Source organism: Pyrus communis, chromosome 2 (assembly GCF_963583255.1).
Source record: "Pyrus communis chromosome 2, drPyrComm1.1, whole genome shotgun sequence".
In the NCBI taxonomy this organism is placed as follows: Eukaryota; Viridiplantae; Streptophyta; class Magnoliopsida; order Rosales; family Rosaceae; genus Pyrus; species Pyrus communis.
Window position 1 is genome coordinate 2,310,548 of NC_084804.1, and position 138,929 is coordinate 2,449,476.

A 138,929-nucleotide genomic window follows, 5' to 3' on the forward strand; every position below is an offset into this window, starting at 1 on the left:
CAAAATAACGTGTTTGTTCTCTTACATGTGAATTTAGAAGTATTCCTTAAAGATTTTTAGGGTAATTATTTAATAATAAATTAAGTTTTTTAAGTTCGATTTTCGTTAAAAGCGAATTTGAATAACATTATTGCTACTCCATTAAATCTTAAATATGAATTTTCACGCATTTATTTAGTTTCTCTCACTTCCCAAAATGAATACACTTTTTTTTTTCCTCTCTCTCTAAAACCCTCTCCAACTCTTTCTGTCTGTGTCTCTCGTTCTATATGATTACGTACAGATCAGGCGGAAACCACTGTATTTCCATTTCTTTACAGCCTCCTCTCTCACTACTTTCTCTCTCTACAACTCCTCCGCTGCTTAATTTCTAGGTTTGAGCTTCTTATAAGCGGCGCTTCTCCGATGTCGTCGTCTTCGTCGGCTTCCAAGGTCTGCTACAATTCTGAGTGCAAGGAGGTGAAATCGGAGTTTCCGAGAAAGGGCTGGCGGCTTCGGACTGGCGAGTACTGCGAGCTCTGCGATCGGTGCTAGTAAGTCAAGCATTTTCCATTCCATTTCTCTCTTAATTTTTTGAATTTCCATTTTTGAACTGGTTCAGTGGTTTTTCTTGGGTATATCTCCGCTGCCTTCTGAACTCTGCTTGCTTCAACTTCGACGTCATTAGGGTTTCGTTGGTTGATTTGAAATCGAGCTTAGGGTTTTAGGAGTGGGTTTTTTTGGTGGGAATTTGCTAAATTTGGAGCATGTCGTGGCGTTATGCGCAACAAGATTGGGTTTTTTTGAAGGGTAGTTTGGAAACACCGGCTTTTGCTCCGTTTTCTTCATTTAGTCTTTCGAATTTGATTGAGGGAGATGAATAGCTTGACTTGTATTTAGTAAAATGCGTTGGAGCTGTTGTTTGTATTAGTACTGAACAACTTTGGGGAGCAGGAGTGAAGAGATATATTGTAATATAATTTAGGGGAAAGATGAAATGATTGCTTGAATTAACTGTTGCTCCGTCGAATTCAGCAGATGCTTGAATGTGGTGCTTATGAAACAACAATTGTATATAGGCTCAGTTGGTTTTGAGATTTTCGTTTTTGTCTGTATGTTATGTTCAAATATAACTTTCCTTAGAAATTACTTCTCAGTGAATCCTAACCCGTTGGTACTTGTTTTCAGCGAATGCACACCTGCAATGCTTATGTTTTGTGTAATTTAAGTGGTTCTCTCGAACATGGAATTTTATAGTCTTTGCTGTTGTTTTTTGTCTGTACTCGTTAAGATATGGAGAACCGAAGGACATGAGGGTAAAATTGTAAAGTAGCTTTAGTTTACTTAACGTAGTCCGTGCTCTCTTAGAGAGATGGAATGAAAACCATAAAGGAGTGAAACTACAAGATGGTTTTTAATTCTTTCATGTTTTGGTTAATGTTCATGTGAGAGTTTGACCATTTGAGGCGCTCAAATGAATCAAACTTCCGCCACATCTGATGGTAATGGGAAGCTTTTGTTTTCGAAGATTCACACAGAAAAGGAATTTATCTATGGCTGAAAATTATGAAGAAAAAGTAAAATTGAAACTGCTTGTTCCAATACTAGGCCTATGAAAGGTCTGCCTGTGGTGTAAATTTGCAGACTTACTCAGGCGACGAATTTACGTTGCTAGGTTTGCCAGATTTTCAAGCTTCATTACTAGTTATTGAGTTAGTTCTGATACTTAACTTTAATTAGGGAAGCAGGGATGGCATGATTGCTGAATTAATTTTAAAAGGATCAAAATTAGACTCTACTCAATGATTCATCTACCTTAAATCTTTCTTTATATTTCATGATCAATATACTGAAAGATATCTTTCCTTTTCTTTTTCTTCTTCTGTGATCCAAGTTTTGCTTATGAGGAAGGGAGATTCTGTGAGACCTTTCATATGAATGCTGCTGGTTGGAGGTGCTGTGAGTCTTGTGGGAAGGTGAGTGGATAGTTTATCCATATTAATTAATATCCCTTATAGTTATACATTTAATTTTATAAAATTAAGAATGTCGTACCAACTTTAGTTGAATTTCTTGTATAAATGCTGATTTGTTTAGTCTTCCTTTCCAGCGGGTTCATTGTGGATGCATCGTTTCAAGTCACGCATTTACATTGTTGGATCCCGGAGGAATTGAGTGCATGACATGTGCAAGGAAAAATTATGTAATGGTAAGGAGGCCTTCATCAAATAACTAAAATCATATGTTTCAATTGTCAATTTTTGCTACGGCGACCCTTGTTTATTAGTATTTCCTTGAATATACCAAAAACTGTGCTATTCTGTTGTTAATCCAGACATCAAACCCAGCATGGCCAACATCTATGTTCTTCCATTCACCTTTATCTGAGAGACTTAAGGACCTTTCTACCAAAAATTGGACTCAGTTGGCTGGATCTGGTCCTGTACCATGGAGGCAAGCGCCCAGTTTATTCAATTCTTCTATTCCTTCATCTGAGTTGCATACGAGGGTGCCACATGAAGTTGATGGTTCAACTGGAATTAACAAGCTTAATGCCAGTGAGAGAATATTTGTCTCCACCTTGGAAAAGAAGAAAGTTGAGGAATTTTCTGAAAGACTAATGAAAGTAAACCTAAGTATTGGCACACAACAAAGTCTTGAAAATGGGATTGGGAACCCAGGTAATGGTTTTTTCATGACATTTAGCATAGTGAGGAAGATAGTAGGATATGCCAACTTTCCTTGCTTCTGCTCTATGCTGTAGAATGAAATGGGTAGATGGTTGTTAAATTGTTGTGAACATTTTATTGTAGGAATTAACCATGAGGAGAAAAGTAGTTCATGTTTAAATATATCCCAGCAGTCTGCCTCTTTGAAGGAGGAACCGTCTACTCCACAGTTTGTACCTTATGGATCTCCCAGTGAAACAAATCCACAACTGGGGGTTACTGGAACTAATTTGCGGCCAATCGCTCCTTTGGCAAAGAATTATAATGGTAATGGAGTTGAATCATCTGGTGATAATCAGATCCGCAATGCAAGGCCTAGAGTAGATGCCCGGGGAAGAAATCAGTTACTTCCTCGGTACTGGCCTAGATTCACTGATCAAGAGCTGCAGCATATATCTGGAGAGTATCCTTTATGTCAATATATATTTTTTCCTCTTCTCTAACTTGACAATGTTGTATATGTTTTATATTACATTTCTTAAGGCTGTTTGTATAATGGTAATGGTACTGCCTCTTCTTAAAATTTGTTGACTCTTGATTCTTATATACTGTACACCTTAACCATATCTAAGTAAAAATTCTGTAATCACTCCATTATTCGAGAAAATGTTGAGTGCTAGTGATGCTGGGCGGATCGGGCGTTTGGTGTTGCCAAAAAAATGTGCAGAGGTGTGTCTTCATGCTTTCTAAGCCTAACCTGTCATTTTGAGGCATAATGGAAAGAATCTTCTATTAGAATTTGTCACAAAATTTTTAGGTTAACTTAGTTTTTCATTTCGTATTCAATTAACATTCTGCCCCTCTGTGACAGGCCTACTTTCCTCCAATTTCTCAGCCTGAAGGGTTACCTCTTAAAGTCCAGGATTCAAAAGGCAAGGAATGGATATTTCAGTTTCGCTTCTGGCCCAACAACAATAGCAGAATGTATGTTTTGGAGGGGGTTACCCCTTGCATACAATCCATGCAATTGCTGGCCGGTGACATAGGTAATGATATTACATCACTGGAGAAATTTCTGATGAATGTTAGGGGTCATGCTTAAACTTGGCAAGGACGCTGCCAGTACTTTTTTTTAGAAGACTTTTTATTTTATATATATATATATATATATATATATATAATTTTTTTTTTCAATGTTAGTTCTCTGGATTCTTGCGTTATTAAGTTACTTTAGCTTTTGGATTTGATGCTCTCAATTTAAATTAATTCATTTTGTTAATTTGTTCCCTCATTTTGGCACTGAAGAGTTTATCTGTTTTCCAGTGACATTTAGTCGATTGGAGCCAGAAGGGAAATTGGTTATGGGGTTCAGAAAGGCTTCAACTTCCCTACAATCTGATCAGGTTTTGCCCTGCTCAACACCCAGTTCCTGTGGTGAATTTAATTTTTTGTGATGATTGGCAATATATGGGTGATTTAAGTGGCATGTATTCAGGATGCTGTTTTTGTTTTTGGGTGGTAAATATCAGATAAATAGACACTGATATCCAGACTATTTATGCACTTCAATTAAGTTGCATGATCAGCTAATGGCATTTTTGTCTCTGAGTCTGCACTGATTCACTTGATAATCTCTTTTGCATGCATTTATCTTATTTATGTCGATCTTTGCATTTGGTTTTCTGTAAGGTTTATTACTTAGGTTTCATTTTCTTTTACATTACAATGGTAGGAAAATGAGGCAAACAAGACAACCAACGGAGTTTCAGCCCATGCAGAAGTGAGTAAAACAGAAACTTTATCTGGTGAAGTTTTTTCAAACTTTTGTCATTCATAAAGGGTTCAGAATCACCGAGCTTTTTATCAATGAACCAGGTTGAATTGGCAGATCCTAGCTCATGGTCTAATGTTGATAAGTCAGGTTACATAGCAAAAGAAGCACTGGAAGATAAATCTTTGATCCCTAAAAAAAGAAAGAACAGTAACTTGGGTTCTAAGAGTAAGCGTCTGAGAATTGAAAATGAAGACGTGATAGAACTGAAGGTTACATGGGAAGAAGCTCAAGGCCTGCTTCGTCCTCCTGCTAACCATGTTCCCACTGTTGTGGTGATTGAAGGCTTTGAGTTTGAGGAATATGAGGTACATGGTTCACTACTATTCCTTTTCTGAAAGGGTTCATGTTGCCCTATGTTGCTCATGATTTTTTCTCGTTCCTTCGGTCTGATGTGTCTGTTCATTCCCTTACGCCACATCTATTGCATAAATTCATTTTCTAACAGATCGCAATTACTATTGTAATATGGGGTAAAATAACATTTATATCTTGTCACGATGGAGCTACACATATATACTTTATTTGGATGCCATTCTTTTGTACTTAGTTCCAAAACACAGAAAGAAATTGATATTGAGTTATTTATTAACAAAACTCAAATAGAAAATTAATGCTAGACGAATCTCTGAAAGCTTCTTTTATGTAATCAATTCCAAAGTGACTCGTGGCAATATTATATGATATAATAATGTGATCTTGAACTGTTGAATCAAAACTTCCTCTCTTAGCCGGAAATATAGCTTGGCACTTAATACGGGAGTGTTACATCTTTTCATTGCATCTTTGTAGTCTTTGACGTATTATGTTTTCTAACTATGGTACCTTGTTCAATATTGCGTTAGGACCCCTCCATTATGGATACTGATCTACTATTTCAAATTACAGGATGCTCCAATTCTTGGGAAGCCAACAATTTATGCGACGGGCAGAGCAGGGTAAGCCAATTTTAGTGCTAAAATCTGTTTGTGAAGACTTGTATTTAGTTTTCTATGTCCTGACTAAAGTAACTATTTCTCTGTGTTACTCCTTAATGCTTTAGTTCATTTTGCATATTTATCACAAAAATTTATTGGTATTTGCTCTACCGAAGTGGGCTCATTTGATAAGTTTGTAGGTTAACATGTATTGGTTCACAAAATTGTGCCTAGGTGTGCTGTTGCTGGTTGAATTTTTTCTGTTTTCTTTCACATTTCTGGAATATTTTGAAGAGACTAAAAGGCATGTAATAAAATGTTTTAGGGCTGTCTGATTATTGTCTTTTTGTTAGATTATTCTGTTCTGGGTAAGAAAATGCATCTTTGTTATATATAAATCTTCGTTAATGGTATCCAAACCCAGCCTGCACCATGCATATGAAACATGTTTTTATGCCTGGAATGAAGGTGAAGAATTGCTTTCGCCCTGTCTATTCTTCAGCCTAAACTCTGAGCTTAATGTCCATTATTTGTGTCGTATAAGTTTGCAGATTTCTAAATTCAAATGCTTTGTTTCATTCTTGCCAGTGAGAAGATTCAGTGGGTTCAATGCGAAGATTGTTTCAAATGGCGCAAACTGCCAATCAATGCTCTTCTACCATCAAAGTGGACTTGTTCTGAGAATTCATGGGACCCTGAAAGGTAAATGGACATTTCCTAAGGTCACCTTAAATTGATATGAGCTCCAAGGATGTGCATGTCGGTAAAACTGATTTTCTAATGTTTTGAAAAATATCTGCCAGATCTTTGTGTTCAGCAGCTCAAGAATTGACAACGGAACAGCTTCAAGATTTGCTACCCCGCTGTAATACAGGTATGAATTGCTGGAAACAGTTATCATAATTCAGAGCACATCGAGTCACGTGTGTTTAGAGAATAAATTGGTTGTGGGCACTACATTTTCTTCTTTTTGCCTACCTATGTTTAAATGGTTATTTTTCTTTTTCCTACATGCAAGTTTTTCTCTTAACATTGACACGCGCACATCCTTCCAATTAATCAAATTTCCAACTGTTTTATTTTATATTCTGATTGGGCAGTTGCTTCGAAGAAATTGAAGGCTGCTAAACAGGACCCCGATAACATTGAAGTTCTGGAGGGGCTTGACACACTTGCGAACCTAGCCATCTTGGGAGAGGGTGAGTCACTCCCATCATCAGCTCAGGCCACCACAAAGCACCCCCGACATAGGCCCGGATGCTCATGTATTGTCTGCATCCAGCCCCCTAGTGGGAAGGGTCCTAAACACAAGCAAACATGCACCTGCAATGTATGCTTAACAGTGAAGCGCCGCTTCCGTACATTAATGATGCGGCGTGAGAAGAAACAGTCAGATAAAGAAGCAGAAACTACACGCAGAAAGCAGCACAAGGGGCAATTACTGGTGGTTGATAAACCGGAGGATGACACCCTATCATATTGTAACGCAGGAAGCAGTAGTCCAAACCAGAAAATAGAGATCCTTGAGCTTTCCGATGATGACCTTAACATGACGAAATCCTCTACTTCGCCTTTCAAAGGCCAAATTGACCTGAATATCCAGCCAGAACGGGAGGATGAGCTATCACCTGGATCCGATTCAGGCGGCATGATGAAGTTACTTCACGATGCCACAGCAAGGTATCTCAGGCAGCAAAGATTGTCAAGCTCTGGTGGTAGTGAAAAGTCATCAGGCAACGGGTCACAACGAGCTGCAAGTGAAGCAGGAGGGGGAGAACCCCTCAGCAATGGTGTAAACCTCGAAAGTAGCAATGTTGTAAACCTCGAAAGTAGCAATCATGACAGCAGCAACGACTGCCCTGCAACTTTATCCATCAAACCATCGGCATCCATGACTGCCACGGGATAACATCAATGTCTTCTTCTGTGCAATGATAGGCCGGTCATCAGCAACCTCCGGTGGTGTTCTGAACTGGAGAATTTTGTTGTACATTCATCAACACCAGCACCGCGCATCTCCACGTTTGTACATAAAGAGGTGGAAAGAGGGTAACTTGGTCGAGAAACTATAATTTGATACGATGTTGTCCTCTCCGAATTAATGTAAATGGACACGAGAGCCGGTTTTTTAACCGGAAATCGATGAAGGCGACTGAAGCGTGTGGCAGTTTGAAGCTACGCAGTTTCATTTTAGAAGCTCATCTCGATACATTGCTGTGAGACACTGAGGGATGTAATGTAACTAGTATCTCTTTTCCCCCCTATTCAACTAGAAATTGCATTATCTATTGGATAGGCTGTTAGGTTTTTACCCATGTGTCTCGAGTTTGAAACTCTCTTCTATAAATTATTGTATTAGTTTCGAACTCTCTTCTCGCTCCTTGATAATAGTATTTTTTTTAAAAGGCCTATTGTTTATTTTGCATTTATTGCTGGTAATTTCACGCGGTATCTCAATAATAAATATTTTTTGCTAGCTGCAGACACCTCGTCTTCTTGTACCTTGGTTTGAATTTCCTTTTTATAGGTTATAGGAGTGTAAAATATCGCTCTATCAATCTGTTAATTTTTTGGTACGTTGCAACCAAGGGGTAATTTTAATGCCTTTTTTTATCTAATTAGATTTCCATAATTAGGTTATTATCTTTGTGAGCTTTGTTGGATTGAAGTCGTCCGTTTTTTTCTTCAGGTATTTATCTTTGTGAGCTTGTTAACTTTTCTTGATATAAATCACTAAATTGAATTATCATTAGTCTGCTAATACAAATGGTTAATTACAACTACATTTTGCTATCCATTTCTAATTAGGCCTGGTTAATTATCCACAAATATCTTATACCAAACTAGTGATTGGGAGGAGAGAAATGTACGACCAAGTCAACCAACAGATGAAGAGAATGGGATGATGCCACGTGTCAGATCAGGAGCTACGGTACAGCCATCGTTAAAACGGATTTGTAGGTTAATTTGGCTGGTCCTAATTACGTAATTCATCCATAGCCTCTAATGCTAATCCCACCACCCCCCTCCTCACCAAAAACAAGGAAACTTCTGCTTTCGTCCATATCTTGGTGACGGCTTCTGCTTTTGTCCCCTCCTCCTCCTTACGCTCAATGTGGATGCAGAGGAGGATGCAGAAGCCCGAAACCCCCATCCAAGAGCACTTTTAAGAAAAAGCACCCTTCGATTGATTTTTTTAGCTTACTTAATTGTTGTACGCATATGGTTACAACTTTACGTGCTTTTCTGTTCGTCCACTCAATCTTCACCAACATAAGAGAGAAAGAAATCCCCATCGAAAAGCACTTTTAAGAAAAGCACCTTTGGTTATACATAAGATCCAGGCAAGATGAACGACTTATTTTCGAGCTCGTTCAAGAAGTACACGGACCTGAAGCAGCAGGCCTACCTCGACGACGTGGAGGCCGGCAAGGAAAACGTTAACCTCGACAAGTTCTTCGAAGACATTGAGAATGTGAAGGAGGACATGAGGCAGGTCGAGAGGCTGTACAAGCAGCTGCAAGAATCCAATGAGGAGAGCAAGACTGTGCACAATGCTCAAACCATGAAGGAGCTCCGGACCCGAATGGACTTGGACGTCGAGCAGGTCCTCAAAAAGGTCAAAATCATCAAGGGGAAGCTCGAAGGATTAGAGCGTTCGAACGCAGCGCACAGGAACCTTCCCGGGTGTGGCCCTGGATCCTCTGCTGATCGAACGAGGACATCGGTGGTTAGTGGCTTGGGGAAGAAGCTAAAGGACATGATGGATGACTTTCAAGGGTTGAGAGCTAGGATGACAGCCGAGTACAAGGAAACAATAGAACGCAGGTATTTCACAATCACCGGAGAGAAGGCAAGCGAGGATACCATCGAAACTTTGATTTCGAGCGGAGAGAGTGAGAGTTTTCTGCAGAAGGCGATTCAGGAGCAGGGGAGAGGTCAGATTATGGACACCATATCCGAAATGCAAGAGAGACACGATGCTGTGAAGGAGATCGAGAAGAATTTGATCGAGCTGCATCAGATATTCATGGACATGGCCGCCCTGGTCGAAGCTCAGGGCCATCAGCTCAACGACATTGAGAGCCACGTCATGCACGCAAGTTCTTTCGTGAGACGAGGCACTGACAACCTTCAGGTAGCCAAAGAACAGCAGAAGAAATCAAGGAAGTGGACATGCATTGCAATCATTCTTGGAATAGTTCTCATCATTCTCCTCCTAATTCCAATTATATTACAAATTTTGCCTCATATGAAGTAGTAAGAGGGAAACGGGGCGGACTTTGTTCATAGTTAGATCTTACGGCCACTTCACAAGCAAAGAAAAAGGGTTAGTGATTTTGACGTTCCTCTTTTAGCCTCCTGCACATATTCATTTTGCAGTGCATACGTCTAAAAGTAGAGCGCCACAATCCCTACGCAAAATAAAATAAAACCGTTTGTTCTCCAAGGGTGCGGTTTCAATGTCTCACGCACAAAAATAGTGACACAAAAGTAGCAAAACTTAGAAATGGAAGTTGAACGTTCGTTCACATTTGGGCATCCTCCAAAGCTTTTAAATCTCTCGGTGCAAAGGGACCTAATTGGCAGATGGTAAATACGTGATGTAACCAATTAGAGACATTTCTTTGTAACCAATTTGATCCTCATTTTATGAATGACATTGCCTTTTAAACTACTTTTTCCTTCCCAAACTCTTGCATCTCCACACCTCACACGCTCTTTTTTATTTTTATTTTTCAAAGGGACCAGTTGGTGAGTCCTCACGACAGTCTACTCTTTTGAGGGTTAGGAAAACTTAAGGCATTTCAGCCTCTTCCTAACCACCATCATGTGAGTCACCAATGCCAGGATTTGAACCATGAAATACAAGCTTGTCATTCATCCTCAACCACTGAACCATCCCGTGATAATTCCCCACACCTCACATTTTAAAGTCGAATCTTTCTGAGTTTGACGAGCAATGGAAATGCTTTTTCCTAAAACGCTTTTACTAAAAATGTGCTTTTATTAAAAACATGTCCAAATCCAATACTTTCTAAAAGAAGCGCATTGTAAGCGTTTTCATTTTTTCCAAGAAAGCAATTCCACAGCTTTTCTAACACAACACTTTTCATTTTTTTATTGTCAACTGTCAGAAGAGCTTTTAGTTATCTAATTCCAAAAGCGTTCCAAACAAACCAAAAGACACAATAAAACCACAATCAGTGCACCCGTCTCATTCGAATCTCTGATTCCTGACACTAGTTTAATAGAGTTAGGCCACGGTTGGTGAACCAAACTAAAAGTAGGAGAAATTTTTAGTTATGATCAAAATAATACTTCACGTGTTTTTATGCAAGTAGTGAAAATTTTTAAATTTTAAGTTATTAACCTTTTAACATACATAATCCATAATTTATAAAAAAACACGTGATGTATCATCTCGTGTGATGGTCACACTGAAAAATCTGTCCAAAAATAGCAGATAAACTAATCATTGCTGCATAAAGGTGTAGAGAAACTAATCATTAATCCATCAAACAATTTGCCTTCACAAAATGGTCATCAAACAATTTACCTTCACAAAACGGCCCCAATATTGAGCATTTCATTTCAATCACGCCACCGAGATCATATGCCATTAAAAATCAAGACACTAAATTCAAGCACTTCCCACAATATCGTTCGGAAATCATATCTGGAACGATCGAACGATCGACACAAAATATCGAAACTAATCACTAAGTTCAGAACTCAGGCATTCCCCAAAATATACATATATATGCTGCAGAAAATTAGTAATCTGTTGTAGTAGATCACGGAGTTTTAGCAAGTGGCTGTGTCAAGTACCATAATTCGGCAAAGCCGCCATAAACGAGTTGTATGATGATTCGAGATCGAAGTGAAGCTGCCTGGACTGCTGCTCTGTCAACTCATCAGCTGCTCCCATCTTCGATAGCCTTGCAATCCACTCCTTCAGCTTTACCTTCCCCAAAAAGTCCGGTGGTAGAAAGGTCAACTTTCCAAGAGACGTTGAGAGGTCCGAGAGCAGCGGGTGCACCTGATCGACTGCCACCATGTTCAGCTTCAAGGAGTCCATTGCAGTGATGAAATTCTGTGTGCATTCTGCCACAGCGGCAGCTGAGGAAGTCATGGAGGAAGCTGCAGCAGCCCGGTGCTCCACTGTGGCAGGCACCCCTGAGGTCACAAGACGGTTTATAGCCGCTGGGCAGTCCATCTTGTATGTATCTGCAAACCGCTCAATGCTTGGGATGGTGTCCTTAAGCGTGGAAGCCAATGTCTTAAAGTGGGCAATGAGTTTTTGGCATTCGGTCTCATACGCAGAAGAAGTGATCACATCCCGAATATACGCCTTCTCAAGCTTCTCGGTGGTCTTGATAATGGCGTATAGTTCGGCAAAACTATCATACATTTCTCTTTCACGCTTGTCATTGGCCAGCTTGACCTCCATTGTACTGATGTATGTGAAAGAGGAATCTCAGGTGTGCGTGTGAATGTGGAGGATTGGAGAAGAGAACGGGACACGCGCAAAGGAGAGCAAGAACCTTATTCACTGAAGAAAGAAATGCATACAAAGAAAACAAAGGGAAAGTATGAGAAACTATTTGTTTGACAACCAGCAAAAGAAACGAAAGACCTCAGCATCCAGGAAAATCAACATACTTTTATGCTTGGGAAGAGAAAAATTCAATGGCATGGGTCAATTTTGGTTGCTAGAAAAATGCAGTAAACGATCAACTTATATTCATAACATACCATATATTTCAGTTTTCTTTGGAGGTCAGGATTCCAGTTTTCTTTGATGGTCAGGACTTCCGATTAATCAGCCTACAAAACAGAAAACTCAAGTCAATCAAGTCTGCATCAATATTCAGCTTTATTCAACAACAATGGCGATTGCTTTTCGGCCCGAGAAAAGAGATGATTCCCATAACCCAGCATTTTAACTTTGATCCAGATTATGGGTGAACCAAACAGAGGAAAATACATTATCTTCACAAGAAAGAACCAGATTGGAACAATGGAGATAGTTAAAATGATAAAATCCCCAGGATCAAAACTTAATTTTTTTTTTTTTTTTTTTTATCAAAATCTCACCCAGCATATGAGCATCAGCTGAAATCTAAACCCTAAACAGGTCCAATTCTTCATGGGAAATTAACAAAATTGAAAAAATAAATTCCATGAAAAACCCAGCAAATTAAGAACCAAAATTATCTTAGGTTAGTAAGAACACACACCCAAAAGCAAATCAGCCTCTCACACTAAGCAAACACGGAAGCAGCCATGGACGCCATGGCCCTGTCATCTCAAGAGGCCATGGCCGCAGCTTACACCAGAAAACCAAAGAAATCACAGAATCCAAAACAACCGCAAATCGAAATGAGCCCAAGAAATTGAAAATTCAAATTCGGAGCTCTGAGATTTTACCTAAATCGCAGCTCGGATGGGGAAAAGTTGAGAACTTTGTACTGCTGCAGCTGGGTCCGAGTGGGTGAGATTCAGAAATAAAAAATTGAAAAAAAAAAAAAATTAAAGAAAAAATCGAGGGAGGGGCCGCGCTAGGGGGTATTTGCAAAAGTCTCCGAGAACTAGAAGAGAGAGAAAGTCTGATATGATGACACACAGAGAGGGGAGAGAGAGAGAGAGAGGAGAGAGAGGGGTTGCGTGCGCGTTGGCGTATATGATTGCTGCTTCTTACGGCATCTACGTGTAGCAGTTGGAAAGCGACGAGCCCTTCTCTTCTTTTTCTCTGTTTTCCAGGCCGCGTGGTTTTACGTCACTCCCGCTAAAATCATTGTCATCGCGGGCTTTTTTAGGCCCGTTTCAAAGAGCTTAATGGGCTGCGGTTTTCACGGCCTTGTATTAAGGGCCCGGCATACAATTGGGCGGGAGCTTTTAATGGGCTTGAGCCCAAAAACGCTTCAATCAAACAAAACTCGTTCGAATGTGCTTTAAAATGACTGAATGAGTTTTTAGTGAAAATATTTTTAAAACCAATCCTTAGTAAAAATGTAAGTAAATTCTAAAAAAACACTTAAATGATTTTGAACCCCGTAAACACTTTCTTAAAGGCACTTTTAACCATTTTAAAACTACGTCAAAAGCCGAAAGCAAATTCCAATTCCCGGTTAAACCGATTTCGATCTGTTCACTTCTCTATCGCCTTCTCTCTCTCTCGTTGTTCTGTATAATTTGATAAATTTAGGGTTTCTTCAACCCCCAAAATCCCAGACTATGCTGCATTGAAACTTCAAAATCCTCAAAACTTCAAACTTCGCCTAATTGTTTCTATAGGGTTTAGGGTTTTTTCAGGCACTACCAACTCCTGTCCCTGCAGATTCACTCTCCCATGGCGATCTCTCAGGAGCTATACCCATCGCAAGACGACCTGCTCTACGAAGAGGAGCTTCTCCGCAACCCATTCAGCCTCAAGCTATGGTGGCGCTACCTAATCGCTCGAGCCGAATCTCCGTTCAAGAAGCGCTTCATAATCTACGAGCGGGCCCTCAAAGCTCTGCCCGGAAGCTACAAGCTCTGGTACGCTTACCTCCGCGAAAGACTCGAGCTTGTAAGGAACTTGCCCATCACTCACTCGCAGTATGAAACACTAGTCAACACGTTTGAACGAGCCCTAGTGACGATGCACAAGATGCCCAGGATTTGGATTATGTACTTGCAGACTTTGACGGAGCAGAAATTGGTCACCAAGACTCGCCGGACCTTTGACAGAGCGCTGTGTGCTCTTCCCGTGACGCAGCACGATCGCATTTGGGAGCCCTACCTCGTGTTCGTGAGCCAAAAGGGCATCCCAATTGAGACCTCGCTTCGGGTTTATCGCAGGTATTTGAAATATGACCCTACCCATATTGAAGATTTCATCGAGTTCTTGATTAATTCTAGTCTTTGGCAAGAGGCTGCCGAGAGGCTGGCTGCTGTGTTGAATGATGATAAGTTTTACTCGATAAAGGGGAAGACGAAACATAGGCTGTGGCTAGAATTGTGTGATTTGCTTACTAAGCATGCCACCGAGGTTTCGGGCCTCAATGTGGATGCTATAATTAGAGGTGGGATTAGGAAGTTTACAGATGAGGTGGGGCGGTTGTGGACCTCTCTTGCGGACTATTACATTAGAAGGAATTTGCATGAGAAGGCGAGGGATATATTTGAGGAGGGTATGATAACTGTCGTAACGGTGAGAGATTTTAGTGTGATTTTTGATTCGTATGCTCATTTTGAAGAGATTGTACTTGCCCATAAGATGGAAACTGCTGATTTGAGTGATGATGAGGAGGACAAAGAGAATGGGGTTGCGGAGGATGGAAATGAGGAGGAAGAAGATCTTCGATTGGATATTAACTTGTCTGTGGCTGAGCTTGAGAAGAAAATGCTTGATGGGTTTTGGTTACATGATGATAAGGATATAGATTTGAGATTAGCTCGATTGGACCATCTCATGGATAGAAGACCTGTACTAGCAAATAGTGTTCTTTTACGACAAAATCCTCATAATGTAGAGCAGTGGCACCGAAGAGTGAAGCTCTATGAGGGTAATCCCACCAAGCAGATACTTACTTACACTGAGGCAGTGAGGACAATTGATCCAATGAAAGCGGTTGGGAAGCCTCACACTTTGTGGGTTGCTTTTGCTAAGTTGTACGAGAACCACAATGATATTGTCAATGCCAGAGTGATTTTTGATAAAGCAGTGCAGGTGAATTACAAGACCGTGGATAATTTGGCTAGTCTGTGGTGTGAGTGGGCAGAAATGGAATTGAGGCATAAGAATTTCAAAGGAGCACTGGAACTGATGAGGCGGGCTACTGCAGAGCCATCTGTTGAGGTGAAACGAAGAGGTAATGTTCATCCTTCATTGGTTTGTTTTGTAGTTTTGTATGTGTTGGAAGTTAAAATAAAAACTTTACAGAGCTTTTTATACAGTTATTATTATGTTTCAATAATCTCAAACGTAGATATATTTCCCGAAATATCTTGCACCTGGTATCTTCCCTGTAATTCTTATGCTGCTTGCTTTTGTATTTACTTTGGAACCAGAAATTTTCTTTCCAATTTGAATATCACCTTGATTTGCTTTGAATTGTTTGGCCTTGTATTCTCATGCTGCTTGCTTTTGTATTTACTTTGGAACCTGAAATTTTTTTTCCAGTTTGAAAATCACCTTGATTTGCTTTGAAGTGTTTGGCCTTGTCTCTATTATTCTTATTCCAAATACTGTCTTTGAGATCTATAATTCTGCTGGACTTCCAAGGGCCTTCTTAATGGTAATATAATGGTGATTTTACTAAATTTTGGCATTTGAATTGGTTAAAAGAAATGTGTCTGTTTCCCATATTTGGTTTCCATATTCTTGTTTACTTCCTTTTCCATTCTTATTGCGCTTTTTGACAGGCACTGTGTTTTTGGTTGATTCTGTGTTTGCACTAGTCTTTGGGTTTGTTAGAGCCCCCATCGAGTTGTGTTTGCACTATTTTATTTTAACCGTTGAAAAGAAAAAGAAGTTAAATGGTTAGGTTAGGTATATGGATTTTGTGGGAGCTATAATTAAACTTTGGGACTTTGGCTTATGCTGTTGCAGTGGCTGCTGATGGGAATGCACCGGTTCAGATGAAGCTGCATAAATGCTTGAGGATTTGGGCTTTTTATGTGGACTTGGAGGAGAGCCTGGGTAAATTAGAGTCCACTCGAGCTGTTTACGAGAGGATATTGGATTTGAAAATAGCCACACCGCAGATCATAATCAATTATGCATCGCTTCTTGAGGTATGGCATTCCTCCCGTTGCTCTTTTCTTGGAACATTCACTTGTAAGTATCTTATGTTTAGAATTTGATTGCACAGGAGCATAAATACTTTGAAGATGCGTTCAAGGTGTATCAAAAAGGTACTAAAATATTCAAGTATCCACATGTCAAAGACATATGGGTTACATATCTCTCTAGATTTGTAAAGAGATATGGGAAGAAAGAACTTGAGCGCGCAAGAGAGCTATTTGAGGAGGCTGTTCAAGCGGTACTAGCATTCTGTCCCTTTAGACTTTAGTCTGGATATAATAAGTCACTGGTTTTTTTAAAGCACTAAATTTTTTATTTAGCATTGATTTTCAATATTTTTTACGTTGGTTAAGTTAACGATTTTGTTCATATCTGATTAGCAATCATATGGTTCATTTTTTTAGATTCTGTCTTATCATATCATTCTTGTGTCACAATCATACTATCCATGTATAAAGTGAAAGTCGACAAACTATTGGCTTATAGTTAAGGTTTTTATTTATATTTTAATTTTTATGTTAATTTATACATAGACATATACATGTACCTTTATATATGGGGGCTGCATCTTGGTGTCTTCATACTTACTGTGATTATATATGTGCACTCTGTCATCGAGTGAATGGAATAATCACATGAATATTATAAGCCAATTTGCTATTGAAGTGTGCAAGGACGTTCTCTTGGTCCAGCTGTCCAAAGTTTCTCACAGTTGATTGCACAGAGCCTATATGTTTTTCGTTTCAATAGTTCCCCTTCTAGTTTACTGGTGTTCTGCATATCACCCACTCTGTGTGTATTAGAATTTGTGTGGACTTTCTATTTTTTGAAATCATTTCAGGTTTGAGTTCTTCAATATGCTAGAATGTTGCCCTTTTATGTTGTTATTTTATCTGATACTAACCTTAACATGGTATATCAGGCCCCTGCTGATGCGAAGAAACCTTTGTATCTTCAATATGCAAAGCTGGAGGAGGATTATGGCCTATCAAAGCGAGCGATGAAAGTCTATGATGAAGCAACTAAGGCTGTTCCAAACCATGAGAAACTGGGCATGTATGAAATCTATATTGCCCGTGCCACAGAGATATTTGGCGTCCCAAAAACAAGGGATATATACCAGCAGGCCATAGATTCTGGTCTTCCGGACAAAGATGTGAAGACAATGTGTTTAAAGTTTGCTGAGCTTGAGAAGAGCTTGGGAGAAATTGATCGTGCTCGGGGAGTGTATACATTTGCGTCACAGTTTTCAGATCCACGATCTGATGTGGATTTCTGGAGCAAATGGCATGAGTTTGAAGTGCAACACGGAAATGAAGATACCTTCCGGGAGATGCTTCGAATTAAACGAAGTGTTTCTGCAAGCTATAGCCAGGTAAGTTCATTAGTTCTATATCTGGTTTTATCTAAAATGTTTATTACTTTCAAATTTTTTTTTTCTCCAGCAATTTAGGTAAATGTTTTATTAGGGTCTCAGAGAAAGGGTTCCTGAACTGCTTCGTTTAATTCTCATTTTTATCGTTCTACCAGACGCACTTTATTCTACCCGAGTACATGATGCAAAAGGATCAGAGGCTGAACATGGACGAGGCAAAAGACAAGTTGAAACAGGCAGGAGTCCCCGAAGATGAAATGGCTGCTCTAGAGAGGCAGTTGGCACCTGTGGCCAACGATACTACCACTAAAGATAGTAGAATAGGCTTTGTGAGTGCTGGAGCAATTCAACAGACTGACGGAGGGATCAAAGTTACCACAAATCCTGAAGACATTGAGCTACCAGAAGAAAATGATTCAGAAGACGACGAAAGGGTTGAAATTCAAATTGCACAGAAGGAGGTCCCGGATGCTGTTTTTGGAGAGTTGGCTAACAAGAGAAAGGAGGCCGAAAAAGATGAGGGCGGAGATGCTGATACTAAGGACGATGGCAGCCGCCTTGGTGCCCTTGAGAGAATAAAAAGGCTAAAACGAGGCGCCTGATTTACGAGCAATTTTGACGCGTATGTTCACTAACACCGTATTCAGGTTTATTTTTGTCCCCTTTGCCATTGTACTTGAACCTGTATATTTTAAGCATCTGTCGAAAGTGGTTAGCTTGACAAAAGTATTTAACACAACCGTACGTTCTCTTGATCTTTTGACGTCCCGGAGTACGGCCCGAGTTGGTGACTGAAAAGGCTGCTATATCAATTAATAAACTCTCCGGTTCGATTCTCTTTAACGTAACTTTCTCATAACTTGCGTCTGCATGATTTTACATCCAGAGAAATTCTAGGATCCGACACCCGGATTACATCAGGCAACCCCATCTGGTCCCAACCAGGTGAGCCTGATACTATGCGGGTGTCGGCAGATTAGGTGAGGTGTTGAAAAATGAGGTGTTGAATCTTGAATATTTTTTCTTCTTAATCATTTCTATCTCAAGGATTAAAGTACGTCTCCATCGTTGTCTATGAATACAAGCCATCAAATCAAGAGTTTACACGGGTAATCTTATATAATTTGGATTTTCGACTTTGGATATCTTTTAGGTTAGGGCCTAAATAAGAGAATTTTAACGAAAAGCTTTTGGTACTATTCATTTTAACGAAAAATTACATTTTTACATTAAAAAATCAATTCTGGTACTATTCACTTTACCTTTTATTTTGTTGTTATTGTTAAAACTCAAAATTTTTAAATCATTTTCATTAGCTTTCCTTCTAAATAATTAAGACTATGGACAGATGGAAAGCCTTGAGCACTCACTAATTATAGTTATGGACTGGGTCTTCATCAGGTAACATAAAGATTATAAACTCTGCTAAAATAATTAAGTTAGGTGATAAGGACATGGTCCACCTACATGAGTAGGGTTTTTACAACTGTCGGGGTACTAATAGTCGTGGTTACGCCAGTTGGCTAAGATATTATGCATCATTTGCCGTGCATTTCATCTAAATCATCTTTTTCAATAACTACAGTAGAGTTTTATTTACATTAGATCAAAGACCTAACGATTATAAAATTTGAAATATCTGATATTTCTGAGCATCTACGAAAATCATGATATAACAAAAAACTTACATCGAAATGACCATTGTTCTAAAATTTCTTACCTTCCTTTACCGTCAAAAGAACAAAAAAGAAATAACAAGATAAAAAAAGGATTTTTGCTTTACAGACCAACATATATTTCCTCATAAACCCTAATTGTAATTTTGTTATCTTTTTTCCGTTTTTTCGGGTTAAAATTAATTCAAGTGAAATATTAAAAATAAAATCTATTAAATTAGATGAAAAAAACCTTTGACCAAATATGTGTATCAATGGCTTCCACCGTTGACCATCTTCTTGTACTGATCCAAAGACTGTTGTCTCTGCATCCTCATTTCCTCATTGAACTTGTTTATGAACGCTTCCACTTGGCGGTTCAAGTCGTCCTGACTCAGCGACGGCTCTTTCCTCAGCCTCCCTCCACTTCCATCCCCGGCGGCGACAGCTGTCAGGCTTTGGTTGGTTGGTTCCTTAACCGTCTCTGCCTTCACCATCACTGACGTGTCCACTGCCGACGTCAAGTCAACTTTTAACTGACGGCCGTGATTTGGCAACGTCTCGGACTTCTTCGTGTGCCTGCTCAACGGCATCGACCGACCTTCCGTTATCGCCTTCCACGTGTTCTCCAGCGTGTCGTTCCGTTTCGGCTTCGCCACCCTCAACGGCTTCCCACCTGTTAAATTTCGCGGTAAAATACGTCAGTGAAATGTCCACCTTACCCCTTTGAGCTAGAGATCTTTTACTTTTCAACGTAGCATTTATAAAAGGGCTTATTAGACATACGCAACACCGGGTGTGATACAGACATGTGCACACCACATTTGAACTCTGCTTTGTTTTCAAACTTCTATGCCGTTACATGATTTACTGGTAACAAATGTTCGAAAATGTTTTTTAAATGATTGAAAATATTTTAAAATATTATAAAATGTTTTCAGATAATTAAAAGCGTTGTTAAAAAAATGTTTCATTAGAAATTATTACAAGCACTTTTAGATTTTAAAAGAGTAATATTATTCATACCATATTTTTATATTACATTTCTATACTACCTTAGATGGCAGCCACATCATTTGAAAAATTTGCAAAATCTAAGGAAATGAAGGAGAAAGATTCCTCATATACTACAATCATCATTTAATTAACTAGTTTTTTTACTTATTAGTTTATTAAATAATGAACTAAATTTAAAAATCAGATTAATTCAAATAATGTGGACAACCACATCAAATATGAAAATATGGTACAAAATCGTGGTATAAATAACATTACTCATTTTAAAAAGCATGCATCTTTCGAAAGTGAGAAAGAATGCTCTCAAAATGGCACAAATATTTTTAAATAACTGAAAATACTTCTTGTATTTTTAATTTTTAATAAAAAATTTGGTCTGCAAAGGTGCTTCTTATTAAAACAATCTCAAACAAACCGTAATTACGATTAAACTATTTAAAATGAAACTAGGGTTACTAAAATGAAAGTGAAAATACCTTCAGGAATAGACCTAGCCGGTTTCCGGTGACTGAATCTCGCCGAAACTGGAGGTTTCTCCACCGGCAAAGCGATCGCATCGGACTCCACCATACTCTTCGGCGGCAAGATCACAAGCTTGTCTTCGTATTCACGACCATCGTCAATCTCAGCCGCCTCAGGCCCTGCTTCTTCTACATACTCATTGAACACAACCGCAGACGTCAGCTCATAAACAACCTCAGGCTCTCGATACCTCGGTTCGGAAACCACCTCCGACTCCGGTGTCAGCTCATGGACAACCTCAGGCTCTCGATACCTCGGTTCGTAAACCGCCTCCGACTCCGGTTTGATCACAACCGCAGACTTCAGCTCGTGAACAACCTCCGGCTCTCTATACACCGGCTCGTAAACCGCCGGAGGTTCTGAAACGCTCGCCTCCGACTCCGGTTGAAGCTTCGGCTGAGGCGACCTGCCTTGGAACCTGGAGGAAGCGGCGATGGTGATGATGATGCAGTTGATGAGGACGTAGAGGTACGGAGGACGGAACAAGGATAGGAAGGAGGAGCACATGACCGGCACGTGAGATGCTACGAACTCCGTCGCCATCGGAACAAAGAGCTTCATGGCCAGAGCCAACGCCACGACGCCACTCGAGATTAGAACAATCTTCAGAGAAGCTAACCAAGACATTTTTTGGTTAATTAAGATCTTAATCAAGTTTGATTTTAATTGATTACGGTGATTGCGGGGGTGAGTGTTTAAGACAGAGAGTGAGTGGGAAACTGGGAATTGGAGATGTGAGCACTGAGCGGTGGTCGTTTGAGAGAAACGTAATTGCATGGGGAATATATAGAGAAGGAGAGTGTGGGACGCGTTTTTGTGATGGGACTTGAGCCGTCGGATTCAGAGGAGGAGTGATCGACGGTGGATTATTGTCTCGGTGAGTGAGGATGGCCCACTCTTGTCAGAGAGAATATCCACGTAGCGACCCATATTTAATCATGATCCAGATATGAAGTGATGAGCTGTATATATTTATGGATGTGTTATCCATACATTCATTTTTACTTTTTATAAATTTATTATTAATTTTTGTTTTTTAATCTTCTTCAACTTATTTAATCCAATGACCTAAAAGGGATATTTGAAAGGTTAAAAATATGTGTGATATTACGACTCAATATTTATAGGTTTAAGTTTAAACATGCGTGGGCATGGAGTCACCACTTCTTAATTAAGCGTGGGCATGGCAGGAAGGCAATTTGGCAAGTTGGCAACACATTGACAGGTGACATTAAGCGGTGAAATAGTGTTTAGTTTCCATTTCACACTAAACTCAACCACTTATCTTTTTCTTTCTAATTTTCTTTTCTTTTATGATTTTTATGTTCGGTCGTTGTACATGATGGTTTATCTTTCTTAAATACAGGTTGCGCTGAGAAAAATCTAATATACTCTTTATTTTTCTTCAATGACAAGTTTTCCCTAAATATGGGTAACACAAACCACTAATTCCCTCTTTCAACAACTCTTCAACGTTCTTCAAATCCACCTCAGATGCGTTAACATTTGAACAACGAGAGATTTTTTAGTATGACCGTTACACGAGGTGGTACATTACGTGTCCTTATATAAATAGTGGGTTATGTGTGTTAAAAGGTTAATAACTTAAAAATTAAAAATTTCCACCACTTGCATAAAAACAGATGATGTATCATCCGTATTCCCGTCACAACTAAAAATTTCTCCCGAAGAGCAATAGCCTAACGTTTGAAGAAAATGACCTTTTCAGCTCTTTTGTTTGTTTAGACCAATATTCATTTGTAAATGGGGTCACCTTGTTTTTTTTTTGGATCAAGGTAAAGAGGACTGTCGGCTTTAGGTGATAGAAAAGTTTAGTAGTATTATTATTTATCAAAAAGTATAGAAAGCATTAGTTCGAATTAGTTCTTGAAGGCATTATTTTGAAATCTTGGGAGCATTATTTGACCGTTACTTCAGGAGAATATTAAGATCGTGAGCATTATTTTGAATTTTTTTTTCTTGAACAAACGATATAATATTTCTAAAATCTTTCACTTACAAGTAAAAATAAATACTATTAAACCATAGTACTAAGATAATTTTTGGCGTAGTAATATCATGATCATAAAAAAAAAGGTTTCATAGTGTCAGGAACACGGCCCGACAAACTAGGTGTAAAAATACAATAAGTTGTAAACTTGAAAAAAATTCTCAAATAGTTGTGTTATTACACTTAATTTATCGAGCCGTGTTCTTGTTACACCGAAGAGTCATAAACATGAGTCACTGGTCCAAGGGGGCGGAGACGCTCCTCCCTAGCAGCTGGCCAGTGACGGCCACCGCGTGTTTTGTACATCGCAAAGTGTACCTCTAAACCGACCACGTAACCTTGATCTTATGGCACTGGATCCTGCGACTGAAAGATTATAAGAATATTTATTTGTTTAAGTCAACTTGATTAGAATAATGTTGACTAATCTTAACCATCTAATCGACTAATCACACGCAAAAGGATGATTACATACCTAAATATTTGTTTACTGATTCAACAAATGTACGTATACCCCTAAATCCAGCAAAATAAAAATTGAAAGTATTTTCCACACCACAGTTTGCACAATGAAAAAAAAAAACATTAAGTTTGATAACAAACCGTAGTATGACAAGTGAAAATTTATAGTCTTGATCCTTGGAGATGAACTTAATTTGTCTCATGGCGTGTAAATATATGGGGCGGTTACGTGGCATCAACTTTTACACATTTTTACAGGGCTCATTCCGTAATGTATGCTAACTATCCGAACTATTTATCTTTAACAAACGTCATTCGTAGATCATCATTGAAAAAATTAGACAAATTCAAAACCATTAAAACATTCATTTGTAGTGAAGAAAATAAACAATACGATTTACAAATAAACCTTAAATCCTTAATCCAACTTTCATATGATTTTAGATTTGAGTGATTTTTGGTAGACATGATCCTTGATAGAAGACCTAAAAGATAGATGATTTAGATCGTTGAAATATATTACGAAGTGAGTCCTATAAAACCATCTGTTAAAAATTGTGTTAAAAAAGTTATGTCACAGATCCATTCCCATGTAAATATGTGTGCACTTGTTAACATTCGTTTAGGAGAAGAAAATAACGAGAGAAACTTTCCTACACTCTCAGAATGCCGACCGCAGTGCTTATGATATTGTGCCATACGTTTTATATATCTTTCCTACATAACATTATACCATTGACGTTGAACGTCTTGGTAAAATCTGGGAGTGCAAGCAAGTTTTCCCTGAAAATGACAGTTAATTAATAATTTGACACAGAAGCAAAGAGGGGCATTGAGATGGTTGGTGCTTGTCAACTCAACTAAATATATGATTATTTGTGTAGAGACATCTGACGAGTGACCATACGATGCATTCATGAAAGATGACCTACAAATATTTGAAGTCTTGAAGAAGATCAATATTATCTATTATTTCAAATTTAAATAATAATATCCACACTTAACATGGCCCATATAGCATTTGTAATAATACTACCACAATTCCTAACCGACCATCGGCGAAAAACGGACTACCGAAACAAACGGGGAAGTTTCAGGAAGACTACTGAAGAATAATTAACAGATAAACAAATGGGCAAACTGAAGATTAGTCAATTGTTCACTTAGATGTAATTAGTATTTTGGACGTTAAACTACAGGTAATTACTTGGTAATTATATATGGAAGTGAAATTGTCAATTAAGCGATCGATGTATATATTTGGAGAGAAACAGAAGGTCAATCTCAACAGGTCGGTGTGCTTTAGTTTCAGTTGAAGTTCTGGTCGTGACACTTTTTTGTCGACCTGAACTCACCCAAATTGCAAAGCAAAAATCTTTACTTATATTATGACATGTGAGTTAGTAAGATCACGTATATTATTAAACTCAAAAAGCTCTCAAGTGACATAAAAAAAAGCGACTCTAAGCTAACAAAGCTTCCGCTTTGTAAGGGTTGGAGGAAACATCTATTGCATGCAACCTTACTCTTGCTTCGCAAAAAGTCTGTTTCTATGATTTGAACCCGTGACCTTTTGGTCACGAAGACGCAACATTTCTGTTACATCAAGACTTGCAAATCTAATAATAATCCAAGGAACCACCAAATTTATATCAACTAGTGTGTGTGAAATCTGAACGAAGGGCGGACTAATTGCGTCTTTAATTTGTGTTCTTTTGTATAGACAAGGTGCATGTCATGGTATGAAATTGTAACTAGTCGCTCTCAAAAATTAGTTAATTGCAGAAGAAATTAAATAAATAGAGGATAAGGTAATTGATTGATAAAGATGCATCGTTAGTTGCCTCCTTCCAGAGCTACCAGACTACCCAGGGAACTCCTCCAAAGTCCCATGAGATAGGTCATTGTTTTATGAGCTATTTTTTTTAATTTTATTTTTTATTTTTATGAATTTGGGATACGGTGGCGTAATATTACTATACCACTAAAAATAATAGCACACGAATTAGTATTTCGTTACTTATTTTAAATATATAATATATTAATTATGTCGTTCACCTTTATTATAACTTATGAAATTATATACTAGGTGATTTGTGCTGCTGATTCACAGAAAAATTTATGTTTGCTTCGTGATGGATGTGGCAATGTCATGCAAGATGTTAATAGCTTCCCTTTAAACGAACAAAATATTTAGGCTATCATGGACATGTAGAAATATTTGACCGACTAAACTACAAATATCATGAACATGTAGAAAAATTGGCTGTTAACATACAATAATTATGAGCAAAACAAAGAGGGACAGATAGATGGTGCTTGTCAACTCAAATAATATGCTGTAGGTTTATTTGTCTGACCAGATGATGAAAGATCATCTAGAACTTGTGGAAAATAACCAAGATTTAACAATATGAAAAGTAAGTCCACATCGAAATACCAAGCAAATTGCAAACCATATAGTGGGGTCGTGGATATATAGATAGATAAGGCACTTTAACTAAAATGATATCTGAAATTGACATAAGTTTTTATTTTAATTCTTGAGATTTGAAATCATAGAAGTGGTCATGAGTTCCACCATCAATCATTTTGGTAGTGAAAAATCTCTATTAAATAAGGACCAAAATAATAAAAATATCCTCAATTTAATAAACAATAGGTTAAAATGATTTGACAAATTTGAGGTTTTTTTTTCTTCATTTTGGTTGTCTTAATGAAGATTTTTCATGAAATAATCAAAATATTTGATGATCTCAGGAACCAAAATGAAGAGTTATACGAATCTGTTAAGCTCTTTTAGCCTATACATATATAGGCCTACTAAATAAGAAAAACTAGTAATAGTGATTGACATTTTAGTGTCTAAGTGTAAAGGACGTATCTTGTAGTGTCCCGACGACTAACAATTAACCACCTCACCCTAATTATACTGTCATGACAACTAACCATTAACCACCTTACCCTAATAGAACCCGGCTTCTCTGCCCTTCAACTTCCCATGCACTTTCATCCTTTCTTATTACGGTCATGGTTAAACCACGTCAACATTTTATATTGATTTTTTTTTTTATAGAGATAATAAGATAAAAATCAATAGTAATATAAAATGTTGATGTGGTTTAACCGTGACCGCACAAATAAAAGAGGATGAGAGTATATGAGAAGTGGAAAGGCAAAGAAGCTAGGTCCACCCTAATATCCGTCAATTTTCATATAGTTAGGCTGCATATATATATATATATATATATATATATATATATATTTTTTTTTTTTTTTAATACAAGCCATATGAGAAAAAGTGAGACTCCAACGTGACTTCGAACGGATGGACAATACCTTTAACTTAATGAGGTAGAAACTGCATATTGATAGGATACACGCGTGTGAGGATGTTGTCGACTGTCAAGAGATTACATTTTTGCATGGTTGGGTGGACTGCTTCCTAGAGCCAAACCGACCATCCATGGAAAAAACGGATAAACGAAACAAATGGGACAAATATTGACTTAAATGGCAGTTTATTGTTCGTTGAGACTTGGGAGGTAGTTAATATACGGTTCAAATACAGACAGTTGATAAATAAATATATGACAGTTACCTTGTCAATTAAGCAATGCATGTATATTATCTTTATTAATTAATGAAATCCTCTTTATCAATCAAAAGAAGGTAAAAAGACAACTTAGTCTTTTATCATACAAAAAAAAAAAATGATGGGCAATAATGTAATTTCATAGGTTCAAATTTACTATTTTTTATTGAAGCCTCACCTACATGTGATGTTAAAATATCTCTAATATTTAAAATTAAAAAAAAAACAAAAAAAAAAAAACAAAAACCTCCCCACTCCCCCCATGTTCTTTCTCTCTCTCTCTCTCTCTCTCTCTCTCTCTATATCTCTCTCTCCCCCTCTCTCCTTCTCATTTTCTAAAAAAATATGTTCATACACACAAATACAGATAAACAGAAGAAGGATAAGTCAATTTGTTCGTGGTGCCTTCGTTTCAGGTAAGTCTGTCGGCCTTAATCTTATATACACGGCACTTTTCTGTGGACCTAATCATCCAAATTGCAAAATCTTTGCATGCCTGCGATTTCTCCTAATGGCCAACTTCTACGAAATCAAACGTAAACTTTACAATGCGCGTGTTCATCTTTTTTTCCATCTATACCTTATCCAACTGCCCCCAACTACATGCATAAATTTTGATATGGATAACGTGTGCCCCAGTATAAAGGGAACATCTTTTTGGTTAAGAATTTATGGGATATTACGAATGCTAGTTTCGTATTTCACACTCCATTTCCTGAGTTTGAATTTTGCACCGGTGAATCATAAAATAGTGATCAATTGAAGGTTAAAATACCTATGTGCGTCCTTCCGACTCCTTAAAAAAAATAGAATACAATGAAAAAAACCACCAACTAATCTCTTTTAAGAATGAAAACACAATATACCACTTATTATTTATCTCCAGTGTGAACGAAGGGTGGACGTGGGGCCATTGACAAGAAAAAAGTGCAAAAGGGCCGTTACCATGTTATGGGATTGTGCTAGTCGTTGTCATGTTAATTAAATTACTTAATTTTCCAAAGTAATTTGAATAAGGATAATGAAGGTAGCTAATCAAATTAAATTAAATTAATCATAAAGATGCATGGTTACTTTTGCATGCCAGTGATTTGTCACCCTCTCCTCAAAATATTGGGCGGGCGGTGGTGAGAGGGAAAAGCCAGCAAATGGGGTGTGCTGATTGGGCAGCTGCAAGACGAGGGAAGGATATTTGGTTACGTACGTACGAGGATTCCCAGTCAAAGTCTTCACTCCAAAGTCGTTACTGATCAACAGTTTACCGTTTACACCGTCCATTTATTGAGTGTCTGCCATTTGTAAATTTCCTCCATTGTTACGGTTTACAGAATATTCATAGTTGCATATCAGTATATTCTCTATAATCTGAATTGGATCACTCAACCCTACACCTCAGACAATACTCACACGAGAATGAGAGATTTTTCAGTGTGACCGTCATAATAAAAACACGTGATATATCATCCGTATTCCCGTTACAACTAAACATTCTCCATGGGAATAGAGATGGAAAGAATATGCTCATGGGTCATATTGGTCGTTTTTTTATGTACTGCGCATGAGGCTCATCGATCATATGATCAAATTAGAATCTTTCTCAATAAATAGTAAGACAAGTTTGAAAAGGTTTTTTAATGCTCAAATTTAACAATAGCAGTTTTTTCACGAAAATTGTATGATGCGAGACATTATTTTAATTTTAATTATTTTTGCGAACAAAACTATCATCTATTTTTGTATGGTTGTAGGAGGCTACGAGCATCGTAACTTTATTAGTATTTTTACATTGATCTCTTCTCACATTGCTAAAGAAAACTGAAAATCTAGATTATATTCAACAAAAATAATAATAATAATAATGTACAACTAATAAGTTCTGCCTTCTAATCATGTATATCATGAAGTACACATGGTGGTTAAGTATGGTTGGCAGTATGAATCATAGAAACGCCACTGTTACAAACTTTAGTAGTTCTAGACTTCCTTGTTGTGGAAGCACGCATGGTGGCTATGCTAGGAAGTGGTGTCGGCCATCGTGGGAGGACAAACGGGAACGCACGGATTTTTTTATCATCCGATTCATGCTTAGCCAAAACCGTCTCTGTACGAATGTTGCAAATGAAGATGCATTTATCCGCTTCTAAATACACGATATCCTCATCAAACGAGTTCAAATGCAGCAGTTTAGTTGAAGCACGGTGCAAGTGACGAAGACCAGATTCATCGAGCATTGGGGACAAGGAAACGTTATATATCAAGCAAAAGTTTCCTTCCTCAATCTCTCCTTTGAACCCCCAAATATGAACGCGACTCCCATTGACCACATCTGTGAGGCACAAACAGCCTCGCCGCACACATAAGCGTCTAGATCTAGAGTAATCCGATTCATCTTGATGCTCGTGATCAATGTTAATGAAGCGACATTTATCGAAAACATCAGCATTACTAGTACTACCAGTAATGTTTTTGTTACTGTCGTATGCCAACGGATCCAACTCCATAATCCCGGCTTTACCCGACCAATACAACTTTCCTTTGAAAGCAACTCCTTCCGGCTGGGCCAAATTCATGTAAGACTCGCAGAACACCAAATGATTTTTTGGTCGGCATGGTACAACAAACTCTCTCCATTCACCAGTCTCGGAAGAAAACATCACCATGTTTAATTTAAGAGCATTGTGTTTGTGATGAATTAGCACAACCCTGCACCTATATTCAGCGTTACTACTACTAGAACCATCTTGTTCCAAATTTTTATCATCTTCCCTGTAAGGATCGCAGATGAATCCTACTCTATCTCTCCTCCATTCGAATTTCAATGGCGGAAGAGCAACCCATTGCATGGTGTATGTATTGCAGATATAGTAATAACTTTCCCCAGCTTCGTTGTTGCACAAAGCTAAGTCATTATACATCGACACTAACAGTGATTTGTAAAATACACCGTCAGAACGCCGCGGAAGGAAACTCTTAGTATAAAATCTCTGTGTTATAGATTTTGGGAGCTTGGGATATAGGCAACGATTGTAGCGACATAATGAAGACCAAGAGAACAACACACTACCCGTGATGGGATTTTGTTCTAATTCCCTTTGGAAACGTGAAAACTGGCGAACAAAATACGAACTGTTGAGGAGCACGAACCAACGCTTGGACACGCACATGCATTGGAAAACCAAGTTGCAAGGGAGCCATGAAAGGATTCGAACGAATAGGTCCTTAGGGAGATCATCAATATTCACGACGTTCGTTTTATGCTGATGCTCCATGGGGAAGGAAAGGCTTGGAGATACCTAAGATGAACTGATTGTCTGATAGTAATTAGCTAGGGCGATACCGGAACTATATTCTGAAATTATGTCAAGAACAGGTTTACCGTAATATTTCAATCTGAGTACTCTTTGAATCTGTTCGTCGCATTGAGAAGGTAAATATATTATATATAGAGATTCATAAAGCGTGGACAGCAAGAAAGGCCAAATAGACGTAATCGTACAAGGATAAGTTATACACTCTCAATGCAGGAGACGGAAAATAAAACTCTCCTAATTAGACAAGGATTACTATTAGGGTACTCCTAATCAGCTTCCAAATTAGTTTTCTTTCTTCTTGATGAAAACTTGCAAACAAATTGGAAACGGGAACTGTTATTGGCATTCCAAAAAACCTTACATTCCAATTAAAAAGAAACCGGGATGACATTTCTATAGTGCCAATAACAACTCTATTAGAAATTTGAAAACTTAAAAATAAACCAGCCCTAAAGCTAGTAAGAATTAACGAGGTATTAGAACTAACCTAGAGCAAAAAAAAAAAAAAAAAAAATGGAACTAAACCACAAATTAGAAGGAATCATAAAGCAAATATGAATCGTATTTAATCGATCTTGATCTCTAAAGGGGAAGGGAATGAACATGACCTCGTGTGCTGGGATGAACACGTTTAATCCTAGCTTTCGTCATTTAACAAAGATGAAAAGGCCTAATTCATTCCAAGCAATACGAACCCAAATTTATTGAGACAGGCCTACTGATACAATTGAAATCAACATCTTATGAAGGAATCATCTAAAATACTATTGCTCCAATAATTCTCCATCATCATTCTGTAGAATCTGTACCGATGATTGATTAAAGCGGCTCATTTTACTCGCAGCAGGAGCAACTGCTCACCGTTTGGTAAACAATCCTTGAGTTAATGATGAGAAATCAAAATCGCTTCCTGACTTTATTGAAGGGAAAGAAGATATTGGTGACGCTGATGAAAATCCGTTAGCTCCGATGTTTGTGACACCATTAATTGGAGTTACTGGCCTCGTCCTGTACATGCTGCAAGAAAAGTTTCACAAAAAAATCACATGGTTAATCAATGTTCTTCATTTTTTTATTTTCAAAAATATTTCAGTCTGAATCATATGGTTTCAGATACCGCCCTATATTATAGTACAGGGTGAATTTATCATGATCATGTCGAACTGATATATAATGTGTACCTTGATGTTTGGAAAGGAACTGTATTCCCTACCGGACGTGTATGATGGCTGTTTCCAATCTGGTGCAAGAAAAGCAATGACAAGATAAGAGATGGAACATCAAATGGAAAACACTAGTTGTAAGCTTTGTCATAAGCACAACCTGAGGATAATGTTGTGGATGAACAGGTACCAGGTATCCAGGAACTTGGCGACCAATGCTTTGCCCATTTCGGGCAGCTAAGTGCTGGATAGAATGGGAGCCAGGTTGTACGTATGCAGGAGCGGAATGGGATCCACTAGATTTCACCACAGTCGCCAAGGGTAATGCTTGTTGTTGGGATGTCATTGCAAGTTGCTGCTGATGCACAGAGGATGGAGAAGTCACGCTGGACTGCCCAAAATCCAATATGAAATTTGTTAAACGTAAACCTACATAGTTCATCGACAGATCAAATTCTATCACAACACTGTATCAATAGTTAGATATGGCATGCTAAACAACTTTGCAACATATACCTTCTTGAATAAGTTCATGAGGTCATTCTGCACATAATTCTGAGGTTTCATTGAAAACGGTTGAGTGTCGGGGGTTGGATGTACAAATAAATCCTCGAGACCACCATATTTTGGTTGAATCTTGCTTTCGGATGATTCTGGCCTTTTACTTTTCTCTTCTGTCAACTTTGTTTCAACTGCTGCATGTTAAAGAGGTACGAGGTCAGCGGTAAGGCCAAAGCCAAACTTGTAAGATGTAATCGATTTGGAGATTTTCATCGATGGAATGCGAGATAATGAAGCAACAGTTCTCTCATGATGATAAATAAAAGAAACATACCCTGGTTACCAGCCAATGTATTCGTATTGGCAGGTATCACCGAGTCATTTTCTATAGCTTCCTCCATGGATAGCAAATTGAACAAATGAGTAGCATAATCCACTTTAACTGGTTCTGAAACGGGCCTAACACTACCTGACTCACTTGCTGGTTCAACTTTCAAGACTACTGGTTTTGGTTCCTGTGCAAGTTCTTGTGGTTTAGGTTTCTGATCAAGTTCTTGTTGTTTTGGTTTCTGCACAAGTTCTTGTTGTTTTGGTTTCTGCACAAGTTCTTGTTGTTTTGGATCATGACTGATCTGTCCACCAAGACCAACAAGTTTACTTTCATCAACACCATCAACAGAGAAAGGAACCAAGAGATATACTAAAACAAGAAGCAGCATGATATGTATCAGTTGTCAATCGAGAGGGAAATAACCGAATAAAATCTACCTGCTGCGTTGTCAAGTTATTTGTACTGTGTGTACGAGCACCTTTCTGCTCCTCGGAAAACTGTTCCATCTTTTTCAAATGGACATGTTGAGTACTAGTTTCAGGTCTCGCTCTATAAACGGAAGTCATTGCCTCACTCACCCTCGCAGGTGATTTCGCTTTTCCATCCCTAGGAACCCATTTTTTGTGTTCATACCTAATAGAGAACATAAGCACTCAAACACCTAAGCCCCAAATATGAACCGAAAATGAAAAACTAGTCGTGCATCATACATATACCAAGAATCTAAACCAAGAAAAAACGAAGTCATACTTTGCTCGAATGAAATTCTCGATTCCAACTCTGTCATACTTAGGAGGCAACTCGGCTTCCCAATAACTATTCGCTTTATTGTTTCCCATAGCTAGCAACCAAAATGAATTTCAGTACTTGCACCATTATTTCAAACTCGACTCCCACCAGAATGATAAGAAGCTGGTAAAACAGCATTGGTACTTACATTGGATAAACGCAACCTGCTCTGGGAGCCATGTATCCAAAGTCGCAGATCTCACCTTCAAAAGCATCCAAATCATCAGAATAATGCGGGAAAAAAATTGAACCGAAATTCATTAGCATAACGTAGAAAATATGGAATTGAGCACTATACAAACAGGAAAATGAATTCGAAGTTTGCATAGCCGAAAATTATACCTGTGATATATGTACCCCAAGACTCCTGTGGATCCCTGAACATTGCATGCATATGAAGATACCAAGATTCACGCTAGCCCATCGTGGAACTCTGCAACAAAAAAATGAGGTAACATTACAACAAGTTACCCATTCATATAAGATGTTAATGATGAAATAATCCTTTACCAAAATACAGTATTAAAACTAAATAGCTTGCATTAGTCGGTTTCTTCCCCTTGCTCTTTGCAATTCAACCTATCGTGTGCTTATGATTTAATGAAAAAAAAACTAATCTCAATAGTTCGTCACCAGATACGTACTTGGTTTTGCAGTCTGCGCATTCTCTGTTCTCTTGTAGTTTAAGAAGACCCTCCAATATCTACATACAAAAAAAAAAAAAAAAAAAAAAAAAAAACAGAAATGAGACCAAACCAAATCAGAGGTAATAAGATGAACATCCACTCTAGCTCAGGTAGATAGTGTCGTAACCAAAATAAGATTAAGAATCACTCTAGGGTATTTTAAGAATAATACGGGACGGTGACAATATCATAAGGATTCGATGTGGAAAAAAAGTGTCAACTGTTGACTACCTGACGCCCTCCTTTGATTTGAGACCGGCAGCGCAAGATAAACATAAACGGTTGGTGATAATGATCAAAAATAAAATTGTTGATGGGTTTTGAAGAAATTTTCAAAACCGATAAAAATCATGATTTATAAAAACCCAGTTTGCTCAGCCAAAATGAAAAAGCAGCACTGAAAAAGTTCATGAATCAATAAAGCACATAAACCCAATCACAGTTTTCCATCTAGAAGCAAACTTGGAGCGATATCCTTTTTCTTTTTTCATTCAACAAACACTGAATGTAGCAGTTATCTCTATCCAGTCCAATCCAATCCTATCTAATCCTTAACACCAAACAAGGCCTAAGATTGCAAGGTATTATGCCATAGCCAACTTGGAACATATCTGTTAATTCATGCTGAGCTAAAAACTCAAACCAACAAAGCCAAAAACTGCATTCCCGCAATAACAAGGACTTGCGGGAATGGAGTTCACAGAACTTGAGTAAAAATAATAGAGAAAATCAAATCTTTGAACCAAAAAGTAGAGAAAATTACAGAACTTGATATTACAAAAGTAAAAAAACGAAGAGAGAGAGACACCTTTCTGTGTTTGGCATTAAGCTCTTTTGAAACGCTAGCCTTCTGGTTCATGTTGCTACTGCCACCCAATTATCCAAACACCCTCTTCTCTCTCTCTCTCTCTCTCTCTCTCTCTCTCTCTCTCTCTCTCTCTCTCTCTCTCTCTCTCTCTTAAACTCTTTCTCCTAAACTCTCTCTCCTCTGTTTCTCTCTCTAAAACAGGTTGCGTCTTTGTTTGTGCTTCTGGAAATGGGAAAAGTGGGAATATTTGCTTTTGCTTTGCTTTGCTGATGATGTCGTCGTTGTGTGTTGGACATTGGAAGGTGGCATGGACATTTTGGCTTTTTCCCTTCGCGTCACGCGTGTTGTTGGCCTTTGACGGCGCCGCCCTCAGTTTTTTCATTCGTTTGGAATTTTCTTCTCCACTCTACTGTTTGGTTTAACGACCAGACAACCATACATATTTTTAGTCCCTTTTATTTAGTCCCAACCCTCTTATCTGCCGCTTCCGTCGATCAAGAAAACAAAACAATCTGTCGCTCCCTGTGCAAACTCTACCTTGTAAATACCACCAATTTTTTGTAATTAGAGGAAATATGTTTTATTTCGGCCTGACGTGTTATGTTGTAGAAAATATAGGTTGGTTATCTAATTCATCTCGGCAGCATAATATATACACAACTTGACACAATACATAAACAAAGTATTCTCCTTCCTTTAGATTATGTGGATTAAATCAAAATCCAATGCAACGAGCAAAGTAATACCAAGTTTTCATAAGCAAGAAAGGGATGACTTGTAATTAATTACTTTATTAGGTACAAATATGCATAAATTATGCCCTGATTATGATGTGAGTTACTGCCTCATAGGATCTCTTGCTGACGAGAACGACTTTCATGGCACGAGTACTCTCCTCGCTATACATTATGATTGATGCATGGTCGTAATATTAATTTGGTCCTTTGGTTTGGTTGTACCAACACCAATAATACATTTTTTTAAAAAAAAATTTAAATCATCAATTATAAACACCAACTAAACACAAAATATAAAATATTATCTTTGAGAAATATATTGTAAAAAATACATGAACGAACTAATTGAACACCTCATCTTCAAAGAATGAGAGAGTTGATCCAAATCCAAACCCAGGTAATATGACAGAGGTAAAAATATTGACACACGGAAAACCAAAAATCGCATTCACGTACACGAGAGAATGCTTCGAATCACTCCCTCTTCTTGTTTAACATCTTCTTCTCCACGTCTCCGCTGTAAGGAGCAACGTGGTACGCATATTGCTGAAGAACCGAAAACACAACCATCTCCAAACATGTCAAGACATTTTGAATAGCTTCCTCGATGTGCTCCACATCTAACCAGAAATGGTGAGATCGAATGACGCCCACAGCAGCTAATATGTCAATGACCACTCCCTGCAATTGGATCAAAACCTTGTGTGTTAATAAATGGCACAATCAAAAGTTTATAGAGTGAATTAAGTCAATAATTGGCCTTAAAATAATTTTTAGGTGGCGTTTAACCAAAAGCTGATCAGTTACAAAACCGAGAATGACAAACCAAGGTTGCAAATAATCACTCTTAGATTGTAGTTCTATCAAATTATGCGAACAGTCTGGAACAAGTAAAATAAGTTTCATATCCTTTTCCTCGGTATCTTTGTGGATTTGTTTACATTCTACATCCTTGGCTGCATTTTCTCTAAAGCTGCACACACAAATTGGGCATGCAAAAGAATGAACAAGATGTACCTGCCAAAAGATGAAGAAGACAATTCCCTTGATGCACAGGAACTTTGCAAGGGGCGAATGTGGTGCCAATTCCTTTGCAAACACATGGTAAAACAGCACTAGAGAGTACAATGCTAAGGAAACAGAAAGGTTAAGAATCACAGTGAAGGTCCAGCCCAACCAACTAGGGTACAGCCCAAGTGCTTGTAGAGTTATCATCAAAACAGAACAAACTGGGCGTATGATGACAAACTGCCATGTCCAATATTTGAGTAGCTTCAGGGTCTGGTGGTTTAACCGAACAGTGCGAGGCTGCAGTTTGTAAAGCCACATTGTATCTGTTATTATATGATAGATTTAACATACACAATGAATTATGCTTACATATCCATTGCGATGAAAACTGAAACAGCATAAAGCTAACTCGTACCTGAAAAAGAGTCATAGGAAACGAGTGGTGAATTTCTCTTCCCTTGATTTCATCTGGCACGATATTTTTGCTTATGGATATCTTCAGGTAACTATACATAAGAGCCAAGAACTTAGCAATTACCTGGAAGTAGGAACACAAGAAGTTAGCATTTGTACAAGCCATATGAAACAGTTGACAATAACAAAAACCGTAATGAAGTTGGAGGCACTCACCAAAGCCTCGTAACATTCCTTAATAGAGTCCAAAAACATGAAAAATGTTTTGCTTCCCTTAATATCCAATAAACCCACAAAGGAGTCAACTGCATATATAGGAGCCATAAGAATAATAATTATTATCGCCTTCTGCTCCTTCGGGTTCTTCCAGTAAAAGAGATGTTGCGACAATAACTGTATTGTGAAATGCATTGTGAGCATCACACAACCTGCGGATCCTAGCACGGTCAACTGGCCACGATCCATTGTACTAAAATCCATTATTCAGCAGTCGGATGGAAGCCAAGGTCGCAATCTCCCCAAAGAATATTAAATGATCCTCCGATTCTACTTGTTAAGTTCAATGTGGAAGGTATAAAAGTCAGTCATATCCGAGTGATGCATATTCAAGCATGCCTATCAAAGTAAACATTTACAGGAGCAACACCTCAAATAGACACCTACAATCTCCATCAACATATATGTTCTCGAGCGTCTAAATACTACAATCTCCGAATTGCCTAACATTGTTAACGTCTTACTCCAAAATTTCACACTACAGTTGGTTGTTAAGGATGTTGCAATAAGACTATGGAGATTCGAGACCGAAACTCTACAATTGGTTCCACTATTCATGATTATTTCAAGTAAACCAGAAAAATTCACGATCATTGAGAGTACCCTTTTTCCAAATTTTCACTTCCTCTTAAGATTTTAGTTCAGACAGCCAGTTGGCCATCATTATACCTCTAAAGCTCGAAAATTCCAACAAAACAACCATCTTGATTTCACTAGACATATAAGCATTTCGTCTGAGTTTTCTAAAACAACTGACAATTCACACAGAAAAGAATAACACAGAAAACCCATGATTGATCGAAACTAACATAGCGAAAAACAAGATTATTAGATAACGAATTTGAAATGTTGGTGAAAGAACCAAAAAAAAAAAAAAAAAGAACAAGGTTTTTCTGAAACAGTTCAACTTGTTCCAGAAATCGTATTAAAGCTAATGTCTTTAAATAAAGATTGTAAACAAGTTGCAAGAATTGAAGGAGCAGAAGAAGAAGAAAATCACCCGAATCCCAATCCCAATCCGAGTAATTGAGTGGATCCAATTCACGAAATCTGAGAGACCCCTCTGTGTTTGTGCTGAAATTTAAGTGAAGGAATGGGATTTTCGCCGACCCACTTGAGCTTGTTATTTGAATTGGATCAGTGAGTGTGCATGCCGATTGCTGTCTTGTTATCGGAAGCTGAATACTTTACTCATTTATCACATGCCAACAACCCTCTCAATCTCTCAAGGTGGGACTATGTTTTTGTAGTGCTGTTATTGTAAAGGATAAGGATTCTCTCATCTCTTTTGTTTTCCTCTCCTTCCTTTGTCTCGTATTTGAACAATCACAATTAAACCACGTTAGTATCTTATATTAATTTTTTATAAAAAAAAAAAAAAAGAATATAAGAGGAAGAGATGGAAGGGGATTGAAAGCGAAGAGAAAAGAATCTTAGTCCTCATGGAAATTATGCCCAAGAGGCGAATTCCACTTTTAAAAGAATCTCATTAATATTTCTCATCATGCAATGGGGTTCAACCCCATTGTCGTTTTATGCACCGGGACGAGGTATTGTCTTCCCTTTTGTGCTACCGTGGCGACTAACGCTAGTTCGTGTCCTGTTGGACACGAACCACGGAAGAGACCTTGTTCAAATAATTCGACTGCTATATTAGCCGCCTGCCCGCCATCAGCGCCATCCCTCTAATTGGTCTGAATCTCATGATCCATCTCTACATACGTATAGCATTCGTTATGTACATGTTCAAATGGCACGTCTTTTGTATGAAAATTGGAAACTGAATGACCCTTTTTCTGTAATTTATTCTCATAATACATGTTTTCGACATAAGCATTGCGATACCACATATGCGCAGCCAGCGTTATTCTAGACCCGACATCACGAGGTGTAAACTATATTGTTCGCTTGATCCAACTTAATTGCAATAATCACACAACGAGCAGTATCTTTCCGATATGCTGGCTACTTTCCATGAGCCGGTGAGCTTCCGCTGCTTCAGATAACGGAAAAGACTTGTATATCACGGTTTTAACCTTGCCAGCAACAATTGCTGGCCACACATTGTTCTCCACCTCCCTAACAATTACCGCTTTGTTCTCGGGACTTCTGTATCGCAAGCCAGCAGCTGCATACACAACCAACCATATAATATAAGGATGTAACTAACACAAATTATTAGATTACACAATGCACAAAAGCTTTTTGCAAATGCGAGGAGAACAATGTCACTAATAACTGGAAAAATCAGTACTTGATTGAAAACATATCACTTAAACTACGTCAACATCTTAAATGAGAAAAACCCAAACTCGAATGTCCAAACCAAGTTACTAAGACCCAGTATAAATTCTACTACCTTGGATGGTGAGACGCCTCGAAAGCACAGCACGAAGATCTAATTCTGTAACAGGACCACTCATGAGCCCAATAACAAAAAGCCTCCCATCAAAGTTTAAGCTGTCAAGGTTCCGCCGGAAATAGTCTGCCCCAATGCTATCCAAGATAACATCAACACCTGCCATTGTTATACCAATATGTTTTTTTCTTATCCCATAGTACCACTAAATAAAAATTAAAAGGTACGGTAATCTATTTTTGGGGATGACGAATGGGGTGTTGATGCAAGTTGATGCAAGTGACCAAACCTTTGCCGCCTGTTTCTTCTTTCACCCGTGCAACAAAGTCCTCTGTCTTGTAATTGATGCATACGTCGGCTCCAAGATTCTTGCAAACAGCTAACTTTTCCTCATTTCCTGGAGATCAAGATCTATATCAATAAACATGAAAAACTGATTTTATGCCATAAAAAAAAAAAAGAAAACTCGCCGGCTTACCCGCTGTGACAAAAACCCTTACTCCCTGGTATTTGGCTATCTGAATTGCAAATGTACCAATTCCACTGGAGCCCCCATGAACCTGAGATTTTAGCAGGTCGTTCAGTGATATATAAAGTGATGCATCACAGACGAAGAAAGCAATCGACTTTATCACTTATGCTAAAGTAGGTCTGGAAGTTACCAGAAATGTTTCACCAGCAGAAAGCCGACTCATCATAAATACAGTCGACCAAACAGTGCACGCCACCTCAGGAAAGCTAGCAGCATCCGTCAAAGAAATACCAGGTGGGATGGGAAAAACTTGTCCTACTGGAACAGCCACCTTCTCGGCATACCCTCCCCCACTAAGAAGAGCACACACCTGCACAACACAGGATGACACGGTTCAAGTACACTACATCCATCATCTCTATACTTGAATCAATAAACCCTTTGAGGGAAAACAAAGACTCAAATCCTATTTCACTGCCAGAGTGGAACAAGGGGCTATAGTAAAATACAGTGAAATGCTAAAGACGCATATATTAGGTCTAAAACTAAGTTCATACGGGGTGTCTCCTGCTCCTCCCGCGATACAATTCATTTCCCGACCATTCTCTCATGTTAAGAACTCCAACCAGTCCAATGCTTCTTAAGCCAAACACTATAGGCAACTGGGACCTGCACTATGAACAAGCTAAGCGAAAACCGCTTCCTTTTCCAGTTTTGCAAGACTTGACTCATTGCCCCAAAAAGTTTCGATGGGCAAACTTAGGATATCAATCCATTACCTTGTCCTATATATAGAAAGTAAAACTCAAGCAAATTCAAACAGTGATCACCCCAATTTAACTTCCTTATATGATTCATTTTTCATCTTAGTTTCAGCTTACTTTAAAATACACTACGAAATCTCTCTAATTCCCTCTAATTCCTCAACTTTCTCAAATACTTTAAAATCAATTTCTAATTGAGTACACCCGGATTTCTAAGGATTTTAGTAAATTATCTTAAAACTCTAATTGAATACACCTACAATTTCAGAGAATCACTTAAAATCCTGATTGAATTCCCCTAAATTCATTAAAAGAATTAAAATCCCTCAAAATTCCAATTGAATACATCCCCTAAGTCAACTGAATGTTAAAGTCTGGATTCTTTTGACAACGACGATATCATAAACGACTACAATCTACGAAGAGTGAGGTTTGAACTGTTAGACGAAGTCAAGCCCACAGCGACATTCCTGCAACTTGAGGAGTCTTCATCTGTTCAACCTCTTATCCTTAACTGTTCCTCGTTTATAGGGATTTTAACTTTTCAAATGTTTGTTGTAACTAAAGCTCCGCATGCAGTCTTTGATCAGATTTGTAATTGTTGAATGGTCCTTGTATCTCGGGTTTTCAAACCCTCTCTGTACTCTTCAAGTTAATATAAATACATGCATCCCATCATTAACTGGGTATGCAATTGAAGTGAAACAAACTGAGTCTCTAAAGTTTTACATGGTATTGAGCCCTACTGTCTAACGACAAAAGATTTTTTTTCCTCGCTTCCAATGGCTGACAACAATGGTGCTTCTTCTCAACCTTCCACTACAGTCGCTTCAAACACTCCCACCCATCCCTTTTCCTCCATGACTACCATGGTCCACATCAAGCTTGACAGGACCAACTACCCACTGTGGTTGGCCCAAATCCTTCCTATTCTCAAGAGTCGAGATTTAATGGGGTATGTTGATGGCACTGTCGTGTGTCCCCCTAAGCACTTACCTGGTGTGGCAACTATTAATCCTGCATATACCTCCTGGATGCAGCAGGATCAAATGATCCTCAGTTGGATCAATGGCTCTCTTACTGCGTCAGTTTTATCTGTCGTGGCTAGCAAGCGAAGTGCTCGAGCGACTTGGGAAGCCCTTGAGCAGAGGTATGCTTCTTCTTCACAAAATAGAATTTTGTTTCTCCGAAATGAATTGCTGCAGACAAAGAAAGGTGATCTCTCTGTGGCAGACTACTTGGATCGCATGAATGCGATTGCCGACAACCTTGCCCTCGCCGGGCAACCTGTGAGTGATGATGAGTTAGTCCAGATTGTGTTGAACAATCTTGGTCCAGCTTTTGAGATGACAGTTAGTGCTGCTCAGGCTCGTGATACACCTATCACGTATCCGACTCTTGAGGCGCTATTACTGACCACTGAAAGAAGGATGTTGGAGCACGCTGCTCCTGTGGTGGAGCAGAATCCTGTTACTGCTTTTGTTGCTGCAAGGGGTCGAGGTGGAGGTCGCGGACGTAGTGTTGGGCGCGGCTCTTCTCCATCAAACCGTGGTGCAGGTTCCTTTCAGCGAGGCTTCAATCCTCGTTCAAATAATAATCAGCGACTTGCTTCTGGGAATGGCGAACGTTGCGCTTCTAATGGTGAGCGAATTATTTGCCAAATATGTGGCAAACCTGGCCATCCGGCTCTTGACTGTTATCAACGGATGAATGTTGCGTTTGAAGGCCGCATCCCTGCCCAACGTCTCTCTGCAATGGTGTCGTCCCCTATTACTCTCAACAAACAACAAAATGGCAATTGGTTATTGGACACAGGAGCTAATGCACATATCACTCCAGATCTGCAAAACCTGGTAAACCCGAAGGAATATAATGGTAATGATGGTGTTGGTGGTGTAGGTAATGATTCTGGTATTTTGATCTCACATTATGGTTCTAATAAACTTCATACTGACGCTTGCTCATTTAAGTTACAAAACATCCTACACTGCCCTAAAGCCTCAACTAGTATAATTTCTGCCCATAAATTCACATTAGACAATGACTGTTATTTATTAATCTTTCCACATTTCTTTCTTGTCAAGGACCTCAAGACCCGGAGGACGCTTTTCCGAGGACGATGTGAGAACGGCTTATACCCGTTTTCAGGTGGCGGTGGACAAATTTCAAATCCATTTACAGCTTTCGTAGGTGTTCGAGTTTCTGTTCAAAAATGGCATGCCCGTCTTGGACATCCTGCCAACTCTACAATAAAGTTTTTAATTGCAAATAAATTGGTTCCAGTAGATGGTACCACCAATGTCAAGTTTTGTCAGTCTTGTCCTTTAGGCAAAAGTACCAAGTTGCCTTTCAAAGTGTCCGAGTCTGTTTCCCATTGTCCTTTACAGCTTTTACATTCTGATGTTTGGTGTTCTCCAATTATTTCCAATGAAGGTTTTCGTTATTATGTGTTGTTTGTTGATGATTACTCAAGATATTCTTGGATTTTTCCTATGAAAAATAAATCTCAAGTCTTTGAAATATTTACACAGTTTAAGGCCAAGGTTGAAAATATGTTCAATTTAAAAATTAAAACCCTTCAATGTGATGAAGGTGGTGAATACAAAAACATTGCCTTTCAAAATTTTTTAGCACTTCATGGAATTTCTCAAAGATTTTCGTGTCCTAAACATCCAGAACAAAATGGCATCGCTGAGCGTAAACATCGCCATATTGTTGAGACTGGCATTGTGATGCTTTCTCAATCACACATGCCTACTAAGTTTTGGTTTGATGCCTGTAGCACAGCAACATATCTGATCAATAGGTTGCCCACCCGTGTGTTGTCTAACACATCACCTTATGAGAAGTTATTTCATAAACCACCAAACTATGATACTCTTAAAATTTTTGGTTGTCAATGTTTTCCGTGGTTGGTGCCATACACAGCAAATAAACTTCAACCAAAATCAAAATCATGTGTGTTCTTAGGTTATTCTTTGAATCATCAAGGCTACAAATGTATGGATTTGTCCACGAGACGAGTTTATTTATCTCGCCATGTTCTATTCAATGAGAACTTTTATCCTTTTCAAGGACTCACATCTTCCTCTGAAAGCGTTCAACCACAAGGTACAACTTCTTCGCCAGAACTCTTATTTAATTTTCCTATTCACATGCCTTCTACTTTGACTGAGAACCATACTCCCGTACCTACCCTAACTCCCCCTTTATCACACATCACCTCTGACCATCCAAGCCCAACTGTCACCACTCCTATTCCACCTACTTTGACCGTGTCACCTAGTTCCATTCAAACACTCAATCCCTCTCCACCACAACCTTCATCTGCCAGCCCATACCACACGGTAACCCACCCTGCTCCTACTTCTTCACCTATACAAACTGACAACCCCAATGTGACTCCACAACCTAGTGTCCTAGGTTCCTCTCCCGTGTTAAATGAGCAAGCCACAGTAAATCATGGACCTATGCCAGTGCCTCACGAGGCTCCTATTGACACACCACACATCATGACCACACGTTCCAAGTCGGGAATACATAAACCAAACCCTAAATATGCTATGCATGTGCATGTTGCTATTAATGATGTTCCTGTTGAGCCTACGTGTTTTACTCAGGCAGTCAAATATCCAGAATGGAGAAATGCCATGGTCCAAGAATTTAATGCTTTGCAGCGTTGTGGGACGTGGAACTTGGTTCCATATCGTTCCAACATGAATGTTTTGCCCAACAAATGGGTGTTCAAAATCAAGAGGAATGCAGATGGTACAATTGAAAGACATAAAGCACGTTTAGTTGCAAATGGTTTTCATCAACAGGCTGGTGTGGATTACACAGAGACCTTCAGTCCTGTCGTCAAGCATAGTACCATAAGACTGGTTCTCAGTCTTGCAGTCTCGAAAAATTGGCATGTTCGACAGCTTGATGTGCAGAATGCATTTCTGCATGGCTATTTAAGTGAAGAAGTATATATGAGACAGCCTGCGGGGTTTGTTGACAAGCAATTTCCCCACCATGTTTGTAAATTGCAGCGGTCCATTTATGGTTTAAAACAAGCTCCTAGGGCTTGGTTTCACCGCTTTTCTGAATTTTTGCTTCAACTCGGATTTCACGAATCCACATGTGATTACAGTCTTTTTGTGTTTAATCAGAACGGTGTGTATCTCATCTTGTTAATCTATGTAGATGATATTCTACTTACTGGGAACAGTCCACAACAGATGGCACATTTGATCACCAAGCTACGTACTTTGTTTTCCATGAAAGATTTGGGACCTCTCCACTATTTTTTGGGTGTTGAAGTTAAGTATATTGGGAATTGCATGCATCTCAGTCAGTCCAAATATGCTCTGGACCTACTCACTAGCACAAAGTTCACCGAGGCTAAGCCTATATCCACTCCGGTTTCCTGTGGACAAAAGCTTAGTGCGTATGATGGTGAGGCGTATGAAAATCCAGCACATTATCGTAGTGTGGTCGGAGCATTGCAGTACATCACCATAACTCGACCTGATTTATCATACTCGGTCAATCAAGTATGCCAGTTTATGCATGCCCCCAAACTTGCTCACTGGACGGCTGTGAAACGTATTCTACGATACTTAAAAGCTACGCATAATCATGGTCTTCTTTACAAACCTGGAAATGCTACTTTGTCTGCGTTTTCTGATGCTGATTATGCTGGTAATCCAGATACTAGACATTCCACGGGTGGCTATTGTATTTATTTGGGTCCCAATCTTGTCTCATGGAGTTCAAAGAAACAGAAGACGGTGTCCAGGTCTAGTGCGGAGGCTGAGTACAGACAGTTGGCCTATACTGCAGCTGAGTTATCATGGCTTCGATCTCTCTTTAAAGATCTGCATTTGCATCTTTGTCAACCCACAATTTGGTGTGATAATGTCTCATCAATTGCACTTGCATCCAATCCTGTCTTCCATTCGCGCACAAAACATCTCGAGGTTGATTATCATTACGTACGGGAAAAGGTTGTTCGTGCTGAATTATTAGTGAATTACATTTGTTCTCAAGATCAGCTAGCTGATTTGTTCACCAAAGGTCTGTCTTCGTCTAGATTCAAATTATTAGTGTCCAAGCTTCCAGTTGTTCCTCAACCTGTTAGCTTGCGGGGGGGTGTTAGACGAAGTCAAGCCCACAGCGACATTCCTGCAACTTGAGGAGTCTTCATCTGTTCAACCTCTTATCCTTAACTGTTCCTCGTTTATAGGGATTTTAACTTTTCAAATGTTTGTTGTAACTAAAGCTCCGCATGCAGTCTTTGATCAGATTTGTAATTGTTGAATGGTCCTTGTATCTCGGGTTTTCAAACCCTCTCTGTACTCTTCAAGTTAATATAAATACATGCATCCCATCATTAACTGGGTATGCAATTGAAGTGAAACAAACTGAGTCTCTAAAGTTTTACATGAACTTGGGCGCAAAGCGGCGGGCACACTGCCCTGATAAATTTCAAGCCTAACACATCTGTAGAAAAAGCTCAAATTTTTAAGAGCGGACTACCTTCTCAAATTTCTTTCATTCAATATATGCATACACCCAAATGACCAAACACCTATCTTCCTTCTACTTTCCCACCATTTTCTCACCAACCAAACACATCAAAAACAAAAATCCAAATTTCAAATTACCCGATCACCGGCTTGCCAGCGCGACACGTGTTTCCCGACGGCCTCGATGGTTCCAGAACACTCGAGTCCCAGGTAGGGGCTGGAACCCGGAGGCGGCGGATACGCCCCCTTCCTCTGGATCGTGTCGGCCCGGTTCACCGCCGTGGCGGCGACTTTGATCAGAACTTCATCGTCTTTGAGCTGTGGGTCCTCGACTTCCTGGAGCTTCAGGACGTCGGGCCCACCTGGAGACGTTATCACTACGGCCTTCATTGAGGCTTTCGACTTTGAGCTTCCCACTGACAGCAGGACTCTTACACGTTCGCAACAGAAGAAGGTTAAACTAAGCGGGGGAACAAACGACATGCCGTGGGGCAAACTACGTGCCGTGGCGCAGTTTTTGAGGGACCAATGAGGAAACGACATGTCGGGCTGTGATGGTTGGTTCTTTTTCCCCTTTGCTTGGTTTCTGAGAAAATAGAACCAGCAGTCACACTGTCACAGTTCCAATTCAAATCCGACCAGAGTTCTGGGCCTCACATTTTCTCAGCAGCCAAACAGTGGGTTAAACTCAAGGTACTGATTTTCTCGGGAAATTTGGATTCTTTCTAGCTTAATTCTGCTGTGACAGTGATGGGTGGGACTGGGTTTTGGTGGACTTGGAGGGTGCTTGGGTCTCTGCTTTTGGTGCCAGGAATTCTGTGTTGGGGCAAAGAAGGCCACTACACAATTTGCAAGATTGCAGAGGTGAGTTTTGTGCTAAAACACTGGGATTTTGGCTGAGTTTTTTTTTGGCTATATTAGTAATTTGCTTTAGAAAAAACTGAAATTTATGAAATTAGGAGCTTAATTTTGGCCATAAATTTAAAAATTCAGTTACTTTTGTATATTTCTTTGATTTTTCAATAATTTAGGCTGTGTGATAGGTCCTGGGAAATTTATGAAAATTTATATCTGGAAAAGGTGCAAGTTTTTTTGCTCTTGTATTTTGTAAATATGTTGGATACTACAAGATTTGGATTGATCAATGTGAATAGCTGTATGGAGAAATTACTGGATTGATATGATTGGTAATTTGGTATGAAAATTGCTACATGCTTAATTTGGATGATGCTCAATCGGTTTCTTGCCTTTCTTTTGTCCAGGGATTTCTGAGTGAAGAGGCTCTCGCTGCGGTGAAAGAGTTGCTACCAGCGTCTGCCAAAGGTGATCTTGCAGAAGTTTGCTCCTGGCCTGACGAGATTCGTTATAGCTACCATTGGCGATGGAGTAGTCCCTTGCACTATGTTGACACACCGGATTTTAAGTGTAACTACAAATACTGCAGTAAGTTGCTAATTTTCGATGGTATACTGGTGCTAGTTTTTAATGTAGTATGGTTTACGTTTTATGAATGTTTCTCTAAGTATATGAACATGAGATTCTTTAATATGGAATACTTTGGCCTGTGTGATTAATTCAGTAGCTTGTGCGTGCTGTTGTATACTCTGTGTGTGTGTGATCACGGATCAGTGATTGTGAAGTTTAAGTTCAATCTGAAAATAAAAGATAATTGCCCGTCTTGAATAGGAGACTGCCATGACTCTGCTGGACATAAAGATAGATGTGTCACTGCAGCGATTTACAACTATTCGATGCAACTCTCTTCGGGTTACCATGAGTCCATCTCAGCATCAGGATGTGAGCGGCCATATTATATTATTATATAACTTGTGTTCTAACATATAACTGTTTGTATTAGTAATTACCAATTTCCTCCTCCTTTTTCTATTTACAGACAACTTAACAGAGGCACTTATGTTCTTGTCTCATTTTATTGGGGATGTCCATCAGGTTTGTTCTTTGTACTGATACATAAAAGCTTTTACCGTCTTACTTAAAAGGCAAACAGTGCGATGGCATACTACTTGAAAGTTTTCTTAGAAAACAAATATTACATTTTTTTTCATTAAATATTTTTAATTTCAGTATGTATATGATTTTTCCATCCACATTGTAGAGTTTATCCAAATGAATCGGTGTAAATTAATGAAACACATTATTTGAATGGTTTAGACTAGAGGTTTATAGATTTTTTGCAAAATTTTGTACGAGAAAATATCCCTTTTATTTTTCTAAGAAAATTCATCTTTTGCTGTGACAGCCCCTACATGTTGGCTTCACTGGAGATGAAGGCGGGAACACAATAATAGTCCGATGGTATCGCAGGAAGACGAACCTCCACCATGTAAGCCTTAAATCTCCACCTGTTTTCTGGCTTTATGTTTTTACGAGAATGATTGTTGAGACAACGATCAGATAGACTTTGCAATGAGAAAAGATAGCTTATGTGTTGTTGATGTCATTTTATGAGCAGCATGTAGTTTGATCCTGTGAAAATGGTGTTATTGCAGGTCTGGGATAATATGATCATTGAATCTGCTGTAAAGACTTACTACAGTAAGGATCTTGCAATCATGATAAAGGCCATTGAAAGGAATATTACAGTATGATGTTCATCTTTTGTTGTCGTTTTAGTTTGTTAGTTTCTTCTGCTTTTTGTCCTCACAAATAGAACACATCATCTGCTGCAATGCGATACTTATATTCTCCTTTCTGTTTATCTGTATATTACTATTTGTAGGATGGTTGGTTCAATGTTATACCGTCATGGAAGATTTGTGCAAATAATCAGACTGTATGTCCGAACGAGTATGTAAATGTTCTCTTAGTTTCTTTAATGCTCGATACATCATATTTAGATATGATTTGACTTGTTTTTGGTCATGCAGGCATGCCTCTGAAAGCATTAGTTTGGCATGCAAATATGCTTACAGAAATGCCACGCCTGGAAGCACACTGACTGGTATGTTCTCTTTTCTGGTAAATGTTTTCTCTTTCATAACAAGGCCTTGTAAGCAGCATTAGGTTTGGATTTAGCACCAAACAGATTCCCATTGTAAGTTTTGTTTACTCAATTGGGAAGGGGGAACCTTCGGGTTGGCACCATGGTCCCTGGCATCCCTGATCAATATACAATATCACTATTCATGTGTTTTAACTTTCACATAGCTTTTTAAGTCTCTCCTTGGGAAGGGAAAAGTAGATAACATATGTGGAGTTATTGGTGTGAAAATAGAGAAAAAAACTACACCTGCAGTGTTGTTGTGGCAATATTTCAAGCCTATCACGCCCCATCATGTGTCTAGACTTTCCTGCATGACAGTGCATGATTGACTTGGAATACCATCACCATAATTGCATGTCCAGTTGCGTGTAAGCTCTTTTCGAATTGTTGAATATTGCAGCAAGGACAACCTACCTGCATAATTTCATGTCCTACAAATGTTTATATAATCACATTTCTGGCTTCTTTAATCCATTTTTTCTCCACATCACATGGAAGTGGATCATCATTATCTTTTGATACTGGCATATTCTCATCTAATTTTGTTGTTAATCAGATGATTACTTCCTCTCTCGGCTACCTGTTGTGGAGAAGAGGCTAGCTCAAAGTGGGGTCCGCCTGGCTGCTACCCTCAATCGTATTTTCTCTTCCCAAGCAAAACAAATTGCTGATGCATGAAGAGGAAGGATGGACATGTACCAAACTAGCCAAGTCTTAGGCGAAATAGCCCTAATAGTCCATCTAGTCTGTTCGGATTTTCACTTCCGTCCTTATAGTTTCATTTTGTTAGCCCGTTAATCCAATCCGTCAAATAAGCAAAATTCCTTGTTACTTGATCTGTTAAAATGAGATCTGCATAAAAATGGATGAAAAAAAAAAAAAACCAACTTGACGGATTGGACTGTAGCAAAAACAAAATGAAACTGAAGGACGAACAGAATAATCGGTATTGATGATGGTGAAAATCCGAGTAAACTACAGTGACAATTAGTGCAATTTAACCTAATTCTCAGCATATCCCTACGATGGTGCTGATGTCCAGAATATCCTCTGCAGAATATGCTCCACCTCATCTCCACCTTGCTTGCGTTAAAGAAATACTTTTAGGGTACTTAATTTAGTTAAATAAAGACATTAAAGGTACTTAATTTAGTTGGAAGACCAAACTTGTACTCATCGACCACCTTTGATGTCTTGTAATATAAGGAACCAAGTCCTTCTGGTGGGCCTATAAATGTAGTCTGTATGTGTACTGTCGACATATTGAGGAACATAATAAGATGGACAAGTATAGATGCTTTGGGGGATTTTCCCTTCATTGGTTTGTTTTGTTGTTGGTTTTTGTTTGCATTATTATGGTTCCAAGAGCTCAAGGATGGAGCAAAGAGGGTCACATGATGACGTGCCGGATAGCGCAGGTAAATGAGCTAGTCTCTTATGTGTGGTGCCGGACACGCAGACCCAATGAGCATCATTAGGGTCTGCACAAGAGAATTTCTATGAAATGAGTTGCCTCGAAGTCCAAGTTAAAATTATGTCCAAAAGAAAAACCGTAAAAGCAATTACTCGAAGTAATTTATGCGTCTAATTCTTTTTCTTTTCTTTTTTTGATTTGATAATCCAACTTACCCCATTCTTTACATGCCCTAAAGAAAAAGGAAATAAAAAAGCAAACAAGCAAACAAGCAAAGGCTGATCAGTTCTAGATTTTGAGTTTTCAAAGAAGCTTAATCCTTCAAGTGTCCTCTCTCTCACTAACTAGTGATAAGCTGCAGGCACTCCTAGAGCCTGAGGCTGCAGAAGCTGTTCAAAATCTACTACCTCACTACGTGGATGGCGACTTGTCAGCTCTCTGCGTATGGCCGGATCAGATCAGGCATTGGTACAGATACCGGTGGACTAGCCCGCTTCACTTCATCGACACACCAGATAATGCTTGCACCTTTGATTACTCAAGTAAGCTTCCCCCTGACTAATTAGTATTTAGTACTGCTTGATTAGCAAGAAAGCAACGTTGAGTCAAAGTTTGGTTTTTGAAAAAAATAGGGGATTGTCATGATCAACATGGCGTGAAGAACATGTGTGTTGCTGGCGCCGTCCAAAACTTCACCTCTCAGCTTTCACACTACATAGAAGGAACATCTGACCGTCGATGTAAGAAACCCCGTTTTTTTTTTATGCATAGATTGATTGTATTGCTTTAGGGTTTGGCAATCGTTAATTTCTTGTATTGCACGACAACATCATAGTTTCTTTTGTATTTGATCTTTGCAGATAATATGACTGAGGCCTTGCTTTTCTTGTCACACTTTATGGGAGATATCCATCAGGTAATATACATACCCGTGGGCAATTCCAACAAATATGAATGTCATTTTTTTTCTCTCTCTTGGGATTTAATTTATATGAATTTCTGCCGAGTTTTTATGATCGTCTTCGTGCGTCCTTTGGCAGCCAATGCATGTCGGGTTCACGACAGATGAGGGAGGAAACACGATAGCCTTGCGTTGGTACAGGCACAAATCCAATCTTCACCATGTAAGCCCTTGAAGTTGGAACAACCAAATAGTAGTCCGGCTATGGAACGAACATCCATTCTTTATTAAAAATCGAAACTTCTTGTTTCTGCAGGTGTGGGATAGGGAGATCATACAACAAGCTATGAAGGACTATTATGACAAAGACATGGAACTCCTCCTACAAGACATACTGGCGAACATCACAGATGTAAGCACCAATGTTTATTAACTTATAAGGGATCGATCGATATATGGAATTATGTGACTGAATTATTAACTACGCTAACAGGGAATCTGGTCTGATGATGTTACATCATGGAAACACTGCGATGATCAACGTTCATGTATAAACAAGTAAGCTTTGATCAACGTTCATGGTCTCATGCGTACCGAGCACATACATGCACGTACGTACATACACAGCTTTTATATTTTGGTGGTCGATGTTAGTGTTGAATACCTTGTTACGTATGTACGTGTATAGGTATGCGACGGAGAGTATAAACATAGCTTGCAAGTGGGCTTACAAGGGCGTTAAGGCGGGTGATACTCTTACAGGTATATACGCCCAATCACATTTTTACCAGTGTATATACATTACACATACACATTCACTTCCAAATTTCAATACGAAATTGTTAGCTAATAAACGATGTGTTTGAAAATTTTAGAGGATTACTTCCTTCCTCGGCTACCTGTGGTGGAGAAGAGGATTGCTCAAGGAGGGGTTCGCTTGGCGGCCATCCTCAACCGCATCTTCTCTTCCGGTCAAGATACAGAAGTTGATGACGACGTATCACATTCACCCACCTAACCTAATCAACTAACCGGAAGTTGCTGACCAAACTCAAGCATGAAGATTGAAGCCTGGCTAGGATCTTAGCTAGCTAAAAGAAGACTTGACATTCTAATTTAAGGCTCAATTAGTTATTCTTTATCCCTTTTACAGATTCCTTTCAGATTAGGCAATCGACCAAGATTTGTACTTTCGTATTTGGAAACTTGTTATTTCACTTCAACTTGCTGATGTATATATGTTGCCTCCAATGTGCTATAAATAAGTTATCCAAACCCCCTTGCTTCTTATAGTTCCAAATCGAAGGTTGAAGATGGAGTAATCACGAAGGATCTTGCAGAAAATCAGGAATCACAATTTTTTTTTTTTTTTTTTTTTATACAAAATCGTATTTTTTTTTATTGATTTTCCTTTTTTCTAACTTGAAAATTAAAGAAAAAAAGCACATATGTGGCTTGATAAATGATAAAACCGCTTGAAAATAGTTTCTAGCATTTTTTTAATAGGCAAGAGCTTTCCAAAACTCAGCAATACAATTTTTTCAAATAAAAACTGTGCACTAACTCACAATTTTTAATAGGTTTTGGGTGATTCTCCAAAAAGACAAATGCTAAGGGAATTCTCTATGAACTATTTATTACCTCACAATTTAACGTCAATTTCTCAGTCAACATTATAAAACATTATGCCAAAAACATGAGATGGTAGAAAGTCTAATTTTTGAAAAAGTCTTCTTAACATTTATCCTCCAAAACTTATCACAAAACTTATTTTCGAGGGATTTCCGCCACATAAAAGCAATCAAAATACTTGGATTGGGATAGGTATAGGCCCAATTTGAGTTATGGTTTTTGGGTACAAGTAGTGGGCCTTTAGGGGAAGGACCATTTTCTGAGACCCATAAAAATTAGAAAAGGAAAGTCAAAAGGACGCCCTGAAATTGTGGGAGGCGCGACAGTTGTACAGTGCTCAATCACGCCCTACCGACCTCAAATCTTGACCGACCGCCATTCTTTGTCTCCTCTCTCACTTAACAACCAGGGCTTAGGGTATAACACTCACACGCATACAGTATTACAGCTTGGAGAAAATGGTTCATGAAAGTGGGACCCACTGAACAAAACGACACCAAAACGTATTACTTACGCTCGTCGTACTGTCCACCGCTCTCTTCCTCTTCCTTTCCCTCTGCAGTTTTTCCATTCCAGTTTCCACTTTTCGATTTCCCAGAGTGAAATATAAATGCCAACCATGGACTTTTGTCATTCTTTTACTGCCTAATGTTTAATAATATTTACATATCGAATCCCAACAACCTTCCTTGCGTCGCAAGTCGGTACCCTTCAAACTTTCTCTTGATTTCCCATACTTTTTACTTTCCAGATCAGTTCTTAGATTTTGTGATCTCCCACCAGCTTTATATAAACGGACACCGAAAACCCTTTTGATTTTTTTGTCCTAAGAAGCTGCTCCAAGATTCTTGGATATTCCAAAGCAAGCAACTTTCATTGATTTCGTCGCTCCAAATTTACTGTAAATATTCTTTAACTTCAATTTCTGCTTCACAATGCCGATGGGTTGCTGTTAGATTTGTGTTTGATTTCTGGATTTGAAAGTCTCTATTTTTTCGCTTTCGGGTCTTTTTTTTTTTTTGTGCCTTTGGTGTTGATCTTTGGCAGAGATGTTTATATGGCTTTGTTGCTTTGATGCCATACAATTTTTTTAGCCAAATTATTGAATTTTTGAAAATTTCATGAATCTGGCTGTATGGATTCATCCAGGTTGTTTTTTAATGTTTGATACAAGCGATATTGAGAGAGGGGGAGTCGAACGCAGGACATCAAGCGCTGGTGTGCTTGTGTGTGTGATCAGTGTTTTGTGTGCTAGTTAAATGTTAATGCCTATACGCAATGCATAGAATTATACTACTGCTTTTTATGATCTTTCACTCCTAAATTTACAAGCGCATTTCTCTTTGTTTCCCCCATCAGCTGATGGCTAAATACAACTGGTTTATGTTTTCTAGCCGAAGTAGTATTTTTGACACGAATTGCTGTCATATGCTAATAATCTGTTTGGAGTGGTGCTCTAATTGTCCTGCCTGTTGTCTTCACCTCGTCATCTGTTTGGAGCGACAGTTCAGCTTACCTATAAATATTTCTGCCTTCAATTGTTATATAGTGGTAGCGATTTTCGTAGCTCTCACTTCCTTTGGTTCAATTTCATTCAACAGGTTGAGCACGCACCATTTTGGCATCCTTTAGGAGGTCCAAAGAGTACTTGCCACTCTTGCTTCGGGGGGAAGTACTCAATCTGAACATGGCATTCGAAAGGATTGCTAGGACTGCTCGACATGGATTCAGAAGGTCCCCATCAGGAGCATCTGTGCGCACAACTGAGAAGGATATGTTGTGTGAGCGAGCATCCACACGCAAATATTGCTCCGTACCTTCACTCGAAAGTGAGATGAGAAACAACAATCTTTCATACCTCTCCAGCATTTCGAAGGTTAATCACAATAGTTTCTGGAGCAGGGGAATAAGCATAACCCCAAATTATCAATTCCCTTCTGCGGAAAGGATTGTTGAGGAGTCTGATTCGGAGTGTAATGACCCCAAGTATCCTGGACTAGAAGCAACCAGGCCGAGTGAAAAGCCAAGAGTGGTGGTCCTTGGTACTGGCTGGGCTGCATGTCGATTCCTCAAAGGACTAGACACCAAGGTATATGATGTTGTTTGCATATCGCCGAGAAATCACATGGTCTTCACTCCTTTGCTTGCTTCAACTTGCGTTGGTACCCTGGAATTTCGCTCGGTAGCTGAACCTGTTAGTCGTATACAATCTGCATTGGCAACGAGTCCCAGTTCATACTTTTACATGGCATCCTGCGTCGGCCTTGACACTGACAAACATGAGGTGAGTGAATTAATAGTTATCAACTGGATTAGTTCGAATTTGGAAAATATTTGTATAGTTTGTTAGTTATCATAACATATGGCACACTGACTAGTGCAGCATTGTTTAAGTCATATCAGTAGAAAAGTTAATCTTCTCCTTTCTTCTAGGTTTACTGCGAGACAATTAGCAATGGCGGTTTGTCTCATGAACCTTATAGGTTCAAAGTTGCGTATGACAAACTCGTCATAGCTGCCGGAGCTGAACCCCTGACGTTTGGCATCAAGGGTGTGAAGGAACATGCATTCTTCCTCCGCGAAGTGAATCATGCCCAAGAGATTAGGAAGAAGCTTCTCTTGAACCTCATGCTTTCTGAACATCCAGGTGAGTTTTATATGTGTCTCAGAGTATGCAGATATTCGAAGACTTGAGTGAGAACAATCTTATGCATTTTACTTTGCAGGCATATCGGAGGAAGAAAGGAAACGCATCCTGCATTGTGTTGTTATTGGAGGTGGCCCTACAGGGGTGGAGTTCAGTGGCGAATTGAGCGATTTCATCATGAAAGATGTACAAGAACGGTATAGTCACGTTAAGGATTACATCAAAGTCACTCTCATTGAGGTACTCATTTGTAATTCTCACATATATTTATGGATTGGCTTCTTGCGGAGATAAATTACGAAACCAATGATCTTTTTCTTTTCTTTTTTTTTTGGTGACAGGCGAATGAGATTTTGTCATCGTTCGATGTTGGGTTAAGGCAATACGCAACAAATCACTTGACCAAGGTAAGTTTGGTCTGCTTTCCAATTCTGGAGGCCACTTCTTGTTGATTCTTAGGATGGATTTGAAATGTTGACCTTTTCACCAGGTTGGAGTTCGCCTTATGCGAGGCGTTGTGAAAGAAGTGCATCCGAAGAAGATAGTTCTCAACGATGGCACTGATGTTCCATACGGCCTTTTGGTCTGGTCTACCGGCGTTGGTCCCTCAGAGTTTGTGAAAAAACTTGATCTTCCAAAGTCCCCGGGCGGAAGGTATATCCACCAGCATTTCTTTGCTTTTTTTCGGTTGGTTTCTTTTTTATGTTCAATGGAGCAAGGATCTAAGATATTCTTTTATTGAGTGACACAGGATTGGTGTCGATGGGTGGATGCGGGTTCCTTCAGTGGAAGATGTGTTTGCACTAGGAGATTGTGCCGGTTTTCTCGAGGAGGCGGGGAGGCCAGTCCTTCCGGCTTTAGCTCAGGTTAACTTTTAGTTTGCTCTAGAAATTACACATTGCTGTTCAAGCCTGTCATACTTCCTACACATTCCTTATAAGTGACTATTTATAGTATAATCTTTCAACCGAATTCGGACTTTTGAACTTACTGATAGATCGACGCAGAAAGAGCAAATGAGCAAACGTGAAGCCACCTTCGAACTAACCTAGTTCACTTTGTTTCAAATAGGTGGCAGAAAGGGAAGGAAAGTATCTGGTAGAGTTGTTTAACAGGATTGGGAAGCAGGATGCCGGGAAGGCCTTCAGCGCGAAAGACATTCCTCTCGGGGAGCAATTTGTGTACAAGCACCTAGGAAGCATGGCAACAGTTGGAGGCTATAAGGCTTTGGTTGATCTGCGCCAGTCTAAGGTAGATTTTCTTTGCCTTTATGCTGAAGGGCAATGTGCTTTTCCGCCGAGCACTTTCAAAGTACTTTTCTACCAAGCATTTTCCTTAACCTGTTGATTAAAATTTTGCAGGATGCAAAGGGCATATCCCTTGCCGGATTTCTCAGCTGGTTAATTTGGCGCTCCGCTTATCTGACGCGTGTTGTCAGCTGGAGGAACAGGTTCTATGTTGCAGTGAACTGGGCTACTACTCTTGTCTTTGGCAGAGACAACTCAAGAATATAGGTTGATGCTACAAGTCACACCACACACATTGCCATATGTTATAGGCTAGTGATATTCACGCTCCTCGTTTCGCCTTTTTCCGAATATTAAGGCTACATATGTTTGAGGCTTAGGACCTTGATCCCTCAATTTGTTGAATTGGGTGAAATATTTGGTTTAAGTTAAACTCGATCTCTCAATATTTTGTTGCAAAATATTGTCAATGTTCAGAGTATCTTGCATTCATTTTGTAGCATTGATACTAAAAAAGATCTCGAGCATTTGTATTCATCGTCAATTAGTTCTGAGTTGGATGCTCATATTGTAACGGCTGGATTGAAAACGGAAAGAAAAAAAAAAAAACAAGAGTATTAAAACATATTCCACTCATCATAATGTTTTAACTACAAAATTTTTACAGCCTTTTGTTGCAAGAAAAGAGCTAAAAAAAACCTTTACCCTTCCCTGTCACACATTCATCTAAAAAGCAAAACTCTTCCACCAAAAATCTGGCCTGGTTGGTTGATTGTCCAACACATGATCTGATCTGACCAGTTAAGAGAAGTGATGAGCATCGCCGGATTCACAGCTGCCGCCACCACGGCGGCTGCTGGCAGAGAAAATGGATGAGAAAGAGTGACGCAGAACCCCCACAATAGCCACCTTCACCTGACCCCTCTTGGGGATCAAACGGCCGGAGAAACTCCCACCGTTGATCATAGCATTCCTTGCACCCTCCATCTCTTCTTTCCCTTCTGATTATCTTAATTTTCGAATATTCTACCCTTCGAAAGCTCTTCTCGATGCGGAGATCAGTCTTTCTACTACGCCAGAGAGAAGAAATGGATGTTTGGATCTTGAAAGCTTGAAACTTTTGAGCTGTGAATTTGTTTTGAGATTTGGTTTCTCTTGCTTGGGTTTATATAGTGCCAAGGACATCAATTTTTTTTTTTTTTTTTTAAATTTGGGGAAATTAATATTTTTATTATACTTTTTTTTTATGGTCGTAGAATTTGACTGTGTTTTATTTTATTTTTTGGTTTTAGAAAGACAATCTTGACCTTGTCGTGTTCACACTTCACAATTTCACTGGCTTGCTTTGTCGGTTTTACATTTTATAAAATCTTTTATTCTCCCTCTGCTCCTTGAATTCATAAATCAAATAGTTTATCCCTTCATTGAGTTCATTCTTCCCAACGACTTGACCAGGAAAAGTCCAACATAAATTATACATAACCAACCACCACAGGTTCAATCGTTCAACATAAATTTAAGCCAGCACTTTAAACGGAACTTTTTGAGTTTAATTCTTGATGCTTGTGAATTTCTTTGATTCTAAAAAAAAGTAAATTAACGTAAGAAGGCCACAAGTTGATCTATTTTTTAAAAATTGTATAAATAGGAAAATACTTGGCTTATCTCATGTATAAAGAATAATAATGGAGAAATGTCACATTCGGAGCTACTATATATGTCATTTGAGTCTCTTAACTATTTTTGCGTATTTGAGATGATCTAAGTTCTGAGTGGTAATGTATTTTACAACTATTTATATGAGTTTGATTTCTATATACAAGAATTTTATATTATTGTAAAATTTAATAATAGAGAAAATGGCTGCTTAGATAATGTGAACACGATTATATATTATTATAAAATTGAACAACTATAAAGAAAAATGAAAAAGAAATAATGCATAAAAATCACATGGCCATTTGTCTTTAACTCTAAGCCTCTACCTTTTCTGAAGAGCCAAAGCAAAACCTGGAGCCGGGCCAGCCCGGTCCCATAAGGGCATGTACTATAGTCAAATTCAAGTGGGCCTGCCCGGTCTCGCAGGTCCCAATACCACCCAACTCAGGAAAAGGATTATCTTCGGATCCCTTCCTCCCAATTCATCAAGTTCAAGAATTTAGACCGTTGAAATTTGATTTAATTGGTAAAATTATTATAACTTAGCCCCTGTTTGTAGACATTGGATCAAATTTCAATAGTCTGGGTCTCTGAACTTGGTGGATTAGGAGAAAGAGATCCGGAGAGGATTCTTTTCCCCTAACTCAAACCTCTTTTTTTTTTTTTTGGTCAATGAAGGCCTAGTGATTAAAAGCTGTTTAAACATAATGTCCCTGCCACTAATATAATTAATTTTTTTTTAAAACGATATTATCTACATTAAGGGGGAGGGATGGGCACAACCTCACAATGAGCTAACAATAATGTGGTTTAAATTTGTCTTTAGCCATAATCGAACCTAAGACATTTCACTTACAAGTAAAGAAGAATATCATTAGACGTAGTACTAAATGGTACAAATATAATTAATTAAACGTAAACTGCTAAGACCATTCACAGAATCTGATAGTGAGGGGGAATACCTTGATTCTTTGTATTTCACCTTAACTATATTTTAATTATGTCAGATTATGTCTGGAAAGGAAGAGATTTCTTTTTTTCTAAAGTACAAATGTTTTTCTAGTAGTTAGAACCGAGCACCATGAAACAGTGATTCTAAACCAGGAAAGAAACATCGATATGACTATTTGATTTGGGCAATGTTTGAACTGGCCATACAGAAAGCTTCGATATATCGAAGTTTTTTTGGTTTTTTGTATCTCATATTTTTGGGACGTTGTGGTTTATTCATACAGAAATAGATGTTGTATACGATTGCCAGCTAAGGTAATTTTCTCCCATTAAGTCCGACAATCTCAAAACTGTTACCGAAGATTTTCTCATCCACCAAACCTTTTTTTACTCGAACTATAGGTCTCCAGTCAAAAACCAATTTGTTGGCTTCCAATTTTCCTTCAACTTAAAATGCCACGGGCACAACACTTCATGAACAATTAACAAAAATTAATCTTTGGGTTTATGAATACTTTTTACATTTTATTTGATGTAGAATAGATGGTCGAGTGGAATAAAAACGAAATGGGACAAGGGAAGACAAACAGACACAGTGAGCATTTACAGATTTGATGTCCGAACTCCGTTTCGGACGCATAATACCATCCCCAAAAGAGAGTGACGTTCCAGTTCAAACGCACCGTTTTGCTATGATGTACAATTGATTTTAGCTATCTCATATCGTTTAAACTTTCAAAATCGCATTTTAAAGTTTTTAATAAAAATCAGACTTTTCATTTTCCGTCCAATTTACTTCTTTTACATTTTCTACTACTCTCCAAATAGTCCTAATAATCGAGTTAAGTATATTTAAACCTTATGGCTGGTATTATAGTCAGCATTCAAGAATTTTTTAATAAAAAATTTCTGTTTTCTCCCAACTCAGATTGATTTCATAAAATTTTGTTTTTCAATGGGATACGATGTATTCTTTGTTGGCTTGTGCTGCGTCAGTATTTCTTTACGGCTCATTGTTTTTGTTACTGGCGACATTGACCCTGCCAGCTGTTGATTTCCGTAGCCACCCATTCATCAAATGAAAACCAACAAAAGAAGCCAGCAAATATGAATACGACAACCTGGTAAGCAAAGAATTTGAATATTAATTATTAGGTTTTTTTTAACTAAAATGATTATTGAGATTTACATAACACATCACTTTGGTTTTTGAGATTTCAAATCAATAGAAGTGGTTCCTGAGATTGTCCATCATCCATCATTTTACCGTCCATTATTTTGATCATTTCGTTAAAAATTTTGTTAAGTGTCCCGAAGCTTTTTAATTGAATCTGGATTTATGGAATATTGAGAGAGGGGGACTGAACACAGGACATCAAGCGCGGGCGTGTTTGTGTGTGTGTGATCTGTGTTGAGTGTGCTAGTTAAATGTTAATGTCTATACGCAGTGAATAGAATTATACTACTGCTTTTTATGATCTTACACTCCTCCTAAATTTACAAGGGCCTTTCTCTTTGTTTCCCCCATCAGCTGATGGCTAAATACAACTGGTTTATGTTTTCTAGCCAAGTAGTATTTTCGACACGAATTGCTGTCATATGCTAATAATCTGTTTGGAGTGGTGCTCTAATTGTCCTGCCTGTTGTCTTCACCTCGTCATCTGTTTGGGGTGACAGTTCAGCTTACCTATAAATATTTCTGCCTTCAATTGTTTCTCATATGGTAGTAGCGATTTTCGTAGCTCACTACTTTTGGTTCAATTTCAACAGGTTGAGCACACACCATTTTGGTATTCTTTAGAAGGTTCAAAGAGTACTTGCCACTCTTGCTTCGGGGGAAGTACTCAGTCTGAACATGGCATTCGAAAGGATTGCTAGGACTGCTCGACATGGATTCAGAAGGTCGCCATCAGGAGCATCTGCGCGCACAACTGAGAAGGATATTTTGTGTGAGCGAGCATCCACACAAGCACCTAGGAAGCATGGCAACAGTTGGAGGCTATAAGGCTTTGGTTGATCTGCGCCAGTCTAAGGTAGATTTTCTTTGCCTTTATGCTAAAGGGCAATGTGCTTTTCCGCCGAGCACTTTCAAAGTACTTTTCTACCAAGCATTTTCCTTAACCTGTTGATTAAAATTTTGCAGGATGCAAAGGGCATATCCCTTGCCGGATTTCTCAGCTGGTTAATTTGGCGCTCCGCTTATCTGACGCGTGTTGTCAGCTGGAGGAACAGGTTCTATGTTGCAGTGAACTGGGCTACTACTCGTCTTTGGCAGGGACAACTCAAGAATATAGGTTGATGCTACAAGTCACACACACATTGCCATATGTTATAGGCTAGTGATTTTCACGCTACTCGTTTCATCTTTTTCTGAATATTAAGGCTACGTATGTTAGAGGCTTAAGACCTTGATCCCTCAATTTGTTGAATTGGGTGAAATATTTGGTTCAAGTTAAACTCGATCTTCCAATATTTTGTTGCAAAACATTGTCGATGTTCAGAGTATCTCGCGTTCACTTTATAGCAGTGATACTAAAAAAGATCTCGAGCATTTGTATTCATCGTCAATTAGTTATGAGTTAAATGCTCGTATTGTAACGGCCGGATTAAAAAAAGGACAAAAAAAAAAAAAAAAAAACAAGAGTATTAAAACATATTCCACTCATCATAATGTTTTAACTACAAAATTTTTACAGTCTTTTGTTGCAAGAAAAGAGCTAAAAAAACCTTACCCTTCCCTGTCACACATTCATCTAAAAAGTACAACTCTTCCACCAAAAATCTGGACTGGTTGATTGACCATCACTTGATCTGATCTGACCAGTCAAGCGAACTGATGAGCATCGCCGGATTCGCAGCCGCGGCCGCCACGGCGGCTGCTGGCAGAGAAAATGGATGAGAAAGAGTGACGCAGAACCCCCACAATAGCCACCTTCACCTGACCCCTCTTGGGGATCAGACGGCCGGAGAAACTCCCACCGTTGATCATAGCATTCCTTGCACCCTCCATCTCTTCTTTCCCTTCTGATTATCTTAATATTCTACACTTCAAAAGCTCTTCTCGATGCGGAGATCAGTCTTTCTACTACGCAAGAGAGAAGAAATGGATTTTTGGATCTTGAAAGCTTGAAACTTTTGAGCTGTGAATTTGTTTTGTGATCTGGGTTCTCTTGCTTGGGTTTATATAGTGCCAAGGACATCAAATTTTTTTTTTTTTTTTTAAAAATTTTGGGGAAATTAATATTTTTATTATACTTTTTTTTTTATGGTCGTAGAATTTGACTGTATTTTATTTTATTTTTTGGTTTGGGAAAGACAATCTTGACCTTTTCGTGTTCACACACCACAATTTCACTGGCCTGCTTTGTCGGTTTTACATTTTATAAAATCTTTTATTCTCTCTCTGCTCCTTGAATTGATAAATCAAATAGCATATCCCTTAATTGAGTTCATTCTTCCGAACGACTTGACCAGGAAAAGTCCTTCAACATAAATTATAAGAAAAATTAACAAAAAAATTTGAAAATTTTGAGTTTTAATGATAAAGATAAAATAAAGGGTAAAGTGAATAGTATCATGATTGACTTTTTAGTGTAAAAATGTGGTTTTTCGTTAAAGTGAACAGTACCGCGAGCTTTTTGTTAAAACTTCCTAAATTATACATAACGAACCACCACCACAGGTTCGATCATTGAACATGAATTTAAGCCAGTACTTTAAACGGAACATTTTGAGTTTAATTCTTGACGTTAATAAATTTCTTTGGTTCAAAAAATAAATAAATTGACATAAGAAAGCCACTAGTTGATCCATTTTAAAAAAAAAATTGTATAAATAGGAAAATACTTGGCTTTTCTTATATGTATAAAGAATATAATGGAGAAATGTCACATTCGGAGCTACTAAATATGTCATTTGAATCTCTTAACTATTTTTTCGTATTCGAAATAATCTAAGTTGTGAGTGGTGATGTATTTTACAACTATTTATGTGAGTTTGATTTCTATATACAAGAATTTTATATTATTGTAAAATTTAATAATAGAGAAAATGACTGGTTAGGTAATGTGAACACGATTATATATTATTATAAAATTCAACAACTATAAAGAAAAATGAAAAAGAAATCATGCATGAAAATCACATGGCCATTTGTCTTTAGCTCAACCTTTTCTGAAGAGCCAAAGCAAAACTTGGATCCGGGCCAGCCCGGTCCCACAAGGGCATGTACTAGATTCAAATTCAAGTGGGCCCGCCCATTCCCGCAGGAACCAGTACCACCTTACTCAGTCCAGATCCTTTCCTTCTAATCCATTAAGTTCAAGAATTCAGATCGTTGAAATTTGATTCAACTGCTGAAATTATTATAACTTTTAAAATGGGCTCTTGTTTGTAGTCATTAGATCAAATTTCAACAATTCAGATCCCTAAACTTGGTAGATTAGGAGAAAGGGATCTGGACAGGATTCCTTTCCCCCTAACTCAAACCTCTTTTTTTTTGGGTCAATGAAAGCCTAGTGATTAAAAGCTGTTTAAACATAATGTCCCTGCCACTAATATAATTTTTTTTTTGAACAAACGATATTATCTACAATAAGGGTAAGGGGTGGGCTTAACCTCACAATGGGCTAACAATAATATGGTTTAAATTTGCCTTTAACGAGAATCGAACCTAGGACCTCTTACTTACAAATGAAGAGAAATATTATTAGACCATAGTACTAAATGACACTAATATAATTAACTAATTAAACGTAAACGGCTAATACCATTCACAGAATCCGATAGGTGAAGGGGAATACCTTGATTCTTTGTATTTCACCTTAATTATATTTTAATTATGTCAGATTATGTTTGGAAAGGAAGAGATTTCTTTTTTCTGAAGTACAAATGTTTTTCTACCGGTTAGAACTGAGCACCGTGAAACAGTAAATCTAAAGAGGTTCTTACTTTTGTGAGGTTTAAAATGATAATTTACAAAGTCCGACAATCTTAAAACTGTTACCGAAGAATTTCTCATTCACCAAACCTTTTTTTACTCGAACTATAGGTCTCCAGTCAAAAACCAATTTGCTGGCTTCCAAATTTCCTTCAACTTAAAGTGCCAGGGGCACAACACTTCTTGAACAATTAACAAAAATTAATCTTTGGATTTATGAATACTTTTTACATTTTATTTGATGTAGAATAGATGGTCGAGTGGAATAAAGATGAAATGGGGCGAGGGAAGACAAACATACACAGTGAGCATTTACAGATTTGGCGTCCAAAATACCATCCCCAAAAGATAGCGATGTTCCAGTTCAAACGCACCATTTTGCTATAACGTACAATTGATTTTAGCTATTTGATGTCATGTAAACTTTCAAAATCGCATTTTAAAGTTTGTAATAAAAATCAAATTTTTCATTTTACTTCCAATTTGCTTCTTTTACATTCTCTACGACTCTCCAAATAGTCCTAATAATAGAGTTAAGTATATTTAAGCCTTATGGCTGGTATTATAATCATCATTCAAGTATTATTTAATAAAAAATTTCTGTTTTCTCCCAACTCTGATTGATTTCATAAAATTTTGTTTTTCAATGGGATACGATGTATTCCTTGTTCGCTTGTGCTGCGTCATTATTTCTTTACGGCTCATTGTTTTCATTACTGGCGACATTGACCCTGCCAGCTGTCGATTTCCGTAGCCACCCATTCATCAAATGAAAACCAACAAAAGAAGCCAACAAATATGAACGCGACAACCTGGTAAGCAAAGAATTTGAATATTAATTATTAGGTTTTTTTAGTCAAAATGATCATTGAGATTTGCATAACACATTATTTTGGTCCTGAGATTTCAAATCAATAGAAATGGTTCCTGATATTGTTCATCATTCATCATTTTACCATTAAGAGAGGGGGACTTGAACACAGGACATCAAGCTCGGGTGTGTTTGTGTGTGTGTGATCTGTGTTTGGTGTGCTAGTTAAATGTTAATGTCTATACGCAATGCATAGAATTATACTACTGCTTTTTATGATCTTACACTCCTAAATTTACAAGGGCCTTTCTCTTTGTTTCCCCCATCAGCTGATGGCTAAATACAACTGGTTTATGTTTTCTAGCCAAGTAGTATTTTCGACACGAATTGCTGTCATATGCTAATAATCTGTTTGGAGTGGTGCTCTAATTGTCCTGCCTGTTGTCTTCACCTCGTCCTCTGTTTGGGGTGATAGTTCAGCTTACCTATAAATATTTCTGCCTTCAATTGTTTCTCATATGGTAGTAGTGATTTTTGTAGCTCACTACTTTTGGTTCAATTTCAACAGGTTGAGCACACACCATTTTGGTATTCTTTAGAAGGTTCAAAGAGTACTTGCCACTCTTGCTTCGGGGGAAGTACTCAGTCTGAACATGGCATTCGAAAGGATTGCTAGGACTGCTCGACATGGATTCAGAAGGTCGCCATCAGGAGCATCTGCGCGCACAACTGAGAAGGATACTTTGTGTGAGCGAGCATCCACACAAGCACCTAGGAAGCATGGCAACAGTTAGAGGCTATAAGGCTTTGGTTGATCTGCGCCAGTCTAAGGTAGATTTTCTTTGCCTTTATGCTGAAGGGCAATGTGCTTTTCCGCCGAGCAGTTACAAAGTGCTTTTCTACCAAGCATTTTCCTTAACCTGTTGATTAATATTTTGCAGGATGCAAGGGGCATATCCCTTGCCGGATTTCTCATCTGGTTAATTTGGCGCTCATCTGACGGGTGTTGTCAGCTGGAGGCACAGGTTCTATGTTGCAGTGAACTGGGCTACTACTCGTCTTTGGCAGAGATAGCTCAAGAATATAGGTTTGCTACAAGTCACACCACCACACATTGCCATATGTTATAGGCTAGTGATTTTCACACTCCTCGTCTCGCCTTTTTCCGAATATTAAGGCTACATATGTTAGAGGCTTAAGACCTTGATCCCTTAATTTGTTGAATTGGGTGAAATATTTGGTTCAAGTTAAACTCGATCTCTCAATATTTTGTTGCAAAACATTGTCGATGTTCAGAGTATCTTGCGTTCACTTTGTAGCATTAATACTAAAAAAGATCTCGAGCATTTGTATTCATCGTCAATTTGTTCTAAGTTGGATGCTCATATTGTAACGACCGGATTGAAAAAGGAAAAAAAAAAAAACAAGAGTATTAAAACATATTCCACTCATCATAATGTTTAACTACAAAATTTTTACAGCCTTTTGTTGCAAGAAAAGAGCTAAAAAAACCTTACCCTTCCCTGTCACACATTCATCTAAAAAGTACAACTCTTTCACCAAAAATCTGGACTGGTTGATTGACCATCACATGATCTGATCTGACCAGTCAAGAGAAGTGATGAGCATCGCCAGATTCACAGCCCCCACCGCCACGGCGGCTGCTGGCAGAGAAAATGGATGAGAAAGAGTGACGCAGAACCCCCACAATAGCCACCTTCACCTGACCCCTCTTGGGGATCAGACGGCCGGAGAAACTCCCACCGTTGATCATAGCATTCCTTGCACCCTCCATCTCTTCTTTCCCTTCTGATTATCTTAATATTCGAATATTCTACACTTTAAAAGCTCTTCTCGATGCGGAGATCAGTCTTTCTACTACACAAGAGAGAAGAAATGGATGTTTGGATCTTGAAAGCTTGAAACTTTTGAGCTGTGAATTTGTTTTAAGATTTGGGTTCTCTTGCTTGGGTTTATATAGTGCCAAGGACATCAATTTATTTTATTTTTTTTTAATTTGGGGAAATTAATATTTTTATACTCCTCTTTTCTTTTTTTTATGGTCGTAGAATTTGACTGTATTTTATTTTATTTTTTGTTTTGGGAAAGACAATCTTGACCTTGTCGTGTTCACACTTCACAATTTCACTGGCTTGCTTTGTCGGTTTTACATTTTATAAAATCTTTTATTCTCTCTGTGCTACTTGAATTCATAAATCAAATAGCTTATCTCTTCATTCTTCACAACGACTTGACCAGGAAAAGGCATTCAACATAAATTATACATAACGAACCACCACAGGTTCGATCGTTGAACATGAATTTAAGCCAGTACTTTAAACGGAACGTTTTACGTTTAATTTTTAACGTTTGTGAATTTCTTTAGTTAAAAAAAAAAAAAATGTAAACTGACATAAGAAAGTCACTATTTGATTCATTTTTAAAAATTTGTATAAATAGGAAAATAATTGGCTTTTCTTATATGTATAAAGAATAATAATGGAGAAATGTCACACTCGGAGCTACTAAATATGTCATTTGAGTCTTTTAACTATTTTTACGTATTCGAGATGATCTAAGTTGCGAGTGGTAATGTATTTTACGACTATTTATGGGAGTTTGATTTTTATATACAAGAATTTTTATATTATTGTAAAATTTAATAATAGAGAAAATGACTGATTAGGTAATGTGAACACGATTATATATTATTATAAAATTTCAACAACTACAAAGAAAAATGAACAAGAAATAATGCACAAAAATCACATGGCCATTTGTATTTAGCTCTACCTTTTCTGAAGAGCCAAAGCTAATCCTGGATCCGGGCCCGCCCGGTCCCGCAGGACCCAGTACCACCCAACTCAGAAAATGGATCCTCTCCGGATCATTTCCTTCTAATTCATCAAATTCAAAAATTCAGATCGTTGAAATTTGATTAAACTGATAAAGTTATTGTAACTTTTAAAATGGACCTCCGTTGTAACCGTGTGATCAAATTTTAACAGTTCAGATCCCCGAACTTGGTGACTTAGGAGAAAATGATCCAGAGACGATCATTTTCCCCCAACTCAAACCTCTTCTTTTTTTTTGTCAATGAAGGCCTAGTGATTAAAAGCTGTTTAAACATAATGTCCCTGCCACTAATACAATTAATTAATTAAACGTAAACTGCTAATACCATTCACTGAATCTGATAGGGGAGCACCTTGATTCTTTGTATTTCACCTTAATTATATTTTAATTATGTCAGATTATGTTTGGAAAGGAAGAGATTTGGGTCTAATCATTTGGATTATAAACAAAGTGAATAGAAGAAGTACAGCTTTGCTAATTCTTTTTTCTGAAGTACAAATGTTTTTCTAGAAGTTAGAACTGAGCACCATGAAACAGTAATTCTAAACCAGGAAAGAAACATCGATATGACTATATGATTTGGGCAATTTTTGTACTGGCCATACAGAAGCTTCGAAGGCTTCGATTTATCGAAGTTTTTTTGGTTTATTCATTGTATCTCATATTTTTGTGATGTAGTTGCTTATCCATGCAGAAATAGATGTTGTATACGATTGCCACATAAGGCAATTTTCTCCTATTAATAAAACCAATGCGAGGCTGATAAGATCAAAATATAGAAGAAGTTCATACTTTTGTGAGGTTTAAAATAATCATCTATAAAGTCCGACAATCTCAAACTGATCTTTGGGTTTATGAATACTTTTTACAATTTATTTGATGTAGAACAGATGATCGAGTGGAATAAGGACGAAATGGAGCGAGAGAAAGAGACAGTGAGCATTTACAGATTTGGCGTCCGAACTCCGTTTCGAACGCATAATACCATCCCTAAAAGAGCGCGACATTCCAATTCAAATGCACCGTTTTGCTAAGATGTACGATTGATTTTAGCTATCTGAGGTCGTTTAAACTTCCAAAATTGCATTTTAAAGTTTGTAATAAAAATCAGACTTTTCATTTTGCGTCCAATTTACTTCTTTTACATTCGCTATGACTCTCCAAATAGTCCTAATAATCGAGTTAAGTATATTTAAGCCTTATGGCTGGTATTGTAATCATCATTCAAGTATTATTTAGTACAAAAATTTCTGTTTTCTCCCATCCCTGACTGATTTCATAAAACTTTGTTCTTCAATGGGATACGATGTATGCCTTGTTAGCTTGTGCTGCGTCATTGTTTCTTTACGGCTCATTGATTTTAGTTGTTGGCGACATTGACCCTGCCAGCTGTTGAGTTCCGTGGCCACCAATTCATCAAATGGAAAACCAACAAAAGAAGCCAGTAAATATGAACACGACAACCTGGTAAGCAAAGAATTTGAATATTAATTATACGATCAAAGCAGTAAAGTTTGAGTTAATCAAAGCGAAAACAGCGTTAGAGTCCGCATGAATCACATGACCACTGTGCTAGCTCCCACTAAGAAAAGTCGTATGTATATTCTCTTCCAAAAGTGAAACTTGGTTGCGTTCGTGTAGGACTCCTTTGCAATTATTTATAAGAAAATTAATGAAAATAATTTAAAAACTTTGAATTTTAATGATAAGGACAATATAAAGAGTAAAGTGAATAGTACCAAGATTGATTTTTTAGTGTAAAAATGTGATTTTTCGTTAAAGGGAACAGTACCGTGGGCTTTTCATTAAAACTCCCATTATTTATTAGTTCAAGGGTTAAAAAAATATCAAATAGCCTTTCATAAACAAAGATCTTGCAATCTCTCTATTTTGATTTTAAATTGCTTTCCGATATATGTAATAACCAGTTCAAGGCGAGCCTTAACACAACAAAAAGATTGCTATTTTGTGACCAAAATGTCACGGATTCGTGTCGTGAAAACAACATTTTTGCAAAATAAAGGTAAGGTTGCGTACGATGAACGTTTCTCTCTCCCAACCCTGCAACATGTATAGTCTTGTTGGCTTAGAGTTGCCCATTTTAATATAATAACCAGCGCACTTCATAAAATAGGAGTATATGGTCAATATTTGAGAATGACTTTCAAGTCACAAGTATATTAGTATCGTAGCCTTTTGAGTTAGCTATATAATGTCGTGTATCATATTTTTTTAAGTCGCATTGTATTATTAATACAGACATTACAATAACAGTGCACTTGTGCCATAAAAATTGTTCTCTATATGAACTCGGTGGAGGACATGAAACCCTACAGTACGGCCATAAACAAAGTTATTACTAACTATTAGGACATCAAATAATGGTATGGTACGATGCATGCACTGAATCTTATACTGAAAAGGACTTGGTTCATATATACGTTCGTCTAGTATCTGTAGGAACTAGTGTTTTAAGCATGTCAGATTGTGTTAAAAGAGGCATAGATTCGATCTAGGAAGTGAGATTGTTTTGATATTTGTAAGAGGTGCGTTGGTGGTTGTTTGGTTTTCTTTATATCGTAATCTACCCATATCTTACATATTAGATCACATACCCTTGTGCATAAACGAGTTTAAATCTTTTACCCCAAATGTTATATGATCTATCTGTGACTTATCTTAAAGTTTGACATATGTACACCCCCAAACCTTATGTTTTAAACGCCGTTAATCACACATCACCTGGGTTTCACGTTTTACAGTTGAGCTTCTAGGTCAACGACGTTTATACAGAGGATTTTGGGTGGACGGTGTCAAATTTTGAGATAGACCACAAAGAGGTCACAAAAAATTTTGGGTGTAAAAGATTTGGAGTGTATAATAAACAATTTGGATCATATGAACTTATGATAGGATTGAATTTAGCAAATTATTCAATCTAATCTATTCCTAGACATTGGATTTTGGATTTATATGCAGCCAATCGTTTGTGAGTGGGTGAATTTTGATTATCATCAATTTGAGCTTTAGGATACATAAATCTATTATAAATCATACACCGCCTACCATAAATCAACAATTACGATACACTCCAACGGATGACAAACCATAAAAAGCTCTCATTGTAGTTGCTCTATCAAAATCCATAATTCAATGCCTAATAAGCAGAAATTTTATTTTATGTATAGAAGCAATATTGTGGGATGGCGGATTTGAGCATAGAACCTCAAATACCAGGTTAAACGTTATGTGCCATTTGAGTTACAAATTTCTTACAAATTGGGAGATTTACTACACTGAACAGTGTACACTAAATGCAAATTATCTGTTAATTTTTAAGTAAAACTTGCTATATATGCAAATATGAGTTACTGGGAAATCTGAAAAAGTAGAGAGTCGTTCCTAATATCCATCCAAATTCTTTTCTTTGAAAGCATTCCTGCTCGTCGTGTTCCAGTTTTAGTTTTAGCTTTGCTTCTGTTAGGTTTTGAGAAAGTGCTGTACCAAACAAATGATTTGACCGAAGGAATGCAGATTTTTATTTCAATATATGAACCAAATTTTACAATATATGTACAAAGATTAAAATCCATTACATGAACAAATTAACAATGTGTTCAAATTCTCAGAACTTATTGACCTAATTACTCGGTCTCGATATTCGTCTGGGTACCTATACGAGTTATTTGGCTGCTTGCCTGTGTATTGATGAACCTTGAGGATTGAAGATGGAAGCCACAGAGTTGGTTAATCCCACCACGATCGCCATCTTCACCTGACCCCTCTTCGGAATTGGCCGGCCGGAAAATCATTTTGTTGCAGGAAAAGAGCTCAAACTTTTTACCCTTCCTTCAGTCATTCATCTAAAAAGTAAAACACTTTCACCAAAAATCTCGACTGCTTGATTTATCATCATGTTATCTGATCAGCTAAGAGAAGTGATAAGCATGACCGGATTCACAGCCGCCTGCTATCAGAGAAAATGGAGGAGAAAAAGTGAAGCAGAACCCCCACAATAGCCACCTTCACCTGACCCCTCTTGGGGATCGGACGGCCAGAGAAACTCCCACCGTGGATCATAGCACTCTTTGCACCCTCCATCTCTTCTTTCCCTTCTGATTATCTTAATAAGAGATCAAAAAGTATATATCAAGCAAAGAACACTCAGTATTCTACACTTCAAAAGCTCTTCTCGGTGCAGATACTAGACCTTCTAAGAAAACAAATGGCTGTTTGGATCTTTAAAGTTTGAAACTTTTGAGCTGTGAGTTTGTTTTGTGATCTGAGTTTTCTTGATGTTGTATATATAGTGCGTGGGATATCAATTTTTTTGGTTTTTTTAATTTTGGGGAAAACAATGTTTGATTATGCTACGTTGGTCGTAGAATTTGATTGTATTTTCTTTGTTTTTGGTTTGGATAGACAATCTTGACCTTCCTGGCTGGTTATGTTCACCCTTGACATTTTCTCTGGCTTGCTTTGTCGGTTTTCCATTTTATAAAGCTTCATTCTTCACAACGACTTGACCAGGAAAAGTCGTTCAACACTTCACAAACCACAATCACAATTTGAATTATATAAAGGCTTATTTTTGGGTACATTATTTAGAATTCGATTTTAACTTTACTTTGTCTTCTATAACTTGAAATTTATCAGTTTACTCTTTGAAATTCAAATTCACTTGACTTTGCCTTTTATAACTTGATTTTGATTTCATTTTACTCTTGAAATTCAAAATTCGTCATTTTACAATAAAACTCAAAATTCGCTCTATATTATCAGAATTATGTTAATTCCGTTATGAGATTTTGATTTAAGTGCATCAAGCTAATCAATTTCTTTTTATTTTTATTTTCCATATTTGCAACTCAAGCACATCAACCCAAAAAAATTCAATTCTTAATTTCTTCTTTTAAATTTAATATTTTCTGATTGTTAAATGTTAACACATAGTAAAGATTTATAATCAAATTCATTGGCACATGTGTGACATCCCACATCGCCTAGGGGAGTGGATCCTGTAAGCCTTATATGTATATTCCCAACTCTACCTAGCACGAGGCCTTTTGATAGCTCACTAGCTTCGGGTTCCATCGAAACTCCGAAGTTAAGCGAGTTGGGGGCGAGAGCATTCCCAAGATGGGTGACCCACTGGAAAGTTCTCGTGTGAGTTCCCATAAACAAAACCGTGAAGGCGTGGTCGGGGCCCAAAGTGGACAATATCGTGCTACGACGGAGTCGAGCCCGGGATGTGGTTGAGCCTGGGTCAGGATGTGACAATTTGGTATTAGAGCCAATCCATGGCTGGATGTGTGCCGATGAGGATGTCGGGCTCCTAAGGGGGGTAGATTGTGACATCCCACATCTCCCAGGGGAGTGGATCCTGTAAGCCTTATATGTATATTCTCATTTCTACCTAGCACGACATCCGGGGCTCGACTCCGCCATAGCACGATATTGTCTGCTTTATGCCCCAACCACGCCCTCACAGTTTTGTTTCTGGGAACTCACACGAGAACTTCCTAGTGAGTCACCCATCTTGGGAATGCTCTCGCTCCCAACTTGCTTAACTTTGGAAAATGTCTCGTGCTAGTAGAGATAAAAATATACATATAAGACTTACAAGATCCACTTTCCTAGATGATATGAGATGTCATACATGTGTCGTAATCTTATTAAATAGATGGTCCCACATAAAACAATATAGAGCAATTTTTAAGTTTTAGGAAAGAAAAAGAGTCCACAAATTAAAATAAAACGAGTTTTGTACCAAAAAAAAAAAAAGAAATATTCTGGCACGTTATTAATGAAAATGACTCGTAAGCAATGTGAACACGACTGTATTATTATAAAGAAATATTGCATGAACCGCACATGGCCATTTGCATCCCATCACCAAAATTTGAAATTTATCCCTCTACTTCAAAAGCACATACGCCACGGCAGCTTTTCTTGAGCTCTACTTTTTCTGAAGAGCCAAACCTAATCCTGGATGAGGGCCAGCCCGGTCCCATAAGGACCTGTACTAGATTCAAGTTCAAATTGAAGTGGGCCAGCCCGGTCCCATAAGCTTTTTAATGTCCCTGCCACTAATTAATTAATTATAAACTACTAATACCATTCACTGAATCTGATAGTGTAAATGGTACACCTTGATTCATTGTATTTCACCTTAATTATATTTTAATTATGTCAGATTATGTTTTAAAAGGAAGAGATTTCGGTCCAATCATTTGGATTATGAACAAAATAAAATGGAACAAGTACGGCGCTATGCTAATTCTTTTTCTAAATTACAAATGATTTTCTGGCTGTTAGATCAATTTCTGAAAATCGAGTACCATGAAACTCTTGACTCTAAACCACGAAAGAAACTTCGGTACGACTATTTGATTAGAGCAACATTTATACTTGTCATACAGAAACTTCGATATATCGAAGTTTTTTTTTATGAGACTATTTTGAGGTTGAATGGGTTCAAACGCACCGATTTGCTGTGATGTGTGATGAATTTTAGCCATCTAAGGTCATTTAGACTTTAGTCTTGTAAACTTTATAATAAAAATCAAACTTTTCGATTTACTTCTTTTACATTTCTAAAAACTCTCGTGAACTTTATGAGGATCGAGTTAAGTTTATTTAAGCCTTATGGCTGCTACTGTAATCATCATTCAAGTATTATTTAATAAAACTTTCGGTTTTCTCTCAACTTCGGTGGATTCCATTAAACTTTGTTCTTTAATGGGTTACGTTCGCATCCCTTGTTAGCTTGTGCTGCGTTCTTTAGAGCTCATTGTTTATTATTTGTTGGCAACATTGATCCTGCAGCCAGCTGTTGAGTTCTGTAGCCACCAATTCACCATCGTAATACATTTTTTTTCAAAAGAAGTTTTAACGAAAAACTCGTTGTATTGTTTATTTTAATAAAAAATTAGATTTTTACACTAAAAAGTCAAATATGGTGCTATTTATTTTGTCCTTATCGTTAAAACTCAAAATTTTCAAATCTTTTTAATTAGTTTTCCTTTTTTTAAATGGAAAACCAACAAAATTAGCCAGTAAATGTAAACAAAACACCTTGTAAGCAAAGAATTTGTATATTAATATGATTTAAAGCAGTAAAGTTTAAGTTAATCGAAGTGAAAACAGCATTAGAGTTGTTCAAAAAAAAAAAAAAAACAGCATTAGAGTCCACAAGAATCACATGGCCATTTTGCTAGCTCCCACTCAAAAAAGTAAAGTTGTATATATATATATATAGTGACAGTTGATGGGTCTCCTCGTGCAGGACTTATCTGCAATTATTTATTAATTCAAGGGTTAACAAAATTAATCAAATATCCTTCCTCAACAAAGATCTTGCAATCTCTTTCTTTTGATTTTAAATTTTTTCTCGATTAACATAACAACCGGTGCGCTTTGAAAAAAGATGAGTAGATGATCAATATTTAAGAACGACTTTCATATTTTAAGTTGCTACTATCGTAACATTTTGTGTTAACAACAAAATATTGTGCATAATATTTTTTTAAATCGTACTATATTATTAATATAGAGCGTTATAATAATAGTGCACTTGTGTCATGAAAGCAGGACCATAAACAAAGTTATATTGCTAATTATTAGGAGAACAAAGCCATAGTGTAGTACGGTGGAGAGCAAAGCCATAGTATAGTACGGTGCATGCACTGAATCTTGCACTGAAAAGGACTTGGTTCATACGTATGCACATCCAAAATCTGTAGAAAACATGTGTTTAAGTATGTCAGATTGTGTCAAAAGAGGCATGGATTCGATCTAGGATGTGGGATTGTTTTGATATATGTAAGACAGTAAGAATTAGTTGATGGTTGATTGGTTTTCTTCATATCGTAATCCACCCATATCTGATATCTTACATAATATTATATCAGATCCTAGTGCATAAACACATGCTCTGCATCCGGATCAATATTGTGAACTTATGACAGGATTGATTCTAAATTCAATCTAGTCATTCCTAGACGATGAATTTTGATAAATATTGTATTTTGGGTTTGATCCGGTCAATCGTTTGTGTGTGGGTGAATTCTAATTATCATTAATTTGAGCTTTAAAATATATTAACTTATCATATACACACCGCCTCTAATAAATCAACAATTAGGATACACTTCAACGAATGATAGGCCATAAAAGCTCTCATTGTACTAGCTCTATCAAAATCCATAATTCAAGTCTAAACAAGTAGAAATTTTGTTTCTATAGAAGTGATATTGTGGGATGACGGATTTGAGCATAGAACCTCACATACAAAATTAAACGTTATTTACTCTTTTTTTGTCAATTGAGATTCTCATTAACACCATAGATAAGGCAAAAGAAATAATAACAGAGCAACATGCAATGTTACATACAAGCGCACCAAAACAAAGGCAGGTGGAGTTAAGCTCTGCCTAACCTTGATTTACATTTTCCGGTTAACATGAGCCCGTCCCTTGACAAAACCAAAACCAAAGAAGGAGGAGGCTACGAGGCCAACCGTTGACGGCACACCGTCTTGACACCCAGACTAGCAGCTTCATGTGCTGTTTTGTTCTCTTCTCTGTGAATAGTTCCACCGAACTGGAGCGAAAGATGAAGATAACCTTTCAAATCTCCTCCATGATGGGGTAATTTATCCACATACTTCCAATTGACTTCTTCATGATAAGGGGATTTACTACCCTGAACACTGTACCCTAAATGCAATTTCTGGAATTTTTAAGTAAAAGTTGCTATGCAATAAGAGTAACTGGGGAATCCGAACATAGAAAGTCGTTTGTATCCATCCAAATTCTTTTCTTTGACAGCATTCCTGTTCGTGGTTTTCCAGTTTTAGTAGCTTTCATGCTTCTGTTAGGTTTTGCGATTTCATTTCACGCACAAAAAGCACTGTTGTACCAAACAAAATGATCTGACCAAAGATATGCAGATTTTCATTTCAATATTTGAACCAAATTCTACAGTATGTACAAAGATCAAAACTATCACATGAACAAATCAACAATCCGTTCGAATTCTCAGAACTTCTTGACCCAATATAACTCGATCTTGAAATCCGTCTTAGTAACTATACGAGTTACTTGGATGCTTGCCTGTGCAGTGATGAACTGTGAGGATTGAAGATGGAAGCCACAGAGTTGGCTAATCCCACCACGATCCCCATCTTCACCTGACCCCTCTTCGGACTTGGCCGGCCGGAAAATCTCCTCGACAAATCTCCGCCGTTCATCATCGCTCTCCCGGCGCTAGCAGTGGCTACGGAACCTTCCATCTTATCTAGCTCTTCTTTTCTTGTATAAAACCCTCTGAAATCTATATGTTTTTGCGAAGTTTTGATGCAAAATACAACACAAGTTGGTTTTGCTCGATGCTCTTTCCAGAGCCCGCAGCTTTCTTATATACGACTCAGCTGGTTCACCATAATGACCATATTGCCCATTCGTCAGATCAATATACGCAAGTTGCGGATGGGTGATCCAGTCATTTCATGGCCTATGGGCACATTTAATTGTGGTGGCTGCTGCTGCATATTGATCACGTGGATAATTTAGTTTTTTGTTGGTCAAGGGAGTCTGTATTCCACCAGACCAGACGCACAAGCAACCATGTCGCACTGTTTGGAATCTTGTCATTTGTTTAAAAATTATTTTAACCGACTATTTCTTGTTTAATGTTAATAATTAATGGTATGAGGAATACGTTTGCTCATTATCTTTGAATGATTGTGATACTCACAATCTTATTTATTATCGTTATATGAGTTTAAATTTTAAATTTTATATGAATCCAATGATACCTTACTTAGAAAATAAACAAAGTTGAAAGTCAGCAAGCTAGAAAATAGAAAAGTTGGATGGAGTTGTGGACCGGAGGTTTAGTCTAAGCTTGAATTCTAATGGATGAATATAACTCGAAAGAATTTTAGAAGAAAAAACTGGATTGAGCTGCTGGACTTGTTCAGCTCTTTATTTAGTTTTTCTAACGACTCGTGTGATATGTGTTGTATCACATGATAAATGGGATATTAATAAAGAGTATACTCTTCAGTTGTACTAAAAAATATGCCAGGGTTATGGTTGTCGAGATTAACTTATATATATACTATTATACTCCATTTAGGGGACAACTAGGCTAATAAAGTGAGCTGACTAAAGAGTGAAAATTGTGTTGGACTAAAGTTTAGCCATCTGCGTAGTTCTTCCAGTGTCACGTAATTGATGATTCATCCTTGTAGCACTACGTAATCGATGATGATATTTCACTTTGTTAGATGACATAAGCAATGATGGTATGTGTCTCACCCAAGCTAGGACAAATGAAATAATAACCTCCACTAGTTAAGATGAATTATTGTGAAGTTGACAAGTTCGTTTCAATTCAAATTTCAAAGTTCAAAGAACTTGGGGACCTTTAGCTTTCACCTTTGTTTTAAGATATGATCAAGGAGGATCCTCATTCCGAGGATATAAAGATTTTTTCATTGTATCTGGTTATCGTATATCTTACAGTAATAAATCATTTTAAATATTTTTATATAAAATTAAATATAAATAGTACTTAACAAAAATTGATCGTACGATGTATGATGAACGAACATAATGTGAAAATTCAAGGATCCTTATAAAGAGGATTCGGATAAGATTCCTGTTTGCGATTAAGGGACGAGCAAATAAAAAGGTCAAAAGCAAATTCATTTTATCTATAAAGATGAAATCGATTGATTGCACCACATATGCACCATCAAGCCCAAATTCAATTATGATATTGGGCTCAATCTAATATTAATGTAAATGCCTTTACCACCCTAAAAGAAACAAATGGCGGCAGCCCAAAAGTCAAAATATATGCGAATTGCTATGTGGGCTGGCTGCCCCATGATTTTTGCGAAAACTTCATCGATTAATTAGAGATCAATCAACATGTTACAATATTCCATGCCGATAATATTTCTATAAAAAGAAAAGTTAAATATTATAATCTCACTCTAATTATTAATAAGGTATTTTGTGATAAAACTCTACATCTGTCGAACAGTACCATTGATAATTATTTGAAAATAATCTTTAAATGATAATAGAGAAAATGAAGTGCAAGTGTGGATGCGATGCGAGAATGCAATCATCAACAAAACCAGGTCAAATTTATCTCCAAAACAAGAGAATTGAACTACGTCATGCTATTGAAACGCTGAAGTAATACCAAGTCAACAACAAGTTGAGGCTGCCGTCCTGTTCAAAACTTCAGAACTTGAGCCGCAAGAATCTAAAAGCACCACTACGCACAACAGGTTAAGAAAACTTTCATCAAGATATCAACACCATTCATGCTGCTGTGAATGATTTGCTGCTACTAGATTCTTGCCAATTCGACCATCGTGGGAGAGATTTTGGAGCCTATCTGCTTTCAAAATTTCAAATAAAGTAGGCAGTGCGTTGCACTGGCCACTAAAGTGGCACACTTCGCCTATTGATATTATTTTAGCCAAAAAAATATCTGAGATTGATATAATTTTTCACTTTAGTCATTGACAATGAAAATCAATAAAAGTGGTTCTTGAGTTTGTTCACGTAAATCAGTTTGCTTTTTTTGTGAAAATTCTGTTAATATCTTTGTTAAGTGGAGGGGTTGACAAAAATATCCTAAAAAAAGTGGTCATGTGGTTGTTCACATGATCATTTAACAACGATATTGAATGATCTTTTACGGAACGACCAAAATGATTTGAATTCAATAACTATTTCTATCAATTTTCATTATCAAAGACAAAAGTAAAGAGTTTTGCCAATATAAAAATCCATCTCGAATAAAAAATGCTCTGAGTAACCTGAAATGAAGTCGACGAGTAAGACATACGGTAAACACTACTAGAAATCATGAAGTTGAGGATTGTAATATGGGCCCATCCACTAATTAAGATAAACACCAAGTGTTGTTGTATCAGAGATATGAACATAATTACTGAAAAGTAATGAAAAAGAATCCAGTTGCTTAATGTCGTGATCTATCAAATATGATGGAAATTCGTGGCATCACTTTTATTACACAATTTTTTATATGTATTTTTATTGGAGCCCGCTTTATAATTATTTTAATTATTTAAATCGTCTATCTTTTAAGACATCTTTCATAGATTATTTTTGCAAAAATTTAGACAAATCCAAAACTGTTAAGACATTCATTTGTTGTGAAAAAATAACTCTAACGGTCATATAGTTTCATATTTGAGTGAATTTTGGTTTACATGATCATTGAGGGAAAACCTAAAAATAAACAATTGAATAGTTAAAATACATTACAAAACAAGTTCTAAAAATATGTGTGTCAATAATTTTGTAAGAAAAATAATGTCACAGATCCGTCTCATCAAACAAACGTATGCTCATCTCTCTTGTCATATACCACTCCTAAAACATACTTTCTTCGAGTGTACATGAACTTGCATTGCTTACGTTCGGATGAGTTCACAATGACTCTAACTTTGGTTCAATTATTTTTTTCTGTACCCATTTTGCATAATTGAACACTTATTTCAAAATTCCAATTATTTGTCATGAAATCCCATTAACCATCATATGCATAATCAATGCTTTTGGCAGTCAAGATGAAGAATAAAATAGTTAATTGGACTTCGAGCATGTGAAATTTCGTTAATTACTCACAACCTTTAATTTGATTTAACTTTTTGCAAAGTGTCATTTAGGAAAGAAACATATGTTACTATGACATAAAAATGATATAAAATCATTAATCAACACTACTGTATATAATTAGAAGAGATAAATTTTGATATGATTGTTTGATTAAGGTAGCTCTCACTCTAAGTGAGTTCATCATAAGACCAAATCGGGCCAAAACACTAGAAGTCTCATAATTTTGTTAGAGCTTGACTTACCAACGACGTGATCAGATTCCCTTATCAGCACTTCTCAAACCAAAGGTGCACCTAAATATTGTTCAAATAAAAGTGCTTTTTGTATATATGACTTATTCTTAGCTAAATTTTTCGGTATTTATTAACGCAACCGGCGTGATCATTAAAATGAAAATAAAACTGAAAAGATGTGCTCCAATTCCGGACCCAAGTAATTCAACTTGAATTGGTAATCACAAGTTTCCAAAAGTAGATATAAGCAGGCACTTACAAGTAAGCTAAAAACTACTAGAAATCATGAAGTTGTTGATTAGAACATGGGTCCATGCACTAATTAAGATAAACATCAAGTCTTATTGTGTCAGAAGACTACGGACATGGGTTCAACTTGCCTACCAATTGCATCAAAGTGCTTATTCTATCCAATATGGAAATATGTGATTATGAGACAAATGTTTAAAGTAAAACTGGTGGAGAAAGACATAAGAAGATTTGAAAAGATACTTTAAGAAAAGACATGAAGTATTTGGAGCTAACGAAATATTTGTGGCAAAACCGAGCACAGTAACATTTTATGATTTATACAACCGACTTCATTTAGTGAAATAAGACTTTGTTATTGTTGTTGTTGATATATCAAACATATGCCTATCTTTCTTGTCATATATACCACTTCTAAAACATAATTTTGTCAAGTGTATTTAAACTTGCATTGCTTACGTTTTGATGAGCTCACAATGACTAACTTTGGTTCAATTTTTTTATTACCCATTTTGCAAAGTAAACACTTAAAAAGTCCAACTATTTTTGATGAAATCTTTTTTCTTTCTTTTATTACCCATCATATGCATTAGCTAGATCACATGATCAATGCATTTAGCAGTCAAGATGATAAGTAACAGAAAATAGTCGAGCATGTGAAATTCGGTTAATTCTAACAATATTAATTTAATTGATTAACTTTTTTGCAGAGTGTCATTTAGAAAAGAAACATATTTTATTATGATGTAAAAATGATAAAAATTCGTTAATTAACACTAGGGTAGACAATTAAAAGAATTTTTATTTATTTATTTATTTATTTTGATATGATTGTTTGATTAAGGTAGCTCTCACATTAAGTGAGATCATCTTAAAATCAGGGATCAAAATACTAGACGTCTCATAATTTTGTGAGAGTTGGACTTCCCAACTACGTGATCGATCCACCTCGATTAGTTTTTCTTAAACCAAAGGTGCACCTAAATATTGTTCAAGTAAAAATACTTTTTGTATTTATAACTTATTCTTAGTTAAACTCTCATGTACTTATTAAAGGTGATACTACTTATACACTCTTTTATATTTGACGTATCTTTTTCAATTTCTGACCATCAAATCAAATGAATTAAAAAATTAAAATGACATAAATTAACAGGAAGCATGTGAAAGTTAAAAAAGATGCATGAATTGTTGAGAATGAATCCCACCCTGATGAGAGGAAGGGACACGAGGACGTAAAAAAAAAGAATCGTATCAACTTGTTTCGACCTAGGGTAATAAGCTCATGAGCTTAGGCTTACTTCACCATCGAGAAATGAAAATGTATGGACTTATAGGGAAGATCAAATACTATTCATATAGCCAATTAATTTTATGTTAAAACCTGAAAGCATCACAATAGATTATTCCACGTAGAAAATCCAATGATCATATTGAAAATGAGTTTCACAAGAATGAGAGGAATGACCATCTTTGTGGACAGCAACACCCTACATTAATGTCCAACCGTAAAAAGGAGAGGATCCTCCTAACCAACATATGTGGGCAATTTGAATTTTTATCCAACGGTTACAAATAAGAGAATCCCTTTAAAGTTATAATAATCATAATCGTTGGATGAAAATCTAACGATCCACGTGTGTTGGTCAGGAGGATCCTCTCCTTGGGCTCCGGAGAGGATCCAAATCCCTATAAATAAAGCAAGGCCCTCATCCAATCATGATCTATCACCTTCCATTCATTACCCTTTTTGTTGGCACCCTTCCAACGTCACCTAAACCCACACTCCAAATCCACACAAAACTCACTTTCACTTTCACTCTCAGACGCAAACACAACGTTCTTCAACCATGGCTATAAAAATCTCACACAATTTGGGACTTGAAATATGGAATAACAACAACAACAACTTCATACGCAGCAACAAAACCCACCTCAACTTTTCAGGGAAACTTGGCTACTGCTTATCCAAGTTCGGGAAAACCCGATCCTTCTCTGTAATGGAGGACCTGAAAACTTCGAGTCTTTTGGCCCCGGAGCCTGTGAAAAATTACTCCCAGGAATTGGATGTGGCTGTCAGAGCTGTGCAGTTGGCTTGCTCTCTCTGCCAGAGGGTTCAGAACAGTTTGATTTCGAAGAACGGCGATGGGGTCCAATCCAAAGACGACAATTCCCCTGTCACTGTTGCAGGTCAGTTGAATCTCTAACCTTTTTTGTTTCAGTAATACTTGAATTTGGAATTAGTGTTGATTTTGGTTATTTGGGTTTAATTTAGATTTCACTTGTTATGATTCTTTGAGAATTTGTTTGGATTTGAAGAAATTGTTATTAAAGTTTGTTCTTTTGGAAAATTATGACTTCTTGAAGTTAAAACATGTTGAATAATGGAAAAGGAGTGATGCTGCTAGTCACAGTTTCCTTAGAGGAACTTGACAGATGCCTCCTTTCTGCATCCCTCTCTGCATCAGCAGCGAGCTTTGTTTTTCAATGTTTTTTTTATCGTAATCCACCTTCACCCTTAGACAAACTCGCAGAATGTGTGATGAAATGTTGAACCCTACGCGCAAAACTTATATCAGGACCTGCAAAGGACATTATATCTTAGTCCTATCCTATGTTATGTTATTCCTTGAATTTGAATATATGGATATGTTTTTGTCTAAAGTTGTTGCCGCCTTTTAGAGTGCAGAATCTCTGTAAGGCACAACTTGCATTTTGGACCAAGCATAATGGCAGCATAAGCCCTTATCTCGCAGTGTCTTCCAGCACTCAGTCTTTCTACCTTCGAAGGCAGTCGTTATGTTTTCCTCTAAGATGTGTTAAATCATAACAAAACTGAACATTATACTTAAAACGTGTCGTTTTATTGTAGGACTGAGACATTTCATCTCTATTTCCTCACAAAATCTCCCTCACACCCCTTCTCTCTTAATCATCTTACTTCATTGTGGTTATTTCTTTAGAACATCAAGAATACTCTAGTCTAACGTCTCATATGCCTAGTAATCGTTGTTTGTCCGCTCAAACTTGGATTCTTAATTGAGGAAAATCATGCCCAATTTGCTTTTTATGTCAGTATCCTATCTTTACAATTTGGAACAGTTAGCTTTCAACACGAAAAGAACGCTTCTGAAAGAGAAGCTGGAATATTTAGCACGAGTCTTATGAAGTAGTTGCTGGTATACCAGTTTATGGCCCTGGACATCTCTCCATGGATTAACTTACAAAATAGTACTTTCCCTGTTATTGTATTGAGTTTTAAACTTGTTATCATGTCAATGGTCCATCATGGAGTAGGAATTTCAACTTTTTGGGTGCAGTTTTATGGCCAATAAAGATGAATCTAGTTTAATACATGTCCTTGTCCTCTCTTGACCGTATCGTGCAAACAGATTGGAGCGTCCAAGCAACTGTGAGCTGGATACTGTCAGAGTCTTTTGGGAGCAGCAACGTGTCCATTATTGCTGAAGAAGATATTCAAAATTTGTCCAAAGCAAAGGCAGGTGGAGTACTAAAAGATGTAGTGAAAACTGTAAACGAATGTCTAGCTGAAGCGCCTCGTTTTGGGCTTAAAAGTCCGAAAATGGCCCTTGGGACTACAGAGGTTCTTGAAGCCATCAGTCGGTGCAACTCACTTGGAGGCCCTGCTGGGAGATTTTGGACACTTGACCCTGTTGATGGCACGTTGGGTTTTGTACGCGGTGACCAATATGCAATAGCTCTGGCTTTAATAGAGGATGGAGAAGTTGTGCTTGGGGTTCTTGGCTGTCCTAATTACCCAATGAGAAAGGAATGGCTCAATTATCATCACCGTTATCATAGGATGATATCTAAATTGACACCACCAACGTCAGAATCTTGGGACAAAGGCTGTGTGCTTTATGCTAGAAGAGGCAGCGGCGAGGCTTGGATGCAACCGCTGCTCCATGTAAACAAGAATTTAGTGTGGCCAAACTCTGCAAAACCTGTCCGAGTGTCCACCATAGATAATCCATCACTGGCAACATTTTGTGAACCTGTTGAGAAGGCAAATTCGAGTCATTCCTTCACAGAAGGGCTAGCTCACAGCGTTGGGCTTAGGTACCACATTTTTAAAGTTTCGTCTCTCTTTGCTATAGATGTTACATCCTACAGGTATGTTATAAAATGCACAAATGTTATTGTGACTGCAGGAAGCAGCCACTGCGAGTATACAGCATGGTGAAGTACGCAGCCATAGCTCGTGGGGATGCCGAGATTTTTATGAAGTTTTCAAAGGCTGGCTACAAGGAGAAGATTTGGGATCACGCAGCCGGTGTTGTTATCATACAAGAGGCTGGTGGGGTGGTTACAGATGCCGGAGGGCGTCCACTGGACTTTTCAAAGGGCATATACTTGGAAGGTCTTGATCGAGGCGTAGTTGCTAGTGCTGGAGCCAATCTACATGACAAGATCATCGAGGCGGTTGATGCTAGCTGGGACTCCTCCAGTCTATAAAAAAAAGGTCTGCTGATGGTGCTTAACATCAATGAAAACACAACTCCTTAGCCATTACATTACCCGAGATCGTACAAAAATTGTAAATTATTGTTTTCAATTTTGTGTTCTTTATTTATCTGAATTTTGCATCGGCAGAAATACTAGGGGAAAATGCAGAAGTATATGTAGAAAGTTCATGCTTGACCATCTTAGCCTGTGTTCCAATATGCTTTAAGGTAATCAATAAGTCTCTCCTAGCAGCCTGCGCTGCAATTTAGAGAAACTGTGATATGGGTCAAGTAATGTAAAATGTATTGAATTGGAATCCGATGGCAGAGACATTGCTGAACTATTTGGCCCAAACAGACCCAACAAAAGGGAAGAAAAGTAAGAAGGAAAAGAAAAACGACAACATTTTTTTGAAGCAACTTTGATTGTAATTGTAACACCACGTGTTATCTCTACATGTTACTAACTCATCTAAAGTTATTCTAGTGTCTGATGCAACAAGGATGATGTCTTAGTTACAAGTCAACCACACTGAATGCATAAAAACGACTCTTCCCACTTTGTAATGATCTGTAGTAACAAAACACGATATGTGGTAACTAATTCATATGTATTATAACACGTCAATTAGTTATTATATCACACAACGTTAATCTTGTACCATAACCTTTTGTGAAGGAGGGTATAACGCACTCGGCGTCCCAAGTAGTGATCGTCGCCTTGAGATTAAACAAGGCACCCACATCTGCGAGAGAGACACTAAGAGTCTGAGATTGCGACAGATGATGCAGCACGCACAAGCAGAAGTTGAAGTAAATTGCAACTGTGTTTTTGAAAAATATGCAACTAGTTATACAAGTCATCAATCTTCTTAATGGCAATCGACATCAAATCTTTTAACTTGTAGACAAGTGGTTGTCAGCACAATGGAGAAAGAGATATTTAACTAGATCGAGCCATGTAGCATGAATTTATAATTAAGCATGACATTAAAGTAATTTGTTGTACAATAAATAAGTTAAATGAATGAAAAAGTTGTCATTACATTTGATTAAGATCAAATTAAGCACACCATAAATTCTCACATTTGCAGAAACAAGACAGATAGCAAAACTCACTTTCAAATATAAACATATCTGACCTAGCTCTTGGGGTTGGGGGATGCAAAACAAGTTGTTCTTTTAATTCTTTTGGGAGTTCGAGACTTGAGAGACGTCCATCTGTATGGACTCAAAGTCAAAATGATCATAAACGTGGTCGGCCCTCCAACTTTAATTGCTCAGCTCCTCCTCTTGACTACTTGACATGCAATCTGGTTGTCCAAGACTCAAGATCTTCCAATGACAGTCGAAAGACATTATCAAATCATTATTCATCAAATTCGAATATAAAACTTCTCATTTATAAATGAAGAGAAATACTATTAGACTATAATATTAAATACAACAACAACAAAGCTAATGGGATCAGCTGTATGTATTGTAGAACGTTACTACACTTGGTTTTGCACCAAGTCTTTCATTAGTCCCAAGGGCTTCATGTCTTTTCTTAAAGACTCTTTCTAAGTCTTTTTATGTCTTCATCTACTTTTTTTTACCCTGAATCTCTGTCTCTTGTAATATTAAATGACCTGTATTTTTCTTTAATTTTTTTTTTTTAAATATTGATCAAAGTTGTTACGTGTTATGAAGACTTTGTAAGTAGTGACCACTACCCTAGGCTTAAGCACGGACCCCAATGTATTGACACCTTTGACAGCCACATTGAAGCTTGAAAATTAGAAGTTTGGCAAAACTTGTTTAAATTCTAGGCTATCGATCAATATAACCGGCCTAATGAAATAGGAACATTCAAGGGTGGATATTGGAGAATATGTGCTTCAAGATTGTCTAGGCAAGTCTAAGACCCGAGGGGTGTAATGTGTAGTGGTACCAAAACAGGCATAGGTAGGGTTTGATAAGTACATACATTGGATTGCATTTGCGTGCGGAGATTATATATATACATATGGAAGTTGAAAACAAAGGGCGAGGCTTGGCGATGGAAATGTTGTTTTTTTTTTACCAAAAAGTCACGGGTTTGAGTCATGAAAATGATCACTTTATAAAGCAATGGTCTGCTGATAAACGTTCTCCTCCACTCCCCTCCCCCCAATCCACGACCCTCGCAAAGCAGGGATCCTTGTTGGCATGGGGCCACCATTTTATAGAGGTTGAAAAGGATGCTTTGGCTATCAAGTGAATATCACCATATTTGGTCCATCCTGTCACAGCAACGCTTACTTAATTATACGCCCTGGAAATTAGAGTTTAGGGTTTAGGGCCGTGATGAATCTTAAGATATAGCCTGGGACTTGCTTCCAAGATTACTGCATTCCTTTAAGGTTAAAACCCGATTCTAGAAGTTAGAACATCAAAATCCAGCATTACCCCATTATATCGGGTGAACTACCGTACCTTAGGACGAGAGATTCGTTCATGCAACCAGTATTCAATCTTAATGCCTTAAGCATGTCATCGTCTAATATTTGTGTGTCACGTGTTTGAAGAGCTAAAAAGAATTTGATTTCACATTGCAAATTAAACAATAATTGAAACAATCTCATAGAATTATATGAATGGAATACATAGTACTTAGGTGGTGCATGCCTTACTTTCCCACCAAATGCAGAGAGCCCTTGAAGTGCAGATCGATTTGCATCATGTGCTCATGACCTAATAAGAAGGCACCGTCATCTTAAATGAAATGCAGATTGGAAGTTAGCCACATTAATTTGTTCAGTGTTTTATGATGTTGCTATGACTCTTGTGAGAACATCCAATTCTAACTCTATCGTTCTCAGTCTCTGCACTACGTACACTACGGGTGGTTTGATATTGATGTGCTTTGAAAAAAAGCTAATTCTGCTGTGCTGTGAGAATAAGCAGCCGTGAAATAAAGCAGCAGAGTGTTTGGTAAACTTTTTTGTAAAAGTGCTTTTGAAAAAAAAAAGCAGTATTATAGTGTTTGGTAAACTTTTATGTAAAACAGATGTGAAAAAAAGCCGGTTTTTCAAAGCTGGGTTTTGCAGCTTCTTGTTTTTGGCTTTTTTTCACCCAAAACTGTGAAAAAAAAACTGAAGCTGAATGTTTACCAAACACAAAAACAGCTCCCAATTTTTTTTTATACCAACTTTTTTCATAATCACCTCAGTACCAAACTAAGCCGTACCTCTCTTTAATATCTGCTGTACAATATGTCGGACCATGTGTTTGTGCAGCACTACAGAAATTATAATTCTTCTGTATTTTTATATCACCTAGATTATTTGTAGTCGTACGCAAGAACTCCTTTCGTCAACGACTCATCTATATTCTAACAAAACTAAAAAACCAGAATTGGAGAAACAAGACATCAAATTGGAGAGATTTGACAAAGAAACCAACCATCAAGAGACATGACCAAAATCTAGCAATTAATCAAATAAGCGCTAACAACATGTAATCCCTATGCCATGCCTATCATCTTGTTGTCATCCACAAGCGTACAATCCAAACCAACTCAATAGAAACGAAAGTGTATAATTTGGCAGATACCGAGTATCCATCTACAATACATTTGTCTGTATTGATAATATAACAATCAAATACGACCGACCTACAAGAACTTCATGTGGGGCCCCATCAAAAACAAAAGGTGAACATATATCACATTGTCACTTATTATGTGGACTAAACTTCATGTGTGTAACTTACCATATAAAAGGATTACCTCAAATCAACAAAACTTTTTACTTTGCGAGGGTCAAAGAAAACGTCTATCGTGTATGTAATCTTATTTTTACTTTGCAAAAAAACCATTTTTACGACTTGAACTTGTGACATTTCGATCACGATTCATAAAAGAGCAATTTAATGTTGCGCAAAAGCTCACCCTTGGCCTAACTTATTACATAATACCAAAATAAAAAACATTTTATCCAATTAAAAGAGTAAAAGATGGATAATAATGGCACCCAACCTACACCCCATTCATTAGACGACCTCTATGTAACCGTCCAACACCCTCAATTAATGCCTTTTTTTCCCTTCCCCACCACCACCACCGCCACCACAATCCTCCCACTTGTATATATTCCCCCTTCCCCAAACACTCCCTTCTCTTCTCTATCTCATCACACTCCACAAGTGCTTTTCCAAAAAGTTAAAAAAAAAAAAAAATGATCCCAATAGCAAGTCTTTTCCTAGCCACTTTGCTCCTCACTGCTTCACTTGGCATCTCAGCCCGACCCGGATCGGATGGACCCTTCTCAGCTGAGCTCAAGCACTCAAAGGACAAAGGTGGTGCTGCTACTGGTGGCGGCAATGGTGGCTTTGGCGGGTTTGTCCCGCCAGGGTTTGACATACCCGGGTTCGGAAAGGGGTTCGGAAACGGCGTAGGTGGCGGGTATGGAGGAGGGTATGGAGGTCCTATTGGAGGGCATTCCAAGGGTGGAACTGTGAGGACTTCTCTTGTGTGTAAGGAAAAGGGTCCGTGCTACAAGAAGAAGCTGACGTGCCCTGCTAAGTGCTTCACTTCCTACAGCCGGTCAGGGAAGGGTTATGGCGGCGGTGGCGGAGGCGGTGGGTGCACTATAGATTGCAAGAAGTGTACTGCTTACTGCTAGAGGAATAGGCTGCTCCCGTTCCTTTTGTTATGGTACTGCAGCCGGTAGCCGGTAATATAGTTACTATAATTAGTATGGTTATGCATGTGATGTGATGTAAACCTACGATATATATATATGTCATTTTGCTTTATCTAAGAATAATGTTCTCTTGCCCCTCAAGCTTGCATTTGAAACCGCTTTCAGATAATAAAAACGCTTATGAGAATGTTCTGTAGAAATAATTTATTCATAACAAAAACATCTCTAACAATATTTGACGAAAAAAAAGTTAAAAATGCTTCTGAACTGAGACTTCTTGTGCACAAAAGTGATTTTATACAAGAAACACTAGAATGTTTGTTGAAATCGTTGGTGTGCCTCTAAATAGAAAGGCGTTATAAACAAAAGCACATTTTTACAAAAGCATTTCCAACCCAAATAGAGTTTGATAGTTCAATAATCTTAACATTCTTAATTTTGTTTAAAACATGGTTGGTTAGATAACCTTCGTAACAAACCAGATTATATTTGCACCCCAAAAAACATAAGTTATCTTTCGATTAGAATATGAATTTGGATCCTTTATGTTGTCCAGAGCCTAAGGACCATGAAATTCGAGCTTTTTATTTGTGTGAAAGAGATATCAAACCTTAGTTTGTGTAAAATGAGTCAGCGGAATGAGCTAACAAGGACTGTGAGATTCAATTTGAGTGATCCAGCATTCTTGGGTTCTGATCAGTGAGATTCGAACAAGGGGTACTTAGGATACATGTTGCTTTCATTTTAGTACTAGAGGTATGTGTTTAATCCATGGAGGTACAACAAAGGGTACTTTGCAGAGTCATAGAAATTAATTACATCCGTACAGAAGCAGCCTCAAAACATTAAATATCAGCGTTGTGAGAAGTTTGGCAGCTTATCTATACCTAATCAAGAAGCTTGATCCCCACTGTAAATAGGAAAATTCTACCACACAAGTACAACAATGGATTTGCAAGGAGGAAACGAGTTCGAAAGGTTACAAATTTCATAATATCGTTGAAAGAACGTAGTAAGCGAAAAAAGAATGCAGTAATCGAAAACTTAGGCAAAAAAAAATGATGGAATTAACAGTTTTCAGAAACAGAAAACATGAAGAAAACAAGATGTTTCTAGCAAGCCGGTGATGTCAAGCCTCCTAACCATTCTCCAGCATAGAAACAGAGGTAGCACTTAAGAGTCATCTACGAAACAGGCATAATATGGAACAAACAAAAAAATTAAGGCTCAAGCGAAACCATTTGTACCCGCAAATCCAGCAACTAAAGGGGCATTTACAACCTATATCACATACAGAAGTCCGCCATCTTTTCTTCTCCGTGCACGATTTTAGCTTCAGAGTGCTGCCCTCATGACTCCTCTCGCTCCTTCACGCCTCATTTCAGCAGCTTTGCCGCTTCCTCGGAAGTACATGTATACTTGCTGCACATGTAAAAGGGAGGGAAATATGTTGTAAGAAGACCAAAGAACAAGTGCTAGCTTTTGTGAGAATTTGGCAACGAGAATTGGGTTGGGAAATAGACCTGAATAACCCAGACGCTAAGCACTGCTTCTAGACAGAACATTCCGAATCCGATGAAGTAAAAGATCTGCAAGGACAGAAAAATAATAGTATCATCAACGACTATGGTTTCTCCCTTAAATATTTCGAAAACATTTAGGAGGATATGCTTTCAACCCATATCCTCTAAAGTATCTTGATGGGCGACACTCATGTGGGTGGGGCAGCCATACAAAATTTTAGAAGAAAAATATACTTTTGGACCAACAATCTTACCCCAACCAAAGCATGTTCGCTCAGAACATCAATTGCAGCCAGAATGCCACTGTTTGAAAGGCACACGACAGAGAATCATAAGCAGGATACAAGGGAGAAAACATTTTCACTTCATATATCCAACATTTTCACTTCGTATATCCATCAGCATCCACCAAATAAAAAATCCATTGATAAATCATAAATGTCTAATAAATGCAAGGGATATTCAATTAAAATACATACGTGAGAGATTTCCCTTTGAAGAATATCGGAGGAGCCACCGCAGCAAAGATGCAGAACCCAATGTGGAGCTGTAGGTAGAAGAAAATAATATATGTGACTAGCCAATTATGCTCAACGACAATGTGAACTGCATACCAACTACAACGAATTTTTTTTGGGACAGCTTACCATATAAAACATGAAAAACCATCCATACTTCAAGGCACTCTCAGACCTGCAAGAAGATGAAATGAGAGAATTCAAATCAAGAGCATAGCTAACTACAAATTCAGCAGGTACATTCCGCATGGTTGAAACAATAACATATGCATTAGCACTAGATGTCAGAACAGAGGTTATTATATAATCCAAGTTGTCCAACGACATTGCTTAACAACTTGGAACTTGCAGCAAATGAACCAGATCAATTCCTCATTACCATCACCAATACTATCACACTACCCAAATCCAATACCAGTAGCATAGACAAGTAGCTCAGAGAACTAGGACACTGGCAGGATTTAATAAAAATGGGCAATATATACCTGAAAGTTCGGTACAGTGGACGGTACCACAGGACATATGATCCAGGAGCCCCTGCTATGAAGTAGATAATAGCAAGGAACCAAATTTTTACCCCTGCATTACAAAATCAGGATATGATCAATTTCACCCAACTTGAGGATAGAACCAAAATGAATACTTGATTGTGTGCAGGACAGTCGCAAAGGATATGATCAATTTCACACTCACCATCCCCCTTAATCCATGCTGTAGTAACAGCTATTATATTCCAGAAAAGGCAAAGAACAATTCCTGCATAACACCATCGAGACAGGTTTCAATGAACTTTAGATTAGAAGTTTAGGATACATAAACAATAAAATAAAATATAAAACATCACACCACACAGATAGACTCACACAGCTCACACCCAAAAGGCAAGATGAAGTAATGCTAAAAAAACAAATGATTAGAAACTACATCTGCTCAGCACAACAGGTTAGTTTTAGAAGCCAAGTTCGTGTAATGATACGTATATAGACTGCCACCGACTTCTATACTTATGATTGTTAAAAGTTTTGGCTTTCATCAAATTGCAAGCCTCAAAATCATAGTCCAAGATCCACGAAAACAATCATGATTTCCAGAAAAGGGAACAAAAAGCCACTGTACCTATGAATCTATAATAAAAGCAAGCGTACGTAAGAATTGTGATATAAAGTTGACACATAATTAAAACATCCATAAATTAAACAATGACTGACACACCTAACCATGTTGTGAATGCAACATACTGCAGCCTCTGTAAATGAATTGGTATTTCATTTGCAATATCATGATGGATAATTGGGAAGAAAGGTGGCCAATTTTTATCCTCCAGAACAATTCCAGCTGCAAAACAAAAGGGAGCGTGGAAAACTTTAGTTCATAAAATTTCAAAGAACATCGAACTTGTAAATGTTTTGAAAAACATTATTTTAAGCTCCTCCCAAATGAGGAGAAAGAGAGATTCAGTAAGATAAAGTCAAAAGTAAAATACCACGTGCGGCAGCTGCTTCTTTCCGTTTTACAATCTGCATAATTTCGCAAAAGATGACAGTTAAAATTAGTTTGGATGAACAAGCAACTATAACAAGGAATTGACTGAAACATTTTGTGCCATGCTTTTTTTAAGAATCATTTCACACATTCAGAATTTAGAGTTTCTTTCAAGTCATACCTCCTCCCGCTTTCTCAAGTCAGCTTCTTTAGCTTGGAGTTCCCTCTCCCTCTTTTTCAAATCCTAAATAATAATAAATAAATAAAAACTATACTTTGTAAACAAAAGAAGTCAATTTCAATTGCCTAACTAACAACCTAAAATTAAAACTTACTGCATTTCCATCAATAGGTATATCAACGGTTTCACCAAGGCCGTAGTTGAAACCAGCACGTTCAGGAGGAAGAGGTGAAAGTCTTGAGTTTTTGGCAGGAGCAACACTTCCTGGATTCTGCTAATTACGTATCACATCATAAGAGCTCAAGCAACAGGTAATAAAAAGCAAGCTAAGTATCAAATTTTAAATATAAAGCCATTATTTATGTTTCATGTGCCTGATAAGTTTACAATGGACAGCGTACACACTATGCTTACCCACAAGGTAGAGCTTACATCTGAAATAAGGTAGACATATACATAGCTTGGTATCTACATGTGCACTCAAATATAATACATAGCTGGGATGCAAGAAGCAAGAAGATACTTTACAAATTACATTACCTATGTGTAGTCATACAGAATGCACAACTTTAATGGAAGACAGAATACAAAGAAGCAGCATTTCATGTGACTGACAAAATTTTCTATTTGAAGACCAAAATGAAATTCAGCATCTAGAATCTCACAGAATTCTATTCATATTAATTCCCAAATAAAAACACCTGTAGTGAAAAACTCATTTTCTATCTTTAAGAAGAGATTAAATATCACAAGCAAAGATAACGGCTTCCTTCTTCTTCTTTGTAAACTTCCATGGTGACACTAAAGATGTTAATCAGATTACAACATCACAGATTCACAGGTTAATAGAAACTTTAAATATTGGGACCTTTCATACGTATCCCCTCCACCCGTAATCGGGTGTCAGAAATTAGAAACAAAGACTTGTGAATGGAGGCATTCAAGTATAACAGACTTTTATTAACTGGATTACAGGAATCTACATCATATCTTACAATGTAGTGTCGTATCTGAAGTCGAACATTCTTGTCCTCTTAGAGTCAAACCTATAGTTAATAACCCACACCAAAACATTTCCCACAAGCAAACGACAATGTCTAAGGAAGCCAACATATTAAACCCAATACATGGGCATGTTTGATACATAGGATAGGCTTGGCTTGGACTAATCCTAGGGAAAGGCTTGGTTCTATACATGCAGGTCCTCATTTAAGGCCACCTAAGGAAGGTATAAACCCAGCTTATCCAGTTCTTAATTAACCCCAAGTTTGATCCAGGCTGGGATTGGTGTTAAATAGCCCAATCCTAGTCCTAGTCGCCCAGAGACTATTTAGACTCTGGAATCTCATTCCCAAAACATATCCAACTCAAAATTTGCAAAGAAAAACAAATTACGTAGTTGGATTTAGATAAGGTTATTACGTCATAAAATCTAGAGCAAACTGATACATTTAAAACCCGAAAAACGCAGATTTACGAAATTGGTTAAGGTAAATTTACTTGATTTACTTCAATTTCACAGCGAAATGCAGATCTTTAAATCACCAAAATCCAAATCCAATTTCCCAGCAAGTCAAGGACTTTAGTCAACCAGATTGACCAAATCGGAAAACCCAATTTGAATTCAGTTGATTTCAGCAGAAACAACAGCAATAATCATCGAGAAAGAAAACTCACCGAGAAGGGATTGACTTCGTCTTCTTCGGCAAAAGGGTTACTGTCGTAGCGGCCAGCCATGGCGGGGAGAGAGAGAGATTTGAGCGCCCAAAGGACCAGTCTCAGAGCTTGTCCGAGAGATCTGAGACGACGGGCAGAGAATAAAGGAAAAAACTTGTGATGGAAGAAACAAAATTGAAGAAAAATATATTTTCAGGCTCAAAAGAATGAAGGAAAGTCTGGGGGAGAAGAAATGGAATTTCTAGAGAGAGAAAGTGAGTAGAACGGTTGCTTTGTTTAATGGTTTTTTTTTTTTTTTTTTTTTTTTTTCTAGAGAGAGAAAGCGGAGGACTCGTCTACTCTTTGTTCGTCAGCTATTGACAGCCAATGCCGCCTTTTTTTTATTTGATTTTTCTGATTTTTGGGGGCATATATGAAAATTTGATTTTTAATTTTTGGTGGTTGTTCTTACGTGTTTTTAGACAATGACATTGCTTTTCTTTTAAAAAAAAAAGAGACAATGACATTGATGAAGTGCTACCAAATCTCAATTTGATTGAAAGAGGTATTTTAACGAGTTACAAGATAAGAATTGTTTAGGCGCTAAGTGACTACTGTTCTGATAAATTTTCAACCGTTTAAAAATTAAAAAATGAAATTAAGCTTAATAGAATGTATTGAATTACGAGATGAGAATGAAATATATTTTAGTTGGTGATAAGTTGGATAGATTAGTGTGGTTGGATGTATTGTAAATGCATATTTATAAACAAAAAGAAACTTAATGCAAAGGCTTGGTGAATTAGTCCACATGCTTCTCCTTTCATGTTAGGGGTCTGCTATCCCCACATCTCGTAATAATTTCTATCTGTTGATCTTCTTCAATTCATTTGACCCGACGGCCGAAAATTAAAAAGGTATGTAAGAAGTAAAATGGGATGTGTGGATATCATACCCCTTCATGTTATTGTTAGCTGTTGCTTTGGTTATAACAAATTTTATTGTTTATATTTCCTAAAATTGGTGTCACCCTCCAATAAATAATAAAAAAATTAGGCAAGCGTCGCATGCCACGGCCAATGGCAAGCATCTCTGTTTTGTTTTGCGAGTTTTTACTCTTGGTTTTTCCTAATGCACTTACCGTTTTGTTTCCATCTCACCCGATTCTCTTTTAATGTGCTCAAGCTAAAACAAATTGAATTACGATAAATTCAGATAAAAACGAGAGTTTGAAAATCAATTCCTTACTTTCTTTGTCATTTGTACTAACCGACAACTTAGAAATTCTTATTTGTACGAAGGCACCAGCTGTAAAGATTTGGACTTTATTATTTGCACGGATACGCGTCAATGCGCTGTTCATGCGCTTCCAGAAGGATTTATTGTCTCTTTTTTCAATTACAACTATTCATTTTTTTCTTTGATTTTTGAAAATTCGAAAACTTTGAATCCAGAAATCATACGAATTTGACGTGAAAATAGAATGTCGATTGTCGACTAACGCCCTCCCCTTCCTCCTTCATCCGAACTTGAATACAGTAAATTCACTGTCATCTTCAAAGAATATTTGGCACCAAAACCTATAAAACTTTGTATAGCAAAGAAAATGAAAGGAACAAAAAACGCGGCCGGAACAAGACACAGGTGGGGAGGCAAAATCTGAATTGCAAGGAACAAAACTTGTGAAGAATTCAAATAATGAATTAATTACGGGTTCAATGAAACGCTACACAAACTATGGGGGTATAGACGAGACCGAGCGCCTCTGAATGAAGCTGCGTCTACGCTGTTGGATTTGTAAGTTAAGAGCTCAACTGGTTGTTGCGTCTACGCTGTTTCCTGCGTTTTAGGCTGCTTTTAAATGGATCAATCCAGTTCAAGTCCTCTTCTACTGCGTTATTCCACCGCTCTTTGAAGGTTGTATACTCCCGTGTAGACTGCCTCCTAATCTGCACATGCAAAAACCAATACGTCGGTAAATAAAGCATCACTCATATATTGAGGGTAATACGTTGAGAGGATTGGCGGTTTTGCATGATAACTTTGGCATCTATACTACATATTGGACAGCAGGTCTCACCTCAATTCGCATGTCATGCCCAGGAGCAGCTCTTTTCTGTATATCATTAAGAAAGAAAGAAGACAAGATCAAATTTAGAATGCTAGTAATTGTCGAATCTTGTAATGGGGAAAACGAAGAAGACAGAGATGGCTATTGCTTGTTGTGAAGTTTACCTTACTCTTCTTCTCAGGAACCTGGAAATAGGGAAAGGAAATATGGGAAATGTTAATAGTGAAAGAACAAGTGAAAAAAACTTAGCCGCCGATAAACATCAAATATGCATGTGCAAGAGATGTTTATGGTCTAACACTTGCAAGCACCAGAATTTCCTTCTCTAGCAGACAAGGAATAGGCAGAGATTAACTAACCTTGTTTGTCGACGAACCACCTTCTCCCAAAGTTTGTATTCCCTTATGAACAATATATTCACTATCAACAACTCCGACTTTCTTGGTACGGTCTCCCTGAAAAATGTGACATTCTAGTTATGGCCAACTGAATTTTATATAAACTGACTCGGGATTATTGATTTGAATAAGCAATAGTCAAGCAAAGGTAAGAAACCTAAGCAATTTCTAGCAACCTAAACTCAAGCAACCTAATGAGGAAATCGATCCTAACAAGAACCAGGAAAGTAATTCTTACCTGTGCACAATACCCAAGTTTCATGTCCAGACCCCATCCATGTACAAGATCATTCTGAACAAAAAGAAAGCTGCTCCATGAGGATTTAATAAAGATAATTTTCAAAAAAGTATTACGCCTAAATTATGCAAGATTAAGGCTTTCTTCAACAATATATTATAGTAGACGTGAACAGACTAAGATACAACGGCTACCTGTATAAGATGCCAAGTACAATGCCAGGCAGCTCTTGAAAAAACCGGAGCCATGCCTTCCACAAACCTGCATTTGTAAAATTAAGTGGCTAAGCAACAAGTCCTACGCTCCATTCTAGAAAATTATAAACTATATCCCAAAAAATCAACTGATTAGGATTCTTGCAATTCAGAAATCAGATGACTCCTGGGAATGTTTTGTCTTAATTGTTAACTTTTCTTCGCCCAGAATGACAATCGACAAAAGACAGTGTTAGACTATTGAATAAATGTTAGCCCACATCCTAACATTTGATCCTAAATTCAAGTTCTGGTATCCACCTCCCAGTGCAAAGTTGAATTACACACATATGAGAGTCTCTCAGAATATAGAATAATTGTCAGCTCTCACCTTAACGTATTTTCGAAGCAGTGGTAAACCAAGAAAACATACGAGGCAGGTCAGACCTCACAACTACTCATCACACAGATATAAACAGCCAACAAATTCTTCAAACGCTTAAGGAATAACTGTGTCTAGTATACAGTAAACCAGTATGACAACTCACCCGGTGCATGGTGGTCCCTGACTTGCTTCTGTACACTTTGTGCTGCCTCTGGTGTCATAGACTCTTCTGCGAAGAGTGAAAATTTTGTATTAAGGTAACACGTACTCAGAAAAGTAAACAAATAGACTTTAAGAGAGTTGTTTTGAAACCACCATTTCACCTATGAAACTTCTTTTTCTTAGCACGAATCGTAATTCTATGATGTATATCTGTTGAATTTGGATGCAAAGCTGGCTGAGAAATCTCCAGTCCCGCTTCTTTTACAATTTCAAGGTATCTGGGAAACAATACAAAAATTTAAGCTACCGGCTATCGCATCATATATGATCCAGATAAATAGCATGAAAATAAAACCATATGTTGCTTATGGGATCAAATTAAAGCATTTAGACAAAATAAACCCTCTTAAAAAAATTTCGGACAAGTTAACTAATTAAAATAATTTCAAACAGATAATCTTCTGAATTATAGTCCTAAAAAAGATATTTCAGTACAAGCAAATGCAATGAACTTACATTTAATTGATATGCCCTCACTCTAGTGTAATTACGAATAACTAACTAAAAAAACTGTCCTAATCAGAGTGTGTGTTGCATAAAACGTCCTAAATTACCTTCCTGGATGAAAATTCTCAACCCCCAAATCCTCATCCCAAAGGAATACGTAATCATAAATGGACACAATATCTGGATGTAGAAAGCGTTTGGCAAACCACCTGAAAATAAACCATAAAATCTAGGATGAAGGAAAGAGAAATGAGAAACGGAACAAAAAATAGGAACAGCACTAGTAGGAACTGCCCCTTTGATAAATGCAACTGTGAGATTTTCAGAAGAAGACAATTTGCATGTTTTTCATATCAAGATCAAACGAGCACATTGCAGGCAGAATGTATATTATATATTCAAGCTAGATAATTAGAATCATGAACGGAACTATTAACTTACCACTTTGTTTGGTTTTGGGCAACTATGTGTATGGCCTCGTTACTCCACTCAAGATCCCACCACCCATCAACATTCCCATCATAATGGAATAGGATAATGGTAAAATTTTCTGGAAGAAACTGAAATGGATAAAATTAGGCTAGTGTCACTTGATGTCTTTTGGAACATAACAAGAGAAAAATGTATTACTCACCTTTCCCACAATAGCATCAACACTATCCTTTTGCTTAATACCAACCGGAATAGCCAGCAAGTTACGGTTGCTGTAACCACCGACCTGAATCAGAATAACCACCCAAAATCACAAAGAGTGTCCCAAGTCCAGTTCATAATGAACAAACTTTAGTTTACACATTGCCGTCTATCAGTAAATGAGCAATCATCTATCAACTTTCTATTACTGAGGATAAGTTGACATGCAAGAAATAACTTTTAAGGCAATGTTAAGCACGAGAGGATCAGAATCTTACCTTTAACCTTGAACTACTTGTCAACCATAGAGGCCTTTGCTCTAAATCCGACCTAGGTTGTATAATGCCACGTGGTAAACTGTCCAACTTTCTCGAAGTCACAAAAATTTCCTGAGGCAAGTATCAGAAGAACCTCAGGATATAACGAAGGAAGAAACATCCTCACAATGGATGATTCAATCATACAAGAGTTTCATATCGGACAGGTAATCTCAGTATTTTGGAAATCAACGGAGGAGTGCTACTGAAGCCTTACTTTAAGGTATTATAGAAAGGCAAGAAAATATTAACTTGTCAACATGGACACAAGGATCGAAGCACTACCTTCACTGTGTCAAAGGGATTCCACTTCGCGTCCATCTAATACACGAAAGGGCAAATGACAATCAGTAGACTGATCACCAGGACAACGAAAACAGTACTTATAGAATTATCATGATATCAAATACCTGGAAATATCTCAAATTATCACTATTATGAATACTTAGGGTCAAACTCAAACAAAAATCAATACTAATGCTACTACCACTATACTTTGAGTTCTCTTTGAACCCAAGAAAAATCATTTCAATCAGCGAATCAAATGGAGTAAAATTGTTATCACAATTCTTGTGTGTAAGATGGTACCTCTGTCTGCTGATAAGCTTGATACTGATAGTTGGTGGTTCTATACACAACGAATAACATTACTGTACATACAACTCCCATAAATGACAGCTGCTTCATCTTCATTCCGCTTTTACCCTGCACCGGCATCGTACATTGAGATGGGTTACTCAATAGAACACAACCTTTTGGCTCCAATTTACCTTAATACAATAACAAAAACAAACAAAAAAGGGTAAGAAATTTTGGATCATACCCCATCAGAAAAAGAATTCTTTTTCTTGAACATCCATATCCATGAGTTTGGTGACTTCATGGACAACCAAGTTTTCTACTTTATTTTCATAAGAAGCTGCACCAAACAGAAGCCAATATTATTTGTAATTCCAACCAAATGCCACCAAGAACAATATCCCCCTGAATTATATATATATATATATATATATATATATATCCACAAAATTACCAAAATCCAAGTTTGAGAGCTCATCCTATATATAAATCTAATAAAAGAAAAAATGCAGAACCCATCAAAGTTTGAAGAAATTTATTAATGGAAACAAATAAAGTTATGTTCTTTTTAAACTTTTCCATCATTGGGAAAACCTCTACATAGAAATGAACCTTATTAGATCTTAATTAGGCAAAAAACAATACAAACCCACATACAGAAAGTCAATTTTCTTATTCCATTTTTTTTGCAGAAACAATTGAAGAATCTTGAAGCTGATCAATCACCGAAGAGAACCCAAAAGAGAAAACTCACCATGGAAACAATAAAAGCTCAGGCCTTCCTCTGTGAATCTCCAAAAGAAAGCAAAACAAGAAGCAGAGATTTGATGAAAGATCAAGCCTTGACGACCGTCCGATTCACCAGCTGAGGATAGAAGAGAAAGAAAAGCCAGCCACTCTCACTAAAGTGCAAGCCCAACCCAGAATCAATGAAGACCGTAGGATTTGGTAAAATGCAAGAACAATCTTTGCAGAGAGAGAAAGTAGAGAGAGAGAGAGAGAGAAACAGTTGAGGGGAGAGAGAGTCGAGAGGCGGACTTCAAGGGGGAGTCAGCTACTGGTGATGTACAGATGTACTAGCGAGCTGTTGCATGCGCAGAGGACGAATCACAAATCCATTGAAATCGTGACAAAATTATGAAAAGAGAAATAAAATCGGGTCCTTTATTTTTCGGTTCTGATCTTCCGCGCCGACGAGTGACACTGCAGTAATCAGACACACGCGAACCCTCCGACCTCCGTGTCTGTTTTTTGTTTCGTAACTCCTAAATATCATGTTCCAAATCCCTTTTTATATCCCGTGAGATCTCAGACCAGACTTATTTTTTTATTTTTGCTTTTATTTTTAATTTTTTTTATTGATTTTTATAAAATTAGATTTTTTTTTTTCGAAAACGACAAGGACCTGTGACTGTGAAGCGTCTACGTTCCCCGTCTACGTTCCCCAAAACACTTAGAACACGTCTTAGGACTTTTCATGTGGGGCCTTTTTGCCATTTTATTGCCCACAGGTTCAAATTTATAAACTGAATCTGTTTTTTTATTTATTTATTAGTTTTATGTGATGTTTGGGGTTGGAAAAGTTATATAACCAATCGAGCTATTTTTTTAAACTTGCTTTTTTCGCTTATATGTTGTCATGTGGACTTCGCTATTGTTTAAAACTTAATATTTCATTAGTTGAAAAACTGTTTATTTAATTTTTACATACGTCCCCCTTTTCATTAATCTTCAATTGTAATTTCACTATCATACTTTTATGTTTTTTTTTTTTTTTTTTTTTGAGCTGAGGATAATAATTATGATTTCTTTTTTGAACAAACTAGCTAAGGATAATGATGATGGTTTCTTTTTTAAGCTAGGAATTTGGTTGAGAAACTTAAAACACTCATGTAATGTTAACGATTTTGGAAGTTCGACACTTTTTTTGTCTGTTAATTTTGGGAGTTGTGTGACTCTTTGCAAATTCTCTGTCACCTCATGTTTTTGACACAATATTTTATAATATTGGCACATAAATTTACTTGAATATGTGAGGTGACAAAGTGTCTAAAGAAACTCACATTACCCATTACTTGTGATTAAGGAGACTCTCAAAAGTATGATTATTTATGAATTATCTATCGGTTCATGTTTTAGGCGCAATATTTTACAATATTAAGACGGGAATTTACTTTAATCTATGATTAATGGGTGATAGTGGCATAGGACAGTTACATAGGCGAATTTATGCATATTTGAAACCTACCACTTTTGTTTCCAAAAATAAAAAATAAAAACCTACCCCTTTTTTGTCTTTTTGGGTCTACAAACTTAGACGTGTATATAATTACCTAAATTTCACACAAATAATTTTTATAATTCTGACAATATTTCAAACTTAATCAGTTAAGAAGTTCATAAGGTTGAGGCTTATTTTGTCAAATTTGTTGTGTTTCACTAAACGAAAAACTAGTTGGTAAAAAGTCCGCTCACAGTCCATAATTTTGGTTTGTTTTGTAAAATATACGAGAGCATGGACCATTAGGGCAAAAGTCTCACTTTCCATTGCCAAACCGCTCTCAGATGTTTTGTAAAATACACCAACTCCAACTTCTATACATGGAGATTGTTGGAGTTGGTGTAGAAATTAGAAGCGCTGGACCAATCAGCCTCTTCCACCTTACCCCCTCAAAAGCCGGACTTCCAACTATTCCTTTTGGAAAAGAATTCTGCCAGAATCGTTTTTCTGAAGATTTGCGAGATTTCGTGATCATAATCATGATCGTTTATTGTATATAATGTGATCAGTTTTTGTTAAGTATTATTTATATTTAATTTTAAACTTTAAATTTTAAATTATTTCTAATCGTACGATACACGATAAGCTTGTGGTCTCTTTTAATAGTTAAAAGTGTATCAAACTGCGAGCAATTAACCGACTTGGTTGCGAATTACCTTTTCAGCCACGGTATGTTTAATTACTCTTTTTTTTTATTCTCTCAATAATTACCATTGCCATGGTGCCGTAGTCATATTACTTCGAGTAATGTGTCGATTTTAAATTATAATTCAAGTGAAAATTAAGCTTTAAACTACAAAAATCGGTCTTTAAATTAATTAAAATCTACTAAATACATTCCTAATATTACATTTAAAACTGTTTTAATCAATTTTCGTTAGTCTAAGTCACATGAGTTGAAGGTGATGCAATTTGAGAGTAGATTAATAGTTTACATTTTGAAGAGTAGATTGATAATTTTTTATGAGGCTGATGATTTTTTTTTTAAAATGTACGAAGTTAACTTTGGAGGGTAAATTAAAAAAAATCAATATGCAACGTTAAAGACCTATAGGTAAAAAAAAATGACAGTACTACTCTTTAAAATGTGTTACATGTATATCACCTCATTTAAGTTGACAAAAAAATTATATAGAATAGCTTTGAATATAATAGAGGAGATGAAATTAGCAGTTTTCATTGAATTTAAGGACTTTTTTTTACCGAAAAATTAGTTTAAGTACTTAATTTTCACTTACGTGATATGTGAAATCCCGTTCCCGGATTACACTGTTATAATCTATGTTTTGTATTATTGAGATTTTATATTATTTTTCGAGAAAGTATACTAATTTATTTGAAACTAGATTTCAATTAAACTAGTGATGAAGAGTGAAGTTTGGAAAATTATTATTTACTTGTGGACCTTTTGGAGTCACAAGTAACATTTTCGAATAGATCACGAACCCACGAACGCATATGCAAAAGTCGTTTGCAAATCCGAATTAAACGGTATAGGTACGAACGTTTGAAATTGTGAACTATAGATTGTGGGAATTATTTAATTCCCGCGTGTGGGTTAAAGGTTAAGTTAGTTTAATAAAAAGGGAACCAATCAGATTTTGAAGAAAGAGGAAAACAGCCCAATCAGAGGAGGGCAAGGAGGGGGAAAGGGAGAGACCCGAGTTGGGTCATTTTTGACCTGCGAAACTCCAATTTTGACCCGGCCATATCTCCTTCATCCGAACTCCGTTTTGGGTGATCTTGATGTCCATGGAAAGCCCTTGATGAGCCTTACATTTTTGTAGTGTTAGATTTCCCAATTTCTTTCCCATTTTTCCATTTCGAAGCCACAAACCCACGGGTGTTCGGCGGCTTTATCCCTTTTCCCGGCGGCTCCGGCAAGTTTCACCATCCATGACCACCACCAAAAGACTCCCTTCAACCCCAGGAACAAAGCCCAAGCGGTGTTGGAGGCGTCGGAGTCGATTGGAAGCTGAATTCGAAGCACACCCACCTTAGGGTTCTGGCGGTTCATGGCCAGTTTGAGGTGTTTTCCAGCCAAATTGGCCTTGGCCATAGGTATAAAGTTTACTCTACTTATTGAGATCTTCGTTCCTGTAAATTTTGGTAATTTTTGGAAATAGTTGGATTTTTCCGATGAGTCGGGATGGCCAACCGCCACCCACAACGACGCGTGCTGCAGCGTGTGGCCAGGGGACCATCAATGTCATTCTTAGGCTAAATTAGATGTCTTTAGCTCAGTTTTGGTAATTGTATGACATAAGTTGATGGTTGGAACCTAAATTCTCTACGATACGTTAATTGGTAAAAGTGTGAATCGACGATCCGACCGTTGGAACGTCACCAAACTTTAACATATGTAATATGGTTATTATCTTAATTTCTTATATTAGTATCATTTGCGAATATGAATTGGTATTATAATTATGATTTCTATTGAAATGTGAATCTTATATATTTAGCCATAGACCTATGCTAATTAACTATGATTTGGCTTGTGTATTGATGTTGTGATATATATATATATATATATGTGTGTGTGTGTGTGTGTGTGATTAACTTTTTAATAATGTGAATGATAATTATGATGAATGTTATAACAATTATGAGATCTAAATATTGTTTGATAATTATTTGGATATGCTTGCCAACTGAATACCTATGTGAACTTGACATTACTACCTAGCATGAGATGAAGATGGAAGTCAGTAGATGAGTTGGGTGCTTTATTAGATTTTTAGTAGAAGTAGTAATTAAGGGAATTCCTTGTGTTGTGCTCCATATAGTTGGATGCTAGTTGATATGTGGAATCAATAGCAGGTATGCGTATAATTATGTTTAATGTGTGATGATGAGATTGCACCACGTAGTTGTGGTACATGGATAGTCCTGCTTGGTATATTCGTGATGAGGGACCATATGTATTCTGGGGTGATCATGCTTGGTATATCCGCTATAGGTGATCACTGTCTACACAAAGAGTTTATGCCTATGGTCTTGCTTGGTATATCCGCGATGGGGGACCATACGAACTCTAGAGGTGATGATGATTGGTTGTACATGGTACATTTTTAGGCGATCACATTTGGTTTGGTTTCGTTGAGTGGTCCGGAACTCGAGGTTGTTGAATTTCGTGGAGTGGCCTAAAATCCCATTGTTTGGAGAAGTAGGCTTGGCCTAATTATGTAACTCTAGCCTTAGTTTTATATATATATTTATTTATTTATTTATTTATGTCAATGGTTTCGAGAGTCTTGTGAATTGAGTTAGAAAAGATGTTGAACGTTTGAGTGACTCCTTCGGGATTTTTCATGATTCGATTATGATTTCATAAGATATGAATTTAGAAGATATGGGAATGATTGTTATTACTTTGATGAAATCAATTAATTAATGTGGCTAGAGAATGATTTTGTGTTTCGTCGGTTCGTAAATATGATGTATGTTGTGAATTGTGATATCATGATGAGACATAATGATTTATATGTTGGATGGGAGAGAAATCATGTTTTCATGGGGGTTGGTTATGTAGCCTGAGTCCAGGAATTACATGCTGTCAGGTTATAATAAATGATTGAGGAATGCTATGCTTTTCTGCTTGAACTTAGTAGAATAAACGTCTGGTTTTGTGGAAATGAACTACGAATTGATTGATCCCTATTTGAGGGTACGTAGGCAGTCTAACAAGGAGGTTATATGCAGCCATAAGGTAAATGAAAAATTTCTTTGCAATTTGATTCTCGAATTGCGATTGCCATATTCCTGAGACGGGGTATGTGAGTTATACGAGTATTTGAGTGACGTCATGTGTTGATCCTAGACGTATGTCGGGATTTGCGTGACATGATAATTCATTAACTAAATCGACAAGTTACTCTTTACATTTAACCCATTTGGCTAGTTATTTGTTGCATTTTAGTAGTTTAACTCCAAAAATACAATTTAGTAATGTTCTTTTTTATTCATAGGTATCATTTTGAAAACTTCAAGTTTAACTTATTTAGATCACAATTTTATTATCTAATTATTATGACTTTCTGATAAGATAACTTAATTTAAATCATCCACAACTTAAAATAAATAATTATTATGTGAAAAATAGCTAGTTTAATTCTAACTTTTCTTATCCAATAAGTCAATCAAGAAATAAAAAAGTGAGATGGGTTAAGGACAATATTTAAGTAAACTATTAATTAACTAATTTATTTATTTGTAAAAAAGTTTGGTGAGAATTACATCTTACTTACCAAGCCTTTTCTTTTGTTGGCAGTTTGCCCTTCTATTGTTCGGACTAGGGATGGGCAACGGTTATAGCGGGCGAGTAACCGCAGTTATTTACCTATAACCATTTAAGTTTTTACCCGCATAAGTGTTTACCCGTTGGGTATTTACATAAACTGGTATACACATACCCATAACCATTTATAAACGGTTAACCACACACATAACCGCATACCCATTTACCCATAACCGCATACCCGTTTACCTTTTTTTTTTTAGGGTGTGCTATCCACACACCCCTTGATAATTTATGTCTGTTAATCTTCTTCAATTCATCCGATCCGACGGTCGAAAATTAAAAAGGTGTGTGAGAAGTAAGATGGGGTGTGTGGATATCACACCCTTTTTTTTTAACCCCTCTACCTACTTTTTTTAACAACTTGAAATTTTAAAAGAAATTTGTCATAATTTTCTTTTTTCTAACTATTAAATATCTTTATAAGTACATTTAACATGTATTTTTATATTAACAGCAATATTATTTATGAATATATGCGATGTCTCCCAATTATTTGACGGTCAATCTATTACAAGAATAATGCATGGTTGTAGGTTAATTAATAATCTTGTATACATATATATATATATATATGTAAGTACGCATTAGTATGCTAATAAGCTACTTTGATAAATATTTGGATTTTTATTTAGAAACATATGTTCATCGATCCAAGCCATTTAATCGATTTCTAATTTTGGGGTCAAATATTTATTGAAAACTCGAGGCCAATTAAATATATATATATATATATATATATAGGTACGCATCATCTGATAATAACATGTTTCTAAATGCTCAAGGTAATCATTATCTTGAATTGGTCAAAACTCCAAAACAAAATTGTTGAACATTTTAATGCTTTAACACATTCAATCACATTTATTAAATATTAGCCCGTTCTATCAACTATATTTTTCTCTCAAGTGAGGCATATATATATAAATATAAATATAAATATATATATATATATATATATATATATATATATTTTTATATGGCCCTTTATAACCAAATATATCTCGGGATACTAAACCTAGTTAGAAACTAATTTTTTTTTTTTAGTTTTACATATATTAAAATAAACGGTTAAATGGGATACTAAACCTAGTTAGAAACTAATTTTTTTTTTTTTTATAGTTTTACATATATTAAAATAAACGGTTAAATAGGTATCCGTTTATAACCGCGGGTAATAGCCGTAACCGCCCATTTAAATTTCATGGGTAAATGGTTATACCCATAACCGTTTATTTATCTAAATGGTTACCCATAACCGTAACCGTCAAATTTAAATGGGCAGATAACCACGGTTACCCATAACCAATGGGTATTTGCCCATCCCTAGTGAGGATCCTCATGACTAAGCCCATCAGGCCGTTGAAATTTTATTCAACGGTTACAATTATTATAACTTTTAGAGGAGCCCCCTATTTGTAGTCGTTGGATAAAATTTCAACGACCTGATGGCCTTGGTCAGGAGAATCCTCACCCTTTGCTCAGGAGAGGATCCTGATCCAAATGTTTTGATATGGGTCTAATGTATTGCACAATCATAGGTAGGGTCTAATAAGTAGAACAATTAAAGTATCCATAATTTGAAAACAAAATTGCATCGACTGTCGTTGAATGTTTTATCATGACTCTTCCAGAATTAACATGAAACTTTAAGTTACACATCAAATCTCATCATTTCATAAAAAACTCTCATCTTTTTTAGTGTAAAATATATCGTTGTATTAAAATTAAAAAAAAGTTACTCATCAAATCTCATCGTTTCATCAAAAACTCTATTTGACTCCTGTTTTGAATTTTCCTCGCAATTCCTGCAAGTTAGCATCCAAATTTGAATTTGAATTCGCATGAAACTATGAGAACTACAAGTAATTTTACATGTTTTCGTTAAGTCGTTTACAACAATAAGCTTCATTTTTGCTAGTATTTGTTACATGATTCGCGAGCATTATACATTGATTGTCTTATGTAAGTAATTGCTCAAGAGGCTTTTGACATTGATTGTGTTAGCTTCGGAGGATTTTAACATTACCAAGATGGAGGACTACATCTTACTGTTAGAATCATGTAAAATTACTTATTCCACCATGATAGGTAGTTATAATATGATAGGTAGTTTAGCTTGTACAAGTACTTATATGGCAGGTAGTTCAGACTGTAAAAGTACTTATATAATAGCTAGTTTAGATTATAAAAGATTAGTTGAAATTTAAGTTTATGCCGACTTTATACTATGATAGGTAGTTTAGCTTGTACAAGTACTTATATGACATGTTGTTTAGACTGTAAAAGTACTTATATGATAGGTAATTTAGATTGTAAAAGATCAGCTGAAATATGGGTTTATGCCGACTAATAGGGTACCTGAGTTGAAAAAAAAAAAAAAATAGAAAAATAATACAACTAATAGCGAGGCTCCCCAAAGAGATTTATAGGTGTCCGAAATTTTGGAAATGTCCTAAATTAATTTTTGGAAATATGTGGTGCAAATAGAATGACTCTAACTTTGGCTTATATCACACAATTTTTTGTGAAAAAAAAAAATTGAAATTTTTAGCTTTAAGAAATATTTTGCGCTGGAGTTAAGGAAAATATTGCAAAATCTTTGGATATGATCCTACCGATTATTAGGTCCCGAAACTATTTTTTATTGATTCTTAAAGTGAGAAAATAGAAAAATATATTTAAATTTAGGTTTTAAATTATTGATGACAAGTGTTTAAAAATGAATTATAATATATTTTGCACGGAAAAAATATATTTTGAAAAACATGAATATGATAGTTTATTGTTATGGTAAGAGAAATAAAAGAAACATTAACAAAATAAAAAATAAAAATAAAAAAAGTGAAAAAAAATTTGAAAAAGGAAGGATCGGTATGAAGGTAGCGACTGTTTTATGAATTAGTCGCTAACTTTCTAGCGAGTATCGTGAATAAGAATAGCTAGCAAAGTACCGATCGTATCATTTTTTTTTTTTTTCCATTGAATAGCTATAGTAGAGTAAAATAGTAATCACAATGTAAAGTATCAACCCAACAACAAAAAGTGCTGACACATAGAGTCCTATTCATGGACCTAAATAAAGAAATAACTAAAAATTGGGCTAATCTAATTGTTAGGCCATAAAATTGGGAAATGGGTCATTTCCCGATCTCTTCCACCAAATTCACCCAATCACCTAATTCGGACCCTTAAAATTTAGTCCAACGGCTAAAGTTATTATAAATTTCAAAGGGTCCCCCTGTTTGTAGCCGTTTGATCAAATTTCAAAGACCTTGATTGATTGATTGAGTGTATTTGGTGGAAGGGATCCAGAGAGGATCTCTTTCCATAAAATTGGACCTATTTCAAGTTAGTTTATTTACACATAACAGATTTGTAAGGAAAAAGTTATTTTAAACCACATATTAATGAAACTCTTTTTGTCAACTATAAGAGGGTGAAAAAACATTTTTGTCTTCTATCACAAAATAAAATTATGGACAATAAAGAAATTTGCACAAACAAAATTTTACAGTTGTTTTTAAAAGTATCATCTACATGTAATCCTAACAAATCACCTACAAGAACTTCGGATTTTTACGGGTGTATTGTTTTATGAAACTTCGAATTTCTATGTCACTTATTTTCAAAACTTCAAGTTCGAGTTTAAGTACGAACCCTAGGTTCATGATACCTGCAAACAAACACAATATACATATGTAGTGAACGGGAATAGCTTCGGGGCCTATGTGTGAAAAGAATGAGTGACGACCCAAAATATAGGGATGTCATGGCTTGCAGGCCCAAAAGAGTGGTTGTTGGTACGCATTATTTGATAATAACATGTTTCTAAATGCTCAAGGTAATCATTATCTTGAATTGGTCAAAGCTTCAAAATACTCCAAAACAAAACTGTCGAACACTCTAATGTTTTAGCACATTCAATCACATATATTAAATATTAGCCTATTCTATCAACTATATTTTTCTCTCAAGTGAGGCATATATATATATATATATATATATATATATTATACGACCCCTTAACCAAATATATCTTGGGATACTAAACCTAGTTAGAAACTATTTTTTATTTTTTTTAGTTTTCCATATATTAAAATAAACGGTTAAATGGGTACCCGTTTATAATCGCAGGTAATACCCATAACTGTCCATTTAAAATTCACGGGTAAACGGTTATACCCATGAGCGTTTATTTATCTAAACGGTTACTCATAACCGTAACCCTCAAATTTAAATGGGCGGATAATCGCGGTTACCCATAACAAATGGGTATTTGCCCATCCCTAGTTTGGACGGATCAGTGTTCTAAAAATCAATACATGCAGCTGTTAGGCGTTAGGCAGCCCATTGCCATTGCAGTCATTGGACGAATAAAAAAACTCGTTCAGCAACAACTATTGGGGATCTAGGTGGGCCAGCGGCATTCGGCGAACCACAACCTAGCCAATCTTTTTTGTAAGTCCCTCCTCGATGTTTGACTAATGCCTAACGTCTTTAGAACATTTTTTCAGCTATGTGACAAAAATCTCAATCACATTGACTTAGAGAAGGGGATGGGAAGTACTAAATTTATTAGATGAGTTTTAAAAACCCTAAAGCTTACCAAGTCTAGCATTCGACCTATCGTTTTTAAATTTAGGGTTTTTATCACAAATGATCTTTGAAATTGACCCACCCCATCAAGATGATCCCTGAACTTGAAAATCGGTCAATGTAGTCCTTGAAAATGGGTGTCGCAAATCAATGTAGTCATTCCGTTACAATTTCGTTAAAAATTCTGTTATGTGCTGATATGTCACATAAGTAGGTCGCACAAACATAATTAAATATTACAATGGAATTAAAAATATTTAAATAATAAGAAATAATTTTTTTATGTCAAAATTAAAATTAAAATTGAAAAAAAAAAAAAAAAAAAATCTCCTATCGTATTTTTCGAATAGGCTTGGCTCCCTGCCCACTGCATTTTTGGCACTCGACCCATTCAAACATAATCAGCGCCACCTGACCACCCAATCGAATTACCACGATAAAAACCCAGTTGAACCAAACCATCTTCTCTGTTTCTGACTCCAGTGTCGTTGACACCCACATTCTCCCCACTGTCTCCTCCGATCTACTGCCACACCCAAGGTCTAGATTGACGGCCCCACACCAATCTTTCCAACGAGTAGCAGCAGATTTCCCCCCAACTGATCCCTTCCACCAAGTCCACCCATTCAGGCCATTGATGTCACATCCCGGCCCGGGAGGGACCACTTCCCGGGCCCGCTCCACCACCTTAGCACGATATTGTCCGCTTTGGGCTTACCATTCCCTCACGGTTTTGTTTTTGGGAACTCACGAGCAACTTCCCAGTGGGTCACCCATCATGGGATTGCTCTAGCCCCCTTCTCGCTTAACTTCGGAGTTCCTACGGAACCCGAAGACAGTGAGCTCCCAAAAGGCCTCGTGCTAGGTAAGGATGGGAATATACATTTAAGGATCACTTCCCTGGGCGATGTGGGATGTCATAATCCACCCCCCTTAGGGGCCCGACGTCCTCGTCGGCACACACACGGCCAGGGTTAGGCTCTGATACCAAATTGTCACATCCCGGCCCGGGGGGGACCACTTCCCGGGCCCGCTCCACCACCTTAGCACGATATTGTCCGCTTTGGGCTTACTATTCCCTCACGGTTTTGTTTTTGGGAACTCACGAGCAACTTCCCAGTGGGTCACTCATCATGGGATTGTTCTAGCCCCCTTCTCGCTTAACTTCGGAGTTCCTACAGAACCCGAAGACAGTGAGCTCTCAAAAGGCCTCGTGCTAGGTAAGGATGAGAATATACATTTAAGGATCACTTCCCTGGGCGATGTGGGATGTCATAATCCACCCCCCTTAGGGGCCCGACGTCCTCGTCGGCACACACACGGCCAGGGTTAGGCTCTGATACCAAATTGTCACATCCCGGCCCGGGGGGGACCACTTCCCGGGCCCGCTCCACCACCTTAGCACGATATTGTCCGCTTTGGGCTTACCATTCCCTCACGGTTTTGTTTTTGGGAACTCACGAGCAACTTCCCAGTGGGTCACCCATCATGGGATTGTTCTAGCCCCCTTCTCGCTTAACTTCGGAGTTCCTACAGAACCCGAAGACAGTGAGCTCCCAAAAGGCCTCGTGCTAGGTAAGGATGGGAATATACATTTAAGGATCACTTCCCTGGGCGATGTGGGATGTCATAATCCACCCCCCTTAGGGGCCCAACGTCCTCGTCGGCACACACACGGCCAGGGTTAGGCTCTGATACCAAATTGTCACATCCCGGCCCGGGGGGGACCACTTCCCGGGCCCGCTCCACCACCTTAGCACGATATTGTCCGCTTTGGGCTTACCATTCCCTCACGGTTTTGTTTTTGGGAACTCACGAGCAACTTCCCAGTGGGTCACCCATCATGGGATTGTTCTAGCCCCCTTCTCGCTTAACTTCAGAGTTCCTACAGAACCCGAAGACAGTGAGCTCCCAAAAGGCCTCGTGCTAGGTAAGGATGGGAATATACATTTAAGGATCACTTCCCTGGGCGATGTGGGATGTCACAATTGAAATTTGATCTAACGGCTACAAATAGGGATCCCTTTAAAAGTTATAATAACTTTAGCCGTTGGATCAAATTTCAATGGTGCGGATGGATGAACTGGTGGAAGGGATCTAGAAAGGATCATTTTCTGAGTATGGGATCATATAATGTATTAAAACAAATTAAAGTATAAATTAGAAGGAAAGTTAGATGCAAAAACGTTCAAGATGAAGAGATTTTTCAGTGTGTTTAGAATACGGGCACATGCGTCATATGTTATTATATTTATCTTCCACTTGTATAATAACGTACCACTTTGTGTTCCAAACACATTAAAACAATCTATATTCAAAATGAATGGTTGGAGTGGACACGTAGGTTAATTAACACCCAATGAAATATTTATCATATGATTGGACTTGATTGTGATGATGGCACAAGAGATATTTTATATTAGGGTAAATATCAGTTTACCACCCTCATGTTTTTTGGTTTTCAACATTTAGTACATCAAGTTTTTATCGTCCCAGAGTCATACCTAAAGTGTAAATTTTGGGACAGTCATACATCCGTTAGTCAAACTGTTGAGTCTTCAATTAACTGATGATGTAGTGCCCACGTGGACAATGACTGGGTGCCACGTGTCATTAAGGGTTCCACATAGATATTAAAAAAAAAAATTACAAAATTACAAAAAAAAAAAAAAAAAAAAAAATCGTTCTTCTCCTTCGAACATCTTCTTCTTCTCCCTCACTTCTTTAACCCTCATCTCTCTCCTCTTATGCACACCCTCTCTGCCATGGGAGATGAGCAAATTCGTACCCACCTTCTCCCTTGCACATTTTCCTTCCATTCTCTCTTCTGCAACCCGCATCTCTTCCCTCATTTCTCTCTTCTGCACCCGCACCACCCTTCATTCTCTCCTCTGCAACTCATACCCACGCTCCATTCTCTCATTTGCAACCTGTACCCACCCTCTCAGTTGCGAGGCCTCAGCAACCTCGTCCACGCACAAGGTTCCACCTTTATCCACTTCCCCGTTGCTGGGCAGCCACTTCGATACCTATAAAAAATGCGTGATTGAACTAGTTTTAAACGGCGAAATCCTCATGGCGGCTAGACTCGAAGAGACGCCGGTTGTGATAGTCGTTGACTTCAGAAGCAAGATCAACACTAGCACGATCGGGCTCTTACGTTCTCGCCTAGAATCTCCTCGGCGAGGGCGGTGTACTGCGACGGCGAGGGCTTAATGATGGCCGACGAAGGCTTCGAGCGGGAGAATTGGGTCTGGTATTTGTGGATGGGGACAAATGGTCGATATTGGGCTTCTGGTTGGATCCAAATACCCGAGACCTGACCTAGCATTTGTGAAATCCTCGGCAGTTCCCTGCGTGGAGGTTTGATTAGGTTAGTGAGGTAGTGGTGCAGTGTGCTCTTGGAAAGTGACGGGATGAATCTAGGAAACCCTAAGAAGCGATAGATGCCATTGCGGAGGTTGACGACGGTGAATCGGTGACGGGAAGTTTGAATTGAAAGGTGGGGTTACAGAACTGGAAGTGATTTGGGGAAAAAAATTGGGGATTGGGAAAAGGGCATGTGAAGAAAACTTGGAGGTGGTTTGCCAGAAAGAGAGAGAGTGAAAGCTCGCAAGTACGGATTTGCATATATGGGTGGAGGTCGAGAACGGAGGGACGATCGGGGGTTGAGGAATAACAGAATTTTTTTTTTGTAATTTTGTAATTTTTTTTAAATATCCACGTGGGACCCTTATTGACATGTGGCGTCCAGTCAATGTCCACATGAGCACCACGTCATCAGTTAACGGAAGACTTAACAGGTTGACTAACGGATGTATGAGATTGTTCCAAAATTTACACTTTAGGTATAACTCTGGGACGAAAAAAAACTTGATGTACTAAATGTTGAAAACCACAAAACATGAAGGTAGTAAACTGATATTTACCCTTTATATTAATAATACGATACTTTTTTTTATTGTGATAAGGACATTTTAAAGTAATATAATATAAGTTGACAATATTCTGTTCATATGGAATACAATGCAAGAGTGCAGCCAAAAATTTGCATAGGAGTAGGATGATATTTCTTGTATCATATCAAAAGATGTAAAGTGGTTTCAAATTCAATGGGTCGCCGTTTGGGGGCGGCTAAAGTGAGGTTCGGTTAATGTTTGCTTAGTAGGTTGGAGCCGTTGGCCTAATCTATGTGGGCGGTCTAAGAATTAGCATTAAAATGTTCTTTCCAAACCTACCCCTATGCTAGAACCCACTCTAGGTTTGTCTTGGTTAGTTATGTCCTCGATCCACTGGACATATTATATGGTACTAAAAATACATATAAATATTATAATATGTTATGACTAGTAACATCACGTGAATGTGTGATTACAACACCGAATAATTACTCACATAACATATATACTAAAAATTATTAAATAATGAAAAAATTTGAAGTGATTTTTCAAGATTTACTTGCACTTTTAATAAGAATTGATTTCAAAAATATTTTTTTTCAAAAAAATTTTCAATAATCATTGTAAAAACATTTAAGCAACCATTTTAGACGTTTTGTTGTTTGACTTTGAAGGCATATTCTATTGGAGTTTGTTTTTTCTTTCAATTTTTGTAAATCAAGATCTAGTGGAATTAATATCAGATAACTCATTCCAATAGAAGTAGACAACGTGTGGGGCGTATTTGCATGAAATATTAACATACGGGGGAGGTGCTTATGTTAGAAGTTTTTGTCGTCATTGATAATAAAAAATAAAATAAAAAATCACATGGATTTGGTTTCTTGGTGTATTTTTGTGTTTGGTAGTACTTAATTATTAATTAATTGATATAATAACAAAATATTATGGATTGGGGAGGTTGGACTTGGTGTGGTTTGGAAGCTGGAAGTCTGTTGGTGCAGCTGCTTAATTACGTATTAGTTTAATTTACCGCAATTAGTTTAGTTTCCCGCAACTAATAACGTGAAGGCATGGCTGGTGGATGGCTCCAAGAAAACGAACTAGTCAAAATATATAGGTTTTGGGAATCCTGGTCCTGCTTTCGACGTGGGTTTTTGTCCCACACGTGCCGCGCTCCCATGCAATGCGAGCTGTATGGTTTGAAACTTTCCAACAGGATCATTTCTTTTGACGAGGATAATAAGAATCTGTAAATCGTATCAATTCATCATATATTGTGTGGTCACTTTTTATCATGTACTGTTTGTATTTAATTTTAAAAAAAAATATTTTAAATAATTTATGACCGTACGATGTACGATGAATGAATATGATTTACGGATTCCCAGAATCCTCACACAAAAGATTCGAATTTTGAAACTTGGATCTGGATGACATCAATGGTGATCATTTGTAGGAACAGGTCACCTTCACGTGTACGTCTGTGTGTGTGTTTGTTGTTCCTATATCCTATTTATATCACGCAATTGGAATCAGTTTGGCATGATCATTCGTGTGTGGAAATTTGCTCAAAAGTTGCAAACCAACGTGTTGTCTGACATCCCTCAGAAAAAAAAAAAAAAAAAAAAAAAAACATGTTGTATGACATCGATGATTATTTAGTTTAATGACATTTCGTTTGGTTACTATAATTGAATATTCTAATATAAAACTCATAAAATTTAAAGTACTTTGAAAATAGGCACTTTTTGTTTTATTTGAGAGGATTATAAAAAAATTAAATGATAATGAAACTTATTATTTCGAGAATTGTTATTGGTACTTTAAAAATCTCATTTTACATTCCAAACTTTCTATATTTTAAAAGAAAAATACACTTATGAGGAGTGTAGAATAAGATTTTTGAAGTGCCAATAACATTTTCCATCCTTTTAATTATATTATTTTGGGAGAGACTAGAACGTATAAATTTATTTAATATGTATATATCTTCTAATCTTTATGTTGGACGCAACATTTTGAATTTTTCCCCAACAATCTTTCAAGTTATCAGTTCGAATTTAGTTAATCATCATTTGGTTTTAATTTGTTTGAGCTCAAATCTTAGGAACAAATTTGGTGAATAGGAAAAAAAAAACAACATTAATTGCATAAACGAAGTTAAATATGCATTACAAGGCCGCTTCTCTTCTTCTTTGTGTGTGTGTGTTTAGTATCCTAGGTCTATCCTCTCTGAGAAAAAAACTTGCGTCATATCGAGTGACATCCTAGGTCTCTCCTCTTTGAAAGAAAAACTTGCATCATATCGAGTGACTAGTTAGTCAAGTTGACTATTAATATTGAAAAGAATATCAATAATCAATTATTGATTATCGACGTGTTGTTCATATTACTGATACTATAGTATTGATAGGTGTCGATATTATATATCGTTTTGTTATGTTTGTAGGTGCAAGTCCATATAACAAGTATAATCTTATTGATTAGTTGATTAAGTGGTCGGACCCAAGTTATTTTTCCTCCCCACACATAAAATTAAGGATAGTGCTATTTATACATTCATTTTTACTTTCCACATATCCTTGTTATTGATATTCTTCAAGTTATTTGATCTGACGCACGGGCGGAGCCACATTAAGGGCTACCTTGGGCTGTAGCCCAAGTAGCTTTCGGTAGAAAATAAAATTTTACATGTAATTTTTACTGTTTTTCGAATGTAGCCCACCATATATTTAGTTATTGATTCGAACTCTCTCGGTTTAATTATATAATACAGTTTACAAACCATCTTCTGATGGCTTTCTAATTTAAGTTTACAACTGTATTGAAATATGTAAATCTACACTGAACCCAAATCTAGTCTTATAGCCATATAGAGCTGCTACAAGCCTGCAAGAGGATGCAAACCTAGAAGGGCACCATGTAGAGTAAACCTTTTCCATATGGGCCTATCCAAAACTAGAACGAATCCATCTACCAAACAAAGGAAAAGAAGGGAACCAGAAATTTTTGGACATTTTGCACAAAAAAAGAAACTTCCGTACACAAGACCCGCATATACTCTGAGCCTCTACACCCAATTTTCTGAATCAATTTACGGCTACTTCTACTTTGTACAACCTCTTTTCCTTCCCCTCGCCGGAGTTACATTTTGTTGACTACTTCTACGTCCAACTTTTCTTGGGTGACCGGAGGCTTTCTTTGTCACAGCGAAGGATTCAACCGAAGGAGAAGAATCAGCATTAGCATGACTGGCGTTCTTACTTCTGTTTGATGCCTTAGCAGCCACGTTTCCCGCATTGCTAGCCTTTCCTCTAAACTTCCGGTTGCCAGGGCGAGCACTCCGGGGTTTAACCGGTGTATTACACTCTAGTGCATTTGAGGAGAGGTTGGCAGAGGTAGCCTTGCTGCTAAAGTCCTTAAAATGCTGCCGCATTGTTTTTGTGGTGATGTCTCTGAGAAGCAAAGCGGATTTGTATTCACGAGTGTTCTTCGAGTAAAACACCAAGGCATTGTTTGCCAGCAGCAAAAGATCTCGAAAGAGTTCCTTAACTGACATGACAGAGCGATTGAAAATCCTCGATCTTATTGTGTCGAAATCCATGTGCCTACGGATCAATTTCTTATATCTTCGTCTCTTCTGTCACGAGATAGAGTGGATTGTTAGAGCTGTATACATTATGCCGAAGGCTTGTTTCATGCATTATATAATTTATTCTACATTATGCCGAAGCCCTTACTGAATCCGCAGATTCAAGTAATGGATATCTTTGAAAAGTGATCGACACGTATCCCTTTTCTCGAATACACATCTATGACTATTTGAATAGATCAAAGAATTAAAGAACATAAATAAACAGCAGTGTGAAGAAGTAGAAAAGAGGCGTACAAAAATTATTTTCTTATCTCTAAATCATAAACAAGCATGTAAAGTATGCATACCTGGCTATCAAGTCGATGACGAAAGACAGAGGCACTTTTATGCTCCGAAATTGAATTGAAAACATCCTGCAACTCGTCAATCCCATCCTTGGTCGAACCTCTATTGCAATCGCCTGCGCCTGACGATCCAAATTCCTCGCGACATTCGCTGGTTGAATTTTCTATACACCGCAAGGTAGTTACAGCATCAGCAGAATCCAAAAAGCCGCTCTCTCCAATGCTGCCTTCCTTGACATCCCTACTACAATTCTTCCTCTTTCGTTTACCGCGTCTCTTTCGTAGAGTCCCTCCTAGTCCTACATACAAAGTCCCTACCAACTTCTGGATGCCTGAGATTTTCTCAATTTCGGAAGAGTGCGAAGCTTCTCTTTTAGTCTCCGTTTCTTCGGCTGACACTGTCACCAGTATGTCGCATTCGGGCGAGCTGCTTGCCAATGCTTCACATGTAAAACTGCCGGCTGATGGCTCGTCCTTAAATGCCTCTTTAACAGATGGGTAATGTCCCTTTGATTTTCGATAAGCGACAGGTGATTCTGTCTGGCTGGAGTCGTAATTGTTGTAACCATCTTCTTCTTTCTCCGCCTTGAGAGATTTAAGCTTCGATTCCAATGACCTGTACTGCGGAGTGATAAAATCTTAACGCAAATGCAAGGAGACAGACCGGAGAAATGTAGAGCAAATTTTCTATTCATGGTCTTGATGATTAGAATATGAAAACATTAAATTGAGATCATTTTTGGAACATAAACATGTCAAAAAAGAAAGGGCTAACCCTATCGAGTCTTCGGATTGTTTCAGCGCTTGTCTCAACTCTTCCATTCGTTTCTTCCGCAAATCTTCAAACCAAGCCCTAAGGAGAAGATATTAAGCATAATAATATGATCATGTATAATCATATTAATCCACATATATACTTATATCTAATAAGTTTATACTTAGAAATTCACGGGCCAAAATCAAATAAAATAGAAATTCACGGGTCAAAATCATAAGTGCTTTTTGGTTCAGAACTTACTTAGAACCCGTGTATCGCTTTCGCAAGTCATGATATTTGGCTTTACAAACCTGGTGATAAGAAATACAGATGATATTAATTGGACGAGCACATAAATCTCTCCATTTTGCACTCTAATGAAAGTACCTGCATCCATTTTTCACCCTCAAGCAGAATATAAGTACAGCTTATCATGTTTAGCATTAGAAATCGATAATGTCTACATTGTACACAATGCAGCATTTATCGAATACATTTTTCTTTTTTCAAAAAGGACATTTTGTTGAGCACTATAGAGATAGAAATATTAGAACTCAGAATATATTTCAATATTAGATTTAGGTTTTATGGTGCACATTTAATTTAAATACAGTGATAGTTACAAATCTGATGAGTATATAGTATATACAAAACTCTAAAAAATTGACATGAGTTAGCTCAGTTGACAAAAACAACATATATACCCTTTGCACTCAAGTTCAAATCCGCTCTCATTAATTAGTTTAAAATATTACCCACACAACAAATGAAAAGGCAGCATAAAGTAAAACCAGAAAAGTGAAAACTATCCACAGGAGAAAAAATGAAAATTGAACGCAAAAGCAAAAACATAACAAGATGCATAAAGAATCGGACAATGGAATCGAAGATGAAGACCAATAATTCGATCCAACATAGCAACAGGAAATCAAAATACAATACAATAGAACATGTTAAAAAATGTTACTGCGTAAAAATGTAGTTAAAAATAACAGTAAACAATCAAATTCAAGAAGAAAAAAGACGGGAAAACCTCAGGCGTGAAAGTGTAGGGACAAACGGTTCTGGCTTGGAGCTCCTCCGCGACCTGGTTCCAGTTACGGGTCCCGTATCTTAGAATGGTCCCAGCCAACAGGAGCTCAACCCATGTCCCCCACCTGCTTCCTCCTATTACCTCCGCCGCCATCTTCACCCTCCACGTATACGCCCCTGATAATACCACCACCGCCGCCGCCGCCGCCTTCCCTTTTCTTATTATAGGTACCCCACCACCGGTTCACATTATCCTCACCGCCGCTCCTCCGATTATGAATTTCCAAAAAAGAAGAAAGAAACCCTATTGAATGGTCCGTACAAGAATTAAATGGCCACCTTTTGGGTATTTGGAAAACCGGTACTTGGAGATGTTTGGTTGGCTTGAAATTTCGGATGGACGAGGGGGAGAGAGAGAGAGAGAGAGAGAGAGGTGGTTTTGGAAGGTTTAGCTGGTATTGAAGGTGGTTTTTTTACTTTTTGTTTTAGGTTTTTCAATTATAGTAGGGTTGAGAAAAGGCGTTGACAGATTCTATTTTCTATTGAGGGTTTGACGAGAAAAAGCCCTAAAAAAACTAAACACAAGGTACCATAAATGGGAAAGGGATCCTCTCCGGATCCACCTTGTGGGGATCCTAGGATCCTCATATCTTAGCCGTTTATCGTTTATTATTCGGTCAATTTTCGTTAGATATTATTTGTATTTAATTTTAAATAAAAAATCAAATAATTTTTTACGTCACAATACACCATGAATGATTAAGATGTGAAGATCCCTAAGATCCTCACAAAGTGAATCCGAATGAGATCCAATCCCCCATAAATGGACTATACGAAAGATCACTACCAAAAATGGGAACAAATAAAATGAACAATGGAATTAGAATATTATTTTATTTTAATACAATTACACTAAATTTATTTAAAATACGGAGGGAAAGTTCAAACCTTAATTGGAGAAACTCCAACCATCCTAGCTAAATGTAAATTATCTAAGGTATAATATTATTCGTCATTATTGTTAATTTTGTTTTTGTACCACCAGCAATATGCTTTAGTAATAATATTCATCCTTTTCTTTTCTTTTCTTTTTTGTCAAATAATAGATATTGTTAGATTAACTAACTTTAAATAAAGCTTTTTTATATTTTATTTTCTTTTTTTTTTAAATCAATTCCTTCTACATATTTACCTTGAATTTGAGATATTCAAGCAACTATTTGTTTTGTAGTTAAACACTATCAAATGGGAGACCCCATTAGACCTCTCTCTAATTGGGGTAGATCATAGATGTTGATGGTTTACAGCCAAACATTTCTCTGAGGACGTGTAATTCAATCCAAAAAAACAAAAAAAAAAATCTTTTTCTTTGAATAATGCTTGGTAGACCAAAATGAGAAGTCAAATTTGATACCTATATAAAAGCGTAGCTTGATGCTTTTCACTTCTTAAAAATATTCAAGTTGGTACTGAACTCTTACTTAAATGTGCGCGACTAGAAATTTTAGAATTCATAAGACGGTTCAACCCGTGGCTAATATCCACCAAAGCCACATTACGTGGCTACTGAATAAAAAAGGCCCGTTTGGTAATTCGTGGCCACCGAATTCGTGGCTCATGCTGTGATGAGAACCATATATCAGCCCTTAGGTCATGAGTTTGGTATGAATGAAATTATCTACTCCTCTCATTATCTCTCTCTCTCTCTCTCTCTCTCTCTCTCTCTCTCTCTCTCTCTCTCTCTTCCTTCTTTTAACGGATCTGAATCGAGGTCCTTTTGGAGAAGCTCATCAGGATTAAGTAACGATCTCATTGCGTTTAAAAGGGGAATGGCAAAGACAACTTTGATCGACCTACCGAACGAGGTCAAGTTTGAAATTCTTCTGAGGTTACCCCAGAAGCACTTTTTCGCTTTCTGCGCTGCGGATGCCACGTTTACTTCATTCTGCTGCTAACTGTGGTGCTGCTGATGAACTTGATCAAGTACCTCAACTTGCTCAATCTTGCAGGGATTACAAAATATAGGAGGACGATACTGGCAAGTATGATTTGAAAGAAACTAAGCATGCTCTTCCCCTCACAAGATCGTTCAATGGTTACAAATGATGTTTGTTTTGTTTTCTGCATCTTGTTTGGCTTTAAAGAGAGTCATGTATACGGCGATCCATGCTTGATGCTTAATCCTCTGAGGGGAGAAGTTCTAAGGATTCCTAGCAGTACCACCGACGATGAACGCTCCAACAGACCACTCTTGGAAGTTTGGAACGGTACGATATGGGATTGGATAATATTTCTAACACCTACAAGATTGTTCATGTTTCGCACGCCAACAGCATTACATATGACAGTGTTGGCCCCAGTTTATGTATTGGGCACAAGCTCGTGGCGAGAAATTGACTCAGTTCCTCCTTGCGAGTTAAACAACAATAAGGCATCTGCGTATGGAGATATGCATCGACTTGTTTATTAAAATAAAGAATTTCTTTGACTCCCTCATCCCAACATAGAGTATTCTCGCCGTCGGAGTTGCTTACAGTGTGCTTAACTCGAGGGTATCCTTGGCCATTGTGGATATTTCATACACTTGTGTTGATTATGGATGTTCAAAAATAAGAGAGAGTGGATGTCACATTACAAAATAGATACCCTCGCGGTTGAAAATCGAACTCTGCTCTGGTACCATTTGATAGAGACTTGTGGTGTATGGGAGCATGTCATATTCTTCAAATTAAACATTATTGGTAAAATAGTAGAAAATATTGGTCAGAAAAAAGAAAATGTTGGCGTATGCTACTTTTTGGATCGAAGACATGGTTCCATGGAAGCTATGAATCTTCCACTTTACCCTCAGTGTACTTCTACATGAAACTTTGTTATTGTTTGATCCGAAGATTAACTGTTCAACTAGTAACCGACTGCCAACCCACTTTCGCAGAATTCAGTTGCAATTAAATATCATTTTCTTTCCATTCTTCATGAAATTATTTCTTTCTTACCTTGCCAAAACACTCAAATCTGAGACCAATAAATTGTTGGCTCTACGTTTTCTTTCGTTTTACCATTCATATTCCGATGATCGAGTACAAAGAAGAGGCTTTGCTTGTTGTGTTTTGTTTTCTGCAACTTGTTTCTCTTTAAGCGCGAATGGCAAAGCAGAGGACCATTTTTCTTGCTCAATCCTCAGAGGGGAGAAGTACTAAAGCTCCCGATAAGTGACGGAAAAGTTGCAAACCATATCGGAGAGAAAATAATTTTGCGGAATGGTACGGTGTTGGATTTGACAATCTAACCAACACTGCCAAGATTGTTCGTGTTCTCAAAAAAGGAACCCAAATCCAGCACACGATGGTGGCCCAAGTTTATGCATTAGGAGCTACCTCATGGCGAGAAATAGATTCGGTTCCTCCTACGACTTAAGCGGAAATAAAACATCTGCGACATGCATTGGTTTGTATACAAGGACGGAAATGGGGAACATGATAACCACATCATCTCTTGATTTCAACAAAGAAGAATTCTTCTGGACTCCTCATCCCAACACCACCATAGCCTCGTTCATTTGCTTAATCTGAGAGGATGTTTGGCCGTCGTGGATCTTTCTTCAAACGATTGCATTGATGTATGGGTGTTGAAAAATAAGAGAGTGGGTGCTCGATTACAAAATGGATGCCCACAAGTTTGTAGAAGAACAATCGAGAGTTGTGCTGCATGGGAGCAACAAGGAAGTGATCGTTGGACAACTGGCGGATTTTCAACAAGGAAGTGATTGTTGGCGGATTTTCAAGCCTACACGTGGACAACAACTGGATGACGTGGAGCGCGTGTGGCCGTTGGGCTTCACACGTGGATAACCTTGCTCTAATATCATGATGAAATTGGGGTTCCACCATAAAACCAATTGGTTATATGGGGAGTAACCCAAGATCATATAAGCACATAGCAAACTTTATCCCTCACCAATGTGGGACAAATCTCAACAAGTTGTATATCTTCCAACTTTACCGCCGGGTTTCTTCAACCCGAGAATCTTCAGTTTCACAGGAAGCCTGATTTCTCTGAAAAATTATGGCAATTTGGTCGAAGGCGAAACAAAAGGGATATGGGAAAATATTTTCGTCCAAGAACCAAGAACAGGTACATGGCATTTTGATTAGTGTGGAGGAATATAGTTTACTTGACATGTGAACGTAAAATTGACATTGGGTTTCTTTTCCTCCCACGAAATGTGGAATCATGAATCGAAAAGATGTGCGAAAGTATGAACAAACGAATGTATTTATATCATTGACGGATAGAAATTTCAGAGCACATGTATCATCATTAAGGTACAAACAGCGATCTCCCCCACATCGGAGCATTGAAACCAGAAGATTTTCAAGCAATGCCAAAGACTATCGAACTGGAGGGATGCCAACCGGTGAGTGTACAAGCTCTAAGAGAAAGATATTTACTTCAAGCTTTTCCTCACAAAACTCTTGAACTTTTGCATTCCGTTATTGACAAAAGCCGAAGGGGACTCCTCAAACAAAATTGTAACAGGAGAAACTGCGACTTGGCATGAATGTTAATGTAGAGCGGTGTTGTATGTGCGGCCCCCTGTTACGGGATGCAAGCCAAGCCATCCTTTGGCACTTTTGGGTGAGACGGAATCTGTTACGACTGTTGAATAATTAGATTCAATTCCTGAGCACATCTTGCCAGCACACCACCCCTCCTGCATCCAAAACAAAGGGATGAATCCCCCCGAGTGAACACAGCTTATCTTCGAAGAGAGAAATTTTGTCGCATTCTCATTGCATGTGCAAAGGACATCTTTTATTTTCCAAAAGATTTTTGTATTCACAGGTTATGTCAATGGATTTTGTATCTAACCTGACAAAGACCGGAAGAATTTTCTGGATCTTTTGCAGATGGATGGAGCATTGCTTGCAGCATTCCAGCCTGAAAACGCAAATTTCAAATTGAAATCCATTCACCATGTACGAGAAAAGAGTTTAGCAAACTTCTTAAACAGACAATACCTTTGCTCTGCCTGAAGGTTGACACCGACAGGTCGAGGTCCTGAAACAGTTGAGTGTATGACTGGGCCAAAGACTGCCACTAGCTTCAACAGCATCTCCAACGAAATATTTGCATGCCTGTACATTTGAACCATAATAAATTTTTTGTAAAAACACAATCAACTCCAACACATACTGGCACGGGGATTTGGGATTAAGGGCCTTTACCCCCATATATATGCACATTTAAATCAAGGTGCATAATTATATTAGTAATTCACGTCTCAGAAACAGTTCCACGAAAATTCCAAGCATTTGACCATCCACTGCTAAGACAATGAGTTTGTTCACAACCTTATTCATTACACTATTACCTTTCTGTCTTGCTATCAAGTAAGCCCAGAAGCACAGGAAGCAAACAAGAAAACAGATCTAATGTGAGACAATCCATTTTCTCCAGAAGAACAGTAACAACATCCGCTTGTACCTGCGTCATGATCAGATTAAATTTAGAAAACCCAAATATACAGAGAGAACAGCAGTGGTTACTTGTTAGAACCACTAGACTTTGGAAACAATATATACAAAACATGAACTCATCTAAAAAAATACCCACAGAATGATCTGGCAGCTTCCTGATAGCACTGATAGCACCTTTAATATCACTCCGTTCCCAAAAATGCCGCACCACCTACAGTTGCACAAAATTGCATGTCATGACTTCCATAAAGGAAGCAATGCTTGAAAGAAATGTTCAAGAAGCAATTCATATATGGCTTGTACATAAAAGGTAGAAATTATAATACAGTATTGTAGCACTGTAATTTATTTTTCAGCCTACTATCAGTAGACTGATTTAATCATCACATTGAGTGCAGCAACTCTAGTGTTATAAATTGTGTATTAACATAGAATCCTAGGTTGGAGCAAATTTGAGAACAAAATATCAGACCTCAAACACTGTTTATGCCACAAAGTTATCTACATTAGGTTGCAGTCACTAAAGAAACTAATGTTCAGAAGAACCACACAACAGATCATGTGTCATTGGTTCATGCAAAAAACATTTACGGAAAGATAATGTACCTGCAGTTTTGTCAGGCGGGAGCGAAGGGTACTGAGAAATACATCGTGAGTTTGCATCAAATCTTCAGGAGGACCCTCATTGTTCGTACAGATCATATGCCTCCCAGAAATTTGAGGTCCTTCTTTCTGCTTATGAAACTAGTAAAGATTAACTTCCAGTTTGAAAGAATAAGCAATATGCACTGAGGCTGTGGGCAATTTTTTTAGGTTCTCACTTATTTCGCTTGTCAAATAAACCCCTTGCTCTAAAGGCCTAAGCTAATACAGATGGTCACTTTCTATATATACTTTAATATCACATGATTAAACTACTAACTTCATGAATTCCTTATGTTCTAAAAAGTAAAAAGGTCTTGGTTTTCAGTCCGAAGCTTGAATCACGTAGCTTCTTCTATTTTAACTGAAAACTGAAATTTCAATCCACTACCCTTGGCTGTTTTTAAGTCTAGAAAAACATCCTCTTGGGGCAGAAATATTTACCAGCATGGTGGATGCTGTGTCCCTTTCAGGTACCACAGGTCTAGAGATGTTAGCTTCAACTTCAGGTATCACAGGACTACAGATGCTTGCTTCAACTTCAACTTCGGGTATCACAGGACTAGCTACGCAAGTTGTTTGATCTTTAGGTATCACAGGAGTAGATATGCAAGTTGTTTGATCTTTAGGTATCACAGGAGTAGATATGTAAGTTGTTTGATCTTCAGGTATCACAGGACTCAATATGCTAGTTGCTTGATCTTCATTACCATCAAATCTCTCTCTCCTTTCAAACTGCTCAACCAGGGTGCGAATCCTTCCTGAAACAACGGCAACTGCCAAATGCGGAATCTTAAGAAACCAAGTTCCATTCAATACAATGTTAGAACCACAAATAAGGTAAGCAATGACAAACCTCCATTCACAAATTTAACAGAGTTCGTGTCCTTGCTGCAATTGTGGGATCCATTTCCTGACAATAAAGAAAATCAGTAAGCTCCAGCTGGAAGGGATAATGGAAAGGTTCACATTCAAGACAAATCAAGGATAATATAGGTCAATGATAAAAGGAAAAGTAATAAGCAAGAACCGATTAAATAAAATACAATTTTGACTTCAGAGCGCTACATTAGAACAAAAACTTACTGGCTTCAAGATTGGAGGGATTATTTGGTGAAAATACTTTTTCAAATTTCTCTTCTACACTCTTGATCTCAGAATGCTTTTCCTCATTGGACTCTCTACCCCTACCTTCTGATACACCTTTGGTTTGAGAGTTAAGGTCCACTGCATTATCTAACGGCAGCTTCTCGAAGTCAATTTTGCTATTTGATGGCCTTCTTGCATGAGCAGGTTTGAGCAACATACCACGCCTGGTCCTCGAAAGTGCAACACCATCCCCTCCAGGGTTAGCTGTATCTTTTTCATCAGGACTGCTCCGCGGTACAATACTTGGCACAGCCAGTGATTTATTGACTACTTGTTCGTTAGATTTTGGAGGCAACCGTACTGAAGGATTCTGCTTCGCAGCACTGTTTGCCTTTGAATCCGAAGAGGGTACACCCTTTGGAGAATCCATTCTCCGCGAGGCAACTGGCTTTCCTCCACTACCTTTACAAAGATTATAAAACATAAAATAAGAGTAACTATAGGACAAACAGAAGTCATAAGGAACATAAACGCTGAATAAAAGTTACATATCTAGCAAATATATATGTTTCTAGAGTCTGGTGGTGGGAGAACCTAGATTCCCTCATTGGTTCATGCCCCACAACAGTGCAATATCATGAGTGCAGGGCCAAAATGGTTTTGGCAAAGTTAATGCTCAACTAAATATCACAAACTACTCATCTCCAGTCTCGATGTGGCTTAAGCAATACCAGGCCAATGTTCAATGGTATGAATAGTAATTAAAAAAAAAAAAAAAAAAAAATTTTATTTTATTTTATCAAGGTAACAACAATGTGAATAAATTCATTTACACAACTTTATCAAAAGTAGAAGCCATATGACAAGCATTGGGAACAAAAAAATTCTAAAGTAAGGATGGAAGGAGAACCCCAAACTTAAATAAAACGATAACAAAACAGGAAAAGAAGAAAGCTTACAATCCACATATATGTTTTTTATTTCCTTTGTGTCATAATCAGGCGACATACACCGCAAGCCCGGATTTCTTATACCACTCTCTACCTTCCCCGCAATTTCCGGGAGTTTAACGGAAGGTTTCTCATCTGCAGAGTCATCATGCCCAGGTGTTGAATCAGCTGCATATGGCTTAGTAAGCTGAGACAGAAAGAGCAGAGTAGCATTATAACGACTCACAGGTCTGAGTCTCAAAAACAACAATTGGAGTTTCAAAGGAACATAAAAAGGAGTAACCAGGAAAAAGATTTAAGTCAAGTGAATACCGATATATCCGCAACCCAAACTCCAACAGAATTTCGATAGTATGAGCAGCCCAACAGTTTCCCATCATGAATGCATAAGTCACTAAGTCTGTTCCATCCCATATCCACAGAATCATGACATATTACAGGTTCCCATGAATAAACCTGCAAATAGAGATCTTAAGTTTATGATTCATTTCAGATACAATCCCGCAGAGCACTGAGACGAAACAATTCCAAACCTTCAAACTGTCATCCAATCCTGAGAATAGGGTCCTCCCATCAGGATGAAAAGCAATTGCACGTACTCCTGTAGGCTGGAAATAGGAAAAGATATGTCAGAGGAGCAGGATGAAAATCGCATTATGAGAAGAAAGGGTTAGAGAAGCATAAATTGAGTCATTTCCCTATATGAGAGAGAGGGAGAAAAGTTAGCAAAGGAGAAAGGGGCAACATAGCAGGCTTCACCTGCAAGATAAACAGATATATTGTTTCGACATATTTAGTTCTCCTTAAATGTTTTGCTTTTCTAGCAGCCACATTCCAGGTTTTATTTAGAATTGCATACCTTTCAGACCTAAACTTAAAAGGAGAACAAAACTGAGAAAAATAATAAAAACATTCAATAATCACCATAAAGTATCAGTTCCAGCACACAAACTCAATACCTCAGGTCTCGATGATCCAATCAATTCAAAAGTTTCCAAATCCCAAAATTTTACAGTTCTGTCTGATGAACCTGAAATATATTTGAAAGATTAAAACGATTTACTAGCTACTACATAAACATGATGTTGGGAATGCTGAAATTAATAGTGGAGGATAAAATATTGAGGGTCAAACTGAATGCTTAGAAGCTTACAAATCATTAATAAAGCTTGCATAGGTTATAGAATGTGTTAAGCATACTTGAAGCTTACAAGTGACAAGTTCTAACTGACTTAACTAAAGAAAGAACCAGTTAACAAGAATGGCTATAGGTTGCTTGAAAAAGTTGTAAGATTTCATTAAATTTCTTAGCAAGATGCATGAAAGGCTAGTATGAGTTGCTTGAACAAGTTGGACAAATGCTACATTATTTATAAATCCAGAAATTCATCAAATACATGCAAAGCCAAATTATATCTAAGACCTTACCTGTGGCCAAAAGAAACTCGAGGGGATGAAAATCTAAGGATCGAATATGTCCTTCATGGAATTTAAAATCATGCAAGAGCTTCCCAGCAGTTAGATCCCATATCTACATAATATACCAGTTATGGTCAAGGAAAAGAAAGCTTGCTGAAAGCGCACTGGTAGTGTGATTATTTATTAGTTTGTTACCTTTACAGCATTGTCAAACCCACCAGAAACTACCCAGCGACCATCGGGAGTGAATTTAATAGTACTAATGCCCTGAGTATGACCCTTGTACGTGTGGATGCATCCCTTCTTTCTAATATCCCATATCTTTAGATTTGTGTCCATGGAACCAGAAGCAAAGAACTCACCAAATGGATGAAATTCAACAGCAGTACAGCTGGATCTGTGTCCAGTTAGTGTGCGAACCACTACACTTCAATAACAATAACAAACACATTAGGAGTTTACTGAAAAAGTTACTTAAAATAAACTGTACTAGTCTGCAGCCGCCAATGAACAACAGATAAAGCCTTGGACACAAGACTCGTAAGTCCTCAAATCAGATCAAGTCTATCGATGAGGTGACATGATCCCTCAAATAATATCACATTTCCCCATGCATCATTTTATTGCCTCACGGAATCAGAACATGTAACCAGGTCTTTAAATAAGGGTAAGTTTGGCTAGCAATGATAAATAATACAGTAGCCAAATTTTAAAAAAATAATGATCAAGTAGCCAACTTACTCTTTGTTTCCTCAAGATCCCATATTTTTGTCACACCAGACGAAGCTCCAGCAAGCACCAAAACTTCTCCCGAATTAAAAGCCACGGATTCAACTGGACTTGTATGACCTGCAAACCTCTGCATATTTACCCCAAAAAGAAAAAATTCAGGCAGCTGTATATATGTCAAAAGAAGAATAGCACCCCAAGCCATGGTTTCCAACAACCAAAGCAAATGAGATGACAATTCTTTAAGAAGAAATTGAAAATGCATACAACCAAACAAGGAATTTGCGGTTATATAATATGCACTTATGGTATAGAAAATTTACATTTTAAAACAATACGAATCAAATGAATAACCAAATACAAGATCAGCGTCAAATTCAAGTTTACAACCTTTCCCTAATTATGCTACTTCATAACAAGGAAGAATTCAAACAACTTAAAGGGCCTACAAGCTAATTCTAGATATCAGTTTAATAAATAACCCTTTGTGTAATCACTGAATTATAACATGTAATGTACTTGATTTTCAAAATAAGAGACAATTCCACAATTCGGAAACAATTAGAAACTTTCCATATCGTGATTGAAACTGCAACATCGAATATCAAATTTCCAAAAATAAAGGGCAGTACCATCAAAGCAGTGGCTTTGCCAATTGTCCAGAGATTGACAATGTGATCATCACCACCAGTAACAAAAAGCCGACGCGCCCTTTTCCCAATACTTAGACAATTAATACTGTCTGAATGCGCCACAAATTCCTCTATATTCCATTAAGTCAAGAAAACATTTCCCTTGACAAACATAATCACACAAATACCAAACACACGCGCAACGATTTACCAAATAAATCTGCTACATTTGTTCTTAAGCTCCTTTCAATCTCTCACTTGAAAGTACGTAAACTAAACAGCTAGACTAGGTTAAATGAAAATCTTAAGTTAAACATTAACCCAAGTAGAGTATTTTGACTGAAATTTTACCCCATTTGACAGAACTTAAAAATCTTAACAAATTTTGTTACTTTCCTAATTTTCTCAGCTACCAAACAGAGCATGATTTCCTCGATTTCCAAAACAGAGATTCCAAAAAATGGCAAATCTCTCTACTTTCAATTTAAGCTCATTGAACAGTAAAATCACATCAAGATTTCGAAAAAGCAGAGCTCAATTCTAGCTAAATTCCAGCTAATAATCTCAAGAAAAATCGAAACTTCACACAAAAGGATACGCAGCTTGTAAGCACGCTTGGCCATTTCTGCACCAGTCGGAGCCAAATCAACGTCGGAAACCCGAAACGAAGAAGACGAACTTGGGATCGGTAATAACAACTTCAGCTTGACCAGAAGAAGCAGAAGTGCTTTGAGCAGAAGCAGCTTTTCTAACCCTTCGATTTTTCAGCTGGAATGGAAATCCCACGAGAAAGATAGGAATCGGAGAATCGGATTCCGATCCAGCAGCAACTCTGTGCTCTGAGCAGAAGCAGCTTTTCTTTCTTCTACTTCTCTTCCGCTTCTTTACGTAATGACCTAAAGCCCCTCGCTTTTAACCGCGGGGACGAGGAAATTACCTGGAAGCCCCCTGGTCGGTTATTTTGTGACGTAGCTTTGTCTCCGGGTCCGTATTTCTACGTGTTCAAATTTAGTGGTTGGGATTTTATAAATTTTTTTGTTGCTTTCAAAACCCAAAAAAAATAAAAATAGAGAATTAAATTTTTATTGTGCCCACCACGTTGGGTTGGGGGATGGTTGGTATGAAAATTTTATATTTTGAATGGTTATTCTTTTTTAGTGTGAATACGTATCGGATTTTAGTGTTTGGAGTTTAGGAATAAAAAATTTTGAACTCTTAATTTGTGTAAAAAAGAGATCGGAGTTTCCTACTTGACAACTAGTTAGATTCCTAAAAAACCAGTTTCTTTAGTTTTTTTGGAGGGTCATTGTATTGAAGAGAAATTATTCAATCTAGACATGTTATTTATATTTTTTTGTGTCAATCTTCGTTAATCCAATTCTATAATAGTTGTATTTTATAGATTTAGTTCACTAAAAACTCAAAAAAGGTATTTGGTTCGCTTTTTGAGATTTTAGGCAACGGTTTATATTTATGAGATTTTCAGAATTATTTATTTTGCATTGTCTCTAAAAAAACTCAAAAAGTTAGGTATACAAGAAGTAGCTGGTATTTCAGTTTCACTTTCTATTTCAAATGTTGAAATACGTACGTCGTGTATTTGGATCTCTTGTTGCGTAATGTTTGATAAATTATTTGCTAAGTAAATTTGGAATCAAGGTTGTTAATGGCATGAGATTTAAAAATTCTAACTATTCACAAGGCAGTGCATGCGAGTTTAATAATTTGATATTAAAGATATGAAACTGATGTTTTAATTTTCACTCATTTCAGTTCAACTACCATGGATTGGACCCCAATGTGATGAGAAAAGCTTTGGTTTTAGCATGATTGTCACAAAAAATTTTGAAGTCATTTAGAAGGAACCAACCACCCACAAAAACTAACCAATTCCTTAAATTATTACTCACATTTTTTGCAGCAAAAGGAATATTATTTATTGTATATACCAACTGCGGTTTCAGAAGCTTTTGATTGGGATGTTAATTATTAACTCCTTAGATTAGTTTGGTCATAGAGCCAAATTTGGTACTTCATGAAGTTGTTCTCTTGAGTCAAGAAGTGAGAAAGGTCAGTTCTTTATCTTTCTTTCTTTTTTTTTGGTAAAATTTCAAGAAATACTATCCTTATTTTGGGTCTAGTAATTTCTTACGCAACATGCTAACCTGACATGAAAATAACAACTTTCAGGTTAACTCGTTGATGAATCAGGTTGTTATTGGATCACCCGTTAGAAACATGTTAATGAGTTGGGTCGTAAGGATCACCAGTTAAGAACTTGTTAAGATAACGAATATGACACATAAACGACACGAACGCGGCCCATTTGCTAGGTCTAGATATTAGGCATGACAATTTATTGCATGATTAGTCAACCTGACACGAAAATAACAAATTTTGGGTCAACTCGCTAACGGGTCGAGTCGTTATCGCGTTATCTGTTAAGAACTCATTAACATAATGGGTTTGACATGAAATAATTTGTTAAAATAACAAGTATGACACCAAAACAATACAAACACAACCCATTTACCAGGTCTACCTTATTTGCACCAGTTTCTTATCAAAAAAAGATTTGAACTGAATTCTTTTAGATTGAATCATACAACTAAATCACCACCTCATGTTTCGATTTGTGTCGTAAATGTAAAGAGCCAAGTATTTTCCAAACTAAAACAAGAGTGGAGAGCAGCATATGTTGAATTCAAGGAGTGGTTCAACGTGTGAAGCACAATCCCCATGTGTTTAAACTGAGATAAGCTTTTGGTCAAAGAATGATTGGGCAGTGAGTCATCCGACATGCCATACAAAGCGTCATGGCACCCAACTTTGCCACTAGATCTCCAGGAATGTTCGACTTTCTTTCCCACTTGGCTCTTTTCCACTTGGTTATTATATTTGTTATCCGTATATTCTGAGAACATATAGAATTGTATATTGATCATTGACCACAGAAATAACAACACTATCAGCCACACCACTAACAACCACAAATATGTATAACTAAGGATAAAGACCACATGCACCTCCTACTCCTAGTGAGTAAAAATTAACCACAAAATTAATCCCAACGTTTCACTTGTGTTCCGTAGGTAATCGCAAGGTTATAAAAGGCGCTAGTTGGACGGCTAGGCATTAAACGCTAGTCAGACGATAAACATGATTAAATTCATTACATAAGGTTAAAAATAGGTTTGTATGCTACTTAACAATTTCATTTTTTGAATTGTTCTGTCGGATCAGTGGTTCAAGACCTTTGGTCTATACTCCGACCTGATGAAAAGAAAAGAGATCACTTTTTATGAAAGAATGATTCTGGTTTAGTTCATAAGCCTCTTAAAAGTAGAAGTCACTCCAGTGTGATCCTCAAAGACAAAAAAAATTGCAGCCAGTTTGATAATGATCAAGTGACATTACTTATTCGGCCAAACCAAGGAATCTCCCATGAAAATACTCCTTTTGGAGAAGTCCCTCACAGACCCAACTTGCAATTTCTGCAAGCTCACTGACTGCTTTCAAACGTTTTTGAGTTGCGAGTTTTTTTCCTCATGTTTGCCCCTTTTTCACATTTTGTACTCTTTTTGTATGCTTCAATGATATCGACACATTACATGTTCTACATGTTCCCTAACAACGGATGAACGTTGACGAACACCCTTTCTTTATGTTCTCCCGTTTAAGGGAAGAACTAATAAATTAGAACACAAGCACCTCCTCGTAAGTAAAATTAACCACAGAAAATAATTACATTAATTACTAATTGAACAATATTCACACACAAAATTGTTTAAAAAAATTAATAAATTACATTAGCAGCACCTTCCCATTGATAAAAGAACACAATTCGAATACATCAAAGTATGTCAAAAGAGGTCTAAAGTATGCTTTACCGTTACACAACTCCTCCAAAGTCCCTTTCAAACCTAACTTGCAACTCGGGCAAGCTCACAACCCGAGTTGGAATGTTTTCCGGTTAAGACTTTATCTTCATATGATTGATTGCTGGAGGTTGGAGGCTCTGGTTAAACAACTTGTAGGAGTTCCTGGACAATTTCAGATATTCGTGGCCCGAATTCTGGCTCCCTCTGCAAGAAAGATTGGATAGAAGGTGACATTATCGCTTAGCGAAACACTAACCAGTCCTTGAAAATATTCAGCATTGAAGTGTTGCTTATGGAAAATTATACGTTACTTCCGATGTGAACTGGATACATAACTCTAACACGCACAAAACTTCTTGTGTTCCTGAAGCGTCATCTAGCAAGAACACAAAGTTTGTCGGAGGTCAAAGGGAACGAAGAAAACTCACCTGTACGCAAGAGGAAATGATATCGGCAAAACGGGATAAAGACTTCATTGTATATGCTCCATTTAGAGAGGGATCAACCATCCTAGATAATGCATCAATGTCATGAAGCTTTGGAACTGCCCATCTAACCAAATATTGCTCCCCACGAGGCCGTGACCTAGAAATTTAATAACAAGAGGAGAAAACATTGTGAATGATAGCTAAGTTCAGATGCGGCAAACATATTTAACAGCGAAAGATGCGAGAAACAAGCATATTAGTTCTTGATGTAATTGCCAACCTGTCATAGGCCTTCCTCCCTGTAAGGAGCTCTAACATTACAACCCCAAAGCTGTAGACATCACTTTGGTGAGTATAACTTCCTGAGTCAAATTCCGGGGCAGCAGAACCATACGCAGTGAGGAGGTGCCCGGACATCTGAAAGTCAATGAACACAAATCAGCATCAGAATAAGCCAACTCTATATATATCTTAAATTGAAGACTCTTATATCCGACAGTGAGTTGGCTCCACCCAACAAGTCAATTTATTACTTGCTAGTATAACTTCAAGGTTTCAAATCTATAGGTTATGAGACTTACTGAGGGAGACAATATCAGGGGAGCTAAACCGCAGTCCGAGACATGTACTTCAAGCTCTTCATCAAGGAGAAGATTGGCAGACTTGAAATTATGGTGCACAACAGGTGGTTGACAGGCCTCATGCAAAAACCTTTACAAAAAGTAAAAGAGAAGATTAATGACATAGGTGGAAGGCCAGCTCTTTGCACAATTGCACATGTCAAAAATAATAAGGAACGGAGGTTTTTGGTTTTGAGTCATTGCTTTACTTACTCGAGAGCTCTTGCAGCTCCAAGTGCAACGCGGATGCGCACGCCCATGTGAGCTTGTGATGAATTTCATCATCAGTATGCAGTGCATCATGGAGAGTCCCATCTGTACAATACTCATACACAAGTAGTCGTTGACCATGCTCAGCAGAGTAACCCACTAGTTTCACAATATTAGCATGTTTTGCTTTAGAGATATTAGATATTAAATCAAGAAATTCCTCATCGCTCTGCTGCGTACATGCTGTACTGTCCAGTTTCTTGACCGCCAAAATCTACAAAAGAATCCAAAAGTGGAAGATTAGATGCCAGGGCAGAGACATATGAAATGAGGAAGCCGAACAAAGCTAGCAAGAAACCATCATCATCACTGCAAACGCCAAAGAACAAGCCAACGGACTAATGTAAGGGAAAAACAAGCCAAACGACCAAATGGCCAGATGGTAGTCCCAGAAGATAAGTTAACGATTAATCAAGGGAATCATACCTTTTGGTCAGGAAGCGTAGCCCTATAAACACTGCCAAGCATGCCTGCTCCAATAAAATTTTCTTCAGAGAAGCTATTGGTATACTGCTGAAGTGATCCAACAGTAAACAATTTTACAGAGCTTAAGTCTGGAGACTTCTTGGGATGCCTGCTTGTAGTTACTCTAGCAGGCCCAACTGAACTTGCGGTACACTTGTTGGCAAGGAAAAATGGGGGAGGGGGTGGTCGCGGCAAAAATTCATCATCATCTGTCATGTCAATTGAATGATCCTTCTTATACATCGAACTTTCTGCAAAACTTTTCGCCTCTATCTTTGTTTCTTTTTGTGGCTTTGGAATTACAAGCACTCTGTTGCTGTCCACTCCATAGTTATCCAGTGGCTTCATAACTGCCTC

At 37.5% G+C, this 138,929-nt stretch overlaps 17 protein-coding genes, 1 long non-coding RNA gene and 1 pseudogene across 26 annotated transcripts; 9 read left to right on the forward strand and 10 right to left on the reverse strand.

The window, feature by feature from the left end:
- Positions 1–203: 203 nt before the first annotated feature.
- On the forward strand, positions 204–7,707 carry LOC137726315 (B3 domain-containing protein Os07g0563300-like). The gene is made up of 14 exons (XM_068465227.1): positions 204–533; positions 1,874–1,955; positions 2,090–2,188; positions 2,315–2,660; positions 2,793–3,111; positions 3,281–3,377; positions 3,520–3,694; positions 3,972–4,051; positions 4,381–4,428; positions 4,524–4,787; positions 5,368–5,417; positions 5,985–6,098; positions 6,200–6,270; positions 6,497–7,707. The coding sequence occupies exons 1-14, from the start codon at positions 406–408 to the stop codon at positions 7,303–7,305; spliced, it is 2,682 nt and encodes an 893-aa protein (XP_068321328.1). The 5' UTR covers positions 204–405; the 3' UTR covers positions 7,306–7,707.
- Positions 7,708–8,436: 729 nt separating this feature from the next.
- Positions 8,437–10,076, forward strand: LOC137726438 (syntaxin-124-like). Its single transcript, XM_068465370.1, has one exon. The coding sequence runs from the start codon at positions 8,746–8,748 to the stop codon at positions 9,655–9,657; it is 912 nt and encodes a 303-aa protein (XP_068321471.1). The 5' UTR covers positions 8,437–8,745; the 3' UTR covers positions 9,658–10,076.
- An 881-nt stretch (positions 10,077–10,957) lies between these two features.
- Positions 10,958–13,057, reverse strand: LOC137726442 (vacuolar protein sorting-associated protein 28 homolog 1-like). Of its 2 annotated transcripts, none has more exons than XM_068465374.1 (3): positions 12,831–13,057; positions 12,156–12,227; positions 10,958–11,952 (listed from the first exon to the last, which is right to left on the reverse strand). In XM_068465374.1, the coding sequence occupies exon 3, from the start codon at positions 11,848–11,850 to the stop codon at positions 11,221–11,223; it is 630 nt and encodes a 209-aa protein (XP_068321475.1). In that variant the 5' UTR covers positions 11,851–11,952; positions 12,156–12,227; positions 12,831–13,057; the 3' UTR covers positions 10,958–11,220. The 2 variants fall into 2 exon arrangements, with proteins under 2 accessions (XP_068321475.1, XP_068321476.1); XM_068465375.1 differs by lacking the exon at positions 12,831–13,057 and adding an exon at positions 12,641–12,817.
- Positions 13,058–13,513: 456 nt separating this feature from the next.
- Positions 13,514–18,409, forward strand: LOC137726433 (uncharacterized). Its single transcript, XM_068465362.1, has 5 exons — positions 13,514–15,256; positions 15,997–16,181; positions 16,259–16,429; positions 17,114–17,566; positions 17,722–18,409. The coding sequence occupies exons 1-5, from the start codon at positions 13,753–13,755 to the stop codon at positions 18,166–18,168; spliced, it is 2,760 nt and encodes a 919-aa protein (XP_068321463.1). The 5' UTR covers positions 13,514–13,752; the 3' UTR covers positions 18,169–18,409.
- Positions 18,410–18,892: 483 nt separating this feature from the next.
- Positions 18,893–21,503, reverse strand: LOC137726437 (uncharacterized). Its single transcript, XM_068465369.1, has 2 exons — positions 20,715–21,503; positions 18,893–19,897 (listed from the first exon to the last, which is right to left on the reverse strand). Exons 1-2 carry the CDS (start codon positions 21,385–21,387, stop codon positions 19,494–19,496), a joined length of 1,077 nt encoding a protein of 358 aa, XP_068321470.1. The 5' UTR covers positions 21,388–21,503; the 3' UTR covers positions 18,893–19,493.
- Positions 21,504–30,677: 9,174 nt separating this feature from the next.
- On the reverse strand, positions 30,678–34,507 carry LOC137726435 (ADP-ribosylation factor GTPase-activating protein AGD5-like). Of its 2 annotated transcripts, none has more exons than XM_068465367.1 (11): positions 34,418–34,507; positions 33,568–33,626; positions 33,266–33,356; positions 33,072–33,126; positions 32,885–32,975; positions 32,572–32,767; positions 32,138–32,435; positions 31,819–31,994; positions 31,463–31,693; positions 31,321–31,379; positions 30,678–31,156 (listed from the first exon to the last, which is right to left on the reverse strand). In XM_068465367.1, exons 1-11 carry the CDS (start codon positions 34,466–34,468, stop codon positions 30,997–30,999), a joined length of 1,467 nt encoding a protein of 488 aa, XP_068321468.1. In that variant the 5' UTR covers positions 34,469–34,507; the 3' UTR covers positions 30,678–30,996. The 2 variants fall into 2 exon arrangements, with proteins under 2 accessions (XP_068321468.1, XP_068321466.1); XM_068465365.1 differs by having other exon boundaries at positions 31,819–31,997.
- Positions 34,508–35,435: 928 nt separating this feature from the next.
- On the reverse strand, positions 35,436–38,117 carry LOC137726440 (uncharacterized). Of its 2 annotated transcripts, none has more exons than XM_068465372.1 (5): positions 37,856–38,117; positions 36,796–37,125; positions 36,581–36,703; positions 36,172–36,462; positions 35,436–35,835 (listed from the first exon to the last, which is right to left on the reverse strand). In XM_068465372.1, the coding sequence occupies exons 2-5, from the start codon at positions 37,057–37,059 to the stop codon at positions 35,629–35,631; spliced, it is 885 nt and encodes a 294-aa protein (XP_068321473.1). In that variant the 5' UTR covers positions 37,060–37,125; positions 37,856–38,117; the 3' UTR covers positions 35,436–35,628. The 2 variants fall into 2 exon arrangements, with proteins under 2 accessions (XP_068321473.1, XP_068321474.1); XM_068465373.1 differs by having other exon boundaries at positions 36,796–37,128.
- Positions 38,118–38,628: 511 nt separating this feature from the next.
- Positions 38,629–46,405, reverse strand: LOC137726436 (uncharacterized). The gene is made up of 6 exons (XM_068465368.1): positions 46,102–46,405; positions 39,877–40,056; positions 39,693–39,774; positions 39,504–39,611; positions 39,215–39,373; positions 38,629–38,983 (listed from the first exon to the last, which is right to left on the reverse strand). Exons 1-6 carry the CDS (start codon positions 46,351–46,353, stop codon positions 38,787–38,789), a joined length of 978 nt encoding a protein of 325 aa, XP_068321469.1. The 5' UTR covers positions 46,354–46,405; the 3' UTR covers positions 38,629–38,786.
- Positions 46,406–46,510: 105 nt separating this feature from the next.
- On the forward strand, positions 46,511–50,285 carry LOC137726439 (endonuclease 4). The gene is made up of 9 exons (XM_068465371.1): positions 46,511–46,827; positions 47,226–47,406; positions 47,650–47,760; positions 47,858–47,913; positions 48,224–48,307; positions 48,474–48,566; positions 48,704–48,771; positions 48,852–48,925; positions 49,524–50,285. The coding sequence occupies exons 1-9, from the start codon at positions 46,714–46,716 to the stop codon at positions 49,643–49,645; spliced, it is 903 nt and encodes a 300-aa protein (XP_068321472.1). The 5' UTR covers positions 46,511–46,713; the 3' UTR covers positions 49,646–50,285.
- Positions 50,246–52,556, forward strand: LOC137726443 (endonuclease 1-like). The gene is made up of 9 exons (XM_068465376.1): positions 50,246–50,385; positions 50,743–50,923; positions 51,014–51,121; positions 51,242–51,297; positions 51,422–51,505; positions 51,599–51,694; positions 51,776–51,840; positions 51,971–52,044; positions 52,158–52,556. The coding sequence occupies exons 1-9, from the start codon at positions 50,248–50,250 to the stop codon at positions 52,298–52,300; spliced, it is 945 nt and encodes a 314-aa protein (XP_068321477.1). The 5' UTR covers positions 50,246–50,247; the 3' UTR covers positions 52,301–52,556.
- An 818-nt stretch (positions 52,557–53,374) lies between these two features.
- Positions 53,375–61,897, forward strand: LOC137726434 (internal alternative NAD(P)H-ubiquinone oxidoreductase A1, mitochondrial-like). 2 transcript variants are annotated; one of them, XM_068465364.1, is made up of 10 exons: positions 53,375–53,815; positions 54,516–55,198; positions 55,348–55,561; positions 55,641–55,801; positions 55,903–55,968; positions 56,052–56,215; positions 56,313–56,427; positions 56,633–56,812; positions 56,923–57,075; positions 61,713–61,897. In XM_068465364.1, the coding sequence occupies exons 2-9, from the start codon at positions 54,602–54,604 to the stop codon at positions 57,073–57,075; spliced, it is 1,650 nt and encodes a 549-aa protein (XP_068321465.1). In that variant the 5' UTR covers positions 53,375–53,815; positions 54,516–54,601; the 3' UTR covers positions 61,713–61,897. The 2 variants fall into 2 exon arrangements, with proteins under 2 accessions (XP_068321465.1, XP_068321464.1); XM_068465363.1 differs by lacking the exon at positions 61,713–61,897 and having other exon boundaries at positions 53,378–53,815; positions 56,923–57,241.
- A 3,933-nt stretch (positions 61,898–65,830) lies between these two features.
- Positions 65,831–66,373, forward strand: LOC137726738 (uncharacterized). The gene is made up of 2 exons (XR_011067685.1): positions 65,831–65,999; positions 66,110–66,373. It is a non-coding gene; the product is annotated as an uncharacterized lncRNA (long non-coding RNA).
- A 16,588-nt stretch (positions 66,374–82,961) lies between these two features.
- LOC137726132 (3',5'-bisphosphate nucleotidase AHL-like) lies at positions 82,962–85,753 on the forward strand. Its single transcript, XM_068465007.1, has 3 exons — positions 82,962–83,370; positions 84,573–85,260; positions 85,353–85,753. Exons 1-3 carry the CDS (start codon positions 83,031–83,033, stop codon positions 85,654–85,656), a joined length of 1,332 nt encoding a protein of 443 aa, XP_068321108.1. The 5' UTR covers positions 82,962–83,030; the 3' UTR covers positions 85,657–85,753.
- A 4,024-nt stretch (positions 85,754–89,777) lies between these two features.
- Positions 89,778–90,454, forward strand: LOC137726551 (uncharacterized). The gene has a single exon (XM_068465483.1). It carries the CDS (start codon positions 89,846–89,848, stop codon positions 90,290–90,292), a length of 447 nt encoding a protein of 148 aa, XP_068321584.1. The 5' UTR covers positions 89,778–89,845; the 3' UTR covers positions 90,293–90,454.
- A 918-nt stretch (positions 90,455–91,372) lies between these two features.
- Positions 91,373–96,007, reverse strand: LOC137725492 (secretory carrier-associated membrane protein 3). Of its 2 annotated transcripts, none has more exons than XM_068464198.1 (12): positions 95,695–96,007; positions 94,172–94,291; positions 94,018–94,080; positions 93,838–93,871; positions 93,567–93,689; positions 93,048–93,110; positions 92,840–92,933; positions 92,484–92,529; positions 92,316–92,383; positions 92,091–92,139; positions 91,837–91,902; positions 91,373–91,735 (listed from the first exon to the last, which is right to left on the reverse strand). In XM_068464198.1, the coding sequence occupies exons 1-12, from the start codon at positions 95,752–95,754 to the stop codon at positions 91,649–91,651; spliced, it is 873 nt and encodes a 290-aa protein (XP_068320299.1). In that variant the 5' UTR covers positions 95,755–96,007; the 3' UTR covers positions 91,373–91,648. The 2 variants fall into 2 exon arrangements, with proteins under 2 accessions (XP_068320299.1, XP_068320300.1); XM_068464199.1 differs by having other exon boundaries at positions 94,172–94,288; positions 95,695–96,006.
- A 1,199-nt stretch (positions 96,008–97,206) lies between these two features.
- LOC137725506 (uncharacterized) lies at positions 97,207–102,402 on the reverse strand. Of its 2 annotated transcripts, XM_068464220.1 has the most exons (16): positions 101,912–102,402; positions 101,402–101,497; positions 101,167–101,283; positions 100,864–100,899; positions 100,540–100,650; positions 100,263–100,346; positions 100,070–100,188; positions 99,736–99,837; positions 99,283–99,399; positions 99,123–99,188; positions 98,575–98,641; positions 98,381–98,434; positions 98,104–98,199; positions 97,909–97,929; positions 97,754–97,789; positions 97,211–97,622 (listed from the first exon to the last, which is right to left on the reverse strand). In XM_068464220.1, the coding sequence occupies exons 2-16, from the start codon at positions 101,459–101,461 to the stop codon at positions 97,476–97,478; spliced, it is 1,233 nt and encodes a 410-aa protein (XP_068320321.1). In that variant the 5' UTR covers positions 101,462–101,497; positions 101,912–102,402; the 3' UTR covers positions 97,211–97,475. The 2 variants fall into 2 exon arrangements, with proteins under 2 accessions (XP_068320322.1, XP_068320321.1); XM_068464221.1 differs by lacking the exon at positions 101,402–101,497 and having other exon boundaries at positions 97,207–97,622; positions 101,167–101,348; positions 101,912–102,056.
- A 16,820-nt stretch (positions 102,403–119,222) lies between these two features.
- LOC137721905 (uncharacterized) lies at positions 119,223–122,121 on the reverse strand. The gene is made up of 5 exons (XM_068460930.1): positions 121,969–122,121; positions 121,197–121,246; positions 120,954–121,031; positions 120,182–120,794; positions 119,223–119,879 (listed from the first exon to the last, which is right to left on the reverse strand). Exons 1-5 carry the CDS (start codon positions 122,119–122,121, stop codon positions 119,346–119,348), a joined length of 1,428 nt encoding a protein of 475 aa, XP_068317031.1. The 3' UTR covers positions 119,223–119,345.
- Positions 122,122–126,226: 4,105 nt separating this feature from the next.
- LOC137725792 (katanin p80 WD40 repeat-containing subunit B1 homolog KTN80.1) lies at positions 126,227–133,788 on the reverse strand. Of its 3 annotated transcripts, none has more exons than XM_068464584.1 (18): positions 133,507–133,788; positions 132,909–133,039; positions 132,289–132,406; positions 131,743–131,969; positions 131,557–131,659; positions 131,088–131,158; positions 130,662–130,736; positions 130,441–130,584; positions 130,138–130,315; positions 129,176–129,640; positions 128,946–129,002; positions 128,534–128,850; positions 128,054–128,179; positions 127,584–127,658; positions 127,342–127,454; positions 126,989–127,105; positions 126,840–126,908; positions 126,227–126,681 (listed from the first exon to the last, which is right to left on the reverse strand). In XM_068464584.1, exons 1-18 carry the CDS (start codon positions 133,529–133,531, stop codon positions 126,621–126,623), a joined length of 2,472 nt encoding a protein of 823 aa, XP_068320685.1. In that variant the 5' UTR covers positions 133,532–133,788; the 3' UTR covers positions 126,227–126,620. The 3 variants fall into 3 exon arrangements, with proteins under 3 accessions (XP_068320685.1, XP_068320684.1, XP_068320686.1); XM_068464583.1 differs by having other exon boundaries at positions 128,534–128,865; XM_068464585.1 differs by lacking the exon at positions 133,507–133,788 and having other exon boundaries at positions 128,534–128,865; positions 131,743–131,974; positions 132,909–132,924.
- Positions 133,789–136,650: 2,862 nt separating this feature from the next.
- LOC137726924 (protein STRUBBELIG-RECEPTOR FAMILY 3-like) overlaps positions 136,651–138,929 on the reverse strand; it is a 5,563-nt pseudogene continuing 3,284 nt past the window's right edge.

Bases quoted from the DNA above. Each gene is read 5' to 3' on its own strand.
- LOC137726132 (XM_068465007.1), top strand. From the start codon at position 83,031: ATGGCTATAAAAATCTCACACAATTTGGGACTTGAAATATGGAATAAC. The intron at 83,371-84,572 runs GTCAGTTGAATC...TCGTGCAAACAG, and splicing joins TTCCCCTGTCACTGTTGCAG to ATTGGAGCGTCCAAGCAACT. The intron at 85,261-85,352 runs GTACCACATTTT...TTGTGACTGCAG, and splicing joins GCTCACAGCGTTGGGCTTAG to GAAGCAGCCACTGCGAGTAT.
- LOC137726434 (XM_068465364.1), top strand. From the start codon at position 54,602: ATGGCATTCGAAAGGATTGCTAGGACTGCTCGACATGGATTCAGAAGG. The intron at 55,802-55,902 runs GTACTCATTTGT...TTTTGGTGACAG, and splicing joins TCAAAGTCACTCTCATTGAG to GCGAATGAGATTTTGTCATC. The intron at 56,813-56,922 runs GTAGATTTTCTT...AAAATTTTGCAG, and splicing joins TTGATCTGCGCCAGTCTAAG to GATGCAAAGGGCATATCCCT.
- LOC137726551 (XM_068465483.1), top strand. From the start codon at position 89,846: ATGATCCCAATAGCAAGTCTTTTCCTAGCCACTTTGCTCCTCACTGCT.
- LOC137726443 (XM_068465376.1), top strand. From the start codon at position 50,248: ATGGACAAGTATAGATGCTTTGGGGGATTTTCCCTTCATTGGTTTGTT. The intron at 51,695-51,775 runs GTAAGCACCAAT...CTACGCTAACAG, and splicing joins TACTGGCGAACATCACAGAT to GGAATCTGGTCTGATGATGT. The intron at 51,841-51,970 runs GTAAGCTTTGAT...GTACGTGTATAG, and splicing joins CAACGTTCATGTATAAACAA to GTATGCGACGGAGAGTATAA.
- LOC137726435 (XM_068465365.1), bottom strand. From the start codon at position 34,468: ATGAACCAGAAGGCTAGCGTTTCAAAAGAGCTTAATGCCAAACACAGA. The intron at 32,976-33,071 runs GTAAGTACCAAT...TTTGGTTGCTAG, and splicing joins GCAGGTTGCGTTTATCCAAT to CTATGGGAAACAATAAAGCG. The intron at 31,998-32,137 runs GTATGTTTCTTT...TTTAACATGCAG, and splicing joins TACATTGGCTGGTAACCAGG to CAGTTGAAACAAAGTTGACA.
- LOC137726437 (XM_068465369.1), bottom strand. From the start codon at position 21,387: ATGTCTTGGTTAGCTTCTCTGAAGATTGTTCTAATCTCGAGTGGCGTC. The intron at 19,898-20,714 runs GTATTTTCACTT...GAAATTTAACAG, and splicing joins GGCTAGGTCTATTCCTGAAG to GTGGGAAGCCGTTGAGGGTG.
- LOC137726436 (XM_068465368.1), bottom strand. From the start codon at position 46,353: ATGAAGGCCGTAGTGATAACGTCTCCAGGTGGGCCCGACGTCCTGAAG. The intron at 39,775-39,876 runs GTAACTTCCAGA...CTAAAATCTCAG, and splicing joins CTGCTGGTGAAACATTTCTG to GTTCATGGGGGCTCCAGTGG. The intron at 39,374-39,503 runs GTTTGGTCACTT...TAACAATGGCAG, and splicing joins AGAAGAAACAGGCGGCAAAG to GTGTTGATGTTATCTTGGAT.
- LOC137726438 (XM_068465370.1), top strand. From the start codon at position 8,746: ATGAACGACTTATTTTCGAGCTCGTTCAAGAAGTACACGGACCTGAAG.
- LOC137725492 (XM_068464198.1), bottom strand. From the start codon at position 95,754: ATGGCTGGCCGCTACGACAGTAACCCTTTTGCCGAAGAAGACGAAGTC. The intron at 93,872-94,017 runs GTATGACTTGAA...GAAATTATGCAG, and splicing joins ACTTGAGAAAGCGGGAGGAG to ATTGTAAAACGGAAAGAAGC. The intron at 92,530-92,839 runs GTATATATTGCC...ATCTTCTTGCAG, and splicing joins CCACTGTACCGAACTTTCAG to GTCTGAGAGTGCCTTGAAGT.
- LOC137726433 (XM_068465362.1), top strand. From the start codon at position 13,753: ATGGCGATCTCTCAGGAGCTATACCCATCGCAAGACGACCTGCTCTAC. The intron at 15,257-15,996 runs GTAATGTTCATC...ATGCTGTTGCAG, and splicing joins TGTTGAGGTGAAACGAAGAG to TGGCTGCTGATGGGAATGCA. The intron at 16,430-17,113 runs GTACTAGCATTC...ATGGTATATCAG, and splicing joins TTGAGGAGGCTGTTCAAGCG to GCCCCTGCTGATGCGAAGAA.
- LOC137726440 (XM_068465372.1), bottom strand. From the start codon at position 37,059: ATGGATTTTAGTACAATGGATCGTGGCCAGTTGACCGTGCTAGGATCC. The intron at 36,704-36,795 runs GTGAGTGCCTCC...TCCTACTTCCAG, and splicing joins AGGAATGTTACGAGGCTTTG to GTAATTGCTAAGTTCTTGGC. The intron at 36,463-36,580 runs GTACGAGTTAGC...TACAAACTGCAG, and splicing joins TTCCTATGACTCTTTTTCAG to CCTCGCACTGTTCGGTTAAA.
- LOC137721905 (XM_068460930.1), bottom strand. From the start codon at position 122,121: ATGGCGGCGGAGGTAATAGGAGGAAGCAGGTGGGGGACATGGGTTGAG. The intron at 121,032-121,196 runs GTAAGTTCTGAA...TCTTCTCCTTAG, and splicing joins AAGCGATACACGGGTTCTAA to GGCTTGGTTTGAAGATTTGC. The intron at 119,880-120,181 runs GTATGCATACTT...ATCTCGTGACAG, and splicing joins GTCATCGACTTGATAGCCAG to AAGAGACGAAGATATAAGAA.
- LOC137725792 (XM_068464583.1), bottom strand. From the start codon at position 133,531: ATGGCCAAGCGTGCTTACAAGCTGC. The intron at 132,407-132,908 runs GTACTGCCCTTT...GTAAATATGCAG, and splicing joins GCAAAGCCACTGCTTTGATG to AGGTTTGCAGGTCATACAAG. The intron at 127,659-128,053 runs GTACATTATCTT...GTGCAACTGTAG, and splicing joins CCCGCCTGACAAAACTGCAG to GTGGTGCGGCATTTTTGGGA.
- LOC137726442 (XM_068465374.1), bottom strand. From the start codon at position 11,850: ATGGAGGTCAAGCTGGCCAATGACAAGCGTGAAAGAGAAATGTATGAT.
- LOC137726315 (XM_068465227.1), top strand. From the start codon at position 406: ATGTCGTCGTCTTCGTCGGCTTCCAAGGTCTGCTACAATTCTGAGTGC. The intron at 1,956-2,089 runs GTGAGTGGATAG...CTTCCTTTCCAG, and splicing joins GCTGTGAGTCTTGTGGGAAG to CGGGTTCATTGTGGATGCAT. The intron at 6,099-6,199 runs GTAAATGGACAT...AATATCTGCCAG, and splicing joins AATTCATGGGACCCTGAAAG to ATCTTTGTGTTCAGCAGCTC.
- LOC137725506 (XM_068464220.1), bottom strand. From the start codon at position 101,461: ATGAAGTCACCAAACTCATGGATATGGATGTTCAAGAAAAAGAATTCT. The intron at 101,284-101,401 runs GTATGATCCAAA...ATGCCGGTGCAG, and splicing joins AGAATTCTTTTTCTGATGGG to GGTAAAAGCGGAATGAAGAT. The intron at 100,189-100,262 runs GTGAGTAATACA...TATCCATTTCAG, and splicing joins TTGATGCTATTGTGGGAAAG to TTTCTTCCAGAAAATTTTAC.
- LOC137726439 (XM_068465371.1), top strand. From the start codon at position 46,714: ATGGGTGGGACTGGGTTTTGGTGGACTTGGAGGGTGCTTGGGTCTCTG. The intron at 47,407-47,649 runs GTAAGTTGCTAA...CGTCTTGAATAG, and splicing joins GTGTAACTACAAATACTGCA to GAGACTGCCATGACTCTGCT. The intron at 48,567-48,703 runs GTATGATGTTCA...TACTATTTGTAG, and splicing joins CCATTGAAAGGAATATTACA to GATGGTTGGTTCAATGTTAT.